At 36.4% G+C, this 144,179-nt stretch overlaps 8 protein-coding genes across 8 annotated transcripts; 2 read left to right on the top strand and 6 right to left on the bottom strand.

Annotated features, from left to right (window-relative positions):
* Positions 1 to 65,761: 65,761 nt before the first annotated feature.
* Positions 65,762 to 84,401, bottom strand: LOC131848789 (uncharacterized). The gene is made up of 9 exons (XM_059198726.1): positions 84,272 to 84,401; positions 80,096 to 80,141; positions 72,021 to 72,223; positions 70,657 to 70,841; positions 70,110 to 70,288; positions 68,695 to 69,353; positions 66,918 to 68,436; positions 66,576 to 66,687; positions 65,762 to 65,879 (listed from the first exon to the last, which is right to left on the bottom strand). The coding sequence occupies exons 1-9, from the start codon at positions 84,326 to 84,328 to the stop codon at positions 65,762 to 65,764; spliced, it is 3,078 nt and encodes a 1,025-aa protein (XP_059054709.1). The 5' UTR covers positions 84,329 to 84,401.
* A 14,809-nt stretch (positions 84,402 to 99,210) lies between these two features.
* Positions 99,211 to 102,732, bottom strand: LOC131848810 (membrane-bound alkaline phosphatase-like). The gene is made up of 6 exons (XM_059198744.1): positions 102,624 to 102,732; positions 101,789 to 102,069; positions 101,053 to 101,242; positions 100,641 to 100,816; positions 99,911 to 100,559; positions 99,211 to 99,401 (listed from the first exon to the last, which is right to left on the bottom strand). The coding sequence occupies exons 1-6, from the start codon at positions 102,691 to 102,693 to the stop codon at positions 99,211 to 99,213; spliced, it is 1,557 nt and encodes a 518-aa protein (XP_059054727.1). The 5' UTR covers positions 102,694 to 102,732.
* A 1,029-nt stretch (positions 102,733 to 103,761) lies between these two features.
* Positions 103,762 to 106,277, bottom strand: LOC131848788 (membrane-bound alkaline phosphatase-like). Its single transcript, XM_059198725.1, has 5 exons — positions 106,044 to 106,277; positions 105,401 to 105,593; positions 105,140 to 105,312; positions 104,312 to 104,963; positions 103,762 to 104,033 (listed from the first exon to the last, which is right to left on the bottom strand). The coding sequence occupies exons 1-5, from the start codon at positions 106,173 to 106,175 to the stop codon at positions 103,762 to 103,764; spliced, it is 1,422 nt and encodes a 473-aa protein (XP_059054708.1). The 5' UTR covers positions 106,176 to 106,277.
* A 2,668-nt stretch (positions 106,278 to 108,945) lies between these two features.
* On the bottom strand, positions 108,946 to 120,399 carry LOC131848787 (membrane-bound alkaline phosphatase-like). Its single transcript, XM_059198724.1, has 5 exons — positions 120,052 to 120,399; positions 119,038 to 119,230; positions 118,520 to 118,692; positions 117,689 to 118,340; positions 108,946 to 109,157 (listed from the first exon to the last, which is right to left on the bottom strand). Exons 1-5 carry the CDS (start codon positions 120,397 to 120,399, stop codon positions 108,946 to 108,948), a joined length of 1,578 nt encoding a protein of 525 aa, XP_059054707.1.
* Positions 120,400 to 126,057: 5,658 nt separating this feature from the next.
* LOC131848786 (membrane-bound alkaline phosphatase-like) lies at positions 126,058 to 128,884 on the bottom strand. The gene is made up of 5 exons (XM_059198723.1): positions 128,606 to 128,884; positions 128,186 to 128,378; positions 127,921 to 128,093; positions 126,779 to 127,430; positions 126,058 to 126,320 (listed from the first exon to the last, which is right to left on the bottom strand). Exons 1-5 carry the CDS (start codon positions 128,735 to 128,737, stop codon positions 126,058 to 126,060), a joined length of 1,413 nt encoding a protein of 470 aa, XP_059054706.1. The 5' UTR covers positions 128,738 to 128,884.
* Positions 128,885 to 129,737: 853 nt separating this feature from the next.
* Positions 129,738 to 130,382, top strand: LOC131848785 (uncharacterized). Its single transcript, XM_059198722.1, has one exon. It carries the CDS (start codon positions 129,738 to 129,740, stop codon positions 130,380 to 130,382), a length of 645 nt encoding a protein of 214 aa, XP_059054705.1.
* An 874-nt stretch (positions 130,383 to 131,256) lies between these two features.
* On the top strand, positions 131,257 to 133,725 carry LOC131848784 (uncharacterized protein K02A2.6-like). The gene has a single exon (XM_059198721.1). The coding sequence runs from the start codon at positions 131,257 to 131,259 to the stop codon at positions 133,723 to 133,725; it is 2,469 nt and encodes an 822-aa protein (XP_059054704.1).
* Positions 133,726 to 134,348: 623 nt separating this feature from the next.
* On the bottom strand, positions 134,349 to 135,749 carry LOC131848783 (uncharacterized). The gene has a single exon (XM_059198719.1). It carries the CDS (start codon positions 135,747 to 135,749, stop codon positions 134,349 to 134,351), a length of 1,401 nt encoding a protein of 466 aa, XP_059054702.1.
* Between the last annotated feature and the right edge of the window lie 8,430 nt (positions 135,750 to 144,179).

Below are 144,179 nucleotides of genomic sequence, written 5' to 3'. Positions count from 1 at the left end.
AGTTTATGAATCATTTGACGAATTAGAATGGAGATTTCAAACAATACGGGATTGTGGATTACTCTAGTTTAGGCATCACGTGTTGTTACATGTGTAGATCCTATACATATATATATATATAGAGATACAGCGCAATTAGATATATTAAAATGTAACATATTTATTACTGACTGTCCTACTACATAGAATTTAACTTTTTCTAAATGAAAAGATTATTTTTATAAATAAAATAATCCGCGTGGAGGTCAACCTGACATGGTACATTGCTAGTAATAGGTCATCAGTCCACATTACTTACAATCCCTTTTCTCCCCTATGGTAAGTATTGTAAACATGTATAATATGGGGGATATAATAAGGGGGTTGTTAGTAATGTGGACTCATGACCTATTACTAGCAATGTATCATGTCAGCCGCGGTTCCCCTGGAAACCATCGTGATAAATTCCTGGTGAGTTTGTAACGATGGGCTAACTGACCTGACCTCATGCTCATCTTATCATCTTCCACTGGTGTCCCGCCAGAGTAAACCATTATATATTATTACTAGATGTACCCGCGACTTCGTCCGCGTGGAATTTAACTTTATTTTTCTAAAATAATAATAGCCTAAAGAACTAACAATTATTTAGTTCGTTTTAATTTATTCGTTCTATTAGGTACTGATAGGTTCAAACTAATACATTTACATCCTGCATCATCCCTTATTTTGTCCCCACGGGGGTTGAATTTATCAAAATCCTATTTAAGCGAACGTCTTCATCATAGTAGCTCCAATCTTTAATTTCAGTTCAATCAGTCGAAAATCTATGAGGATTTCTACAAACTTTCATCCCCTATTTTATCCCTTTAAGGGTGGAATTTATCAAAATCCTTCAATTTTATCAAATCAAAATTCATAGGGGATACCTACGTCATAGTAACTTTGTGCGTGCAAAATCTCAGCCCGGTCGGTTTAAAATTGACAAAGTTTCATACAAACTTTCATCTCTTATTTAATCCCCATGGGGGTAGAATTAATCAAAATCCTTCCTTAGCGGATGCCTACGTCATAACATCTACCTGTATGCCAAATTTCAGCCCGATCCGTCCAGTGGTTTGGGCTGTGCGTTGATAGATCACTACGTCAGTCACCTTTGAGTTATATATATTTAGATACTTACCATATATACCACTTGTGAATAGAACATATAAAATAGCAGTGTAATAGTACAAGTAACAAGCCGCATGAGTTTAAACATTATATAATTAGTGGTGGAGGCGACACGGCTGCTAGTTCAGCAATTTCACAGACCCAACGTTAGTGTCGATGTTTGAAATTAGTTCTGCGGAGAAACAATCTCATACTAATGAATAGTCCAAGAAAATTTTGATTTAATCCATATTGAGACCGGTTTTGGTATAGTATATAAAATAGAAAAACATGAAACAATATTCAGAAAGAAATTTTGATTTTAGTTGACGGGAAAGTGTATAAAAAACGCTTTTTTTCAAAATAACTCGATAACGGTAAGAAATATGACAAAATGTTTCTAATAAAAGTTATAGAGAAAAAAATTCTGCGCAATAAAGGTGCTCTTCAGTTTTTCGGTATCTGGTGTTGTTTAGCCACAAAAATCAAAATCGAATTTGGATCGTTGTCAACTGAAAAAAACTAGTAAAAAGTAAGTAAAAGCATGTAAAAAATGTTATTTCAAAATTACAAACAGACACTCCAATTTAATTTATTATATATTTATTTTCTTTACTATGTATAGGTACATATATAGTAATGAAATTAAGCCTAAAATATTTTATCGTTATTACTTTAATGCATGAATGAATCCATTCATTATTTTTAGTTTTTTTTTATTTTTTTTTATTTATTTATTTATTTTATTTAAAGATAACAATGACTTACAAAGTTATGACTGTGTACTAAAAAGCATGTTTGTGCGCACACAGGGCCGTATATAATACAATAATTACTTATCTGCTAGTTTTATTATACAAATCTTATTACAACTTACTTTACTACTTTTTAAACCAGCCAACAAATGCTTTTATGATTAGTAAATAAACAAGCAATACAATATATTTGAACAATTATTAGTAATTGAGTGGGCATGTGGTGAGTTCAGTTGAGGTAAAATAATTGAGGGTAGGTATCAGTACCGGTCGTGTACGTCTGGATTTACTCACTTCGTATATAGGATGTTTCAAATACTTATGTATATCACAATTCATAAAAAGATGTATAGTGTATATTATTAGTTATTCATATTATAATTTAATAAGTAGGTGTATAATATTGTTTTAATTTCCATTTTATGTTTTTTATATTTAATTCTGTTTTAAGATTAGTTGGCATACTATTTATTAGTTTAGCTGTTATCAGGGACCACGAACACGTCTTTTTACGTATTAATTTTGTGTTGCTCGAAATATCAGTTTAGTTGGCGTTTTACGTTATGTTTTCAAAATAATTTACATTGTCACACATATACGAACATATACACATACACGAACATGTCGTCTACAAATAAAAGTTCCAAATTCAAAATTCTGCCCGAACTCCAACGTTCCTCACACTAATGAATAAATGAAAGTAGAAACAGTAAAACAAAGTATCGACGAGTACAAAGTTTCTGTAGTGTTACGAGTAGTAGCAGGAATATAACATTTTCAACGTTATTTCACGTCACATCCAGTGTTGCCAGGTCCCGATTTGCGCGAGACCTCCCGATTTTCAGGGGTCTGGGGACGCGTCCCGATTTTTACCTGATCGGAATGCTAAATCTTTGATTAAGACTCTAGTCCTCGAAGTCGAAGTCAGATTACTTGTTATTTAAGATTAAATACATATTTAATTTTGTGACGACCTCGGTGGTCTAGTGGTCTACGTCCGATGGTCGCGGGTTCGATTCCTCGCACGGCATAAACATTTGTATTCATGAGTATGATTGTTTGTATTGGTCTGGGTGTTTTATCATAATATCTATGTATTTACAAAAAAAAAAACACTATGTATTTGTATCAGTTATCTAGTACCCATAATACAGGCTTTAGCTAGCTTAACTTGGGTCTAGATGGCGCTGTGTGAATTGTCCTGAGATTATTATTATTATTATTAATTTTGGTAATTAATATAATACTATACACATAGTTTAAAACGCAATAAATGAAACCCAGACTTAAAAACCCCTTGTTTTTTATTTACGGTACCGATCTGCAACCCTAAGTTCCGATTTTTTTGACCTCATATACCGATACGTGGCAACACTAGTCACATCTCTGGTAGCGTGTACTCCCAGTTCGTGGTGTGCATCACAATTACAGGGACGGTGTCTATTATCTTTAGTCGCTCTTTCCTGTTATATGTACAGGTACATATATTACGTCTGATCCTATTATATCCACTTGATTAACCACTTTTGTATATATATTTGGTATACGCTTCAATTGAGTAGATTTTAGTGGAGTAGTAGACACGTGCATATGACGTGTTATATTTGGTCAGTCAGTTTGAATTCACACAGAATCATAACCCGACTGGCATATTCTCTCTCTTCTTTACTCCATTCTTTTTTCTTTTTAGGGAGTTAACCTCGTAACTCTCTACTATCTTAAAGAAAAATTTGTTTTTCTCGGTGAATCCCAAAAGCATGGCTCACGCAGTGCAACAAACCTATGTCTTAAAACTCCTTCTCATACTTCCTCCTTCTTCACTAACTCATTCTCTGTGCACGCCGTGCGTGTGGAACTTACTACCATCCTCCATACGGAGTGCGCAATCACTAACCATTTTCAAGAACGCTGTGAAATCGCACTATCTCTCTCAGTAAATAATAATAATAATAATATCTCAGAACAATTCACACAGCGCCATCTAGTCTTAAATTAAGCACTGCTTGGGTTATAGGTACTAGACAACTTTCATAAATACATGGATACATTTTTTTTTTTAATACATACATAATTTACATAGAAAACATCCAAACCGATATGAACAATCATACTCATGAATACAAATGTTTGTACCGTGCGAGGAATCGAACCCACGACCATCGGTTAGTAAAGCGGTATGCTAAACCACTAGACCATCGAGGCTGTTTATAATAAATAAATATTCTTTCTGGTGTCCTTTCTTATTACTAAATTATCTCTTTCATAATTGCATAGTTGCTGTGTATACTCGCCATCTTGCGCCATCCACCACCTTCTATCTTTTCTCCTCTACCCAAAGGTTGTCTGGAAGAGATCTCATAAGTGATAAGACCGCCTTTTGTACCCATATTCTAAACATTGTTTTCTTTTGTATATTATTATTAAAGAATAATAAATAAATAATCCTAAATATGTAATGATGAACAACCTTTAAACCAAACAGTGTTATATTATCTCTAAAGAGTACTAGTTAGATGTTCACTACTCAACATTTTTTTTTCGGACTACTCTAATGCTGTTGGTCGTAGCTGGCCTTTACAGCTTCACCGGACGTTAGGGAGCGAGTGCAGACACTCCAAACCCGCGGAAGGACTTATGGAGCGGCTGAGGGACAGCTCCTGCCTGAAGGATATGACTTTAGTCTGAGGGCACCACTAGGGGTTCGAACCTCGACTCAGTCCGTCGTAATTTGTATGTATTCTCCCCGTCAAGACCTAAGTAGTCGCTGTTGCCCCACCACCAATGTGACATGGAGCGCCAAAGACTAGCCACGGGCACAGAACATTCTAGAAAAGTAGTCTGGAAAATATTGCGCTGCTATCTTCACGGCATAACTTAGTGGCGCCCTCTATTAACTTTCTTACGATAGTAGCAACAACCCATATTTTATTCCATTATGAAGGTAGTATTTATAGCAAATCATGACGAGATCAACAGGCAAGAATGTTGCTCGTTCTTCTTATGATGAGACTGCTTTCAGAATGAGCGGTGGAATAAAAAAAATATATCGGCTATTCAGAAGTGCTTTTATTAAGTTTATTTGAATAAATATTTTCTCAATTTCTATATATGATAAATGAAATTCTTTTTAGAATTAAATTGAGTAAACATTTCTAAACTTAGAGTGTTGTGAAAGTTTTGAATATTTTGCTTAGATGTATTTAAAAAATAACATATATTATATATGTTGACGACCTCGGTGGTCTAGCGGTCTAGCACACCGCTTTACGTCCGATGGTCGCGGGTTCGATTCCTCGCACGGCACAAACATTTGTATTCATGAATATGATTGTTTGTATTGGTCTGGGTATTTCCTATGTATATGTATGTATTTACGAAAAAATATTATCTATGTATTCGTATCAGTTATCTAGTACCCATACAAGCTTTAGCTAACTTAACTTGGGACTAGATGGCACTGTGTGAATTGTCCTGAGATTATTATTATTATATTATAATAAATTCCTGCGTATTTAAGAGCCATTAGTTCACTACGCAATTATTTGTATTATTATTGTATGAATCGTTTGGTTTTATGGTATAATTTACGTTTTAATCTACAAGAAATTATTTTTATAGAAACATCGACAATTATCTAGAAGCGTTTAAAGACTCTACAACAAAAGATGTTCCGAAAACAAAATTATCCAAAAACTGGGCAAGTCTGTCAGCGGCCGTTTGTGATCATTCAGTCAATAACTGAAAGCACTCCAATCAGTCGAGGGACGGCAAATTTCTGGCGGCACTTAAATAAAACTCGACAATAAGGAATCTCGACACAACTTTTACCATGTCACCGGCGGTAGGAGGTCGCTCGACACAAATAAGCAGTGATTCTCCTCGCTTTGCAAGATCGTCGCGGGTGATCAGGGTTGTCAAACATTGCTACTTAGTTTGTTAGAATTATCAAATCAACTATGATTTAATTTCTAATCTTGCATTCTTGTCTGGCTGCACGTAAAAATTTACGTAGGTATTTCAAAGTCTTGTCGAAATTGAAATAATCTTTATTGAAATAAACTCATTGCATTTTGAATAGTAATTTTTTTAATCTACCACTCATTCGGAATGTAGATTCATCACAAGAACAATGAACAGGAAACTTGTGTGTTGCTCTTTTGAATAGATGTTTTAATAATTACACAATAACAAGTAAGAGGCATGCGATAATCAACATAGAAACCGCTACGCACTCGTTCTGAGTGCAATCAGATAATATTGTCATTGTTGTTCAAATTTCACTTTCAGCATATATTAGACGCCTGGACGTATGCCTCTTGCATAATTTTCTACTTTGTTCGATTTGCAGATCGGCCCTGCCGTGTTCCTGGTATCATAATGCCATCATATGCCAAAGTATGAGTATAAATCCTTCCGGCTGGCCTTGAGCTGCTCCATAAGTCCTTCCGCGGCTTTGGAGTACCATCTGTACTTGTCCCTATCATTTGGTGAACCTTTAAACGCCAGCTGCGGATAATAGCATTAGAATACTTGTGTATGTATATATTTATACCAGCTGTTCCCGCAACTTCATCTGCGTGGAATTTTATTTTATTTTTTAAAAATAAAAGAAATTTTCTAAAACAATAGTAGCTAAATTTACTCATTATTACATCAGCTAACTGTCAAAAAAGTTCCGTCAAAATCGGTCTAGCCATTACAGTGATTAGCCGGCACAAACAGACAGACAGACAGACAAAAACTGTAAAAAATGTTATTTTGGTGTACGTACCGTACTTCCATTCGTATACATGTAGTAAAAAACAGTTATTTCAATATTACAAACAGATACTCCAATTTTATTTATATGTATAGATATGTAACTGTAATTAGTGTAATCATTGTATTAAAATGTACGTCATATCTATTAATGTATGTACGTATTTATGTGTATTTTTTTTTATTATAATTCTATGTTAATTCTATTAGCCGCATTCATGTAAGTATCTCTGCACATCCCTGAGGTTGACTGCGAGAGAATGCTTATAGCATTAAGTCCATCATTTGTACCAATTTAAGTGGTCAAAAAAGCAAATAAAATAAAATAAAAAATCTAAAACGACGTAAAATCTTGTACAGTTGTCAACCCTGAGTGCTAAGTCAAAATTAGTTCGGACAGCCTCGCCTGCCGTTGCTTGCTCCGCTCTATCTTACCTGGCAACACTAATTATTACTGAACAGGTCTAAACCTGACTTTGTCACACGCCTTACCGTCGCCAGCATAAAGGAAAATCTAGTTGGAGTGTCTCGAACGTGCATCAATTATCCTACTCGTAGCTAATTATAACTGATACTGATTAAGAATTTTTTGCTTAATCCTGCTAAAAAGTTGCTGCCTCGTGCTGCTTATGATGAGACAGCTTCCCAATGAGCGGTAGATTTAAAGTACGATAACTGTGTGGGACTGTGTATAGGGCGCTGGGGTCGATGCAGCCAACGATGGTGGTAATTAAAGATGCAATATGTAAAAGGATAGTATATTATAAAAATATATGTCGTAACAAACTATATGAAAGCAAGAGCAATAAATAGGAATCGTAAAAAGGGAATAAATAACAAAACCATAGCAACCGATATAAATATAAATATTTAAAAATAAGGAATAGTCGTACCAGCCAGCGGCCCAAATGTAAGGAGTCCTGTACAATAACAATATATGATTATTCAAAAGTGCTTGAATTAAGTTTATTATACAATAATTGCAGTTAATAATATATTAAAAACCATCACTTTTCGTTTCTTTTACTATTTTACTACATTCATCATTCATTATGTTACAAAAATAGATAGATCTAATCTTATATATAAAATTCTCGTGTCACAGTTTTCGTTCCCATACTCCTCCGAAACGGCTTGACCGATTCTCATGTAATTTTGTGAGCGTATTGAGTAGGTCTGAGAATCGGTCAACATCTATTTTTCATCCCCCTAAATGTTAGGGGTAGTCCACCCCTAATTTTTTTTTTTAATTTAGACAAAATTTTTAGTTTCTATTTTTTTACTAAACGATTACTTGAATGACGAGCGTGCATGGCAATAGTTTTCATGTTCGGGATTTTCATTTAATGTTAGACATAGACACCTATATAAATACCTATACATTGTAAATAAACTGGATTTAAAAAAAAAGTAATTCAATTGAGTTTCTTGCCAGTTCTTCTCAATTGGATCTATATACCGAACTGGACGGTAGGGAAAAAAATTATAATGTAAAACTTGACGTTCATAAGCGGCTAAAATGTCCTACATGAATTAATGTTTTTTGAATTTGAATTTGAATTTGAATTTATGATACAACATACAAAAATACATACAATCCTAAATTTTCACCCTTCTATCATCAACCCCTATTTTTTTATAGCGTTATTAATTTATATGGCAAAACAACATTTGCCGGGACAACTAGTCTTATATATAAAATTCTCGTGTCACTATGTTAGTTATTTCCTCCGAAACGGTTTGACCGATTTTTATGAAATTTTATATGCATATTCAGTAGGCCTGAGAATCGGCTACTATTGCCATTAGCGCAGGAGGGTGCACCATTCCATTATTATCCATATAAAAAATAAAAAAAAAACCTGACAGAATGTTGTGCTGTCTTAACTATGAATATTGAACACACATTAGTATAATTAGAGAAAAAAAATAGCGTAATTTCTTAATTTTTTCTTTCCTTCTCCTTACAATAACGAACACATTACAAAAATAGGTACAGCCGTTCACGCGTGACCAAGAGAAATAGGGATTTATTTTTATATATAGGTTATTTAAAAACAATTATCAACTTCTTTCATATTTAAATCTGTACATACAAATAAAATTGGAGTGTCTGTTTGTAATATTGAAATAACTGTGTTTTACTACATGCATATATAAATAAGGTACATACACCAAAATAACATTTTTTACCATTTTTGTCTGTCTGTTTGTTCCGGCTAATCTCTGTAATGGCTGGACCGATTTTGACGGAACTTTTTTTGGCAGATAGCTGATGTAATAAGGAGTAACTGAGGCTACATTTATTAAAATATTTTATTTTAGAAAAATCAAGTTAAATTCCACGCGTACGATGTCGCGGGTACAGCTATTTAAGAATTAAATACTATACTATAGTAATACCATCAATACATTGACTGCACTAAAGTACTGGCTCTTTTAAATAAGTTACTCTACATATATTAAGTATGCGGATGTACATATATAATAGCTGTTGAGTTGAACTACAAGGGGCAGGTAACGAGTTACGTGGGTTCCGGGGCTCGGGTCGCGGGTTGCGCGCTCCGCTGGTGAAAGTAGCTCGGGTTATAGCGGTGTGCGCGCACCGAAAATTTTTAACAACCGCCTTTGTACTGCGCTCGGGTTCATTAGTAGCGCGGGCTCGGTTATAGAACCCATACTAATCTGGAGTGTACTCTATTACTTTATATTTTACTAGCTACTCGCCCCGGCTTTGCACGGCTGTACATGCATTATAATTCAAATTCAAATTCAAAATATCTTTATTCATGTATGTATATTACAGACTCTTATGATATGTCAAATCTACCGTCAGTTCGGAATGATTTCGAGATGAGAAGAACTGACAAGAAACTCAGCTCGTATTTTTTTTAATGTTGTACATATTTATATATATAAACCTTCCTCTTGAATCACTCTATCTATTAAAAAAACCGCTTCAAAATCCGTTGCGTAGTTTTAAATATTTAAACATACATAGGGACAGACAGCGACAGCGACTTTGTCTTATACTATGTAATGATAATAATGATTACTACTGCACATCTTATATATAAAATTCTCGTGTCACAGTTTTCGTTCCCATACTCCTCCGAAACGGCTTGACCGATTCTCATGAAATTTTGTGAGCGGATGAAGTAGGTCTGAGAATCGGCCAACATCTAGAAGGATAAGGCAATTAACAGACGTGGCGACGGCAAAACTTGTATATTTTAGTTATTTCCATAGCATTATGTCATATGGCATACTGCTATGGGGTAAAGCTGCCGATATAAATACTATATTTATTTTACAAAAGAGAGCCATACGTTCTATTTATGGTATGGGTTCTAGAGAGTCATTACGTCAATGCTTTAAACAATCAAATATCCTCACCGTTGCCTCACAGTACATTTATGAAAATATTATGTATACAAGGAAAAACTTAGATAGTTTCAAGAAACTTAAAGACTGTACAAGTAGAAACTTACGCAATAAAAATAAGCTAATTTTACCTAAATGCCGTCTACACAAAGTTAGTAATTCATTTTATGGTAATTGCGTAAGATTCTATAATAAACTGCCAGAGTCTACGCTAAATCTTACAGAGAGGCAATTCAAATCTTATATTAAACAAATGTTATGTAAAAAAGCCTATTATAAGATAGATGAATTTATAGATGATAGCAATATATAGCAAGAATAAGTTTATTTGCGGACAACGTTATAATTTTAATTTTCATACTGCTTTCTTGATATATGATAGCGTAGCGGCTTTTGTATTGATTGCCGCATGCATCCTTATGTAAAGTGCGAATACTGTAACTACCATATAGTAATTTTTGTAGCTGTGACGTGGTCGTGTGGAATGAGTAGTCATGCTCACTAAAATGTCCAGACATGTGGCGGCGTGGTGGGCCGGGTCAATGGGCTCCCTAAAATATGGTCGAGCGCAGTGATGGCTGGCTCATCCGTCATACTCGTGAACGAGTGCTACTTGTAGGGACTGGTCTGCTCTTATCACTACGACTGATTTAATCTTATTGCATGACTATATTTGACCCAAAAAATTAGTGCTTGTTGGTAGTTTGTATTCACACGTTTCGACTTGTAAATGTAAACTTACAAGGATTATTTAAAAGAGCAACACACAAGTTTCTTGCTCGTTCTTCTTGTGATGAGACAGCTTTCCGAACGAGTGGTAGATAAAAAACAAATTGTTATGACTATTCAAAAGTGCTTAAATTAAGTTTATTTGAATAAATGATTTTCTATTCTATTCTATTCTATTCTATTCTATTTTTCATCCCCCTAAATGGGGGTAGTCCAACCCAATTTTTATTTTTTATTTTAAGTCAAAACTATAAATATCTATTCTATTAAAACTAAATATCTATTCTATTCTATTCTATTCTTAACTTCATTAGATATCCTTTCAATAATAGCCTCGTACATTTTATCGAGTCTGGTAATGCCGTACATTCACCTCAGCATCATCATTTCGGTAACTTGGATGGTATGCACGTTCTTCTGGGTCACTGCCAGAGATTTTTTCATTTTATTATTATAAAATGATTTACATAAAATGGAGAACAACATTTAAAATTAAACATTAAAATTATAATCTCATGGATGTAAAGAACATATTGAAATTACTGAAATGCTCGATTTAATATTAACAGAAAGAATATTGAAACTGCAATCTGATATATTATAATGAATGATTCATGTTAATATTAATATAATATAATTATTAATGTTAAATGTCAATTAGATTGATCAAAACGATTGAGACCGCATATTGTACTTTGATTTATACACTTTACTAGCTGTTCCCGCGACTTCGTGTGGAATTTAACTTTATTTTTCAAAAATATAAGTAGCCTAATTACATCAGCTACCTGCAAAAATAGTCCCATCAAAATCGGTCCAGCCATTTCAGAGATTAGCCGGAAAAAACAAAAATTATAAAAAATGTTATTTTGTACGGTTATTTTAATATTACAAACAGACACTCCAATTTTATTTATATTTGAATAATTAGAAAAATAAAGTTAAATTCCACGCGGACGAAGTCGCGGAACAGCTAGTTAATAAAATGTCTAGTTCTAAATGAGAGTATTTATATTATACCTCATTCATTCATTCATAATTTAAGAGCCTTTTATATTTTGTCTGTCTGTCTGTCGGTCTGTTTATTCCGGCTAATCTCTGAAATGGCTGTACCGATTTTGACGGGACTTTTTTTAGCAGGTAGCTGATGTGTAATAAGGAATAACTTAGGCTACTTTTATTTTGGAAAAATAAAATAAAATTCTACGCGGACAAATTCGCGGGTACAGCTAGTTAATAATATAATGTGTAACACATCCTGTACATTATTTAAAAAAACCAAGATGTTCTCTTAATATATACGTCCTGTATTATTATAACTTTATAAACTTTGCTCTTGGATTACTCTATCCATTGCTAAACACTATAATAAAATCCGTTATGTAGTTTAAAAGATTTAAGCGAACAGACAGCAAAAGCGACTTTATATACTATGCAAAGATAAAATACTATCTATATAAAGGTAATAATTTATTTTATTTATTTAACTTTAATGCACAAAACCAATGTGTACATATGGCGGACATAACACCTAGCGGCGTTATCTACCAGGCAACCATGAGTGGTGCAGAGAAAGATTGTGGACAGTGCACTAACATAAATGAGAAACGTAAAACAAAGATATACAAGTATAAAGCAAAATATTTAAAGATAAATTTCCATAAAAAAATATATATACATACATATAAATAATACTGGGTGAAGTCGAGATGCGTCTCTAGTACGTCTACATAAACTCTCATCAGTCGACGCCAACGACATACTCGATGGTCTAGCGTTTTAGTACACCGCTTTACTTCCGATGGTCGCGGGTTCGATTCCTCACACGGTACAAACATTTATATTCATGAGTATGATTATTGTATCGATCTGCATGTTTTTCATATATTGTAGCCTTCGCAAGTTCTAAATATGTTACTTGTCGGTTCCTATTTTATTATTAGTAGTAACTAGCCATCGAAAGTAATAATTGGTATATGAGAACTGGCCAAGTTAGACCTTACACTACAGTATATTATCCTAAGTTATAAGAAGAAATGATATTTTATATTGTTATAAATACATTTCAGGACATACCATTGAACTTGGCACCTATTTAGATCTCATTTCTTTTGTCGTAGAAGTCAACAATCAAGGTATATATCATAATATTGAACTCGACTATCATTCCACATTTATGTTTTTGATGAGATTATTTATACATCAGTAAATGGTACACAATTTCAAATTGTCTATTAATTGATCTGCTTGTATCTAAATAGACCACTGTCAACAGGCTGTCTCAATCATCTGCTTGCAGTTAATTATGTTCAATTGACCTGCATAATCATTGAGCTGTGACGTCACAGGAAACAATATTCTCGACATAGTGTCAGCATGCTCATATATAGATATCATGCAATGAGCCAACATACTAACATACAATGTTTACAGATCAGCGAACAATCACCCGCACTGAAATAGTATTCATTTTTTTATTTACTTTCAATTCGATTCCGCACGAGTTCCGACTTGTAAAGATCTTTATTTACTGTTCTTAAAATAACATGCAGTTCATGTTACTTAAAAAATGGATGATTTATATTAAAATTGTTAATTTAAAAAGAATACGAGCTGAGTTTCTTGTCAGTTCTTCTCATCTCGAAATCATTCCGAACTGACGGTAGATTTGACATATCATAATAGTCTGTAATAGACCTACATGAATGAAGATATTGTGAATTTGAATTTGAAAAAATCTAAAAATTCAAATATTTTTATTTAGGTTACACTATTTTTACAAATTTTTGTGCCAGGAGGCTCAGCTCTTCCATAACTTATATCATAATCTATACATATATATAAAATTGGAGTATCTGTTTGATATATTGAAATAACGTTTTTGCTACATGCATATGAATATAAATATGGTACATACACCACAATAGCATTTTTACAATTTTTATCTGTCTGTCTGTTCGTTTGTTCCGGCTAATTTCTGAAATGGTTGGACCGATTTTGAAGGGACTTTTTTTAGCAGGTAGCCGATGTAATAAGGAGTAACTTAGGCTACCTTTATTTTAGAAAAATAAAGTTAAATTCCACGCGAACAAAGTCGCGTATACTGTCAGTATATATATATATACATATATTTAATAGTATATTAGTTCTGGTAAATAATTTTTATCTAATTTCCCATACAGTTTGTCAGCCCTGCACTATAGTTTGATTGAAAACCACAACCGTACCGCCGAAAAAACTTAATTTACACAATTTTTTGAGAACATTAATTAAATAGAATAGAATAGAATTTATTAACTCGTTTTATACAGTAATAACATAAGTACAAAGAATAATTTACACATTAAAAAACAGAGTCAATGTGGACCACAACTCAGCATAACGGAAACATAGTTTCCAGCGCTGATTTTCAGTTGGGTCCACAGTACGGACGCACATATATTACAATTAAAAATACGTACACATAAACTTTATAATTAACAAAATTAAGTGACTAAGTTTTTGTGTGGCGCCATGTACAATAGTTATTTACATAGGTACTACAAATCAAACATTTATTAATTAGTATTATTTTAAATCTTAATTTGAATTGAAATACATACATACAGTTACATAAAAAGTAACTAAAGTGCTAATAATAGCACTTTTTATGTAACTGCAAATAAGAGTAGAGCCGAGACCTCTAAAGTATCCGGCCAAGCTCCTCCTAGAAGCACAGAAGCCTGCTGTGTCTTCACAGATTTCAGGATTTGTGTTCGTTGTGTGTCCACTGCAAGCAGTCCAGGATTACGTGAGCAGCCGTTTCTTCGGCTTCAAAGTAGCCCCGACAAAAGGGACTGTCTCTACCACCGATTGTGTACAACTGTTTGCTTAAGGGACAGTGGCCTATTATTGTCTTTATCATTATTTTATAGCACTTATTATTAAAGAATAGCTACATTATGTTGATTCAGTTAAACATTAGGTCGTTTGCGAGATGCGAGTGTAGGCCCCGCTTCATTCAACGAGGACATTACGTGCCGCCTAGGCGCCTCTCGAGCCACCGTCGCCTCTCCTTTGATATGCAAATCCTGGCGCGCGCTGTTTTTCTTATAAGTTGAAGTATCCTGTTTATTCGTTCCTGTATTGCTGCAAAAGAAACTCAGATAACAATGTTACTGGCGGAGTGTAGCTCGCTAATTTCGTGATTGATCTGTTTATTGTATGATCAATGGTTCACTTTTGAATGACTTTTTTATTGAATACAAACAACAGCAAATAAATATAATGATTTACTTATTAATAATAGAATAGAATAGAAAATCCTTTATTTAAATAAACTTACATTGGAGCACTTTTGAATAGTCATTACATTTTTTTTAATCTACCGCTCGTTCGGAAAGCTGTCTCATCACTCGAACGAGCAAGAAACTTGCGTGTTGCACTTTTAAATAATTTTATTGTTACTTTACATTTTAAGTTTAAGTGTGTGAATACAAACTACCAATTAGCACTAATTCAATTATATACTCAAATAATAAATAAATAAATATACAACCAACTGGTTAAACAACTAAATAAGAGGAAATCAGTCGTAGTGATTAGAGTAGACCAGTCCCTACAAGCAGCACCCGTTCACGAGTATGACCAGCCATCACTGCGCTCGACTATATTTTAAATTTTAATTATATTTTAAATTGTTAATCAACGCGCATGATCGAACTCTGAACATTGATATAAACTGCAATGAACATGTAATTAATGATTCAAAAATATTATATTCGTTTCGGATGGAAAGCCAGACAAATATAACGAGTTTTACGGGATTCGTATTTGCTATTTTGTTAAGTACATATCGTAAAAGCATAAAAAAGGTTATTTGTGCTTGCCCCCATAAATTACGAGTGCCTCTGGAACCCCTAGACTTTACCCGATAAATCTCTCAGGTATTTGTTTCTTTTTTATAAATAGCAATATATTTGATGGTGAAATATTATATATCGAATAAAAATTAACAGCGCGCCCGCCCGTTTGACCTGCAAGCAATAAATTTACGAACGTAATATGTTGACGCTATTGCCAGTGAACACTTAGGACTTCCATATCTCCACATCAAATTATATATTTTCTGTTTGTCTATTAAAGATACATAAATTAAAAAATTACGTTGTTAAAGTTTCTGAATCTTCAAACAAATATTAAAGTAAATTGTTAAACGTTTATTTTAAATTAAAAAAAATAATAATTTGGATAAAAGTTTAACTTACTGTACATAAGAGAAATGTATACTGTATGGCAATCAAAGTGTACAACAATCTTCCAAGAGAGATTAAAGAACTGGGGCCTCATACGTTATTCAAACGCAAACTAAAGAATTGGCTGTTACTTGGTAATTTTTACAGTGTCCAAGAATATTTGAGTAACACAAACACCTTCACGTACCTATGCATGCCTGTATGGTAAATATTGCTGATCAATCAATTACATGTAACGTCATATTAATTATAATATTGTACCTATATTTTGCAAATAAATTATTTCATTTCATTTCATTTGTGTGTGTGTAAAAGAGAGAGAGATGGAGATATTAATATGAGATTCGTTTTTTTCGACACTATTTTGAAACTCAAGAGGTTTTAGCCTATAATATAGTCAAAATGATCTTTTTTTATCATGATCCTTTGTAGAAATAGAAATAGAAATAATAATAACGCCCATCTCCTACCAATAAGTATTACCACAGATAATATAATGTGTTGCCGATGGCAACCTTTTTGATAGTTTTTATGTTTTTTATATATATTTGGATTTTATATTTTAACGTTCTGTTTTTATATACCGTTTGTTTTCTTATGCCATATTGTCTTTATATTTTTGCTAGCGAGCTGATTACACCTATTTTACCTCACCTAGGAACGTGTCTCATTTTTAACCAGCCCTAATACAGTCCTTCCGTAACATAATGTATTACTATTCTAGAGAGATTGTTGGCGAATTGCCTGGCACTGTACCTTAGTAGGTTCGCACGGAATGAACTGCAACTATAGCGATGAAACGACCCTCGGATGGGTGGTATACACTACTCGTAAGTTGCAACTACGAGCCTTGTGTAAGTTGCCAAGTATCTACGCATTTACATCTATACATAATAAAGTAGATACGTGTCCTCGATACGTCCGCATCAGGCATTTGGTGCTCAATTGTTAAATATACAGCAGTGAGTGGGATTGAAATACTGACACCAGAGAGTTTATTAATCTATACATATATATAAAATTGGAGTGTCTGTTTGTTATATTGAAATAATCGCTTTTACTGCATGCATATGAACATAAATAAGGGACATACACCAAAAAACCACTTTTTAAAATTTTTGTGTGTCTGTCTGTCATTTTGTTTGTTCCGGCTAATCTCTGAAATGGCTGGACCGATTTTGACGGGACTTTTATTGGTAAGTCATCATCATCATCGCAGCCCGGAAGACGTCCACTGCTGGACATAGGACTCCCCCAAAGATCTCCACGACGATCGGTCCTGCGCTGCTCGCATCCAATGCCTTCCAGCGATCTTGACCAGATCGTCGGTCCACCTTGCTGGAGGCCTTCCCACGCTGCGTCTTCCGGTCGTTGGTAAGTAGTGATGTAATAAGGAGTAACTTACGATACTTTTATTATAGAAAAATAAAGTTAAATTCTACGCGGACGTAGTGGCTGGTACAGCTAATTACATTATATTTTAATACCCTAATTAATATATTTTTTTATGGAAAATCCAAAAATAAAATAAAATGTTTCTAGTTGGCACTTTGTTAAATATTTTTGAATTTTACAATTGAATTATAATTATAATAATTTTGTTTTAATTTATTTGCACATTAGACATTTTTCTTTGGTTCCTAAACTATAATATAAACATGCATTCATGGCACCAGAGAGACCAGTTACTTCCTGTTTATTAGTTTTTTTCAAATAATATTTTGGCTTGAACTTAACAGACCATCTTAATTATTTACGACTTAATTGTATCATTTTTATTACTGAACGAATCTTTACATATATTATATACACTCGAGAGCAATGAATGCGGGTCACCTAAAGAAACCTATAAATCACGGAAACTGAGAATGCTAGCTTAATGAAATAAATTGTGTTTAATAGACAATATAATACTCATTAAATGAATATAATAAAATTTATATGTAACTAAATTTTATTTATCAAAAATTACATAAAGAAAAAACTGCTGATCTCACTTTAAAACAAAAATAGGAAACAGTACATTATTGTACATCAACATGATTTTCTTGAGTTTTAATCATTTATGTGTATATTTTAACTAGCTTTTGCCCGCGGCTTCGCTCGCATTAATTTCAAATCAAAATCCTTTCTTAGGGGATGCCTACGTCATAACAGCTTTATGCATGCAAAGTCCGATCGGTTTAAAATTGACAAAGTTTCATACAAACTTTCATCCCCTATTTTATCCCCTTGGAGGTACAATTAATCAAAGTTCTTTCTTAGCGGACGCCTACGTCATAGCATCTACCTGCATGCCAAATTTCAGCCCGATCCGTCCAGTGGTTTGAGCTGTGCGTTGATAGATCACTACGTCAGTCACCTTTGAGTTATATATCATATATTTAGATTGTAAATGATTAATAAATACTTTAATACTTACTTTGTCTTGATTTAATCAGTTTATTTTATAAATCTTGCTAGCAAAGATTAGTGTTAAAAACTTGTACAGTTTCATAAATTGTTTTTAAAATAATCTCTCCAACAATATTTTCTGTTACATGAGCACGTTGCGGATTAGTAGATAGAAATGTGGCTCACATTATGAAAAGTCCACTCATTCGTATACCGTTTGCAACAGATTTCGTTGAAACGGCGGTGAGCGTCCGCAATACAAAACCCTAATTTGAGCGGCTCCCTCGACATGCGATTTCCTCAGTGTAGCCGAGTTTTAAATGATTTTACACGAAATATATTCTCGAGCGACGAGGATAATATATCTTTCTCGTACACCGTTTATTATTATAGCGATATTATAAGGAGCCAGGTGAAATTACGAGGAAATGAACTAATATTTATTTAGCTGATTCATGGGAAAGTTTCGAAAAGATGAAACAGCAACGAAATTGTTGATTAAAAGGGCATGTTTCAGTTGTCCGGATATGTGGAAGGAATGTACGATGAAAGCATAAGTACACATGTATTATACAATAGTTTGCTGGTTGTATTTATTTATTTATTCATAAACAATTTTCATTAATTATAAAGTTACCTGTGCTCACTGTTTCACTCGCATGATTATATCCTAGAATAGAATAGAATAGAATAGAATAGAATAGAATAGAAAATAATTTATTTGCACAAAACCAATGTGTACATATGGCGGACATAACACCTTGCGGCGTTATCTACCAGGCAACCATGAGTGGTGCAGAGAAAGATTGTTGGCGGTGCACTAATATAAATGAGAAATGTAAAACAAAGATATACAAGTATAAAGCAAAATATTTAAAGATAAATTTCCATAAAAAAATATATATACATACATAAATATATATATAAATATAATACTGGGTGAAGTCGAGATGCGTCTCTAGTCTACATAAACATTTCATCAGTCGACGCCAACTACAGACTCGATGGTCTAGCGTTTTAGTACACCGCTTTACTTCCGATGGTCACGGGTTCGATTCCTCACATGGTACAAACATTTATATTCATGAGTATGATTATTGTATCGATCTGCATGTTTTTCATATACGAAATATACTGTATCCTTCGCAAGTTCTAAACATGTTACTTGTCGGTTCCTATTTTATTATTAGTAGTGACTAGCCATCGAAAGTAATAATTAGTATATGAGAACTGGCCAAGTCAGACCTTAGGCTACAGATATTATCCTAAGTTATTAGAAGAAATGATATTTTATATTGTTATAAATACATTTCAGGACAGGCCATTGAATTTGGTACCCACTTAGATCTCACCTCTTTTGTCGTAGAAGTCAACAATCAAGGTATATATCATAATATTGAACTCGACTATCATTTCACATTTATGTTTTTGATGAGATTATTTATACATCAGTAAATGGTACACAATTTCAAATTGTCTATTAATTGATCTGCTCGTATCTAAATAGATCACTGTCAACAGGCTGTCTCAATCATCTGCTTGCAGTTAATTATGTTCAATTGACCTGCATAATCATTGAGCTGGGACGTCACAGGAAACAATATTCTCGACATAGTGTCAGCATGCTCATATATAGATATCATGCAATGAGCCAACATACTAACATACAATGTTTACAGATCAGCGAACAATCACCCGCACTGAAATAGTATTCATTTCTTTATTTACTTTCAGTTCGATTCCGCACGAGTTCCGACTTGTAAAGATCTTTATTTACTGTTCTTAAAATAACATGCAGTTTTGCAAAATTGATGATTTATATTAAAATTGTTAATTTGAAAAGAATACGAGCAGAGTTTCTTATCAGGTCTTCTCATCTTGAAATCATTCCGAACTGACGGTAGATTTGACATATCATAATAGTCTGTAATAGACCTACATGAATGAAGATACTGTGAATTTGAATTTGAAAAAATCTAAAAATTCTAATATTTTTAGTTAGGTTACACAATTTACGTATAGTTGCTGCAGACTCCTTTTATGAAAGAGCTTGTGCCAGGAGGCTCCGCTCTTCCATAACTTACATAATAATCTATACATATATATAAAATTGGAGTATCTGTTTGTAATATTGAAATAACGTTTTTGCTACATGCATATGAATATAAATATGGTACATACACCATAATAGCATTTTTACAATTTTTATCTGTCTGTCTGTTCGTTTGTTCCGGCTAATTTCTGAAATGGTTGGACCGATTTTGAAGGGACTTTTTTTAGCAGGTAGCCGATGTAATAAGGAGTAACTTAGGCTACCTTTATTTTAGAAAAATAAAGTTAAATTCCACGCGAACAAAGTCGCGTATACTGTCAGTATATATATATATACATATATTTAATAGTATATTAGTTCTGGTAAATAATTTTTATCTAATTTCCCATACAGTTTGTCAGCCCTGCACTATAGTTTGATTGAAAACCACAACCGTACCGCCGAAAAACTTAATTTACACAATTTTTTGAGAACATTAAGTAAATAGAATAGAATTTATTAACTCGTTTTATACAGTAAAAACATAAGTACAAAGAATAATTTACACATTAAAAAACAGAGTCAATGTGGACCACAACTCAGCATAACGGAAACATAGTTTCCAGCGCAGATTTTCAGTTGGGCCCACAGTACGGACGCACATATATTACAATTGAAAATACGTACACATAAACTTTATAAATAACAAAATTAAGTGACTAAGTTTTTGTGTGGCGCCATGTAGTTATTTACATAAGTACTACAAATCAAACATTTCTTAATTAGTATTATTTTAGATCTTAATTTGAATTGAAATACATACACATAGTTACATAAAAAGTAACTAAAGTGCTAATAATAGCACTTTTTATGTAACTGCAAATAAGAGTAGAGCCGAGACCTCTAAAGTATCCGGCCAAGCTCCTCCTAGAAGCACAGAAGCCTGCTGGTGTCTTCACAGATTTCACCTCGACCTCGAGGATTTGTGTTCGTTGTGTGTCCACTGCAAGCAGTCCAGGATTACGTGAGCAGCCGTTTCTTCGGCTTCAAAGTAGCCCCGACAAAAGGGATTGTCTCTACCACCGATTGTGTACAACTGCTTGCTTAAGGGACAGTGGCCTATTATTGTCTTCATCATTATTTTATAGCACTTATTATTAAAGAATAGCTACATTATGTTGATTCAGTTAAACATTAGGTCGTTTGCGAGATGCGAGTGTAGGCCCGGCTTCATTCAACGAGGACATTACGTGCCGCCTAGGCGCCTCTCGAGCCACCGTCGCCTCTCCTTTGATATGCAAATCCTGGCGCGCGCTGTTTTTCTTATAAGTTGAAGTATCCTGTTTATTCGTTCCTGTATTGCTGCAAAAGAAACTCAGATAACAATGTTACTGGCGGAGTGTAGCTCGCTAATTTCGTGATTGATCTGTTTATTGTATGATCAATGGTTCACTTTTGAATGACTTTTTTATTGAATACAAACATATCAAAAACAGCAAATAAAACATAATGATTTACTTATTAATAATAGAATAGAATAGAAAATCCTTTATTTAAATAAACTTACATTGGAGCACTTTTGAATGGTCATTACATTTTTTTTAATCTACCGCTCATTCGGAAAGCTGTCTCATCACTCGAACGAGCAAGAAACTTGCGTGTTGCACTTTTAAATAATTTTATTGTTACTTTACATTTTAAGTTGAAGTGTGTGAATACAAACTACCAATTAGCACTAATTCAATTATATACTCAAATAAAAAATAAATAAATATACAACAAACTGGTTAAACAACTAAATAAGAGGAAATCAGTCGTAGTGATTAGAGCAGACCAGTCCCTACAAGCAGCACCCGTTCACGAGTATGACCGTCATACTAGCTCATCAGCCAGCCATCACTGCGCTCGACTATATTTTAAATTTTAATTATATTTTAAATTGTTAATCAACGCGCATGATCGAACTCTGAACATTGATATAAACTGCAATGAACATGTAATTAATGCTTCAAAATTATTATATTCGTTTCGGATGGAAAGCCAGACAAATATAACGAGTTTTACGGGATTCGTATTTGCTATTTTGTTAAGTACATATCGTAAAAGCATAAAAAAGGTTATTTGTGCTTGCCCCCATAAATTACGAGTGCCTATGGAACCCCTAGACTTTACCCGATAAATCTCTCAGGTATTTGTTTCTTTTTTATAAATAGCAATATATTTGATGGTGAAATATTATATATCGAATAAAAATTAACAGCGCGCCCACCCGTTTGACCTGCAAGCAATAAATTTACGAACGTAATATGTTGACGCTATTGCTAGTGAACACTTACGACTTCCATATCTCCACATCAGATTATATATTTTCAGTTTGTCTATTAAAGATCTATACATATAAATAAAATTGGAGTGTCTGTTTGTTATATTGAAATAATCGTTTTTTACTACATGCATATGAACATAAATACAGTAAATACACCAAAAAACCACTTTTTTAAATTTTTGTGTGTCTGTCGTTCTGTTTGTTCCGGCTAATCTCTGAAATGGCTGGACCGATTTTGATGAGACTTTTATTGGTAAGTAGTAATGTAATAAGGAGTACTTACGATACTTTTATTTTAGAAAAATAAAGTTAAATTGTACGCGGACGTAGCGCTGGTACAGCTAATTATTTTATATTTTAATACCCTAATTAATATATTTTTTTATGGAAAATCCAAAAATAAAATAAAATGTTTCTAGTTGGCACTTTGTTAAATATTTTTGAATTTTACAATTGAATTATAATTATAATAATTTTGTTTCCATTTATTTGCACATTAGACATTTTTATTTGGTTCCTAAACTATAATATAAATATGTATTCATGGCACCAGAGAGACCAGTTACTTCCTGTTTATTAGGTTTTGTCTTAGAAAATGTGCGAATATATAACAAATAATATTTTGGCTTGAACTTAACAGACCATCTTAATTATTTACGACTTGATTGTATCATTTTTATTACTGAAGGAATCTTTACATATATACACTCGAGAGCAATGAATGCGGGTCACCTAAAGAAACCTATAAATCACGGAAACTGAGAATGCTAGCTTAATGAAATAAATTGTGTTTAATAGACCATATAATACTCATTAAATGAATATAATAAAATTTATAAGTAACTAAATTTTATTTATTACAAATTACATGAAGAAAAAAACTGCTGATCTCACTTTAAAACAAAAATAGGAAACAGTACATTATTGTACATCAACATGATTTTCTTGAGTTTTAATCATTTATGTGTATATTTTAACTAGCTTTTGCCCGCGGCTTCGCTCGCATTAATTTCAAATCAAAATCCTTTCTTAGGGGATGCCTACGTCATAACAGCTTTATGCATGCAAAGTCCGATCGGTTTAAAATTGACAAAGTTTCATACAAACTTTCATCCCCTATTTTATCCCCTTGGAGGTACAATTAATCAAAGTCCTTTCTTAGCGGATGCCTACGTCATAGCATCTACCTGCATGCCAAATTTCAGCCCGATCCGTCCAGTGGTTTGGGCTGTGCGTTGATAGATCACTACGTCAGTCACCTTTGAGTTATATATATTTAGATTGTAAATGATTAGTAAATACTTTAATACTTACTTTGTCTTGATTTAATCAGTTTATTTTATAAGTCTTGCTAGCAAAGATTAGTGTTAAAAACTTGTACAGTTTCATAAATTGTTTTCAAAATAATCTCTCCAACAATATTTTCTGTTACATGTGCACGTTGCGGATTAGTGGATAGAAATGTGGCTCACATTATGAAAAGTCCACTCATTCGCATACCGTTTGCAACAGATTTAGTTGAAACGGCGGCGAGCGTCTGCAATACAAAACCCTAATTTGAGCGGCTCCCTCGACATGCGATTTCCTCAGTGTAGCCGAGTTTTAAATGATTTTACACGAAATATATTCTCGAGCGACGAGGATAATATATTTTTCTCGTACACCGTTTATTATTATAGCGATATTATAAGGAGCCAGGTGAAATTACGAGGAAATGAACTAATATTTATTTAGCTGATTCATGGGAAAGTTTCGAAAAGATGGAACAGCAACGAAATTGTTGATTAAAAGGGCATGTTTCAGTTGTCCGGACATGTGGAAGGAATGTACGATGAAAGGATAAGTACACATGTATTATACAATAGTTTGCTGGTTGTATTTATTTATTTATTCATAAACAATTTTCATTAATTATAAAGTTACCTGTGCTCACGGTTTCACTCGCATGATTATACCCTATGTTATTTAGAATAGAATAGAATAGAAAATAATTTATTCAAATAAACTTAATATAAGCACTTTTGAATAGTCATAACAATGTTTTTTTTTAATCTACCGCTCATTCGGAAAGCTGTCTCATCACAAGAAGAACGAGCAAGAAACTTGTGTGTTGCTCTTTTAATTAATCCTTGTAAGTTCACATTATACAATTCGCAATAGAAATAGAAATAATCTTTATTCAAATAATTAATTTTCTAATATATTAAATTAAATTTTCTGGGAAAACGTGTTACTTTATTTAATGAGTGTTCGAATACTAGGGAGATACTGATCTATGATGATTAGTTTTGATCTAGGAATTATCTTAGCAGCCCGATCAAATCAAGACTATTTGAAAGCGAATCTATAAAATATAGTCAGTTTAATAGTTAATTCAAGTACATATATATTAACGTTTTTTATCTTTATGTATATTGTATTAGTATCTGTATTTTGGACATTATATTTTTATGTTTAGTTTTAATTATTTATGACATTTTTATTAAATTACTAGCTATCCCGAAAAACGTTTTTTTGTCTTAAAATAAAAAAAAAATTTTGGTTTTGACTACCCCTAAAATTTAGGGGGATGAAAAATAGATGTTGGCCGATTTTCAGATCTACTCAATACGCTCACAAAATTTCATGAGAATCGGTCAAGCCGTTTCGGAGGAGTATGGGAACGAAAACTGTGACACGAGAATTTTATATATAAGATTATTTGCACATTTTGACCCACTCAACTTCTTGTGCCACGCTGTATTGGGTTGACTGGAAGAGATCTCTTTTAGAGATAAGTCCTCCTTTGTTAACATTAGTTGTAATTAATATACTTACAAATGTATTTAAGTGCAATAAAGAATATTTATAGTTTTCTAATAGGCTAGACTTTTGAGAGATACAAAAGGTTTAGTTGTACTATGTTACCAAAGTGTTTATAGATAACTTATTAATTATAAAATTAATGTATACACATAGATCAGAAAAATAATTGAAATCTGTTAATACTACTTTATCTCTTTGTAGCTTGCTGCCCCCTTCAGAGTCCATAGTGCTCTTATCATAATACTAGCTGTTCCTGCGATTCCTCCGCGTGGAATTAAACTTTATTTTCTAAAATAAAAGTAGCCTAAGTTACTCCTTATTACATTAGCTACCTGCCAAAAAAAGTCCCATCAAAATCGGTCCAGCCATTTCAGAGATTAGCCGAAACAAACAGACCGACAGACAAAAATTACAAAAAGTGTTATTTTAGTGTATGTATCGTATTTATATTCATATGCATGTAGTAAAAAACGGTTAATTCAATATTACAAACAGACACTCCAATTTTATTTACATGTATAGATTATGCCAACCATTAATGTAACACTATGAACTATGAAGAAATAAATACTAAAGACATTTGAAGTTAGCAAAATAACCACCAATTTCGCGGTTGAATCTAGAAATTTCTAGTCGGCGAGCACCTGCACGTGGCACATCGGAAGCTTACCTAGCTCGTTACCCCAACTAAAACCTGGCTGTCAATATAGAGGTTAAAGTAGATACGTGTCCTCGATACGTCCGCATCAGGCATTTGGTGCTCAATTGTTAAATATACAGCAGTGAGTGGGATTGAAATACTGACACCAGAGAGTTTATTAATCTATACATATATATAAAATTGGAGTGTCTGTTTATTATAATGAAATAATCGCTTTTTACTGCATACAAGTGAATATGAATACGATACATACACCAAATTAATATTCTTTACAAGTTTTTCTGTCTTTTTGTTCCGGCTAATCTCTGAAATGGCTGGATCTATTTGGACGGGACTTTTTTGGCAAGTAGCTGATGTAATAAGGAGTAACTTAGACTACTTTTATTTTAGAAAAATAAGGTTAAATTCACTGTAACAGCTAAGTAGTAGATAGATAATACGGAAACTTTTACATCGTATATATATACAAAATAACGTAAACAGATTTCATTTATTTATTTAATTAATAATTATTACAAATGTTATTATGTTCAGATCGTGATGTACTAATGTTAGTTACAATCTATGCGAGGAATGCCCGCGTTCCAGTTCGTGGAGCAGACGCGAGATTCCATCAAAATACACAGCAATCATTACCTATACACTCGTATTTATATATACTCTAATATACAATAGAGTAGTAGAGGAACTGCAGCATATTTGGAATACTAGTTCGATTTTTGAGAATAAATTGTAAGAGCAACGGGATGGGTAAGGAAAAATACATTTAATTATTGTCAAAGTATTATACATTAATATGTAGAACAATCAAATATAACAAAAGCCAGAATCTTTATGAAAACTTAAATAAAATCCTTGTAAGTTCACATTTTACAAGTCGAAACGTGTGAATACAAACTATCTACAAGCACTAATTTATTAGGGTCAATATAAATACACAATAAGATTAAATCAGTCGTAGTGATAAGTCTGGACATTTTAGTGAGCATGACTACTCATTCCACTCGACCAAGTCATAGCTACTTAAAATTACTATATGGTAGTTAGAGTATTCGCATTTCACATTTGTTGTGTAATGTTTTGTCTAACTACCGCTAAAAAGATTCCATTTATCGTATCTCCTCAGTTTCAAGACACTCTCCTTGATGTGAAGCCAAATCTCGAGGTCCTTGGCGTTGATATATCCAGTGACGTTCAGTTTTGCGGTCATTTGGAAGACAAGGCTAAAATAGCCTCAAAAAAGTTTGGTGTGCTGAGTAGAGTGGGACGGTATTTCACGGCGGCCCATCGCTTGCAAGGGCAATTATACAAGGCGCAGATCCGGCCGCACATGGAATACTGTTCTCACCTCTGGGCGGGAGCACCACAATACCAGCTACTTCCATTTGACCGCATTCAGAACCGAGCAGCCAGAATCATTGGTAATCAACGTCTATGTGACAGACTCGACCTATTGGCTTTGCGGCGTGATATTGCATCTCTGTGCATATTCTACCGCATATATCACGGGGAGTGTTCTGAGGAATTGTTCGGATTAATACCAGCTGCTGAGTTTCACCACCGTACTACCCGCCAGAAACTGAAATACCATCCTGATCATCTGTATAAATGGCGGTTTTCTAGAAACTTTTTGCCTCGCACAACCACATTGTGGAATCACCTTCCAGCAATAGTATTTCCGAACCGATACGATATTGAAACCTTCAAGAAAAGCGCTTATTCCTTTTTAAAAAGCCGACAACGCACTTGCAATTCCCCTGGTGTTGCGGGTGTTCATGGGCGGCGGTAGTCACTTACCATCAGGTGAGCCGCATGCTCGTTTGTCCCCTGTGTTATAAAAAAAAACTACCCCATCTAGTATTACAGTCTATAAGGTATGTTATTATTTAAAAAATAATAAATAGTAATAAAACACAATACTGGCTGATATACGTTATGGTTTGCTACGAATCTATTCTTCCATAACACTTTTATAGAACGTGAAATCCGTATAGTGGTATTTCGTAGGCGCGCGCCCGCCAGTATTTGTCATCGACAGACCGTCGGATAAAACTGAAATTTTATATTCCAACTGCGTCCCGGACGCCTCGCGACAATCACTGAGGAGCTCCTTTATTTCTGCCGTCATTACGGGCACAAAGGAAACTGTTACAAAACAATATTTTATAAGTCCAACAAACAGAGCGGTACGCTCGCGAGCGCCGAATAAACCAAAAGAATTTCTAAGTAATTGCCTAATTATCTGCGGGCGGTTCTGTATTATTTTTATCTTGTAATATAATTATAATTTCTTTGTGAACGTACAAACTCGAGCGGCGAAGTTGAAATATGTTTGAGAGTACACATGAGTACATTTTCCTTATATTTCTTTAACAAAATGGAACACGAAGATAATATTTCATAAATACTCGACAGGGTGTGTATATTTTGTTTCTTCTACTATACTCGATTGATACGTTTCTAAAACAACATTTAACATTCCCATGTTAAGAATGTATTGACGGCTTCGGTGCTGCGGTTTAGCGCGCCGCTTTTCTTCGGATGATCACCGGTTCGATTTCTCGTTCGGTACAATCATTTGTATATTTGTTTTTATTGGTCTAGGTGTTTTCTATATTTACCTTCCTACTACAGAATATCCTTATAAACAACATTTACAGCCTTTTTGTCATTTTTTTTTATATAACTAGAATAACAAAATTCAAATTCAAAATATCTTTATTCCTGTAGGTCTATTACAGACTCTTATAATATGTCAAATCTACTGTTAGTTCGGAATGATTTCAAGATGAGAAGAACTGACAAGAAACTCAGCTCGTATACTTTTCAAATAAATGTTGTAATGGTACACATGTTATATTTATAATATACAAATCAAAATATATATAACTCAAAGGTGACTGACGTAGTGATCTATCAACGCACAGTCCAACCCACTGGACGGATCGGGGTTAAATTTGGCATGCAGGTAGATGATATGTCATAGACATCCGCTAAGAAAGGTTTTTGTTTAATTCTATCCCCAAAGGGATAAAATAGGGGATCAAAGTTTGTATGAAACTTTGTCAATTTTAAACCGATCGGGCTGAGACTTTGCATGCATAAAGCTACTATGACGTAGGTATCCCCTAAGAAAGGATTTTGATAAATTCCACCCCTAAGGGGATAAATTGACGCGAACGAAGCCGCGGGCAAAAGCTAGTCATTATATATATGTGATGTTTATAATAATACACAGTCATTAAAATTCAATTTTGGGAGAATAGAGTGACTAGCTGTAGAACCATCACATGGGAAATGGCAACCGTCTATTACAGAGATGATGATCACCAACGACATCACATCATCATATCACTCCCATCATGGGAGTTTCTTCTTGTGGGACGTGGGAGAGTGTGTCATCTTTCATGTATTGCTTAGTAAATACTAAAACGTCCTACCTTCGTACACTGCAATTTCACTACCAAAGCTCACCATTAAATGAAACAAAGCTTTAAAGCGAGCTAGTTACCGGTTGAAATAACTGAGTCAGATGGATCATTTTGACAGCTTCGGTGGTTAGTGGTTTGGCAATTCACTTTACTATCCGACGATTGCGGGTTCGATACCTCGCACGATACAAACATTTGTATTCATGAGTATATAATTGTTTGTATCATATTTATTTGAAACAAAATGAATCTATGTATTTATATCAGTTGTCTAGTACCCATAACACAAGCTCTGCTTAGCTTGGGACTAGATGGCGCTGTGTGAATTGTCCTGAGATATTATTATATTATGTATTGTATACAACGTCTACTGCTACTAATCTTGTTATTAAACTATAAATAATGAAAGTAACGTATACAAAACTGAACTACTTAGTGGATAAAGCGGCCAGTACATTATCAACTGAACACAAGCGATTCAGTGTGAAGCCACAAAATGAAGCCGGCGCGACGCCATCTGCGGCAAACGAGGCAATACGAATTCACAACGTTATCATTGGGAAAGCTCTTTCATTACCTACACAGCCTTACAGGGCTTTGGAAGACCCTACGTTCTTTAATTAAGAATGCATTAGTTAATATAATTAATGACACTTTTGAGAAACATTATGGCTTTCACCCCTTCATTTATCATAGAACTGGGAAGTAATTGATAAAAAAAATACTACCCGAGGGGAGGTTGTAGAGTCAGACACAGATACAGATACATGACACTATGTTGTAACTGGCTAATAAGAATGCATTTCATATTCTAAACTGGCTTTTGCCCGTGGCTTCGCTCGCATTAAGAAGTATTATTATTAGGCAGTTTTTGCGGCTTTACAATACTTTCATACAAACTTTCATTACCTAGTTTATCCCCTTAGGGGTGGAATTTATCAAAATACTTTCTGAGGGGATGCCTACGTCATAGTAGCTTTATGTATGCAAAGTCTCAGCCCGATCGGTTTAAAATTGACAAAGTTTCATACAAACTTTCATCCCCTATTTAATCCCTTTGGGGGTAGAATTAATCAAAATCCTTAGCGGATGCCTACGTCATAACATCTACTTGCATGCCAAATTTCAGCCTGATCCGTCCAGTGGTTAGGACTGTGCGTTGATAGATCACTATGTCAGTCACCTTTGAGTTATATATATTTAGATTTGTATTTAAATTTATAGTTCTTTTATTGAACATTCTTGGTTTGATACATCACTTCATTGTTTCTATTGTCAATAGTCTATCCGAATATACATTTTCTCCGTATACCAAATCATTTTCCTATTACCTATACACAAATATAATAAAACTACATACAAGTAGCTCAGTTTTATAAATACGAGTATATATATATATATGTTAGGGAAATTACTATAGTGTATAGTGTCTGTCTCGTACCTGTATGTTCATGAGGGTTTCTTGTGCTTCTTAATACAGGCCATCGTCTCGTTGATGTTTTCGCTTACTTTCAGTTCACATAGTGGGTTTTACACTAAGTTTTTCATAAATTTTAATATAAAAAACATGCGTGCGCGTTTTGGCGGCGGTACGGTCTATTCTGTCATAGTTAAGGGTGAAAAAGAGCGGTACATAAACTAATTCAAATTATAAAATCGTTTATTCAGGACATTTTAGCCGCTTATGAACGTCAAATTTTTACATTATCACTAGCTGTCCCGGCAAACGTTGTTTTGCATTAAAATAAAAAAAAAAATTAGCGGTGGACTACCACCATAGGCACCACCCCACAACCAGGCCCCTGGAGGCGCGCGTGTGTACCCACGCGCCTCCACGAGAAGGTAGGGTGCAAGCCATAGCACCCTAACCAGAGAGAGGGGGCCTGTCCTACAACATCTACAGGACAGGCCGAGCCGCCGAAGTCTGGGTTGAGTGCCAAGTGCGAACCCCGGACTTCGGCCCGCGGCACCTCGAGGTATACCGTGTGGTTTTTTAGTGGGTACGAGTCCCACACACCACCTAGCCATCCCTCCGGCGGGGTGACGGTCTTGTTGAAGATTTTTCCACACGATAAAAAAAAAAAAAGGGGTGGACTACCCCTAACATTTAGGGGGATGAAAAATAGATGTTGGCCGATTCTCAGACCTACTCAATACGCTCACAAAATGTCATGAGAATCTGTCAAGCCGTTTCGGAGGAGTATGGGAACGAAAACTGTGACACGAGAATTTTATATATAAGATTTCAATTTTGTCCCTACCGTCCAGTTCAGTATATATCCAATTGAGAAGAACGGGCAAGAAACTCAATTGAATAACTTATTTTTTTTAAAAGCCAGTGTATTTACATTGTATATTTATATAGTTGTCTATGTCTAACATTAAGTGAAAATCCTGTGCATGAACAACTATTGCCATGCACGCTCGTCATTCAAGTAATCATTGATAATGAAACGGATTTAATATTCTGTGGTTACAACGGGTACAGGGAACAATATTTTTTTATTTAATAAAATCTTTTCAGTCCAGCCATTTCAGAGATTAGCCGGAACAAACAGACCGACAGACAGACAAACAAAAATTGTAGAAAATGTTATTTTGGTGTATGTACCGTATTTATATGCATATGCATGTAGTAAAAAACGGTTATTTCAATATTACAAACCAACACTCCAATTTTATTTATATGTATATATTGCTGGTTTAAAGATTTTTTATATTTTCTATTATGATCGAATTTCGACCACCGTACGACAACTAAATAATACATGGATATACTCGTATGATGTAGATATTTACACGTTGACTTGAAATCACAACAAAGCTACAGACTTCCGGAGCGGTCACCCCGCCGCGCCGCCGATCCCTCGGTATGGATATAAAATATGATAATGGTTTAAGAAACCCTTTTCATGACGCCTCATGGTATGCGGGGGCGGCGAGTGATCCAAACATTTCTAATCTAAATATTCATGTAAAGTATCACGAAATATCTGGCAGAAGTATCACTAACAGTGGCTAATAAAAAAGAGGAAAGATTCTGTTTCTGATGAGAAAAAGAAAGTTTGTAATTTTTTTTAGAACAGGTCATTTCGATGATCTTGATTGTTCGCGGTGGTAGCGGTTTAGAACACCGTTTTACTTCAGGGTTCGATTTCTAGCACGGTATAAATATTTGTATTTGTGTGTAAGATTGTTTGTATTGGTCTGGGTTTTTTTAATATTTTGTATGTTAAATTTATCTATATACTAGCTGTCCCGGCAAACGTTATTTTGCCATATAAATTAATAACGCTATAAAAATAGGGGTTGGTTATAGAAGGGTGAAAAATTTAGAGTTGTATGTATTTTTTAATGACACATAATAAAAAAATATAAATAATAAATTTTGCTCTAAAAAAAAATAATGTTAGGGGTGGACAACCCTTATCACTTAGGGGTATGAAAAAAGATATTAGCCGATTTTCAGACCAACTGAATATGCATATAAAATTTCATAAAAATCGATCAAGCCGTTTGGGAGGGGTATGGTAACTAATATTTTGATACGAGAATTTTATATATAAGATTTATACCAGTTGTCTATCAGTCATAACACAAGCTTTCCTTAGCTTGTGCTATCAATATAGCTCTGTGTGAATTGTCCTGACACATTAATATTATAAACCAATAATTTAAAAATATGTCCAAGAAAATTAACTCGTGCTTTTCATCATCATTAATACATTGTATAAAACAAATAAAAGTCGCTGTCGCTGTCTGTCCCTATGTATGTTTAAATCTTTAAAACTACGCAACCGATTTTGAAGCGGTTTTTTAATAGATAGAGTGATTCAAGAGGAAGGTTTATATGTATAATACATGTACACGCGGACGAAGTCGGGCCAAGTAGCTAGTTTCAGAATAAAGTACTGTCATATATGATTTTGTTTCTACCGCATCGAGTTAGCTTGTAAGATTTAACCATTGGTTAATATTTCTAAACCGGCCTTTTTTGTTAGTCTATTAATCTAAATATATATAACTCAAAGGTGACTGACATAGTGATCTATCAACGCACAGTGCAAACCACTGAACGGATCGGGCTGAAATTTGGCATACAAGTAGATGTTATGACGTAGGCAACCGCTAAGAAAGGATTTTGATTAATTCTACCCCCAAAGGGATAAAATAGGGGATTAAAAGTTTATATGAAACTTTGTCAATTTTAAACCGATCGGGGTGAGACTTTGCATGCATAAAGCTACTATGACGTAGGCATCACCTAAGAAAGGATTTTGATAAATTCCACCTCTAAGGGGATAAAATAACGCGAGCGAAGCCGCGGTCAAAAGCTAGCTTATAATAAGATTTATTTCTATACAAAACTGAACTGAACTGAGTACCGAAACTTAAAAAAAATTCACATTAACAACAATCCTCTACAATGTATCATAATAAACGTCGTTTCGCGTCCAATATATCAAATTCTATTGAAAATAATCTCATTTAATACCTTTTACATGTCTATAAAACTGCCAAATGGACAGTGGGGTGTACATACATCAGGCAGTAATTGGTGCCTCTCGTGCCACGTGGGTTTATTCAAATGCGATGGTCTACGGCCCGAGTTCGTTTGAATTTAACGCATTTTCTATACTACGTGGCAACGTTTACGAATGGAACGGCGTGTCATGAATTTCAATGACTATTACATGGAAATCAAGATGGGTGTGCGGAGCGCTCAGATTTCGAGGAAACTGTTTCATGATCTAATAAAATATTACGTCCACTGTAGCCCTTCAAATGTTCATTGAATTACTAAAGTTATATATCTATATCTTCTATCTATACTTATAATAAATCTGTAGAGAGGTTAATTCTGTACATGAAATGTATTTCCAAAATAACTATCAGCGGGTGATTAGTGATGACAAAAATGTAATCAGTCAAATTTTTGTCTGACTGTCTGAAAAGCGGTTTGAATCTACGTACCTGTCTTACAAATAAGCTTTACTCGAACAATATGTCAATGTAACATTGAGAAAATAAATATAAAAAAGTTTTTTTTTTAGAGTTTGTGTTATGGGTACCAAACAACTAATATAAATATATAGACAATTTTTTTAACATATACATAGAAAATACCCAGACCGACACAAACAATCATACTCATGAATACAAAATGTTTGTGCCGTGCGAGGAATCGAACCCGCGACCATCGTAACTAAGGCAGTGTACTACACTACTACACCACCGTGGTGATAAACAAATAATGTCATAACACGCTATCTATAACGATGACAAACGACATGCTATTCCTTATTACAATCCGACACAATTTTCTGCGAGGGGTACGGGTTCAATCACTGTCGTGGGCGGCGACTGAGACGTTCCTTTTTACACAATCACATAGCGTGATAGTTATTTGACAGGTCCGGCCGCGGCGCGGCGCGGGGGCGCGTGAAATGGAACCCTACTTGTGTAAAATTCGACATTTCGTAAAATTGAACGCACTTCCAATCTGCCCCTTCATTTCCTCTGGGTTTAAAGGAAATGTTTTTATTAGGACTAACAAACAGTGATACAATATATCATGTATATACAATATGTGATAAGGTGATATATTTTTATATTTATCACCAACGATGTTAATCACAATTTACTGAAGGGAATTTATGATTTTATATAGATATTATCTTATATATAAAATTCTCGTGTCAAAGTTTTCGTTCCCATACTCCTCCGAAACGGCTTGACCGATTCTCATGAAATTCTCTGAGAATCAGCCAACATCTATTTTTCATCCCCTTAAATGTTAGGGGTAGTCCATCTCCAATTTTTTTTTTTTATTTTAAGGCAAAACAACGTTTGCCGGGAGAGCTAGTATAATTTATATAAACATGCAACGACGCACGATGCACGATGCACGACGACCTCGGTGGTCTAGCGGTCTAGCACACCGCTTTACGACCGATGGTCGCGGGTTCGATTCCTCGCACGACACAAACATTTGTATTCCTAAGTATGGTTGTTTGTATCGGTCTGGGTGTTTTCTATATATAATAGTATGTATTTACAAAAAATATATCTATGTATTTGTATCAGCTATCTAGTACCCATAACACAAGCTTTAGCTAGCTTAACTTGGGTCTAGATGGCGCTGTGTGAATTGTCCTGAGATTATTATTATTATTATGCAAATTTGTTTAGAGACGTAGTACTGAATTTTATACAAAGATACAATATATAGACAATGCAACTTACATATTGATACTAGCCGTTCCCGCGACTTCGCTCGCATGGAATTTAACTTTATTTTTCTAAAATAAAAGATTTTTTCTGTAATAAAAGCAGCCTAAATTACTCCTTATTACATCAGTTACGTCCCGTCAAAATCGGTCCAGCTGTTTCAGCGATCAGCCGGAACAAACAGACAGACAGACAAAAATTTTAAAAAATGTTATTTTGGTGTATGTACCGTATTTATATTCATATGCTTGTAGTAAAAAACGGTTATTTCAATATTACAAACAGACACTCCAATTTTATTTATATGTATAGATGTATAGATAAATAATGCGTAAAATGAAATAATAAAAAGCATATGTAGGTAAGAATTAAATTTATTTAATAAATGTTATAGGTTATTTAAAAAATAACTTTATAATTATGTAGATTAAGATATAAAGTGAGAGTGGACCGCGTGGGTGCCTATCTCATCTACTTGTGCCGCCAGCGTATTTTGATTTACAAATTTGTTTCTGTATCTTTTTTGGGATTGCAATCCAATAAAGAGTTATATTAAGGCATAACAAAAGTAGGTGGGGAAACGATTGCCAGAAATAATCTATAGCCGACAAATCAATAGAAATAATCGATAGCAAGTTGGAACTCTAAAAAAGGATAAAAAAATTATAAAAATGTATTATACATATACATGTACATATACATGCGTTTATAATATTACTTACATACGTAAGTAATATTATAAACGCAAAAGTTTGTGAGTAGAGACAGAAATGTATGGATGTTTGTTACTCTGTCACGCAGAAACTACTGAACGGATTTTCATGATAATAATAGCTTATACATCAGAATACGCATATACTCGACAGTCTCGGTGGTCTAGTGGTTTAGCACACCGCTTTACTATCCGATGGTCGCGGGTTCGATTCTCGCATGGTATAAACATTTGTATTCATGAGTACGATTGTTTGTAACGGTCTGGGTGTTTTCTATGTATTTATTTACAAAAAAAAGTGCATCTATGTATTTATATCAGTTGTCTAGTACCCATAACACAAGCTCTGCTTAGCTTAGAACTAGACGGCACTGTGTGAATTGTCCTGAGATAATATTATATTATTACTTCAAATAAACTCGTAGCACACTGCTTTACTTTCGAGGGACGCAAGTTAATTTCCTCGCACGGTCCATACAGTTGTATTCATGAGTATGATTGTTTGTATTGGTCTGGGTATTTTCTATGTAAAATATGTATGTATTAAAAAATAGAATAGAATAGAAATCATTTATTCAAATAAACCTACATTGAAGCACTTTTGAATAGTCATTACATTTTTTTTAATCTACCGCTCGTTCGGAAAGCTGTCTCATCACAAGAAGAACGAGCAAGAAACTTGCGTGTTGCTCTTTTAAATAATTTTATTTTTGTTTACATTTTTAAGTTTAAGTGTCTGAATACAAACCACCAATTAGCACTAATTCAATTAAATACTGAAATAGAAAAAATATTGAATATATAACCAACTGGTTAAACAATTAATAAGAGGAAATCAGTCATAGTGATCAGAGCAGACCAGTCCCTACAAGCAGCACCCGTTCACGAGTATGACGGATGAGCCAGCCATCACTGCGCTCGACCATATTTTAGGGAGCCCAATGACCCGGCCCACCACGCCGCCACAAGACTGGACATTTTAATGAGCATGACTACTCAAAACGCTAGACCACGTCAAAGCTACTTACAATTGCCGTCTGATAGTTATTGTATTCACATTTTACATAAAAATACATGCGGCAATCAATATAAAAACCACTACGCTTTCATATTTCTAAAATCAATCAATTAAATCAAGAAAGCAATGATAATATATTTAACTATTTCCATCGGAAGTCTAGTGCCACTAACACAAACTTTGTTTACCTCGGGACTAGATGGCATTATGTGAGCTGTGCAGGGATATCGTCATTACTATTGGATGTATGTATAATCTGAGCTGGGGATCTTACAGGATACGTTCTTGAACAATAAGTAACTGAGTGAACTGTACACCGGGTACACGGGAACCGTTCCAAGTAGCCACTTAGTTACGGGACCTTTTCCCTTGTGCCTGTAATTTCAAGCGAAACTAAATTACTCTAGCCACAATATCAGACTTTGCACGGGAGCAACTATTGTAGTGATCGCTTATTGAAGTCATACGAACAAATACATTTCTCGCAAAAATTAAGGGAACACAAATAAATCCAATTTATGAGTTATTTTCAACAAGCTCTATTTCAGTGAAAAATGGTCGAACAGAAAATAAAAAATAAAGATCTTGAAGCTTGAAATATCTAGTTTTCAGATTATTTAGGTAAAATTTTTTAGGGCTCCAGTTCTCATGCAATCCTGAGATGAGCACGGATTTTTTTTTTATAAATTTATTACATTTTGTTTTTTACTCTATGGCCATGGAAACATATTTTTATGTCATCCCCTTGGGGGTAGAATTAATCAAAATCCTTTCTTAGCGGAAGTACGTACTTACGTCATAACATCTATCTAACATATTATGACTATGAACATTATTTGTTTATTTATTCATTTGTTATTTTATTGTTATTATATTTAAGTTATTAAATGAAATAATTTAATTTGTTTTTTAATCTAAACCAAATTGCATAATTTTGTAACAAACTAAATAATATATACCCTACTCCTTCCTATCCTTGATTACGCTGACATCTGCTATCTAGACCTCACCGAAGACCAATTAAACAAACTTGAGCGTCTTCAAAATTTCTGCATCAGGTTTATATTTGGACTTCGCAAATATGACCACGTTTCACATTATCGTTCACAGCTCAAGTGGCTCCCTGTTCGCCTTCGCCGTGACTGGCATATACTCTCTCTTCTTTACTCCATTCTTTTTAATCCTGTTACTCCTAACTATCTTAAAGAAAGATTTTCATTTCTCGGAGAGGCACAAAACCATGGCTTGCGTAGTGCATCAAATCTCCTCCTTAAAACTCCTTCACATAGTTCCTCATTCTACAGTAAATCCTTCTCAGTCCATGCTGTTCGCCTTTGGAATTCTATACCTTACTCCATTCGTAGCGCACAATCACTACCCATTTTTAAGAGCTCGGTTAAATCCCATTACCTCTCCACTTAAATCTCCCTGTATTCCTTCTTGCTATGTGTCTTGTTTCTTTGCATATGACATTGTTGTTTTGTACTTGTATTTCTGTGTATTTATATATTTATATATGTATGTATATATTGCTTGTAATTTTTATATATTTTTATTTATATATCTATGTATGTATATATTTTATATATAGTATATATAATGTGTGTTATTTTCTAATATTTATTGGTATTATTATCCTATCCCTATTATTATCTTTATATATATATTCTTCCATTCTATTCATGCGCCACCTACCACTTTTGTTATATTTTCTCTACCTAAAGGTTGTCTGTAAGAGATTGCTTCTAGCGATAAGACCGCCTTTTGTACTTCCATATCTCTTTTCTGTATAATTCTTATGAATTAATTCGATTGGTGCAATAAAGAGTTTATAAATAAATAAATAAATAATATGAGGAGCTGAAATTTTACTAATATTAATGAATGTTTGTGAGTATGGATGGATGTTTGTTACTCTTCCGCGCAAAAACTACTGAACGGATTTTGATGAAACTTTACAGTAACATAGCTTATACATCAAAATAACACATAGACTTTAATTTAAAAAGATGTTATGTAAATTGGGCGATATCATTACATAGTATAAAACAAAGTCGCTGTCGCTGTCTGTCCCTATGGATGCTTAAATCTTTAAAACTACGCAACGGATTTTGAAGCGATTATTTTTAATATATAGAGTGATTCTAGAGAAAGGATTATTTTTTTATGGATGATAATGAAATGGTGCACCCGCCTGCGCTAACGGTTTACGCTGACGGGGCAGCAGTGGAGGATGACAAGATGAGTATAAGGTCAGTTCAGTTATCATCGTGGTAAATTCACTAGGAATTAATCCCGATGGTTTCCAGGAGGAACCGCGTGGAGGTCCACCTAACATGGTACATTGCTACCAATGGGGATTACTAGTTCGCATTACTAACGATCCCATTCCCCCAGAGGAAGGATTATATGTATAATACATGTACACCCGTGCGAAACCGGGGCAAGTAATAGAAATAGTAAATGTATTATTTTTAGCATCAGAATTATGCAAAATATTAATATAAATGACTACACAACAGTAGGTAACTATTTTCACCATCGTTTAGCGGACTGCCCGCAGCTGTTCTGTAACGAAGGCTCATTTTTACTAGAGGGGTGGTGCGGGGGTGCGGGGGTGCGGGGGCGCGGGGGCGCGGGGGCGCGGGGCGCGGCTCTCACATTTAACGTTATGTCACAGTTGCTCCAAATTGAAAATAAACATGTCCCTCCTTCTGACTGTTTGGCGGGATTAAATAAATTCAGGCAACTTGTGACGAGCTGGTCTCCGAGACAGTACAACTCAATATCCTGTCCCTCAACTCACACAACTCAAACTGAACTTGTAAACTATATCCCATCAAAAACATAAATGTGAAATGATAGCCGAGTTTAATATTATGATATATGGCTTGATTGTTGACTTCTACGACAAAAGAGATGAGATCTAAATGGGTGCCAAGTTCAATGGTCTGTCCTGAAATGTATTTATAACAATATAAAATATCATTTCTTCTTATAACTTAGGATAATATACTGTAGTGTAAGGTCTAACTTGGCCAGTTCTCATATACCAATTATTACTTTCGATTGCTAGTTACTATTAATATTAAAATAGGAACCGACAAGTAACATGTTTAGAACTTGCGAAGGCTATAGTATATTTCGTATATGAAAACTAGCCAAGTTAGACCTTAGGCTACAGTATATTATCCTAAGTTATAAGAAGAAATGATATTTTATATTGTTATAAATACATTTCAGGACAGACCATTGAACTTGGCACCCATTTAGATCTCATCTCTTTTGTCGTAGAAGTCAACAATCAAGCCATATATCATAATATTAAACTCGGCTATCATTTCACATTTATGTTTTTGATGGGATATCATTACTTTTTGTACATAAATTATAAGAGGTATTTATAACTAAATTAATACCAAATTATTTTTGATAAATTACTGTATTTTCGTATATTTACGGGGTATAATTGTCTTTTTTTTGTGTTATTTTCTATATTTTCTTGTAACTTTTAAATGTTCAAGTGCAATGCCAATTCAGTATCAGGAATTTTTGGACAAATCGGGGCGGTATATCGTCCACAGATGGTTGTACTCTACAATAGAGCTCTCGTGACTTGGATCAAAATTGTTAAGACGTACTCCATCTAAGATTTTAACTCTGAAGAGTCCAACGTAAACCTGCCCTTTATTAAATATAGAGGAGGCTATGTTGAGAAGAGGACTGCCAAAACTAAGGCCTTGTGATTTGTGGATAGTAATAGCATATGTTGAGCAAATACGGAATTGTTCTCTATCAACATATACATTATTTAATATCTGAAACTTCGTATTGACACGTTATAGTTCGTAAAGACGATTATGTAACAAATTGACTGTTATCTATTGAATTCTCAAGAAAACAATTTGTTACCAATAAGTTCTCATTCTCGAGTTAACTGTACATTCCTACTTATAACTATACTAAAATTGTTATTAATTTTTGGTTTAAACTATTGTCTATACCATACGTATTTACTAAAATAATGTAATAATAATATAATCACAAATATATAAGTATAATTTAAGAAAGCTATAAATTTCGTAGCATAAATCGCAACCTTATAGGTTAGATATCCAGAAACAAAACATTGAGTTTTATCGCACCGCTCCCACACGGCCCCGCCGCGGCGCCCTATACCGAAATGCCTATTATTTAATAATTATTTATAAAAATAATGATTTTACACTATCGATGTGCGCTAAATATTGAAACAATAATTAATACCAAATCTCAGTTAATAACATAATAAATACGAAATTCGACTATACTCCTAGTTATAAGTACGAGTATATTTTAGACAGAATCTAAATTATAGCAACTAGTGTTTACCGCTCAATGCAATATTTGAAGTTTGCTAGTTATCGACACTGATGTGAAGGGGTCAACGTAAATTGGTAATGATCGACGTTTTCATACAATATTACTTTCCGTCCAGTACAAGATGAGATTTTTCGCCAGGGATCAATGTCAATTGGTGGCTATCGACGTTTTCATAGAATTTTAGTATTCGTCCAGTATAAGTTGAAATAGAATCAATTAAAGTGAAAAATTGTAGTAAAATGATAACAATTTACCAGTTTCAGATTTTTTCCTTTATATTCACCTAATTACCTATCTGCATACCAAATTTGAACTTCCTAGGTCATCTGGAAGTGGGTTATAATTTTGATCTATAGTTGATCAGTGATAAAAATGACGATTTTTGGACATTAATATCTAAATAACCGTTTGAGATATGTTTATGAAATTTGGAACACATATTTATCTCGCAAGTCTCAATATATGAACCAAATTTGACAGGTTTGTGTGAAAGAGTTTTTGAGTTATGAGGGGGTCAAAAGTGGCTCCAAATGGTTCGTGTAAATATACACACGGTGCTGCAAGCCAGTTTACTTGAAACTCGGCTTGACACGCTGCCGCGTGTCTAGATACTCGTAGGATAACTCGTGAAGGTTACTATCAAAAACAAATATAATATAATAATATAAAAGTTAGTATCTTAATCATCATCATCATTATATAGTATAAAACAAAGTCGCTGACGCTGTCTGTCCCTATGTATGCTTAAATCTTTGAAACTACGCAACGGATTTTGAAGTGATTTTTATGGGACTTTATTTGGTAGGTAGCCAATGTAATAAGGAATAACTTAGGCTACTTAATAAAGTATATTCCACGCGGACGAAGTCGCGGGTACAGCTAGTAATAAATATAATAAAGTATATAATATAGTTTTTATTTAAAATCACTAACATAGATCATAGTTTTAAACATTGTCTAGAGAGTGCACTGGATTTTTCAACTTACAGAGGGGTCGTATATTCATAAACTTTGAAAAACACTGTACCAGACAGTGTTCTTCAAATATGCCCCCAGGACTCTGATGTATCATTATAAAGTTTTGTTCAATAATATTTCTACCTGAAATTGAAAGGCCAAGGCACGATTCAAGGAGCAACTTCGTTGAGTTTACGGACTTAACTCGTAATAGCAACCCCTAAATAATGTAATAAGTTGTTTAACTCTTGTTTTATAGAAAACTGACTGAAACACCCATTCTAACATTACGAATGCTAAAATTACTCTGTCTATCTATTTATTTAACATTTTCACTAAACAACGCTATATTTTTCATTAATTGTGGTATAGAGAGAGATAGGTCACTTTCAGTCGTAAAAATAAAGCTTTTGGAATCAAAACTTGTAGAGGGAATGAATAATTTTGAAAAATATGTAAGGTATATAAAACATATGGTAATCGTCCACAGTCACATGTAATAAGATATTTTTTTTTTAATATATAATAATTTTAATTTATCACTAGTATTTACATAACCTAATTGTACAACTAAGAACCTAAAATTAAAAAGCTTAAAAAAAATATATAATATGATGACTAAAATATATTATTAAAAGGGGTCCCTTTAGGCAACGTTCCGAAGATACTGGCAGCGTTCCCTCTTTGAATGCTAGACTAATTCATTGTCCGAGGTAGCTGCCAGCTCTTCGGTCTGCTGTAATGTCGACTAACCTTTTCGTTATTTCTTTGTAAAATCATATGGTAATTATAAATAGATGTCTATACATCTATTCATGTATAATTACCATATGTTTTATTGTTTTACAAATTGTATATTATAAACAAAGTATATTATAGAATACTTTATTTGTCTATGACGTGGTCTAGTGTTTTGAGTAGCCATGCTCACTAAAATGTCCAGACTTGTGGTGGCGTGGTGGGCCCGGTCATTGGGCTCCCTAAAATATGGTCGAGCGCAGTGGTGGCTGGCTCATCCGTCATACTCGTGAAACGACTGCTTGTAGGGACTGGTCTGCTCTTATCACTACGACTGATTTAATCTTGTTGTATATATTTATATTTGACCCTAATAAATTATTCGACTTGTAAATGTAAACTTACAAGGATTATTTAAAAGAGCAACACACAAGTTTCATGCTCGGTCTTCTTGTGATGAGACAGCTTTCCGAACGAGTGGTAGATAAAAAATTATGACTATTCAAAAGTGCTTAAATTAAGTTTATTTAAACACTTTTGAATAAATGATTTTCTATTCTATTCTATTCTATTAAAGAGCACATGTAGGCGGCATTAAATCAATTAATTGGACAATGTAATTTGTTAAATATTAGCTGATGTAATACTGAATAAATATCTTATTATTATTATTGTAGGTAGGTCAACATTAATTACTGTATTAAATACTTATTTAGAACTAGTACCACTGTAACTATACTAACGGTTCCCGCGGCTTCGTCCGCGTGGAATTTAACTTTATTTTTTTAAAATGAAGGTTGCCTAAGTTACCTACCAAATAAAGTCCCATCAAAATCGGTCCAGCCATTTCAGAGATTAGCCGGAACAAACAGACCGACAGACAAAAATTGTAAAAAATGTTATTTTGGTGTTTGTACCGTATTTATAATCATATGCATGTAGTATAGAACGGTTATTTCAATATTACAAACAGACACTCCAATTTTATTTATATGTATAGATAAAGTAGTTACCATCGTAACATATTGTTTCATTGACACAATATGGTGACAGCGGTGGGTTCGAACCCACGCCCTTTCGTACTGGTGTCTAAAACCAGTTAAGTTCCAAATAGTACTGTAGTTATGTGTTTTGTTTTTTTTTCTATTATTATACTTCTGTGTTATTTTCTTATAATTGTTAATTGTTAATTAAATTTTGTTTATACTCGTGATATCTGGATACGAATAAACATTTTATATATCTAAATATATATAACTCAAAGGTGACTGACATAGTGATCTATCAACGCACAGCCCAAACCACTGGACGGATCAGGCTGAAATTTGGCATGCAAGTAGATGTTATGACGTAGGCATCCGCTAAGAAAGGATTTTGATTAATTCTACCCCCAAAGGGATAAAATAGGGGATGAAAGTTTTTATGAAATTTTGTTAATTTTAAACCAATCGGGCTGAGACTGTGCATGCATAAAGCTACTATGACGTAGGCATCCCCTAAGAAAAGATTTCGATAAATTGCACCCCTAAGGGGATAAACTATCGCGAGCGAAGCCGCGGGCAAAAGCTAGTGCATCTATATAGTACTAATAAAGTTATAATTTTTGTTATTTTTTCTTCTCAGACGAAGTCACGGCGTCAACTGTTACAAAGTAAACGAGAGGAGTTCCGGTCCGATTGGCCGGGTCGGTGTGTTTGCTCATATCATTACACATGAAATCAAGTTCGGTATAGAATTTAGCGGAAGCGAGACATAACTCACGGCAAGTATATTGAAAACATCCGAAGAAACTTGGCCCACTCGTTGTTTATTCAAAGGAAAACGCGAGAGAGCAGTAAACTGTATTCGTAACATTTCAATACATACGCATTAGGCATGCTACTTGGTGAGATGGCAGGGTTGCCAAATATATCTACAGAAAAACTAGTTTTTTGGGCCTCGCCACGAGCTTTATATCCTTGTATAATTTTGTACGAGATATTGAGTATATCATTTAGAATAGAATAGAATAGAATTTTATTAACTCGTTTTTACAGTAATAACATAAGAAGTACAAGAATAATTTACACATTAAAAAACGGAGTCAATGTGGACCACAACTCATTTCGTAATTGAATGAGTCAATGATTCTCGTACAATTTTGTATGAAATTTAGACCCACTGAGAGAATAAATTTTTCAATATTATGGTTAAAATGTGACGAGTATGCTATTCGTTTATTATAAATAGCAAAAATAAATATTTATATATTACTAGCTATCCCGGCAAACGTTGTTTTGCCATTAAAATTAAAATTGCTATTAAAAATAGGGGTTGATGATAGAAGGGTGAAAATTTATGGCTGTATGTATTTTTCGATGATAAATCATAATAAAATAATAAAAATATTGTAGAAATATGAAAAAAAATGTTTTGGGGGAAACCACTCTTAACACCGAAGGGTATAAAAATGTATTGTAAACCTATTCTCAGATCTACCGAATATACATACAAAATTTCATATAATAGTCGGTCAATACGTTTCGAATTAGTATAAACACGAAATCTGTGACACGAGAACTTTATATATTAGACTAGCGACCCGCCCTGGCTTCGCACGGGTACAATACTGATACTAAATGTGCCTACCTACTACAGAATATCCTTATAAACAACATTTACAGCTTTTTTGTCACTAGACAGTACGAACATGTTTTGTGTAGCGCGGCCGGCCGCGCCGGGCCGGTACCACCGCACCGCTATGTCTCTGCATTTTAAATCTGTAATATCTTCGGAAATATTAATTTAAATTACATGCTTTAAATGGCCATATTCATGTATATTAAATGGACAATGTATTTAAGGTACTTAAATGAATAAAAATTAATGCTGTATTACTTAAAATTACTTCGTAAATAAGCCATTTTTTTCACGTAAAATGTAAAGGATACAAAATGGTTATTGTGTGTTATCCTTAAGATATCTCTTATATACCATCACGGACTTTTTTGTTGACTTTTTTAAATGTACAATACTGTAGTACATTATTTTGATTTATCTCGTATGGTTCAGCCAGAGTTAGCAATGTATGCGCAAAAATAATGTGTTTATTTACGACTCACTCTCTTCTCTAAATTTATCAGTGTTTCTCTACAATTTATGCATATATTATATATACATATGAACTTTCCTCTTGAATCATTCTATCTATTAAAGAAACTGACTGACTTCATGCTCATCTTATCATCCTTGCTGATGCTATCGTAAACCAAATAAACAGCCACCACCCTTTGATTTTTAGGTCAATACGAGACTGTACTGTCTATCTGTTTGTTCCGGCTAATCTCTAAAACCGATTTAGACGGGACTTTTATTGGCGGGTAGCTGATGTAATAAGGAGTAACATAGGCTATTTTCATTTTAGAAAAATAAAGTTAAGTTCCACGCGGACGTAGTCGCGGGTGCAGCTAGTAGGTAATAAGTATGAAGGTAGTATGAAGCAGCCCTGGAGCGCGGCTGTAAGTGTTGGGATGGCGTGTTGTTGTTGGGCGTCCGCGTCGTCGCCGGGGGGTCCGACGAGGCGGAACAGACAGCGGTGGCCCGGCACAATGGAATTTACCGCGGATTCGAACCGCGAAACGTATTGCTATCAACTTTGAACATAAAAACAATAGACTTATTTTACTATTGTTATAGTTTTTAATAGGGTTTACTTCCGTTGATTTGGGACGAGGGTCGCACCCGCTGAGGTTTCTTTGGAGCACTTATTGTAGGAATCTCATTTTTTTTAATATATTTGGTCCTTACATATAAACTGCGGTTTAGCACACCGCTTTACTTCTGATAGCCGCGGGTTCGATTCCTGGCACGGTACAAACATTTGTATTCATGAGTATGATTGTTTGTATCGGTCTGGGTGTTTTCTATGTATAATATGTATGTATTTACAAATAAAGCATTTGTATTTGTATCAGTTGTCTAATACCCATAACACAAGCTTTAGCTAGCTTAACTTGGGTCTAGATGGCGCTGTGTGAATTGTCCTGAGATTATTATTATCATTATTATTAATTAGGTAAGCTCAAGATACCAAACTCGACCAGAGGTAGGGGCCACGCGCTACTTGGTGGAATAATATTAAGAAGCAGATGGACCAGTACAACCTTATTATACAGACAACCCAGGACAGAGTCCTCTGGCGCAGATGTACAGGGAGACCCGACCCCAGATAAACTTGGAACCAGGAACATGGGCTGGACAAAAAAGATTATTAATCAGGTGCGCTACAAGAGTTTAAACCTCTATTATGACTGTGATGATTTAAGATCGTTGTATCTTTAGTTAATTTAAATGCTGTACAATAAAGTGCTACAAACAAACTGTTTATAATCCTTTGGTGAGTCTTGACAGTGTAACTAACTATTGAATACAGCCTCACTGTCTGGTGGTGAGTTCTGTTGTCTTTATTTCTGAGTGTAATAGACCTAGATATTTTCTATGCATCAGTTATAAAATAATAAGTACATAAGTACTTGTTTAGTTAAGTATCACTTAGTCCAGTCAAAACTAGATGACGATGTGTGATCCTCTGGGATTATTTATTTTTTCTAAAATAATCAGCTACCTGACAATAAAAGGCCCAATCAAAATCGGTCTAGCCATTGCAGAGATTAGCCGGAACCAACAGACAGACAGTCAAAATTGGTAAAAAATGTTATTTTGTTGTATGTACCGTATTTATATTCGCATGCATGTAGTAAAAAAATACTTTTTACTACATGCATGCGATGGTTATTTCAATGTTACAAACAGACACTCCAATTTTATTTATATAGATATATAGATGTATAGATAATAGCGTCACTGTTAGGATTTTTATATATCACTAGCTGTCCCGGCAAACGTTATTTTACATAAAATAAAATAAAAATTTAGTGGTGGACTACCCCTAACATTTAGAGGGATCAAAAATAGATGTTGACCGATTCTCAGACCTACTCAATACGCTCACAAAATTTCATGAGAATCGGTCAAGCCGTTTCGGAGGAGTATGGAAACGAAAACTGTGACACGAGAATTTTATATATAAGATAACTGCGGCGCGGCGCCGGCCAAGAAAAATAAGTACCCCAGTCAGGAGAATCAAGTTCATGTAGGAAGTTGACAGGTAATTTCACAGTTGCAGATTCTAGAAAATATTGCCATATATTTAAAAATAATATTCATATAATTCAAGTATATTTTTCTTTGCTATTTTAAATATATAATATTCTCAGTAATCTCTATGTGTACTCCACTGTGACATGACGGGGCAACTAATCAGAAATTTGACTTCATTGGGCTCCCTAATATGGTTAAGCGCAGTGATGGCCGGCTCATCCGTCATACTCGTGAACGGGTGCTGCTTGAAGGGACTGGTCTGCTCTAATCACTATGACTGATTCCCTCTTATTAATTGTTTAACCAGTTGGTTGTATATTCAATATTTTTTCTATTTGAGTATTTAATAGAATTAGTGCTAATTGGTGGTTTGTATTCACACACTTAAACTTAAAAATGTAAAGTAAGAATAAAATTATTTAAAAGAGCAACACACAAGTTTCTTGTGATGAGACTGCGTGTGAAAAAAATGTAATGATTATTCAAAAGTGCTTCAATGTAAGTTTATTTGATAAATGATTTTCTTTTCTATTCTAACTCTATTCTATTTCTAATTATAAAAGTTTTGGAAGATAGCCGAATATCATCTCATTGTTCTTTATGGGAGTTCTAATGAATATATGTCGTGAAAATTATAATTGCAGTATATTACAAATTAAATAATATTACTTTTTTCGCAATAATAGAATAGAATAGAAATTAATTTATTCAAATAAACTTACATTGAAGCACTTTTGAATAATCATCACATTTTTTTAATCTACCGCTCATTCGGAATATGTATAATACGTGTACACTCGGGCGAAGCCGGGGCGAGTAGCTAGTATATATAAAATGAGTTTCATGCAAAAATTCCTTTGTAAAGACATCCTTAGCACATTTTAAAAGAGTAATACAGAGCGTATGCAGATGTTGTATTCAAATTGAAGTATGTACCTGCTGTACACTGTGTATAGCGCAATAATCCCGGCCACTAGCGGCTGGTGGCGTCAAACAGCGCCGCGGCGGCTCTGTCTAGCGACATATTGCTTCCGTCCGAGGGCCGCCTAAACGCATATTAAAAAATGTAATCCCCACTCACTGTGCTACGTATAAATTTGGAGTTTTAATGAGTTTCGTGTCGAGACAAACGACATTAACTCGCCGCTTACAAGTTTACTTAGTTTTTAACTGCACGTTACGTTACGTTACAACAGCGCATGTTTGTTTCTGAATTGCAACAGTATGATTTAGTATTTTTATTTTTATTTATTAACACTTTATTGCAGGAAGACAAACAATTAAACAAATAATAAGTAATAAGGTACAAAAGGCAGTCTTATCGCTTAAGCAATCTCTTCAAGATAACCCTTGGGTAGAGGAGAGAAGGCAGAAAGTGGTAGATGGCGCAGGAATGAACTAGAGAAATAAAAGAGGCATAGCAATACTAAATAATAATAGTTTACATATATATACTAGCTGTCCCGGCAAACGTTGTTTTGCCATAAAATAAAAAAAAATATAGGGTTGGACTACCCCTAACAATTTTATATATAAGATATACATATATATATAATACAATTTATATACTAATACGTACATATATACACATACATATTATATAGAGTAAGTAAGTAATTTAATTTATTTTTAATTGTAATTCAATTTATTATTTTATTATTAAATTTGATTACTTATTCAATTCCGACTTAATAAATTTGTACTTAATTTTGGTAAATTTTTATTATTGTTTTATTTTTATATTAATATATAATGACATCCATAAAATTGTTATATGGGGCCTGACCACAATAGATTTACTTAAATAAATTAATGTAAGTCAAACAGAAATAAAAGATTAACATAACAAGAGCACGGACTTTGTGTCTGTGGAAAGAAAAAAAAAACTCTGAATTGCATTGTAACTCACATTTATGTGTCCAACAAATTAGCTTTGTTTAATATTTTGTACTATGATATCAGTTGCCTGACGACCTCGGTGGTCTAGCGGTCTAGCATACCGCTTTCCGTCCGATGGTCGCGGGTTCGATTCCTCGCACGGCACAAATTTGTATTCATGAATATGATTGTTTGTATCGGTCTGGATGTTTTCTATGTGTAATATATAGGTATTTACCAAAACAAAAAATATGTATATGTATCAGTTGTCTAGTACCCATAAAACAAGCCTTAGCTAGCTTAACTTGGGTCTAGATGGGCTGTGTGAATTGTCCTGAGATTATTATTATTATGTTTAAAATATAAAACGTATACATTTATATATATATATATATGTTTTAATACGTTTTGTTTTCACTCGGCCCGAAGAAAAAACTTTTGTGTAAAAATGTACACAAAAATACTATATGTATATATTTACTATATGTATGTATGTACTATTTGTATAAAAATACTATATGTATTATTCTCCTTGGGCCGAGTGAAAACAAATAAAATATTATATGTATATAGTCAATAACGGTAGCTCTCGTCTAACAATATGTCAATGTTCAGTAGGTACACCTGTCCTGTTATCTTAATCCTATTTAATTTCTGTTACAAGATAAAGTAAACGTCAGGTTGCTTTTAATAGCTAATAAAATCTCAAATAATATAAAAAATATTAATATAAAAAAATAATTGGCAGCCATCTTATATATAAAATTCTCGTGTCACAATGTTAGTTACCATTACCATATTTCTCCCAAACGGTTGGATCGATTTTTATACAATTTTATATGCATATTCAGTAGATCTGAGAATCGGCTACTATTTATTTTTCATACCCCTAAGTGATAAGGGTTGTCGTCTATCATTGTTTTTAATTGTATGGACAATTATTTTTATCCTAATATATTTATTATGTGACATTAAAAAATACATGCAACTCCCTTCTACTAGCAACCCCTATTTTTAATAGCGATTTTAATTTATATGCCAAAACATCGTTTGCGGGGTCAGCTAGTTATTCATATAAATATACATTTACACATTTGACATAGGTACATTTTAACACATACACACATACACATACATATGTACATACACATAGATACACACGTAGAACAATTACAAAAAAATAATGCAAAATATAATTTTTGCATAGAGACTTCAAGAATAAATATTTTTTTCAATTTATGATCAAATCTCATCTCTTCAATCAATCAATCATCATCTTCAAATATGTATTACTAAATACATGTATAATTACTGCTATTTTTATATAACACTAGCTGCTTCCGCGACTTCGTCTGCGTGGAATTTAACTTTATTTTTCTAAAATAAAAGTAGCCTAAGTTACTCCTTATTACATCAGCTACCTGCCAAAAAAAGTCCCGTCAAAATTGGTCCAGCCATTTCAGAGATTAGCCGGAACAAACAGACAGACATATACTTTATAGTGTATACTTTCTGATATAATAACGAAACTGAACATTAATGCGTTGAGTTCAAAGTTCTAATTAAACTATCGTTATCTTTTGCGTAAACAATCGGTTCTTGGTATCGAAACCGATGTACGATTACAATCTGTCCTTTGTCATTAAATTTTGATATTATTTTACTTTCTAAACAAAGAGATACTCTACTCTGTTTATACTCTGACACCAACATTTTAGAGCCGACTTAATATTAAAAAAAAATATCAGTCACGTAAACGAAATGAGTTTGCAATAAAGTAACCTATCCATACCTCTGCAGTCCTGAAATAGCATGACGAAATTCACTATACAACACTACACTTTTGTTCTTTCCATCATTGAATAAACATATTCAAGTCTCATTACAACATCAAAACTCCTGTAGTGCTAAAAATGATGGATTTAATTAAATCAGTTGACCGATCATCTTACATATTATGTTGAATACTTTTAAACCTATCGTTGCCCCGTGTTCGAGCCGATACTGTTTCATACTAGTACAACTAGATGGCGCTGTATATTTTCATATTCATTTCAAATTTCTAAAACGCGCTATTAATATGTTTTTGTTACACCTTATTTATAGAGATATGTAGTTTTGTCTATTTCCGATCGATCCCCCGTCCAATTCAAACGGGGATCAATATTACGACGGCCTGAGCCGAGGTTCGAACCCCTAGTGGTACCCCTAGTGGTGCCCTCAGACTAAAGTCGTATCCGTCAGGCAGGAGTTGGCCTTCAGCCGCTCCATAAATCCTTCCGAAGGTTTGGAGTGCCATCTGCACTCGCCCCCTAACGTCCGGTGAAGCTGTAAAGGCCAAACAGCATTAGAGTAGTCCGAAAAAAAAATTCTAATAAGGCACTTAAATCAATATATATAGTTGAAACTTTATAACTGTATTTCATTCAATAAGTACAAACGCTTCTGATCTCCCGAACCTCGATTTTATATTCTCCCCTTTAATTAAAACGGGGATCGAAATTACGACATCTCCACGGAGGTTCGATCCCTTAGTTGCACTCATACAGAAATTGTATCCATCAGGCAGGAGTTGACTTTTAACCGCTCCATAAGTTTATTACACGCCTTTGGAGTGCAATCTGCTCTTTGATAGAGATTTCCAGTGGATATACAGCAGTGGATATACAATTTATTATTAATTGTATTTCTTCTGTGTGCACAACAAAGAGTTTATTATTATATAGCCGGTGTTTGAATGTGGCCAACAGCACTTGAATAGTTCTGACATGCAACAGAAATGGTACAATTATATACAATTTTCGTTATTCTTAAAATAACGAAAATTGATATCTGAATAGAATAGAAAATCAAAATTTTCTTTAAATCTGCAACTTATTCGGAAAGCTGTAGATTTAAAAAAATAAGCAAGTTACTTGTGTGTTGCTCTTTCAAACAATCCTTGTAAGTTCACATTTTAGAAGTCAAAACGTGTGAATACAAACTATCAACCAGCACTAATTTATTTAGGCTTAAATATAAAAACACAACAAGATATTGAGATATAGTCGTATAAGAGCAGACTCGTTCATGAGTATGTCGGATGACTTAGGTAATATTGACTAGTGCGTACATTAATAATAATATTTATTTCAGTTATAGGTTTTGTTACATAATGAAGTTTGTTACATAAGAGTCATTCATTTTGAACATACAAGTGTATTTGTTTACAACAATATACAAAATTACTTATAATATGAGTATGTCAATTTATTATTAATGAAATATTTATAAATTATACATGTCAATGTTTTCAATTAAGTAAGTACTCCTGAACACTGTTAGCCATCTATGTAGTTCTTTCTTGAATTTATTTCGACATAAATTTACAATTTCACTTAGCAATTTATTATATCTAAATATATATAACACAAAGGTGACTGACGTAGTGATCTATCATCGCACAGCCCAAACCACTGGACGGATCGGGCTGAAATTTGGCATGCAGGTAGATGTTATGACGTAGGTATCCGCTAAGAAAGTATTTTGATTAATTCTATCCCCAAGGGGACAGAATAGGGGATGAAAGTTTGTATGAAACTTTCTCAATTTTAAACCGATCGAGCTAAGACTTTACATGCATAAAGCTACTATGAGGTAGGCATCCCCTAAGAAAGGATTTTGATAAATTCCACCCCTAAGGGGATAAATTAACGCGAGCGAAGCCACGGGCAAAAGCTAGTTTATTATATTTTAATCGCCATGGCATAACAGTTTGAGCTGCATAATGACGTCTTTATGGATGGCAACATCAATTTGTCTAAATGTCTTGTACCAACAGGTGCCCAACAGGGTCCATTAACCTACTTTAAAATATACTTATCTATCTACTATAAAATTATGGAATGCAAAGCAATAATAAATAAATAAATAAAAGTATTTACTGGGAATATCTTCTATCGTTAAACTTAAAGTATTTAACATGTACTTATGAACTTAGATTGCTCATGTAGGCGATGTATGAGAGCGGTTGCCGGCTAATAAAGAACGCTCAGTGTTAAGAATACATTAAGGCTCGTTAGTTAGAGCACCTCACTAGGGACAGGGATGCTGCAGAGGCTGGGGAGGGGGCCGGGGAGGGCGGGGAGGCTATTGAGGGCTGATCGGAGAAATGCGAGACGCTCACTTGCATCACAAACGAGCGGAGCACCCGGCTATCTCCTCGGTAGGAATTTATCCTCGCACTAAACGAAGCAATGCGATACGCTTCGTTTTTTAGGGTACAGGTACGAAGGGTCGATAGCTCGATTTAAGATTTTAAGTTTTAAACCGCTAGCGGTTACTAAATACATTTTTCTTTATTTGTGATAGTAGGAGATTTGCTTAAATATTTAAATTGTTTGTTATTGAAGTAGCTATTTCCTAAATTATTATCTATCAATGTCAAATATCTTGATAAGGCTCGAGTACCTACTTATCGCAATGTATCGAAGCGTGCCTTGCGTAATATCGCATTTTAAGTACTACAAGATATGTGGCTGAGTACACGGTCAACTGTATGTTTTTTTAATTAACTGAAATGGCAAACGAGTATATGGTACAATTCCATAAGGAGAACAGATGAACAAGATGATGGTAAGAGTCTTTAAGGAGAACAGATAATTAAGCTGCATTTTTTATATTGTTACGTGATATTTTCAAAACCAATTTTCAAAAATTAACTCTTTATAAGTCACTTAATTTTATTTCTGAAACGCAGTCATTCTTCATAAATTATAATAAATTAAAATTGATACTCTGGAATTTGTCCAAATCCTTTTTTAGTGGATGCCTACGTCATAGTAGCTTTATGCATGCAAAGTCTCAGCCCGATCGGTTTCAAATTGACAAAGTTTCATATAAACTTTCATCCCCTATTTTATCCCTTTGGGGGTAGAATTAATCAAAATTCTTTCTTAGCGGATGCCTACGTCATAACATCTACCTGCATGCCAAATTTCAGCCCGATCCGTCCAGTGGTTTCGGCTGTGCGTTGATAGATCACTATGTCAGTCACCTTTGAGTTATATATATTTAGATGTACGTAGGTGAAATGGAAAAATAATTATTTTATAGAACTTGTATCCAACAACACAGACATTGTTTCATAATTTAACATATTTTCTTTTTATATTTATGAAGGTACGATATAATTATTGCAATTAATAATGACGTGTATTCTCGTCTCTATTATGGTCGTCACAATTTTAAGTTTTCTGTTTGAAATTATATTCAAAGCAAATAGTGCGTATAAAATACATTTACATTATATGCGTGTGTAAAATGGAAAATTATTTATTTTATTGTACTTGTCTCCAAGTACACAGACATTGCATCAATCTTCGCGTTATCTTATAAGCCCTATCAATTATCTGGACAATGTAAAAACGTAAGTCACAACAGGATAATGTGCCTTACGTATTTATATTACGAATTAATATTATGTAACGACATGCCTTTATCACCTGTGTTTACCTAACTCGGACACATTACAGTAATGGACGACAAATGAAATGGATCGTTACGACCAACAAAACGGACAAGTCAATAATCGTGAAATGTCTGACGGAGAGAAAAGAAATGCAAGTACGTAATTGAATACTTAATGACACTGACAATGTGTACAGTTGAACGACATATGCACAGAGTAATGATCAAGTGTTTGCGAGGAGATGGATAAAGCTAATCTATAAACTTTGTGATTGAATCGAATATTAATTAGTGTAGGCGTGTACAACTGTACATGGTGGTTTAGTAAAAGCTGCTACTTGAATAACAAGTCAAGGAATATATCAATTTATATATTAGACTATTATGTTCTCAATTATAAACAATTGAATAAGAGCTGAGTTTCTTGTCAGTTCTTCGTAACTCGAAAGTGACGGTAAATTATGTCAAATTGACCGTCAGTTCGGAGTGCTTTCGAGTCAGATCATAAGAGTCTGTAATAGATTCGCATAATAAAATATTTTGATTTGATTTAAAAAAGTGTTGCAATGTATTTGTTTTGTTTTTATAGAATCTCATCATAACAACTGTTCATAGATGATTTTCAAAAGTGGATTTTACATTATACTATGTTTTAAGCAAAAAATTTGTGATTTTATGTTTGATATCTTTTATTTAGAAAATAATTAGTTCATGTGGTCATTTCAGAACTGAATTTAGTTACAGTTACATAACTGTAATATGAGAGTAAAAAGGAGTATTTTTAATATTAATAATTATATATTTTTTTCAATTTATACAATTAATGTGTTTAGTTAAAAACAGCGTTATCTTTGCAATTCTATTTATGTTAATCTAAAATGTGATCAGTAATTACTGATCGTTGATTATGATATGATTAGTGAAAGTAGAGTTTAATTAATTAAGAAGAGTACATTAAAAACAAGTCCTGATTCAGTGATGACCTTTGAACGTCTCCGGGAGATTAACTCTTATCATCTAACACGGACTTTGTCGATTAAAACTAACAAATACTCAACGGTTTCCACTCAGCTCACTCGCAGCGTGGGAAGGCCTCCGGTAAGGTGGACCGACGATCTGGTCAAGATCGCTGGAAGGCATTGGATGCGAGCAGCACAGGACCTATCGTCGTGGAGATCTTTGAGGGAGGCCTTTGTTGGGAACTTTGGAACCTTGGACGTCTTCCGGGTTGAGATTATGATGATGATGATTACAGTACATAAGTAAAAACCAAATGGAACCCTAAAACAGTAAACTAAATATTGCAAAATTTTACATGTCGATAAGTACACGGCATTGGAAACACAAAGATTAAATAAATATTATCATATGGAGACGTGCGTCATAGTAGCAGGTAGGCCGCGTCGTACTAGTAGTTGCTACGAGTCTACGAGTCTATGACCACGTGGATTTTATTGTAAATAACTAATGCACACAATACAATAGGTACATAATATGGCGAACTTAACACTATGTGCCTTTTTCTGTCAGTCAACTAATTCATTTTATAATATTAAGGAGTTTTAATTCATATATAACAAGCGAATTCACTTGATTTTTAGAGAAAAAATAGCCTACGTCCCATCTCTATAGAAATCTATTTTCAATTTCAATGTCAAATTGAATTAAGATCCATTCAGACGTTTAGACAACCACACAAACAGACAGACAGACGAATCTCAATTATAATATTGTCGACGAAACTCATTTGTAATATTATCATGTATTATAAATGTTTGATGTAGTACTGATGTACTGATGATATATTCCGAGCGGTTGTTACAGGAGCTGCAGGCGACGGAGTGGCGGCGGACGGGGCGTCGCGTCGCGTCGGGCGCAGCATCCGTTAACTACATTTTAATCATGTAACACATTAGGGATACTAAATATGCGTCCAGGGCTATCAAACGTTACAACGTCTCCTAAGACACGAAGTTATAACAACGTACTTACTATTTACATGTAAAATTTGATCATTAATCTATACTTCATCATAATTATTATTACATAGTATAAAACAAAGTCGCTGTCGCTGTCTGTCCCTATGTATGCTTAAATATTTAAAACTACGCAACGGATTTTTAAGCTGCTTTTATAATAGATAGAGTGATTCAAGAAGAAGGTTTATGTATATAATACATGTACACCTGTCCGAAGCCGGGGCGAGAAGCCAGTAATATTATAAAACTGAAGAGTTTGTTTGTTTGAACGCGCTAATCTCAGGAACTTGTTGGGTGGGTGGTTTAAATTGAAAAATTATTTGTATGTTGGATAGTCCATTTATCGAGGAAAGTTTTAAGCTATATAACATTACGCTACGACCAATAGGAGCAGAGCTACAATGAAAAATATTGCAAAAAGGGAAATGAAACGCAGACGAAGTTGCGCGAGTCAGCTAGTTAAATAATATTTATCGCCTGTTAATAAAACTGAATATGTGGGATTAAAATGAGCTCATAATTAGAGTGGCGATTAAATAGAGTTAAAATTAACGCCTATTAAATTAAAATAACTAAGGGTGCTAAAGGAAGGTCGTAATCTGCTTCGTGGCATCCTTTCAGTGGAATTGTTGGCGAACTAAAGTCTTCTATAATTCTTACTAACTTTAAACTGCGTCATACATTGCTTTTCGTCCGTCCGTCTCTTCACTTCATTTATATATTTTCCCCTGGATGAGTCCGCGGTTTCACTCGCATGAAATTTGTAGCCAATGTGTTATTCTGATGTCTAAGCTATATTACTGTAGATATTAGGATCGTTTTGTAACTTTTGTGTGAAAGAGTTATGTTCAAAATCTACCCAGTACCATCGTAAGCACAGATTATTATATTAGAGTCCGTTAGTTTTCTGTTCCCGCGGCTTTGCGCCCCTCCCTTACCTAGTAACAAACGGACTGTACAGCGGCCTTGACGCGCGCGCGCATTGTGTTGTGAATTAAAATAAATTAGAACTGTGAAACCTACTGTGAAACTGGAAAGCTAGCGAAGATATCTTCGAGACCCTGAAGCCCAAGAAATCCGCAGAACCATAAAGGTAAATGACTGACGCTTCCCTAACATTTTAGTAGCAGAGTAGTTTCCCAAACATTTTGGTAGCAGAGCGTAGTTTCCCAAACAGTTACAATCATCCAATCATACTTACAAACGGAACTACGCAACGGATTTTAAAGCGGTTTTTTAAATAGATAGAGTGATTCAAGAGGAAGGTATGTATAATATATGTACACCCGTGCCCGGACGGGGTGGGTAGCTTGTTTGATATAAAACCAGTTTGGATAGCTCAGTGTCCCGCCAGCCCTACTCGTCATAGTAGGTAGCGCAGCGCGGCGCGGCGTCGCCTCCGGCTAACAACCCGTGATAAAGCCGTAAACAGTTTAACGAGCACTTAATCCCTGATTATCATCGGCTCCATTTAAATGTACTGCGAGAGGCGATCGTGGTTTATCGGCCGGCGCCGCGGCCGACTTTATATCGGCTAATCGACTGCCGCTGCACGATCACCTGTTCAAACATTCCTTGTTTGCTCATGTGATTATGAACTATTTAATTTATAACTAGCTAGTCGACCCGGCTTCACACAGATGTACATGTATTATACACTATTAAACAACTCTATCTATTAAAAAAACCGCGTCATAATCCGTTTTAAAGATTACATAGGGACAGACAGTGACAGCGACTTTGTTTTATACTATGTATTAATGACTAGCTGTACCCGCGACTTCGTCCGTGTGGAACTTATGTAACTTTATTAAAATAAAAGTAGCCTAGCACTCCTTATTATATCAGCTACCTGCCAATAAAAGTCCCGTCAAAATCGGTCCAGCCATTTCAGAGGAAAAAAAAAAAATTTTGGTACATATACCAAAGTATTTTTTTTTATTTATATTCATGTACATGTAGTAAAAAACGGTTATTTCAATATTACAAACAGACACTCCAATTTTTGTTATATGTATAGATTTAAATATTAACTAGTCAGAGAACGAGTTCTGAACTGACCATGTTACTAATATTATAAACGCGAAAGTTCAGTATGGATAGCTAGATGGATGGAATGGATGGATGTTTGTTACTCTTTCACGCAAAACTTACTGAACGGATTTTAATGAAACTTTTTCGTTTATACATTAAAATAACATATAGGATATAAATTTCATGCAGGTGAAACCGGGGGCACAGCTAGTTGTATATACATGCAACCAACCTGACTAACATTTTGAAATACACTTTGCAATTATTTGTTTATAACCGAGATATTATGTCGCATCTTAACATTTTGTGCCGCCTAATATATATATACTAGCTGTCCCGGCAAACGTTGTTTTGCCTTAAAATAAAAAAATAAAATTTAGGGGTGGACTACCCCTAACATTTAGGGGGATGAAAAATAGATATTGGCTGATTCTCAGACCTACTCAATACGCTCACAAAATTTCATGAGAATCGGTCAAGCCGTTTCGGAGGAGTATGGGAACGAAAACTGTGACACGAGAATTTTATATATAAGATTTATAAATCAAAGGTGAATGACTGACATAGTGATCTATCAACGCACAGCTCAAACCACTGGACGGATCGCGCTGAAATTTGGCATGCAGGTAGATGTTATGACGTAGGCATCCGCTAAAAAAGGATTTTGATTAATTCTACTCCCAAGGGGATAAAATAGGGGATGAAAGTTTGTATGAAACTTTGTCAATTTTAAACCGATCCGGCTGAGACTTTGCATGCATAAAACTATTATGACGTAGGCCTAAGATAGGATTTTGATAAATTCCACCCCTAAGGGGATAAATTAACGCGAGCGAAGCCGCGGGTAAAAGCTAGTGTCAGTATAAAATGCATGACTTGTACAGTTTAAGAGATATTGAACCGTTATCAATATCTCAAGTGTTCTCAAGAGGTGACACTTCCAGCATCAAATTTGATTTATAGCGCATTTAAGACTGAACATGTCAATTATTAATCTACTACATGTACATGTATTATATATATAAACCTTCCTCTTGAATCACTCTATTAAAAAATTGGCATCAAAATCGTTTTAAAGATTTAAGCGTACATAGGGACGGACAGAAAGCGAGGGCGGCTTTATTTTATACTATACTAGCTACTCACCCCGGCTTCGCACGGGTGTACATGTATTATACATATAAACCTTCCTCTTGAATCACTCTATCTATTAAAAAACCGCATCAAAATCCGTTGCGTAGTTTTAAAGATTTAAGCATACATAGGGACGGACAGACAGCGACAGCAACTTTGTTTTATACTATGTAATGAGCACAATTCGTATAAAATGATGAAACAACAAGCAGCGTAATGATTGTCCACGTTTAATCTCCGCGCGACGTAAACGAATCCGCTGTAAGCAGGAAGAGGAAGTCGAGATATTTTTCATGAATCGCTACTTGTAATCGTCTGTCTCTCAAAAATAATCCTTTACGAGGTCCGTCTACAAGGAATTACTTTGGCGCAATAATTATTTAAATTACTGTCAGTTCTCATCTCGAAATCGTTCCGAACTGACGGTAGATTTGATATATCATAAGAGTCTGTAAAAGACCTACATGAATAAAGGTATTATGAATTTAAATTTGAATTTGAATTTTCACTTAACAGTTAAAACTAGTCAGGTGAAAGTAATCAATTTCATAATTGTGATGATGGTTTTATTATCTTCTTCCTTAGCCAGCCTTCTCGATTTTTTTATTTTCAGGTATTTCCCAAGAGTACGGTGGTTTTGTTGCGGCCCCGTCCACAACCAACCAGACCTACTACACTACCACTAATAGCAACAAAAAGAATAACCTGCGACAATTAAAGAAAGGTAATAAATTAAAAATTTAATCTCGATGTAATAAAATAAACAAAAAATATAAAAGAGAAGAAAATACATTTTTGAGAAGAAATTACATACAAAACATAAAAAAAAATACATCAACAACAAGACATGTTAAGCAGACTCGCTAGATTTTGTCTTGGTCAATCATTGCACGGAAGAAATCGTAGACAGAAGGTAGTTACTAACAAATGCCCTTCTAAAAGTTATGATTAAGTGCTAGAACGTATTGAACTTTGGTCGGAAAGGAAAACTTGAAATGGCAAGTAGAAAATTTTTAGCATTTTTAATTTGTAATACAGTATGTATAGTATATGAGCATTGTCTTGAGATTTGTTGTTCAATATGTATTTAGCGGAAACCCTACGGTACTTAGTCGTAAGAGGCCGATGCCCTCTCGTTCAGTGGGCCGGCCCACGTTCCCGCGACCACTAAATAATGCAGATTATTACGGCGCCACGAAGTAAATCCTCCGCCGCTAATTAAGATGTTTTCCTCAAGCTCGTCCGCCGCCTCATCATTTTAAAAAGCCTATTTTTCATTGTCATTTGAGGGGACGATAAAATTCGAGGAGGGAATTTTTTTCTCGGGTACGTCATTACCGACTACTGCCGCCTGCCTACATCGGTCACTTTGTAGTTCCTGGCGCTTACTTCGCCGGCCGCGCATCTTCGTCTTTATCGTATTACATAATTAAGTTCCTTTTTTTGTAATTCATTATCGAATCTAATATAAGGAAAACAATCTGACGGTCCATCTGTACTGCAGCAGCACCACGGACACTATGCGTTACAATTCGTGAAAACTTATTTGACCTCGTTACCTTGTAGTTATACTACTGGTAATCATCGTGTCAATTCCTGGTGAATTCGCCACGATGAGCTTACTGAGTTGACTTCATCCTCTTCTAATCATCCTCCACTGGTGCTCCACCAGCGTATACCGTTAGCGTAGCTGATGCACCATTAAATGGAATGCGTAATCCAGTAAAGAGACAGGGGATCTTTTCAGTACTGACAATTTTGTACACAGTATCCATGATGAGATAGATTTTGAAATCAGAATAAAATACCATATGTGCTGATTCATGTTTGTTTTATTCAGAAATTCAAGTTTAACATTAGTTTATATAAATTCATTCGCTAGCGTTACATCTAAACAACCTGCTTACAAATCCAGTCTTCGGGCCTGTCGAATCCGCTGCGGGCTCGCGTCCCGCGCCTCACGCGCCGCGTCACAACCACTGAGCACGTGCGGTGTACTGTTACACTCCGCTCGATAATAGATGGCGCTAGTGGTGCGCGCGTGAGGCGCGGGAGCACGGCCCGCAGACGCACCATACCCCCCTTCCTAAATTCCTAGCACGTACATTTATAATTCTATTTATATTACACATCACCATTAGTTGCACTGCTTATTGCTATGTAGTGAGATTCATAATGCAACTACGCATCTATCACCAGTCACGCACGCAGACAAAAGATAAACTTCGAATATCAAAATATTAATATCACCGTAACAAAGTGGAGACAGAGTCGTTGTACACGATACATTCCATTCATTCATTCATTCATTTTATATGTATAATATAATATTAATAAAAATTTACATCCTTCACATTTTTATATGTACACGTTACGAGTAATGGAATTATATTTATCTGACCTTAAAATAGTACTTAAATTATCACTTTTATGTTAAATATTATTTTTATTGCAGTAATAAGGATAATTATACAATATAAAATATAAATGATATAATCAACGAACGATAAGATTCCTATAGAATAAAATATATTTTTAAGCAAGAGTTACGTTACTCGTTACTACATTTTAAGGTAACATCATAAATTAACTTTGCATCCCGAGCAAATAAATATTGTATTCTCTAAAGTTTTATCAAGAAATAATTATAAGTACCTGCTCCAAATTTAACTATAACTTTACAAATCATAATACTATACACACATATACTATACAAATTTAGATAAATTATTTGTAAATAAATATTATGTTGAAATTTATATTACGTACAGTACTATCCAACGAGGTTTGAACCTGCACCTCCAATCTCTCCAGGCCGATGTATTCACTATTACACCACGGAAGGAGAGAAAACTTCAAAATTATAATTACTTTGACTATAATTATTCAAATTATAAACAATATATCTGAGATGCAGATTCACACGCCGTTCTGTCGAGCTGTATTTTTAATTAATTGTAAATATTTATTTATGATTTTCAGACAATTATTTGCTTTAATACTTTTATGACATGGGTCTACTGTAATTTGCAATCCAATGTTAAGGCAAAAGTTTATTTTTTTGATAGATACCAGGTTTTACCATGCCCGATCGAATGCATGTTGTTTGGAATAGCGTATAATTGTGTTTCATTATAATATATTTACTAATATGTGCTACTCCATATAATTTAGACTAGACTGATAGTTTGAGATCGACAAAGCGTATAAGGTAATCTATACATGTAAATAAAATTGGAGTGTCTGTTTGTAATATTGAAATAACCGTTTTTTACACCAAAATAACATTTTTTACAATTTTTGTCTTTCTGTCTGTTTTTTCCGGCTAATATTTGAAATGGCTGGACCCATTTTGACTGGACCATTTTTGACAGGTAGCTGAGAAAATAAGAAGTATTTTAGGCTACTTTTATTTTAGAAAAATAAAGTTAAATTCCACGCGGACGTAGTCACGGGAACAGTTAGTATAAAATAGAATAGAATAGAAAATCATTTGTTCAAATAAACTTAACTTAAGCTCTTTTGAATAGTTATCATTCTTTTTATCTACCGCTCATTCGGAAAGCTGTCTCCTCACTAGAAGAATGAACATAATTCTAGTAATTTATATTCTAATAATTCTAGTAATTTTACATTTCCAATTCAAACGAATACAAACCACCGACTAGCATTTGTTTGGATTCCGACATTCGGCTTTGCAATTTCACAGTAAACCCCTTGATTTATTTTATATATATTTGATTATACGAAATGCTTTTTTTGAAATCGACTAAACCATCAGAAGACTAGAAGTAAATGCATCATTTGGCTGAATCTTAGGCTAGCAGCAATACAGATTGTTATCTTTTTATTTCACCTGTCATATAATTCGTTTAGTTCCTATATTCATCTAATAAGAGGTACACAATTCGATTCCGTTCAATACTATTGAGTTCACTCGTCGCTGGCACGTCCGCTCAAAATACGGACAGTATCGTACAAATACCTCGTAAATGTCTACAATTAGTTAGAAAATAGTAAAAATTCATATACATTTTATACAAACTTCGACGTTTTAAAATAAATAAATCAACGACGGTCGAGTGAGAAGTGTTTAAAAAATATACAGACAATATGTCGGATACACGGCGCGGGGTCTCGCGCCGCTCGCGACGTCGGGTGTACTCGTGGACGGATCACAGCTAATAGGGAGAAACGATGGCTGACGTCGACCGTCTCGTTCTCTCGCCGAAAACGGCGGGAAACGAGACGTTTACATTTTAGGGCCATGTAGAGCGATTAAGACAAAAATCTCGAGAACGACACGACTCGAGTCTGACTAGATATCAATAATCTCATTATATAAAAGTTTTCTTTCCATAGTAGGACCAGCCTGCTACACGATCTCTGTTTTTATGAAGAAAAACTGACTGACACTGGTCATCCGTATTCGCGTAGAAGGATGACGGTTGGAGTCTGGAGTCTTGGGGCTAGTGTTTGGTCCGGCATAGACTAGGTGTGGGGCGCGGCGGGGGGCGCGGGCGGGGCGGGGGGCGCGCGGCGCGCGTGCAGGCTGTGGTACTCCTTGCCGGAGCGCGGCCGCAGCGTGCTGGTCGTCTGCCGCACCACCCTGCACCAAACCACACGTCATACTCGTGAACACCACAGCTGCTACGTCAACACTCCGCGGGGGAGTCGCGATAGACAATGTACCATGTCAAGTTGACATGTAATATTGCACGCGACAACCTGGAAACCATCGTGATAAATTCCGAGTGAATTTGTCAAGATGAGCTAACTGACCTGACCTCATGCAGTGTAGACCAGACCACGGCAGTGTAAACCGTTAGTACAGGCGAGTGCACCATTTCATTATCGTCCATTAAAAATATATATGTATATAACAACAGAGGACTGATTATACATTCTGAGTTCTCTTAGACTACTCCAGAGTTCGCATAGTCATAATCTCCGGAATGGCAACGCATAGGTTGTATTGAAGAATTTGGGCTATTCCCTTGTACTTTAGACCTGCAGCTCTGCGATCTACCGAGATCTATTGTGATCGCCCTTTTTCAAAATTCCCTATCTAAATGTGTTATGGACAAAAATTGGGGGATATTAGAAGCGATATTTTCGATGTAATCTTGGAGATAGTCTGTGTAATTTTTAAAGGAGATATTTCTTTTATGTATGACGTAATTTCCATTTTGTCGTTCGTGTATGCAACGGTCAGCGCTCAAATGGATCGCTGGCTTGATTGCTATGTTAGATGATTGAAATAATTAAACAGGTCTTGTAAGATAATAAAAATAACCATTCTCACCGCATTGTGATGGGCGTATCGGTGGATGAGTGTGAGGAGCAGATGGAGAGCGTCTCGATATAGTCCGACATGTCGGAGGTGCCGCTCGATGTACTGTGAGTGTCCACCACGCCTACGAAAAAGTATTCATCGTTAAAGTGGTACATAATATTGTCGTCCATAAAATGACGTGTAAGATAATATAACGAAAAAAATATATTCACATACTGTAAAAGTTTTAGTTATATATTTCATTTTTAATTACCTATATTAATGCAAGATATTTCAAAATGAAAATAATTAATTTTACTTTAATTTTTATTTGTCATATAGTACAAGTGACAGTGGATACATGTAACATACCTCTCAGTTGCTTTACAGGTAACACGGGCACTTCCGCTTCCGCGGAAGAAGATTTAGCCGGTATCCGGAGCGACTGCACGCCGTCCGGGCGCGGCGGGTCGGTGGACTTGGAGCGGCGCGGCGGCGAGGCGAGCCGCGCGCCGGCCGCGCGCCGCGCGCTGCGGTAGTGGCGCCGCGTGGCCGCCGTCGTCAGCGGCAGCTCGAAGTCCGCCAGTTCGGCTCCCGGACGCAGCGAGCAACTCGACACGCCGGAGTCGTTCGAACTCGACGAATCCCGATTACCCCCCGCCTTTCCGGGGACCGACGACGAGCGTTTAGCGAGCGCCGCTCCTCGTCCGCGACCTTTCGACGCCTCCGAGCTGTCCGCGTCCGAATGTTTGTTGTCGGCCGCGCAATCGCACGACGTCGAAGCCCGATCGGTCTCGAGCGCAATATTTCGTAGCGTTTCTATCGAAGACGTAGATCCGTGACTCCCGACGCTCCCCTCGAACTCTTTCACGTCTTCGAGGAATCGCGAAGAATCTGCGGAGCTCGAGCGTTTTCTGTATTCTATTTTATCGACGCGTTCCACAGATATCCGCACCACCGTTCCGTTGGGACCCTCGGAACTCGTCGGTCGATCCTCTTCCGATCCCCAAAGCGTCGGGTTGCTGGCAGATTTTTCTTCCAGTAATCTGTTGATGGGACTTTTTGAAGGATGTTTCAACGTGTGGAAAGCGAAGCCTCCGATCGGTGACATCGGAGTGTACCCGGCAGGCAAACGTTTATTTTGTTCAGATTTTTTACCGTCTATCGTATTGGGCTCCATCATTAGGTAATCGTCACTTACACTAGCGTTATTAGCTTCGCGATTATCGTTATTATCGCGTTTTATTTGAAGATGACCGCACTTTGTGCAAACATTTTTGCCTCTTACCATTTGGTTATTGATCGGCTTTAAATTTGTAGTAATGGCATTTAATTCAGATTGCGTGACGCCAGCTTTTCTTAAAAGATCTTTGGCATTTTCATAATGTTCTAAAGATAAAGCGAAACTTAAATTCTCATAATTGGCTAGTGGACCATCGTCGATTTCTATTCTCCGTAAATCAGTATTTTTAATATGATATTCTGATGTAATTTCGTCATGAGAGATACTAGGCCTTAATTTTCTTTTTGTTTTGCGTGAAAGATCAATTGTTGCGTAGAGTGCACTGCGATCGGCAAGATGTGGTCTTAAATTTTCTTTATTTGGAGCTAAGTCATCTGTTGATGTTGTATTTTTTCTACAGTAAGGAAGCTTGATCCAATTGTTAGCCCAATCAGATACCCTTTGACAAGCACAGTTAGAAGCGGGTTGCAACGTTTCATCTGTATCTATAATAGTAGGCTCTTTAGGCCTCTTTCCAAATTTTAGTAAACAGCCACAAGGTTTTTTTAGTATTAATGTGTTCGTAGTAGAGTTTTTTGTTATTTTGAAAAGGTCACTATTTAAACACTCTTTTAGTCTCTTTGGAGTGTCGTAGTATTCTCCTTCAACCTAATGGGCATACATATATCCATAAATTATGTGTTTCAAGACAAAATAAAAAAAACTAGACAAAATATATTATAACAAATCTAATATCAGTGGTATTCATGTTTAAAACTAACTTTAACTGAACAAATTAATACGAATTTTTAATTTATGTGTACGGAAATTGCTTAATAGAATAGACAAATTATTGAATTAAATTAAAAATATCAGATTATATCCTAAATATTTTAAGAGCCAAAATTATTTATATGGAATTCTTACCTCTGCTGATGGAACTTTTGGCACATCATAATTTTCATAGGGTCCTACTTTAGAAGTTTTATTTTCTTCCACACAAACAACATGTGAGCAACTACAAGTTTGTACGGGTAGAGGCTTTGGCGGTTTCTTATTGAGATTGAGATCTAATCTAGTAGGTTTCGGAGGTCTATGGGGGGGTACATCACAATGACATAATTCCTCAGTCTTATTACTTATATTAGAGTGTTCATCACAACTTCGTAGGTTTTCAGCAGTAACAGAATCCACAAGCGGAGTTTCGTTTACTGCTTCCATAGTCCACGAGGGGGTAAAATGTTTAGCGCCGGGCGTGAGCGCCGCAGTAGATGACCTTGACAAGGCACCTAGTTTCGAGATGCAACTCATGCAGCGCTCCAACGTGACATTCCCGGCCATATTCCATTGGGTTGTATCAGTACCCTCCACCGCCTCGTTCACAGATGCAGTATCACCCAATCCCATATCCTGGAAATGTGTTCTTTCTGCGGATGGCCAATATGGAGATATTGCTCCCGCCTCTTCTCCTACACACGGGTCCTCATAAAGGCGGTCAAATGACTGTATAGAATGATCTACAGTTTGCAACTCTGAGAGTCTTGTATCAGGCCGATAAGTTTTATGTGATTTAGGACTTTCTGCACCTAAAAAGAATACAATTTATAATATATACATACAATTAATTAACCAGGAACTATTGTATTTGGCAAAAGCATAACCTTAACTGAAGAATGACTTAACCAATTTTAGTTACCCTTTTTATATTGTTTTATAAAACTCTGTAGAATTTTCTTACTGAACGAAACTTTAAGAAAACATCTCAGATAGGGTGGATACTATTTGGTCGGTATAATTTGAATCCAACGTGGCAGGGAGCGAACCTACCGACCGCGACATCTCCGGAATATTTTTTTGGAACGATGTCTGGGTTTCCTCCATTCAGTAAGTGAGAAAGAAATATAATTTGACACATTTGACAAAATATTAATTGGTGTTGGCCAGATTTGAATTCACGAACTATTATTCTGAGTAGTAGCCACGATGCTCTCAAACTTAATAAGTACCAGTGTGACAATACTCTCCGCCACTAACAGGTGCCGGGTCCAGCTATTCACCTCCCCCTCCGATCGATCCCCCGTCCAATTCAAACGGGGATCGAAATTACGACGGTCTGAGTTGTCAAAGTACCTACCCCTAGCGGTGCCCTCAGACTAAAGTCGTATCCGTCAGGCGGAAGTTAGACCTCAGCCGCTCCATAAGTCCTTCCGTTCATTTAGAGTGCCATCTGCACTCGCCCCCTATCATCCGGTGAAGCTGTAAAGGTCAGCTGCGGCCAACAGAATTAGAGTAGTCCGAAAAGCTATATACTTATTAATAGATCTTCTTATTGATCAATATACCTTCACTTTTTTTCGTAATTAAAGGTCTTCTTTTAGGCGACAAGCGTCCCTGTGATGCCAGGTTGAAGTCCTGAGCCAACTGTCGCGCCTGATCTGTGATCAGTACATGCAACCCTTCACCTTTCCCGCAGTGGGAGCCTCCCTCAAAGCAAAAGCGACCCTCCACCACGCCATATCGCCTATATAAAAAGTATTTTATATATCATAGCAGAAAGATAGGAATAAATAAACACAAATAATTTAATGACCTCGATGGTCTAACGGTTTAGTGAAGCTCTTTACTTCCATGGTAATGGGTTTGATATCACTTCTTTTTTTTTTAAATTGAATAATATTTCTAGAACAAAATTAGCCTGTTGCTCCTTATAACTGAGTGCGACTCCCATCAGATTTTATCAAGATTACAGATATTATCAAGAACAGATAAACACAAACATTTTTTAAATAATTTTTGATGTAACATATATATTTTCACATGCGTTTAGTAAAAAGCTGTTAATCTGAAATTACACACAGACACTGTAATCTTATTTATTTGTATGGATACCTGAGATGCGCCAGCTCCCAGATGCCAAGTAACCGCGGCGGTACTCCAGCAGTGAGCGCGAACCGCCGCTCGTGCAGGTGGAGTCGCGCCGGACCGGCCGGCAGCCGCTTCCCGCCACCGCTGCCACCACCTCCCACCAGCACCAGGTAGTGGCGAGGTTCACCCAGGTGACCGCTTACTTTTACCTGCATCGTCACTCAATTTAAAGTCACCGAACAACAATATTACAAAATTACTTACCATTAGGTAGACTGTAGAAAGTCGTCTGCATGTGTACCTCGCTGCAGCCTCATTACGCAATGGATGAGAGGAGGATGAGAGGTATAACACTTAACTTATTAACTTAGTTCTATGGTATGGCAACGCATGGGTATCATGGGTGTCGTATGAAACTGAACGAATCACCAAAGGTAGAAAGACGTCTGTGCATGTACTGAAGACTTCAGCTTGATTAGGCAGTGAAATTACAGGATGAGAGGTAACTAAGATATCATTTAGTTCTATGGCATAGGAATCACGGATATCATATGATAACGTCATCTCTGTAGTGCTGTGTTACCATTCACCATCAGGTGGGCGGTCAGCTTGTTTGCATATTCCAAGTAAATAAAAAATATTTTTCTTATTAATTGTAGCAGCGGGTAAGGGAATTGTTAGTAATTGCGGAATTAGTGATCCCATTGGTAACAATGTAGCACATTAGGATAACGTGATCTACCCCGGTAACCACCGTGGACAATTTCTAGTAAATTTGTCACGTCGTGCTAACTGACCTGACCTCATCATCATGTTAACATCCTCCACCGGTTCCCGGCCAGGGTATACTGTTAGCGCTACCACCAGACCGTTGAAATAAATGAGTGAAAGTCGCAATCATCAATAACAATGTTTATAACATAAGATAAATATTTATTGACATTGTACAGTGGTTGTTTTTTAAATAAATTTATGTTATGAAATCAATGATTGCTCCATTTCGATGCAATCTGAATTTCAAATACAATTTATATTTGGCATCAAAAATAATATTAGAGTAAACAATTTGATAGTCCTTTTCAGTTAATATTTATGAAAGTTGTAAAAACCACTTACATAGTAGCCAGTTATAAGGGTTCTCTTAAATTGTCCAGCACCCAGTGATTGTATAGTACAGTAACAGATATTTTTATTCCACTTATGTAGGTACGTTTACTAGATGAAGATTGAAGAAGATGGTCAAGAACAATATGTTGACGACGACTAAAAAAAATTTCAACGGTCTTTAGGCCACGGCAACGGGTTACCATGGGCCGTATGCTTGTTTGCCACTATAGTAGTATAAAAAAAATTTGAATAAATTCCACAGCTACATTAAGAAGCCTCACCTGCCACTGTATGAGTCGTTCTCTGGTCTCGAACGCGAGTATGGCGACCAGGTCGCGGCACACGAGCGCCAGCGTGTTGGAGTGCTTGTCGAGGGTGAAGCCGCTCTCGCAGCCGAGGTACTGCTGCAGGGAGAGCGACGCCTTGGTCGCGGCGCCTCCCCACCGCGCCTTCGAGTCCCGGTACAGTTGCAGGTGCACGCAATCTATATCAAAGTTACACGTCGGTCATTTGTAGGTTTCGGTCTACGGGACTATCTACTGGGACATTCGGAATACACGGCACCTTGCGCTATTGAGATTTAAATTGCCATTGGAAGTAGGTAGTAGTAGTAGCGAGAGATATAAGATTACACTTGTACTTAGGATTCCTAGGATGTTGAAAGAATCAGCCAAAGAAACATCACACGAAATACAAGAGAAAAAGACTCTGAATAATACTATAGTATAATGCCGTATAGCCACCGCGGTAGACTAGTTTCCCCATCTTATGAGGAAACCCGTGTACGCTTCAAAATTTACTCTGATGATGTATTTGCATTAATTGATCTTGGTCTATGAACCAGATAATTGATATTACTTATGTCATTCTGATATTTTATAACGAACGTAACACATTCTGTCCAAAATAAATGTAGTACACTCAAAACACACCACATCTAAACAATAAAAAGCAAAAGTGGAGAGCTAGTCGGTCGCTATACAAAAAGAGTAGGTAGCAATAAAACTTTGTTGAATTCCTGAACATATTGCACTTTAAAGTGGAGGGGGCCGGTGGCGGGGGTGCTTCGGAGCTGGTAACGTTTAACCTATCGATCGTGAGTAATAAAAGCGAGGGCTTCAAGTCGGTGATCGCGTTACATTCTTCGTATTTTATGGAGTCGAAAATAAGCATTGCGGAATCGTTTGTAGCGTCGCGTCGGCGAGGACGCGGCCCCACTCCGCGCCCGCTCGTGATGGATCTTTTGGCGCGGCACCGCGATAGATTCGTCTCGAGCCCGCGATACGTACGCGTACATTCCGATACATTACACATCTCAGATTGCCTCGCAATGATTGAGTCATGCCGTGCAAACAAATACTTACACTTCTCCATATCCCGTATCCTTTGACATATATCCTCGAGCGCAGATTCTTTTTGCTATTTATTTTGTACTTATGGAGAAACTTGTCCTCGCTTTAGTGACTGATGGACTAGTCTATAATGCATGAATCAATTTATATTGAACATTTCAGATGTTGCATACAAAATTCATTTTGTGATGTTTACATCTATACATATGTATATATATATAATTGGATTGTCTGTTTGTAACATTGAAATAACCGCGTTTTACTACATGCATGCATAATATAAATACGCTACATACACCAAAATAACATTTTTTACAATTTTTGTCTGTCTGTCTGTCGGACTGTTTGTTCCAGCTAATCTCCGAAATGGCTGGACCGATTTTGACGAGACTTTTTTGGCAGGTAGCTGATATTATAAGGAGTAACTTAAGCTACTTTTATTTTAGAAAAATTCTATTAAATTAGAAAAATAAAGTTAAATTTCAAGCGGACGAAGTCGCGGGAACGGCTAGTAATATATAGAAAGAAAGAAAGAAAGAAAGAAAGAAAGAAAGAAAAATATTTTATTCAGTGCAATGTAATGTTTAAAAGGTATGGCAGTGAAAGTGGAGTATTGAGATGTCATCTTAGCCCTCAAATGAATGATGAAAATAATATTCATCAGCTAGTTTACCTTCCGAAATATATTTAACAAAATGATTTATTTATTCATTGGTATATTTATTTGATCGTTTGTACGTTTGTATGTTTATTTATTTCTGCATTCCATTCCATAATGTGACAGTAGGTAGTTGTTAAGTTTACAATCAGCAGATCAATTATGGACCTTATTGGGCACAGCAAGCGGAAGAGAAGAGAGAAGGACGAGTTCGTTGTTTTATAATCTTATATATAAAATTCTCGTGTCATAATGTTAGTTACCATACTCATCCCAAACGGCTTGATCGATTTTTATGAAATTTTATATGCATATTCAGTAGGTCTGAGAATCAGCTACTATCTATTTTTCATACCCTTAAGTGATAAGGGTTGTCCACCCCTAACATTATTTTTTCATTTTTGGGCAATTTTTTTTATTTATATTTCTTTATCATCATCATTGCCTTGCCTTTATCCCATTATTTGTGGTCGGCGCAGTATGTCATTCTCTTCCACTGCTCTCTATCGGTCGTCATATCTGAACATACTCTTCTTTTATTCATATCATCTGTCACACAATCCATCCATCTTATCTTAGGGCGTCACCTCCCTTTACATCCATCCACATTCATATTTATCATCATTAAAAATACATACAACCCTAAATTTTCACCCTTCTATCACCAACCTCTATATTTTATAGCGTTATTAATTTATATCGCAAAACAACATTTACCGGGATAGCTAGTTATATGTAAAAATGTATAAAAGCTACAATGGTGCGCTTCAGACGAAAAAAGCTCTAACGCAACGATTTTACTTTACTAACGTTTGCGTTAAAGCTTTTTTCATGTGCGAACGTTAATCATTATATAGACTGTGGTATGTGCCGTTATCGTAATGTGAAAATAGGGACCTTTATATAAAATATGGGATTCCAAAGATCATTTCAACAGAAAATGAACATTCCCAGCTCTCTCCGCGGCAACACCTTCTATTTGCAGTATCTGCCCATCGGTCCGTGAGTGATATAATGTGACTTACAAGAAATATTGTATTTTCTTTCTGTTGAACTGAAGCGAACGTTTTATTGTATCACCTCGAATTCCTGGCGATTGGTGGAACCATTTTTTTGCTATCACGGAATGTCGTTATAGTTGTGTAATACATTGTTACCAGGACCCCGCTTGAATTCAATACAAACAGAATGTAGTGTAAATATATGTTTTTTGCGACTTTGTCCGTGTAATAGTCTAAAAAATAAGTTTCAAACTTATAGCTTTAAAAATGGCAATACTTTCATAAAACCTTTCATCTCCCCTTTCAACCCCATACAACCCTTTTTTGGCATTCATTTCGCATCTCCAGTTTAATTTTTGAGTACTTCCTGTAATGTAGGTAACATTACAGGAAGTACTCAAAAATTAAATATTATTATTAAAATCCACTCTAAAGTTTTAATTTTAAAATTCAACTCCAACAATTTGAAATATTTGAGTTAGTTATTGTCTTAGATGCGTGACATGATTGTTTAATTATGATAACTTTATATAAACTACTCATCAGATATGCAAACGAAAAATTTTTTAAAATTTTTTTTAAGAAACATTAAGAAATATTCTTTTAATATTTTTTTTGTTCGTTTGTAATGGATAAACTTGTAATGTAAATCTGATTAATATCGATATCTTCCCATACTAAAATCATCCAAATATCTTCGGAATATTTTAGATGGTTTTTATAAGGATATGGATGTATTTTATTTTCATACATTTAATTTATATACATTACGTTAATTCAGTTCCGCACCACAATATACTAAGTCATAGTCGGCGAGTGTTTTGTAAACTTTCCATTACAGTTTTGTATATTTCTACAATTTACAGTCAGGAAGTGGTTTATGTGATTTGGAGTGTGGCTCGTAAAGGCGCCGTTTGATTGTCGCACATGTGCTCGCAGTCTACAATGCATACGAGTATAGTTGGTGCGACACGCGGCGCCGCTCGGACGACACTGTCCCGCGGCCGGAACTAACACCCGGTAGACCACACGCCGCGCCACCAGTTCACCACCTACCACCACCGCATCTGTCATTAACTGGAAGCGTCGTCGAGTTTAACGTCTGCTGCAGATGTCATGTTGTATATACTCGGAGATTTGCTTCTATTACGTACTCGTCTTAACTAGTAGTGATTTTTATACGGTTATAGAAAACTTTTCGATAGTATAAGAAATATATCAGACTCTCCCTGCTGTTTATGTTTAACCCAATATAGCCCTGTTATAAATCATTAATTTGCCTGCCACCTGCCCAAATGTTACGTTTATTATAAGCTCAAAAAGCAAGCTAAGAGTGAAAAGTTTTATTCAGTCAGCATCGTTGCTGGTACTATGTAATGATAGCAACCGCTTGTACTGCACTTTACAGCTAACGATTGACGATATATGCAGAATTAAAAAAAATACTCAACGGAGTATTTTATAAGTTCAGCATATATTATTAAAATTATTAAAATTAACGAAATGTAAAAGGACAGTTACCAAAAAAATTTCGCATGCCGCGCCGCGCGCGTCACTAGTAAATGCGCTCCAGTCCGTTATTGGCGTAAACATAATTTTAAATGCAAATTATCAGAGTGCATCAAACTTTATGCTGTGAACGGTACAATTAATATGTTTAAATAATAGGTGGTGAGCGGTCATTAGGAGCGTGGTGGCGTGGTCGCGTGGTGGTCGGTGGTCGGTGGTCCCGGGAAAGCAGCGGTGCGTGGTTGCGGTCCGTATAATTTCCGTTTCAATTAGCGATTGCACTCGCTTGGTAATTAATGATGGCAGCCACCACACAAGTCACTGTCTCATTGACCGTCCGACGTCCGACGTCCGACGTCCCACACTAAACACGCTGTCCAACAAACGTCTTAGTTACATCCACATTTGCATGCCACCAACGCTTACCTTGTTATCCCACAAATATGTTATCTATATGTTTTATTTTGTTGTTACTACATCTAGATAAAAATTGTTAATATTGCCCAAAAGTAACTAATAAGATTTACTATTTAAAAACTTACGAAACAAAATTTAATAGAGTTACTATTTAAAAAAAATGTATTTTACATGGCATCAAAATATTTAACAGTTTACCCGCAGATTTGATATAATTGACAGGACATAATTTTAAAAATAAATTGACCAAATGGCTTTTAGCACACTGTGTTTACTCTCTGGATGATTATTTCAATTATAAATAAATATAAAGTAATAATAATTGTAATGATGTTAAAAATAATATTTTTTATTGTAAATATCTAATATGTATCTAAGTGTTGTAATGTATTAATGTATGTAATTGTTAGGTTTATTAATAAAAATTGTAATCATAATATCTCTGTATAATCCACACAGCGCCATCTAGTCCCAAGTTAAGCTACAGCTTGTGTTATTGATAGGTAACTGATACAAATACATAGATATATATTCTTTTTCGTAAATACATTCATATTATACATATAAAACACCCAGACCGATACAAACAACCATATTCATGAATACAAATGTTTGTGCCGTGCAAGGAATCGAACCCGCGGCTAGTAAGGCGGCGTGCTAAACCACTAGAGCAGCGAGGCCGTTAAATAATAATAATATATTGTTAATAGGTGTAATAATTAAATACAAGTCGTACCATGCAACAGTTGGTAGCGTGGTGAATAAACAGCGTGGCGTATGTGGTCGCATTGACTGAACTGCAAAGTGTTACCAGTTACCACCCACACCGGTCAATGGCACTAATATATTACATAGTATAAAACAGTCGTTGTCGCTGTCTGTCTGTCCCTAGGTGTGCTTCAAACTTTAAAACTACGCAACGGATTTTGAAGCGGTTTAATAGATAGAGTGATCTGAAAGGAAGGTTTATATATGTACATATGTACACCCGTGCGAAGCCGGGGCGAGTAGGCAGTCTAATATATAAAATGCTAAACTAGAATTTTATATATTATTATTAGGTTGATATTCCTCCGAAACGACTTAACCGATTTTGATGAAATTTTATATGCATATTCAGTAGGTCTGAGAATAGGTTTATAACTAATTTTTTGACCCATAAGTGTTAAAGGTGACTCATCCCAAAAAATTTTGTTAAATATTTTCGTCACAACATATTTTTTTTTATTATGTGGCATTAAAAAATACATACACCCCGAAATTTTGACCCTTCTATCACCAACCCCTACTTTTTCATAGCGATATTAATTTATATGTCCAAACAACGTCTGCAGCGTTACTTAGTACTTTTTTTATTTTCATTATAATTCTGGTTTTAGTGGTCTTGTACCAGATATATTGATATTATACCAGAATTATAATGAATATAATGAAAATATAACTGACACTGCACTTACTACTATATAATTTATGTACCCCTTTTATTGATATAAGTTGCTTGCGTATATATAAATATATATATATGTATACGTATGTCACCAGGAATTGATTTATTCAAAACAAGAGTCCAATATCGAGGGTACCTGTGCAGTACTGTAACGAGAGTTCTGTCCCCATGGGAGCAGACGTGCCCCGCGTACCGATCACCCTTTCCCCGTTTCGCCCCACGCACCCTCGCACCCTCGAAAGCCGCGTGCCGCCACTTATCACTAGACAACGATATCGTATATATAATAATGATAATATCTCAGAACAATTCACACAGCGCCATCTAGTCCCAAACTAAATTCATTTTTTAAAAACATACATAATATGTATATAGAAAACATCCAGAAAAAATCACATTCAATTCAATTCGAAATATCGAAATATTTTGAATTGAATTGAATGTGATTTTTTCTGATGACATATCACAAGAGTCTGTAATAGACCTACAATCTACTGAATAAAGATATTTTGAATTTTTGAATTTTCACTTCTTCATCTAATTTTCTAAAATGAAATTGGAGCCTTACTATATAAAGCTGTTAATTTGGAATTAAAGATATTTCAATATTATTTATTTGTATACGTACATAAAACTGAAGTTATAGAAAACTGTATGTAATTTGAAATTACCAGTTATTCACTACATGCATTTTTTTATGTAAGTATCATATATATTTTCATATACACTTTACTTACATAAACATTCGCTCTCTCTCTCTCTCTCTTTGTAATATTGGTCAAGAGCTACAGTTTATTAGATGTTGACATTATCTATAGTATCAGTGTCATCTCTCGTCATACTCGTGCACTATCTGCGGACGCGTGTTGTTGATATGCGTGCACAGATCACTATCTATGACAATAACGATACCGTCCGTGAACAGGAAGAATCAATCACGATTGTATCGATGATCACACTCGCAGCTTTATTATCAATGTGTCTGTCACAGCATCCACGTCAGACACGTCACACTACGTCACATGTCTGTGACATGTTGACAATACAGTACACACACTCATTGCGTCAATAATAATATTCTCAGGATATATTTGATATATCTCACATAGCGCCATCTAGTCCAAAGCTAAGCAGAGCTTGTATAGCACTGGACAACTGATATAAATACTTTTTGTTTGTAAATACATAAACATCACCGGGGCCGATACAAACAATCATACTTATAAATATAAATCTGTACGTGAGAGAAATCGATCCCGCGACCAACGGAAGTAAGGCCTTGCGGTAAACGAGTAGACCATCGAGGCCTTCAATTGATGATGCCAAGATTACCAGCGTTGCAGCTGTGTAACACACTATGTTACTCGTTGGTCGCGGGTTTAATTTGCTTAAAAAAGCAACCCATTACAAAGTCACTGCTTTATTTGGCGCCACTATCACAGAAGGCGCTTTGTGACGTGTACCTGTGTATTTATGATGATCAGTTAGTGGGATGTTTACTTAAACATCCTTTTCAAAATAGAACTGAATTGTGAAATTATTCTGTATAATAAATAATATAATTTAATTGTATAATTTATAATATTTAGTTTGAATACGTTTTGGTAAATATTCTTTGTGTTCATTATCATTGTATTAACTCAATTAGCATACGCCAATCTCTAATTTATTTAGGTACCACGAAATTTAAATTGCGCTGATTACAATTATCATAGTAATATATGATCTAATATGTAACCTATAGAATCGTTATTCCAATAAACTATATAAACAGGCGCACATATGTTATCTGACAGATAACAAAAGATATCACAAAGTGTTGTATTAGCGATAGCAATCAAACAAGTACGAAATATAGCGCTGTTTTAATTAGCTCTGGATATCTGAAATTAATAACCGATACTGATAATTACTGATAGGTGCCGGTAGACAACCCTGATAATGATTAGTTAGTGAGTGAGTACCAACTCACCTGCCACCGGCGACAGCTTGCGCATCACGCACCACCGCGACTTCCACTGTTGACAAAAACACAAACATATCAGTACATGCAAGTATTGTACTATATAATGTACTGACAGAATACACACCAATAAATGTACAACCACTAAATGAAAAATAAATATATTTTTTTTTAATTTGTTATATTTATATTCCCGCATTTTTAATTTGTAAACTTTATTTCTATTTATAGAATGTATCTCATGTATGATATGTGTTTGTAATTGTTGAATAAAGCATTTATATATCTAACTATCAAAAAGAGTGAGTCAGCTGTCACCTACACTGGAGGTGGTGATAGTTCACATTAAGGCCCTTCGTACTCAAGGCTAAATCTTTGATACTCTGCGATTTTAGTCTCCAGACAGACATGAGTCGCGTCGTGTACGAATCTCAATGGATTTATATGGCGCTAGTCGCCTGGAGACTAAGATCATAGAGTATCAAAGATTTGAGCCTTGTGTACGAAGAGTCTACCAGTCCAGATAAGTTGCCTCATCGTCTGCTTCGTCCATATCCCATTCATTAGAACCGGTTTAATATGTTTTTCTCTCCCATTCATCCCTCTTCGCAGTCATCCCTTATTCACTCCCTTTTTTACTATACCATCTTTCACACAGTCCATCCATCTCTTTTTCAGTCTTTCTCTGCTCATAAAGCCATCCACATTTATATGTAATATTATAATATGTATGGCCTATGGATTTCAAAATTTTATTATACAGGAATGAATTTAATACATTTAATGATTTTATGAAACTAGTGGATATATTGAAATAAATATTATCAAATTAGCATTTTTCAGTGTCTTTATTATAAATTACTAGTTACTCGCCCCGGCTTCGCACGGGTGTGTGTATTATATATATATAAACCCTCCTCTTGAATCACTCTATCTATTAAAAAAACCGCTTCATAATCCGTTGCGTAGTTATAAAGATTTAAGCATACATAGTGGCGGACAGACAGCGACAGCGACTTTGTTTTATACTAGGTAATGATATTATGTAAAACAATTCAATCTAATAATTCAAAACAATGTAAATTGTTACGAATAAATAAAATTAAATGAAACGACGACAAAATATGCAACATTATTAGAACTGAAGTTGATGTAATTTTAGTAGTATAATACGTGAAACAAAGGTCATCATAAACTATGAAAAGATTATTATTATCACCCAAATGAACACTATTTGTTATCTTTTGTCGAACAGTTGACTATTTTGATTAATACTAGTTATCTCAATATGAACCGCAGTGTTACTTTTTGACAAAAGATGGCGCTGACGAATTACAAAGTAATAAATTTCGGTGGTATCAGATACATTAAGCGTATACACTAAATTCCGAGGATAGCCAGTTTTCAATTAAGGTTAACCTTAATTTAACCTAACTTAATTGTTAATTAACATTAAATAATTAAAGCAACTAGCATATTATATATTAACTATATATTTCAGTTTTGTGCGAAATATTATGACACCATTTTTAATAACTCATTAATCTAACAATACTATCTAACGATAGCAGATGTAACTGACTCATACAGTCAGACAGACGTGGTGTAATTTTATTTAATTGATTTATATTATTTTGTTTAATTCCTCTGCCATTAGCATGTGTGTAACACAAATATTTAATTAATGAACCTGACCACCGCTACTGGAGGCGTTACGACCTCTATTGGTTAACAATTACTACACCCATATCGCGACACCTGTTTCACCTCTGAACGAGGCATCATTAGGCAATGAATAGAGTTCAGATATAGCTTGGAAGCCTAGTGTTGACTGTTCGGCGACCAAACTGGGACACGCTTCGATAATTCCGCACTGAACATTTGTGGTTACACACAAGCTAATGATAGCGGAATTAAACAAAGTTATACAAATCCATTAAATAATTAAATGGACTTTCGCAAAATAATACCTGGTTGGAAGAAATCTGTAGTGTTATGTAATAATAAATATCTTGCAAGAATAGAATCTGTGATCACTACAATAATGGATTGTGTTTCATTCAGTAATTTGATCCGGTTTCACTACAATACAGTATCGACTCGTCCTACCGCTTGGTTTAATTGTTCTGTCCCAGGATTGATCTAACAACCAGTCCGCTCACAGATCGGATCCGTCCCACAGAATTCAGTGTAGGTATTCATTCTATTTGACTTTATAACAAGCCTATGCTTTCATCGACTACGAACCCTCGTTTTGACCCTTCAGGTGTTCTGAATTTTTTATATCATATATTATACCCACATTAATATTCAAACATTTCATGTTATATTCAGGCAAAATTATATCATAGGGAAATTTAGAAATGGTAAATATAAATTTCTTATCAGTTTGTTATTGAAAATAGATTTAAATATCCAGCTTTAAAGACTATATTTTATAGATGTAATAATATTATTATATTTGAATATTAAATTAGGCAGCACATGTTTTAAACATGTAACTACATGTTTATTACTCTTATGTACGTAGGTAGGAGTATGTGTTACATACTCGATCTCTATGTTTGTTTTAATGTGTATTTATAGAAATAATAATCTACATTCATTAATTACGTAGGAGGTAAGTATAATAGGAATTTAAATCTTCATATATATATATATATATGATAAAACTACATTACTAAATTACAAATTTAAAATAAACTCTAAAGCCCTTGATTCTGTACTTATGTAACATGTATATACATATAATATGCATGAATATCCTTACTTATGACTATCTTTATGTAGATATATGCGAAAGTAACTCTGTCTTTTGGTAAGCTGATAATCCAGACCCTAAGTAAGGACATAGGTGACTTTTTAATATGAAAAACGGTTGTAAGGGGGATGAAAGGTTGTATGGAAATATCGTCATTTTTAAATCGAGAAACTTGAAACTTATTTTAAGGTTGCTGATTGAGTTGTATGGAATTCTGTATGAATATCGTCATTTTAGAAGCTAGAACGATGAAACTTTTTTATTTGGCTTTTATTGGGTTATATATGATAAATATGTTTTCATTATTTGGTCAAGGTAGCGGACGCGGACGAAGTAGCGGGTATAACTAGTATGAAATATTTTAACACAGACTTCCCTTATAAGACTGTTGATGTATCCAATATAGTTTATCTTCGTAAAAGTGTATTTATAATAAAATATCTGATGAAATATCGTTACTTTGGTAAGGTAAATGTGGTGCGTGCCTTAGTTGGAATGCTCGAGAATGTTTCATAGTATCTGAATATACTATATTAACTTGTGACATTGAACAACTAGTTCCCGTTTTATTTACATGTACGTACTACTAACTATTACACTGAAATTAATATTTCAGACCAGTTGAGTATAAATGTGAACGGAGGTGCGCTTTTTATGACGATTTTGATACGTAAAGCAGGATTTATAATTTCATAATGTATTCTCTCATTATATTAGAACAGGTCACTTATATTTGAGTCGTGTATGCTGGAAGCTGTGTGGTGTAATGAATGCACAGCATTACCTATTAGTTGTTAATATGTAACGCTCCACTCGCTCTACATTGGGACCTATTAGATATGCAACCCTAAAAGTGTAGCTACTTATTAAAGTACGCTCTAATATTGTACATTTACAATATTGTATTGTTCATTCATATATCGGTATATATGTATTGCTAGATTTAGTACCTATTTAGATAATATTATAATAGATAATATTGTATAGTAACTATTGCTGGATAAATATGAAAAGATACAGATTGTAATACGATAAGCTTTATATAAAAATTAATTTGTTTTTCAGTCATTAATTATTTAATATACCGTCGCTATCTTATTTCGGAGTTAAGAAACTTGTTTCTTTACATAACTAGCTGTATGTTCAATATATACCTATGAACTCTTATGAATTTTATTTGGTGATTGTATACGCACAAATTCGTAAAACTGTAAAGTTACATAAAATTGATTAAAAGAGCAATTGCCGAATTTCTTGGTACCGTTTGTTGAATCTGCCTACCGAGTGGAGTAACAAAAAGTGCTTATCTTAAGTTTAGTTTTACTCGTAATAAAGATTTATTATGTTTCTTCTTGGTTAGTCCATTTTCCAATATAAACATTACAAATAATAATAATTGGTAAGCACATTAATTGGTTACGTACCTTTTTCCCATCCCTGAACTTAACGGTACCCTCTATGATGGTGTTGTCGTCCGCCATGTCGGCGCCGGCGCCGGGCCCCGCAGGCCCCGCTCACTGCATCGCTCGCCGCCACCGCACCCGCGCTCACTCACTCACTCACTCACTAACTCACTGCCACCGCGACATCACATCACTACTAAACGTTAACACTGTCACATCACTAGCGCGCTCACACCGCACACCGGATTGTCTGAAACAAAGTTATTACAGGTTAATTATAAGCAAATTCTAATACCTGATCTAGTAATATATAAGTCTCTAAGTTTGAGTTATTAAATTACCATATGTAAATTTCTGTATGTTGATTCTGTTACTGTTATAATCCCCTATGATTATAACATCTATAATCAACATATGAGTGAAACCGAAATCTTATTATTATGAATATAACAAACGCGAAAGTTTGTGAGTATGGATGGATGTTTGTTATTCTTTCACGCTAAAAGTACTGAACGGATTTTGATGATCTATACAGTAATATAGCTTATACATCAGAATAATATATAGACTATAAATTTCACGCGAGTGAAACCGCGGGCACAGCTAGTATATAATATAATAAATATAGTCTTATAATTCTCTACTAAAATGATGGATGCGCATAACTAAGAATTTCAATTTATTGCTTATGTGACAGAGTATGCGAGTCGCGTACATTCAGCAGGAATTAGTACATGCCCTAAGTTAGATGTCAGTTCCGTTCATTGCGAAGATTAAATTCGTCCTCTCTTTTATAAATATATAACCAAATTATATAATTTGAATTAAATAATAGGAGTCAACTATAAGCGTTAAGAAACTAGAGTCCATAATATGTATGTAAATGAATTGCATGAATATAGCTGTTTGTTTGCATTATGTGTGTAATAAAAGTACACGTACAGGTAGATACCAGTTAAAAATACATTCATGTAATTCAATTAATACTATAAGTAATGGTAATAGATATTGAAAAACGTTTATTTCACCAATAAAATGTATTATAGATTTAGTGTGGTCGTATAGTTATCAGATAGGGTTTTTATGAATATTGTTGTAATCGTATTAGTTCACATACAATTCTTGTCCCTTACGGGTCCCTACTACTACTAGGCAGCGAACTTTGAATAAGGGCGAGCACGATACAAGTACACAGGTCGCAGTGTTACAGATCTTAGCACCTGACAACGGCCTAAACCCATCAATAATCTATACATATAAATAAAATAGGAGTGTCTGTTTGTAATATTGAAATAATCGTTTTTTACTACATGCATATAAATATATAATATAAACAGTACATCTCTGAAATGACTGAACTGATTTTGACGAGAATTTTATTGGCAGGTAGCTGATGTAATATGCAGTAACTTAGGCTTGTTTTATTTTAGAAAAATAAAGTTAAATTCCGCGGAGTCGCGGATACAGCTAGTAATAAATAGTAATTAGTTCATAGTGAAAATAATGAGATAGTTCCAAGAACAGTGTCAGCGTGCGCGTGGGTCGCTGTTCGTACGCCTACATACACTACTCCTAGTTCTACTTAGAGTGAAATTACTAATTACTTAATGTTACCACCATAAGTGAACTATGATCGAAAGAGATCAGATCTACAAGCAAAAGGAGGAAGTATTTTAAGTATCGAGATGTTCCTCTTCCACTGCCCCCGGCTGCCGTCACTCTTCTGTTATGCATCATCTTTGGCACAGGCCATACATATATACTGAGGCCTTTGAGTTATTCAAATTCTTAACTTGTACATATAATCATAATCTCGAGTCACGAATCCATTTCATTAAAAGATTATCGTATTAAATGTAGGCACGTTACCAAATACTGTTTTTGCATCGCCCGATCTTATCTTTGTTTTGATTGCGATAGATATTATAATAACATGATGTACAGACGTCGATACGCGATAACTGATAATCCTCTCTGTTCCCAACATTTCCTTCAATAACTCGAAACTCACAAATTCTACAGGCTTGTATTTACCATAGATAAGCTTCTGTAATATCCCTCTACAAGAGCCCATAATAATATCAATGAATTTATAATTTCATTTTCCACTTTGTGAAATATAAATTTTAAGTTAATTTTGATAAATAATAAGCTTAGTAGCCATACAATAATCTTATCTGTAATATATAAATCTACTTTATTATATACACCTACATTCCTTGATATATTATTTTCGTCATCAATTTAAATATTTTTGCTAATAATAATAATAATAAATAAGGTATAATAAATGTCTAATATTGACTTGAATGTGTACTGATTTGTTTTAATTTATAATAGTTAATTACATAATTAACTATTATAAATTAAATATATAACAGTTAATTATGTAATTATCCAATCACATTATTCGGGCGCTCTCCTGCAAGATGGACCGACGATATCACGAAGGTGGCCGGGAGGATGCGTGGGTGGAAGATGATAAGATGAGCATGAGGTCAGTTCAGTTATCATTGTGACAAATTCACCCAGAATTTGTCACAATGGTTTCCAAGGGGAACCGCGTGGAGGTCAACCTGACATGGTACATTGCTAGCAATACCCTGCCCCCCACTGTTGTAGTATTGGGACATACTTTCCAAGAACCATCGCTGTATCCACACCGATTGTGCAACTACAAGTAGGTATATTGTACGGACCTAGGGGGTTTGAGTCCGTAACATACTTGGTATTGGGTTAGCTTACACATTATTAACCTAACACTGTCTTTGTAATCAAGTATTTTTCTATAATACACTTTTTTCCATATGATCTACCTAAATATTTCCGGACGTTACTACGTAAATATGATTAATATTTCTTTGCATCGCCCGATATTATCTTTGTTTTGATTGTGATTGATATTATAATAACATGATGTAATACAGACGTCGATACGCGATAACTGATAATCCTCTCTGTTCCCAACATTTCCTTCAGTAACTCGAAACTCACAGACTCTACAAACTTGTATTTACCATAGATAAGCTTAAATTAAATCCCTCTACAGGGTCCCATAATTATTGCAAATAATTTATAGTTTAATTTTCTTCTACAGCAATTATAAAGTAAGCCTCTATAATTCTATATCTCGGTATGCATAAATATATCTTATCTCAATCAATAATAATCTATACTTAAACGTCCTTTGAAGTATTAATTCAAGTGATATCTGTATTTGTTTACATCAAGAATAAAAAATCGCCGGTTGAAATGTATTTTGTTTTGTATGATGTGATCAAATATAGAATCATAAATCTGCCTGAAAAATTTTTAATGTCATATAAAACACTTCCTTTGTAAAAAAGCTTACTATAAAATTAAATTAAAAATTAAAAACTTAAAATCCATGACAATATTATCTGATTGCACTAATAATGAGTGCGTAGCGTATTCTATGTTGATTATCATGCCCTTTACTTGTTATACTGTAATTATTTATATAAAAAAAACATCTATTCAAAAGAGCAACACACAAGTTTTTTGCCTATTTTTATTGTGATGAATCTGCGTTCCGAATGAGTGGTATAATCAATATTCAAAAGCGCTTGTAATGACTTTATTCAAATAAATAATATTTCTATTTCTATTTCTTCACTGAATATTACTTGCTAAAGTTAGCAGAAATGAATAAAATAGTATAAATCCTTTGTGTAATTTGTAAATTGTTGATATAATATAGGAGCATGCAGAGGAATTATACTTAATTAAGATTACAGCGCAGTCAATATAAACGTGCAATAAAATTAATTAAATATGAGGCACGTACAGTATTAACACTAATCTCGTGTTGTCGTTTATATTATTATGACATATATTATCTATCCAAAATATATATTACAAAAACTAACAACGTCAAGCAATGCAAAACGAATGTATTGGGAAGGAAGTGACTGCAGTCAGACAGCGATAGTTGAGGTTCCTTAAGGCTGAGGTGTCGGCACCGCGGACGTAACTCCTGGTATTTTAGGACTCTATAGGCAAAACCATTCACCATCAGGTGGAGATAATGTTAGATTGTAATCATCGTAGTATAAAAGTATAAACAAGCTTTATAATAGTGTAGATGTGCGCTTAATGTATGAATTCGCAAAGTATGGACAGAGACAGATCTCAACTTAGATAGAAGGTAGAGACCCACTCGAAAAACAAGACGTGTAACAGTTGAGCTGCGCTGGTGTCCAGCTCTACTATGACTCTTCTCACTATGTAATTTGAACTGTATAGATCTAGCATTAGGTACAGTTTGCAATGATCACTCGAGTCGTGCAACTAATCGGTTTACTTGAGGATTTAGGTAATTCAGTGTCGCACTGATGCTCTGAGACCACCACAACTATTACCTGATGTTGACAGAGATATTGACAGAAAATTAATTTAGTGGAACACGCTGCGGAGGGAATGTTGTAGTTCTATTAATAAAAGTGAACGCTATCAGAACTACAACATTACATCAATAGTATACATTCAATATTGAATAGTCTTAATAATATTAAAACGCGAAAATTTGTGAATATGGATGTTTATTACTTTTTCACGCAACAACTACTGACCGATTTTCATGAAACTTTAAAATAATATAGCTTATGCATCAGAATAACACATATTTTTACACATATATTTTAAATTAAAATTTAACGCGGGTGAATCCCGGGCACAGCTAGTAATCTATATGGTGTAGAATAAAAATATGTCAGTACTTTGTTACTACCAATTAGTGAAATTCAAACTCGAAATAAGCTTAATAAAAATAATAACATGCGCATACATGTATACAATAATTTCACTGCTTTATTGAACACATCTTTCAAAATTTAAAACCGAATTAAAAAAAACTTAGAGGTTGCTTAAAATCTGTTCAGGACGCCAGAATTGTAATGTAATGTGTCTACGTAATGATATCCAATTCAGATATTTCTTCTATTCTATAGAAATTTACTCAATAACCTGATTTATGAATTCCAAATTATGAGAACTATTTCCCTAAAATATCGAAAAGTGTAAATTCTTATATAGAAGAATCTAACTAAGAACTTTAAATAAATCAGGCAGTCACTACGCTTTCAATAAATTTTCTTTCCATCACAAGCTCTTAAAAGTTTATTTCCCAAAAATTGTGAAACTCGCTACCTCAGTTTTATATCGTAAGCCTGTATGTACATGAATTTTCAAGTTTCGAGTTTAAAATCTACGTATTTTCGTGCAAACTCTTAAGCTTCTTCCGTTTTGAGTATTAATTTTAAAAATATTCTTTATCCTCGTCTCCTGTGTACATAGAACCTGCTAGGCATCTAAATTTTACTTTCTTTTCTTTAATAATGGTGACTTTAGTATTATCGCGTTATATTTGAAACGCTATCTGGGCTACACTGCTAACTGCGTTCTCAATTACCTTAAGAATACTAACAATGAACACGGCGCGCGCCCACCGGCGCATATATTTGTATTTGTTAGGACATTACTAAAACTAATTTCATTGTTTTATATTTATCTAAATATATATAACTCAAAGCTGACTGACATAGTGATCTATCAACGCACAGCCGAAAACCACTGACGGATCGGGATGAAATTTGGTAAGCAGATAGATGTTATGACGTAGGCATCCGCTAAGAAAGGATTTTTATTAATTCTACCACCAAAGCGATAAAATAGGGGATGAAACTTTGTCAATTTTAAACCGATCGGGAGACTTTGCATGCATAAAGCTACTATGACGTAGGCATCCGCTAAGAAAGGATTTTTATTAATTCTATCCCTAAGGGGATAAATTAACGCGAGCGAAACCGCGGGCAAAAGCTAGTTCATCATATACTTCATCGACTATGGATCAGATAGACATTTAAAATTCTAAATGTCGATTCTAAAGTTAATTTTACCAATCAAGTATTCATTATTTACATAGTTTATAGCTTACATCTATATAAAAATAAAAGTAATATAATAATAATATAATAACTAATATATATTATTAAAAGGAGTCCCTTTAGGCAAGGTCCCGAACATTCTAAATGTATGTCGCGGGCAACGTGGCGTACGTTGCCCGATCCAAATCTGACGAGTTTAGAGAAAGATAAAAGGTAAGTTGTTTTAACAAGCAACAAACTAAACGAACGCAATGGTGTTCGGTTGTAATGAAATTTGGTTTGTTAAAATATATTAATCATATCCTAGATTAACATGTATTTACGTGGATTAGCTGATATATACTCACATAATAACATCTAAGGAGTACAGCTAATAACATCCTACTGCCGGATATAGTTAAACCCATATCAATATAGTTAAACGGACTTTAACACGAATAATTTTATAGTAAATTAAGGTTCAATACCTTACCAATAGTGCATTCATTGTCAAGAGAGGTAAATACCAGTTTATCTATTTTAGTAATGTGTACTAAATAAAAAAAGTTTAAAAATAAGGATATAGTCAAGTTATACAATTTGTTATTTGAATTTTATTTAGTATGTAGCGTTTGACATTATTTTTTTGCACCAGTCATTACCCACTGAGTACCAGCTATGCCACTATTTTTGGTTGACTGCAAGAGATCTCTTCTAGTGATAAGTCCACTTGCTCACATTGTCTCTAAATTATAATGTCTTTGTATTATGTGTGCAATAGTGTTGTCGGTAGACATTGCTCTACGCTAACCGCCCGCCCTATGTGTATACCGGATGTTAACATTCAGTAACTATATAGTTAGGTAATCGTTATATTTCTTTCACGTCACACATTGCTCGCAAGTTTTTTTAAGACGTAGTGATACCTACTTAATGTATAGACAAATGTTTACTCATACAAATTGTGTTAATTGCGTAAGGTTTTACAACAAAATACCAGAGTCTGTTCTAACTCTGCTTGATAAAAGATTTAAATGGATATTCAATATATTAAAAGTTCGGTAACGATAATAATGTTTTTCTAGAAAAACTTAAAATTATCTGATTACACTAAAAATTAGTATGTAGCTGTTTCTATGTTGATTATCGCATGCCTCTTACTTGTTATTGTGTAATTATTTATATATAAAAAAATATCTATTCAGAAGAGCAACACACAAGTTTCTTGCTCATTTTTCTTGTTATGAATCTGCGTTCCGAATGAGTGGTAGAATCAAAAATATGACAATTCAAAAGTGCTTGTAATGAGTTTATTTGAATGAAGACTATTTATATTTCTAAACACAGTGTTATTTTACTTAACTCAGTCCAGTGTTCGATTCCCGATTTATAATTAATTGTGAGTCAATAATAATATGTACATTGATTATTTATCACGTGTACGTGCCCTCGAACATTCTCATTTCTAAGCACAAAATAATTGTAGTTCCGTAGCTAACATATCAGTCTGCTCTCCACCACGTCATTATAATATACATACATCTCTGTGGTCTTCATACAGAAGTACATCCGAATTTACTATTATTATTATTACTTGATTTTTCTTTAGGGATTACTTCTTTACAATTTTTTTTAATAATTTTGTATGTCAGCGCTATGGTAAAACACGATCTTATACTTTACTCATCTCTTGTACTGTGTTATTGAGCAAAATAATAATTATTATTATTGCAGGTAGTGGATGAGTTGTAGCTGAGACTGATGAGGCTTTGGTTAGTAGGTATCCTTAGTGCTGCTGGTTGTGATGGAGATATTCAGTGGATTATATACAGTAGCAAATATAATTTATTCTCGATCTGATTCAGTTGCACGTTACATATCAACTGATACTTAGCAACATGATTACTTATTTTAAATGTGATGGATTACACTTTTTCTTCTAAAATCGATGTACCTAATTGGTCATATGTGGGCCACTTTTATTACTGTGGTATACCTGTTCGTTTACACACTCACTCGTCGTTACTTTGCATATATACAAAGGAACTTTTTCTAACTGACTGATTGGGAAATTTAGACGATCTGTTCACAGACGACTTAAGTGATTGATAGGCTTAAAATATACGGACGAGAAACATAACATTTTATTACAGTTTGCACCTTATAATATTTTATTTTTAACATATAAAATTTTTTTGCAATTTCTGCGAGGCCCTGTTACCAGTAGACGAAACCGCGACAAAAAGTAGACAATAATTAAAAGTACACAATAATCTAATACATTTAATAATAGTACAGCGTTACCTACTCAATAATATATTCCCAATCCGCTGACAGATATCACTGTAACACCGTAAAGTACACGCGCACTCCACTCGACCGGTGCAGGCTCACCGAGTGCAGCCGCTTGTTACATTCACATCAAAACTTTGTCGCGATGACTCCTCATTCGTGGTGTTAAGTTCCGAAGTCAGCAGACGGCGAGGCGGATGCCGTCGCGACAAACTCGCGAGTCACTCTACGGACAAAGTTTCCGCGAACTCGCCGCCGGCTCGGGACCACGGGCGACGCGGGCGCGGTCCAGGGCGGGCGCTCGGGACTGCCGGAGTGCAGCCCTCCGAAGGGGCGCGGCGGCGCGGGGGTGCGGGGCGGCGCTGCCAGCGGGGCGGGGGCGGGGGACCGCCGGCTCGAGCTCACCCGGATCCGACAGTCTTCGGGGAAATTTTGACGAATGACATTTTCGTAATGTTACACTTTGAGAGGAGCGCAGCGGCGGGGGGTTATGCACTCCGCTAATTGCGCTTTTAATGAATACTGATGCGTCGCGGACGAGCGGGGTGAGGGTGATCGACGGGCGGGGCGCGGGGCGAGGGGCGCGCCGTAATGAGCGAACAGCAATTTGTGTAATTGCCAAAGTTTTCGTTCAGTTCAGTTCGACGGCAGTTTTATGCGATTCGATTCAGTTTGACACGACGCGACGCGGCCGCCTGCAGGACTCCGCGGTTGAAAGTTCACTTTTCTCAAACACATTGCTGATTCCGGACTTTTGTAGTTTCAATTCAAAATATATATTACTTCTTTTTTAATTTCTTCTCTATATAACTTACAGAGGACTAGGAATATTTTTAATGTATGGCAAACAAGCTGACGGCTCAATATCATTTCATTTCACCGCCTTACCTCCACCCTACAACCGAAACAGTATACATTGATCTACTTGACGGCTGCAACATGCAGGACGCAGGCAGACCATATTCCACTAGTCTATCGCGGCATATATTGTCATAGGTTTACCGAATGACAATAAAGTCGATGATTGTCGATGATCCCAATATCTCATCATCAGACGGTATGAAACCACTTAGCTTCACACGAGACTTGGCATCGGTTTGTGTGTTCTATCGAATATACAACGCACTGTGTTCTGAATAATTGTTCGATATGATGCCCACGGCTACCTTTCACTATCGCACCGCTCTTTTAATAATTCATCCCCACACGCTGGAACTTAAGTGATGTCAGACAGTGCGGCTTTAGAAGAACTTCCTCCCGCGTACACTTAGATTGAAGAATTAACGACCTGCCGAGGTTTTCTCGAGAGACTACAACATGCGATTTTTTAAGAAGGATATATTAAGGTTTCTTAAGGGTCGGCCACACGCACGTGACACCCCTGGTGTTTCAGGCGTTCATATGTTACGGTAACCATTTACCATCAGATGCTTATGCCGGCCGTAAGCTTCTTTGCCACTTACGTGGTATAAAACAAAACCTATGAGAATTCAAGGCGACAGAGATAATCTTGCTGTGTAAATTAACACACATTATATATATATATTGTATTACACGTAGGTGGCAAACAAGCATACGGCCCATCAGATGGCAAACAGCTACCGCAGCCTATGGATGCCTGAGACATCAGGGATGTCACGTGCGTGTTGCCGACCCTTAAGAAACTTTAATATACCCTTCTTAAAAACCCCGTGCTGTAATCTCTTGAGAAAACCTTGGCAGGTAGTTCATGCCTTAATCTATACTAGTACGTAGTTGGTTACGCTATGTTTACCGAGGTGTACCAAGCTAAAAAGTTGTCTGCGAAGATACCTCAATGTAGCCTGTTTTAGTCGGCAAATAGCTTGCTTTATAAGCTATGAAATTTTAGGCTGTGAGTACATAACAATAATAAACTATTTCATAACTCGGGTCGCCTGTGACGAACTTACACATGTTTTGTCTTTTCCCGTTCTCCTGTTTTTGTTATACATTTTTTATATTTTACATTGTTTTATGTGAGCTGAGTATATGGATATATCTTTTATATCGCTATTTATGTTTTGATGCTGCGCTACAATCTCGTAAACCGGAGCTGTACTTAACGGAAAATATATTTCTATTATAATAATGTTAGATTTATTATTATTATTATAATAATACAGTTTTTTATATATGCACATTTTTTTAGTCCAAATGGCACTCTCTGTATTACAATGGTAGAGCGCTTTGTAGTATATAGAGTAGGTACTGAATGTAACTCATATAAAGGCTATAGTATAAATATTTTGGTTACTAAAATTTATACCGATTGACAGGAAAAAATTATTCAACCGCATGAAATTTATAGCCTTATATGTTATTCTAATGTATAAAGTATTTACTGTACAGTTCCATTAAAATCCGTTCAGTAGTTTTTGCTTGAAAGAGTAACAAGCGTGTATGCATACTCACAAAGTTTCGCGTTTATAATATTAATTAATAAGATAAACAACGTCGTAGGTTATATAATAATAAACGTATATTTAAACCTTAATCTCACTACTATAAGTATCATGTGAGGCGATGTGAATGAATTTGTGTTCGTAGTACGTAAAATTAAAATGCGAAAATGTATTGAGTGCACACTCGCGAACAATTGAATGCATCGCCTCAGATTTGGCAGTTCATTCGTTGCAAAGCCCCAATGCAATAAAATGGAGCGCCACAGCCAGGGGAATATCCACCGTGAGAGTAGCGCAGTAAGATCGACAGTCGCTGTACGTTCACCGGCATGTAATAGTGTTGGGGTGGTCTGAAGGGAGTCGTCGGTACATTTGCGTTTAGATTTATCGCGGGCTGCAGCACGCGTGCAGTTCACGCACTCTCCGCCTATAATTGATATATCACTGTAGCGATAGCATTATCCGCGGCGCTCCTTGCATCTGACTCACATTTAAGACTACAACATCCCCCCCCCTCGTCCCGTACCACCCGCGCCGGCGTCTCGCCCCTCGGAGTCACCCTCAAATCACTTACTGACATATCCTCCCCGTTTTCATAATAAAATGATAATGTACATTGTATACGTAATTTGTAACATTGCAACATTGTCGTTTATCATTCCGTTGTTGTAATCAAATCTAAATATACATACAAGTTACCCGCGGCCCGGACTCGCCGCCGCTGTCATATAATGAGACATACATACCTACACACTGTATCGACTTATTTAGCACTAGCTGTGCCCGCTACTTCGACCGCATGAAATGACCTTGATCAAATAAAGAATATTTAATAATATAATCCAACAAGTACAAAAATAAAATTTCTTTTGTATGTGTACCAAATTCAATTTATATCTTTTCCATATTTTACATAGTTTTGTCGTGAAGGCGACAGACATACAGACAGAGAGAGTTATTTTTAAATGCTATATATAACATTTACATTAACTAAACAAATCATCATCATAAACAAATGCTCGTATCGTACTGTAGTAGAGGTGCGTGGCCGTGCATTTCACTGATAGCAGGGCCGCCTCTGATGTTAATCTGAAGATTAATTGAAGAGTGGCGTTGAATTATTAAAAGAGTTGTGGTTGTTTATAATTGAATTGTTCAACTTTAATTTACCATTCAAAGTGCGTCTGCTATGAATGGAATATTCAAATTGCAGTATTCCTTTGTAATAAACAAGCTGCACCCAGGACTTCGTTTATTCAACTTGATGTAATAATTCGTCAAATTTCGTTCGAATGAAATCCTCTTGCTGTACCTTGGAGAGTCAGCTACAGACAGAATATCGGAATACGCTTCTGTGGAGATCTTCACTAGTTGAACGTTATATATTATAACAATACATATACGAACGAATCAATATCTAAATCAAAAACCAAGATCAACAGCACTACTGTCGGTCTAGGTTGACCGCTGACCGGCCTACTTCTAAAGTTCTAAATCTATTTTGCATTCAATATGCGCCTAAAATGGTGTTACGACATAACCAGTGAACCCTCCAAAGTATATACTTCAATAGCCATAGGTGTAGATAAAGGACTCTTTGTTGAATCGAAATTAAAATATTTACTTGGACACGGGCTACGGTTACAGTTTAACATCCGATGAGCCGTATGCTTGTTTGCCACTATTGGTTTAAATAAAAGTTAAGGTAAGGTACAAATATTATACGTGTTTAAATTCAACTTATAAGATTAGACTCGATATTAAATCAAGACAAAATCTAATAATGATTTTCATGTATAAACAAACAAGCAAACAATTTTTTTAATTAATGTAGCATGTTCTTGCATCCAGACAGCTCGTTCGTTCGTTGCTGACGTACGGGCCATATAGTTTTATATTTCATATTTATATTCTATTTTCTTTTAAGAATTTTGTTATATATTTTTGTATTGAGAACATCTTAGTGTCTAATATATATTGTGACATACAACAACAAGTATGATTCAAATTTTTTATTTAAATTATAAAGGAAACTATTCGCCAAAGTCAGATAAGGTATGTACACACAAAAAAAATCGATCCATCCATCATTGTGTGTGTGGACCTATCTAGTCGTGACCGCATGGGCTGCGCGTGTGACGAGTTGGTTAGAAAACAAATGTTTAGTATAACAATCTAATCGATACTTCAAAGAGCACAGATAACGTCAGCTGGCGTGGTGCGGTGTGGGGCGGTGTGGTGTTGACGCGTGTGTGCTGTGTGTACATGGCTGAGTGATGTCAGTACGTGGGCTCGGCGTGGCGGCCGCTCACGACCGGCCAATTGCTCGCGTGCTGCGCGTGCACTTATCTACTCTAACATCTACAATACCTTAAATTATACGATACATGCTCAACAATTACATAGAATATTTTACGAGCGTTTTATTACGTTTTATTTTCTCGAACTAGTCAAATTCTGTAGCTTGAAATTCTTCCACTGTAAACACGCGGTATGGTGCGGCTGAAGGACAATAGTCGCAGGATAGGCAAACGGGTAGTATGACACTCCTGCTCACTGCGGGCCTCTTCAGTTTTACTGGGGCAAGACTGCCGTTTTTGAGAATATACTAAGCAGATACATTTTTGGTAAATACATACATAATATAGGTACATAGAAAAAACCCAGACTGACACAAACAATCATAATAATGAATACAAATGTTTGTACCGTGCGAGGAATCGAACCCGCGACCAAGCGGTGTGTTAAACCACAGACCACCGAGGTCGTCAATATAATTGTGTAACAAAAGTTTATGAAGATGTTTTGTCGGACAGAAGCATGTCCATTTATTTAAAAAACTGTGTGTAATGATAAAATTAATCAGCCACTTGTACTCGACGGAGGCTAGATGCTGGAGATAGACGCCGCGCCCGGCGATGTTCATTAATCGGCGTCACCGCCACAATAGCTGTCGATGAGTGTCGTTACAGTAATCCACCCCCGCACCATACTACCACCCGCCCTACCAACGTGAACTTTAACAGAATAATTTTTCGTATCAAAAGTATCTATAGCAATATCAAATGTATTATAGAATTTAAGTTGTAGTATGATTTGTATGGTATATGTAATTAGTATAGCAAGCAAGACTGATAGTAATCTGACAGTAAGTGGTGACGGTCCCCTGTACGCATGTTTTGTCCTTGTGTGTATTGACTAATATGTTTGTTGTCTGCTCGTCACGGCATACTCGCTGTGTGTCACGCTTCACTTTTATTCCTTTGATTAGGTCCCGAGGAATTTTCCTTTTTATTTAACGTAAAATGTCCTGTACACATGAACAGAACTATGCATTGCCATTCACGAGGAAAATGGCATTTATTCTGTAACTGCACAGCCTTTATCCGATCAACCTTTTTTTTAACTACTCTGATGCTGTTGGCCGCAGTTTCATCGGACGATAGGAGGCAGTTGGCACTCCAAACCAAAGAAAGGACGCATGGAGTGGCTGAAGGCCAACTCCCGCCTGACGGCTACAACTTTAGTCTAAGGCCACTGCTAGGGGTTCGAACCTCGGCTCAGGCCGTCGTAATTTCGATCCTCGCTTGAATTGGACGGGGGATCGGTTGGAGGGGCGACCGGGGCACCAGGGAGCACCCGGGCGCGCGCAGGCGCACGGTTGACTACGCGGTATGTTGAGGTCGTCATCTTCGCCGGCGAGGACGGTGTCGTGTGTGTGTGTCTAGACGGAAAGGGTGGTGGATGGATTAACTGCCGTTATGGGGTCATCGGAATAAACAAGAACGTGCCTCGGGCGACGTAGTCGTGCATGTTGGATATGTATTCAGCATCACAGCTTATAAAGCAAAATTCTTGGCGGATGAAGTAGATGAGAATGAAGTATGTACATATACACACGCATACACCTTTTTACCGAGTTTACCTCTATATAATAATGACCCGACAGTCGACTACGAGATATTTATATTTACTCATTTATTTGTACTTTGCATTATATAATATTACAGTAGGTAGTTATTGGGTATACTTTCAGCATCTGCTGAAATGTCAATTATGAACCTATTGGGCACAGAGAGCAGAAGAGAAGTAGGAAAAGTTTATTGTGTGTTTGATAATTAGAAAATTATGTTAAATTATTATAATGCATGTTATTATTTCTTTTAATATTATTTATCTGTATATAGTTAATGAATAAAATTGTACAATATTTAATTAAGTAGGTATGTCATTTATACATTTAGAAATAGTAGAAATACATGTTATAATTAATAATCTATTAAATTTTAAAATTAATTAAATTGTAGAAGTAGAAAAAGACTGTATTATTTTAAATTATGAAACAAAAAAAAAACATAAATCAATGATGACAGGCGTGCGGGCCGGGCCCGATGCAGGCCGCGTACGCCATCATGTGCGGGATGCGGCTCTGCTCGTAGGTGCCCGTGAACAGGTCGTGGTAGGGGCCCGCCGCGAACACCGCCACGTCCTCCCCGCCGTGCGTCTCCTCCTCCAGCGGGACCTCCGCGTGAGACTTCCAGTCCAGGTCACCTGGCAGTAAATAATGGCAATAAAATTACTACACTCAAGTGACAGATTGATAAGAAGCTTCAATTTAAACGACATCTTACAAGTATTGTCCTGTAAACGTCCTGTCTGCGGGCGTGTAGTTTGCTCTTGTTGTAGAGCATGGTGTTATAGTGCCCATATAAAAATAGGTTATTCCGTATTTATAACATTTATCTCTATACCTACAGTTAAATGAAGGAAAATAGAGTAATTATAATTTTGTGTTCGGTAGATTTCTAGATTATTGTACGGTATGTCTTTTGCTATAAAATTTAATATTTCATGAGATTCCTCCAGAGGCATCTCATGAAATATAACGGGCAATTAATTTCTATTAGTCTGTATCCATTATATTTAGCTGTTAGTGTGGGGTGCCACATTTACATTGTATACAGTTGTCTTGGTACAGTGTACGTACTAAATTATGTATATTAAAATATTTTCAAAGATGTGAATAAAAGTTGAGAACAATATAGTGTCGATGTACTGACCGAAGTCCTCCTCGGCGGTGACGTCCGGGCGGCGTCCGTGCAGGTGGGGCCTGGCGCCGGGCCCGTTGGCGTACGAGAGCGTCATGTAGGGGAGGCCGTCGTCGCCGCGGTCGTCGGCCGCGCCCAGCACGCCGGCGCCGCGCCGCGAGTACCCGCCGTACGACATCACGTGCGCGTGGTCCGCCGTCACCACCACCAGGCTCTCGTCGCCCAGCAGCTCCGCCGCGCGCCGCACCGCCGCCGCCAGCTCGATGCTCTCGTCGAGCGCGAGCTGCACCAGGTTGTCGTGGTGCGCGTGGTCGATGCGCCCGCCCTCCACGAACAGGAAGAACCCTCTGTCGTTGCGACTCAAGGAACGAATCGCCACTTCCGTCATATCGGCCAGCGACGGCTCCGTGTCAGGGTCCGCCTTCAGGTTGTATTGCATGTGATTCCCCTCGAAGAGACCCAGTAGATATTCCGGAGGCGACGTCGACAGCCGCATGAGCTCCCGCCGGTTCCACACGTATTCGTGACTGACGTTGCGAGCCGTCTTGTCCTCTAACCATTCGTCGATTAAATTTCTGCCGTCCAATCTCTTGCCTTCGGTTCCTTCTTCGTCGACCACGGTAACGGGCAAAAACTCCCGTCTTCCACCTCCCAAAATCACCTAAAATTTTAATAACATTAATTTACAATTATAAATATTGTTTCTAATAATGATTCACGTAATATTAAAAGTAATAAAAACCTTTAAATGTGTTCCGGGATAGCTGTGCACCAGTTGTTGAGCGATGTCAGCGGGCATGTTCGGTGTCATTGGACAGTCTTCGAGGACGTCTGCGTTACTCTCCCAGTCTCTCTCGGCGGAGTGTGCGTACACGCCGGCCGGGGACGCGTGCGTTACACGGGTCGTGGTCACTATACCTAACACATTCCTATGTATTACATACTGACAATACAAATAAACAAAAAAAAGGATAATTAGACTGCGACGGTGGGTACACACAACCTTTATGTATAAAAGGAAACTACGACTGCCTCCCGCGCTACTCGTACCTGTACCACGGCAGCAAGTTTTAAATATTATTCCTCGTAACAGGTTACTGTCTTCATTAGTAAGGAACGTTAACTTTTAATTTTAGTATAGAACATGTATTTACCGGCGTCTCTTCCGTCTGCGAGTGCCCATTCAGCAATGGAGTGTACGTAGTGTTGGGGGCTGACCAGCGTACAATTGGTGCGTAGTACGTCGGCGGTCACCCCCAGGGTGCCTCTGTTGGCTTTCACGCCGCACAGGTACGCTGTGGCCGTGCACGCGGAGTCCGCCGTCTGCGCGTCCACGCAGTATGTCTGCAGTTTAACAATAAAATCTACCAAGTACTATAGCTATACCAGAGACTTCGTCCGCGTGGTATTTAGCTTTATTTTTCTAATATAAAAGTAGCCTAAGTTACTCATTAAATCAGCTACCTGCCAATAAAAGTCCCGTCAAAATCGGTCCAGCCATTTCAGAGATCAGCCCGAACAGACAGACAGATAGACAAAAATTGTAAAAAATGTTATTTAGGGGTATGTACTGTATTCATATTCATATACATTTAGTAAAAAACGGTTATTTCAATATTAGAGGCAGACACTCCAATTTTATTTATATGTATAGAGTGTATGTAATATCTAAAGTAACTGTGGATACTGCACATTTTACCAGAGGTACACTGTAAAAAGTCGTCACCTATTTCAGCTGGTTCGGTTGTGAAACTCAAATATATAATTATTTATTAACACAGGACCTTTTGGCCTCTTGTGCGCGTCATATTTTTATCACTATCACTACTGTCCGGTTCATTTGTGAATAAAATCAACTGAACATTTACTACTGTGCCGTGTTGCACATACTTTTGAAAGTCCTGTTGTGGGGAACGTTTCGAAGAACAGCTGGCTCTCCTCGCCGGTGCGTCCCTCCCGCTGGCCCTGCAAGGTCCTGGCGGCGGCCAGCGTCGGCAGCGACATGCCGTCACCCAAGAACAACACCACATTGCGCGCCTTGTTCCGGTTCAGCGTATTACTCAGACGAGATTCGATGCCCAGCCGCGCCTCGTTCAACCAAAACGCTGGATCTGCTTCTTCTTGGATCTTTACAGTAGGATATTGTTGGCGCTTGTGATAGACATCCCTTTCTGTCAAAATTAATATAAATCGTAATAGTAATAATAATAGTAATAAATATATCGTATTTGGGTTGTCTGTCACAACTTGATACATGTATTATTTTTTATACAATTTGTTTTATGCGCTATTTTACTTCGCTTAAAAGACCTTTGCTGAAATTCAGCGCTGTAGTTCCGTCAGTAGTTCTTTTGAGCAGATATTTTATAGCATCTTTTGGTGTATTTTTATGTCAGTGTGGATACGTCACGAATGGGTAGATTGAATGTTATTCCCGCAATGTGTGCTGACGTATCTGAATTATCCCCGAAATACTGCAGTGTTGCATTTGGGGTTACCGAGGTGATCAACAGCAAGGTATATTTAGTTGGGTCCTGCTTCCAGACTAGCTGTATATAAAGCTAATCGCTATATTTTGTTATATCTAAATCTAATTTTCTAAAAGAAACCTGATTGGTGAATGATATCAAGTATAAAATAAATAATTGAAGACATCAATTTAAATATAATATTAAATTCTATAAATTTTTTGTAAATATATTTTACTGGGGTGCGGTAAACTCACCAAAAGACGGATGCAGCAAAACAACAAAGAGCGTCAACAGTAACAAGTGGCCGCGACCCATGGCGCCCATACCGCGGCAGTACACTTAAAACTTTTTAGTAAAACTGTGTAATATATGCACAAGTGCTAATACGATACTGAGTATCGTGAAATGCCAGCATCTCATCTACTGAGATAAATATAGTTGTAACAAGTGGACAATGATAAATTATGATAAAACATGACACTTATTGGCAACGGATATGACTAACATATTACTTGGTACATAGCACGGAGACGTTCGATATTAGATCGAGATCATTAGTGTTCACATATTGAAAACGCACTACATAGGTACACAACAGTAGACTCATAAACTTTTTTAGAAATTTAAACATCTACCTGTGTTATTATTATTTAATTTTATCCTAACCTAATAATGTCCATTACTAAATTAAACGAATCCCGATCTGTATAACGTGAACTACGACGCGATTACACACCAAGTGGGTGAATGAAGATTATCACAACCGGATATTCCTGCTCGCACTCGACTGAACATTCAATTCAAACTATCAGCCTATATCGTACTCATTGATGTGCGAACAAACTTCACAAACCCAAATATTAGACGTTTTGATAAGAACGAACCAAAACTTGAGGAAGTGGATCCTGCGCGTGCCAGTAGCTGACTATATCATGTAACACATTAGGCTGAGCAATAGAAAAGTGTAGTTTTCTCATGGCAATTTTGCTGGGTCATTAACTGGCGCCGCGCTCCCGGGGACGTTTATTGGCCGACTGCTTCGCGCACCTAATGGAGCTTTGATGAAAAATGAACGCGCCGCCGCCCGACCCCGCCCGCCCCCGCCCGCCGCCGCCCGCCATCAAATGTCTCATGTTCTCCAATATCTAGCCGCCACAAACATACACAAACACATTATTAATAAAAAATAATGTCTACTTTTATATTGAATTTATTTAGCAATTAATATCACAATATTTCATTAGATAAGTCACTATAAATTAAACAATGCACTATAACTATATGTACATTTTTGTCGTTAAAATAATATTTTTTTACACTGATATACAAATATTTATATTTTTTTAATTTGTACAAAGAATATTACATGTATTAATACGCAGTAAGAATAATTTATTTGAGCATGCGTGAATAATTGAGAAGGTACACGAGAGTGAGAACGACAATGGTGGCGAGGTGGGCGTGCGAGCGGGCGGCGGCGCTGCAGTAGTGCAGGCCGGGCCCGATGCAGGCCGCGTAGCCCATGAGGTGCGGGATGCGGCTCTGCTCGTAGAGCCCCGTGAACAGCGCGTGGTGCGGCCCGCGCGCGAACACCGCCACGTCGTCCCCGCCGTGCGTCTCGTCCTCCAGCGGCACCTCCGCGTGAGACCTCCACCAGATGCTCCCTACAAAGTATATGCATTACATATCAACGGAAAATTAAAAAATATATATGCAACGCTACCGGGAACTGAGTAATTATATTCCCTATTATTTCTTATAGTAAAGATGCCGGGTATTGACATTAAAAACTTCGTCCTAAAATCTAACCATTTATTGGAAACCACCACAACTTATTGAAATATTACCTGTTAAAATTTTCCTATTTATTCACTGTAATCGAAAATACTGAAGTCCAATGCCAATTATTTCTAGATAAATATAGAAATATGAATACACTCACCGATATCACTGTCGTTCGTAACGTCCACACGAACTCCGTCGACTTGAGCGCGCGCGCCGGGTCCGTTAGTGTATGAAATGGTCATGTACGGTACACCGTCATCACCCAATTCATTAGAACGTCCAATGATACTGCTTCCACGGGGTGAATATCCATTGAAAGCCATCACATGCGCGTGGTCCGCAGTCACCACCACGAGGGAGTCCTCCTCGGACAGGAGCTCGGTGGCGCGCTGCACCGCCGCGTGCAGATGGAGGGTCTCGTCGAGCGCCAGGTGGACGTAGTTGTCGTGATGGGCGTGGTCGATGCGCCCACTCTCCACGAACAAAAAGAAACCATTTTCGTTGCGACTCAGGGATCTTATTGCGATTTCAGTGAGCTCGGTGAGCGTCGGTTCCATTGTAGTGTTCGCTTCTAAGTGGTATTGCATGTGAGAGCCTTCAAAAAGTCCCAAGAGATATTCCGGTAGTGATTCAGATATGTTCATCAGTTGTTCCCTATTCCATACGTAGTTGTAGCTAACGTTTTGTGCCGCCCTGAGTTGTTGCCATTCCTCGATGATGTCTCGTCCGTCTGTTCGTCTACCCCTAGTGTTTTCCTCGTCGCGTGTTGTATTCGGCCGAAATTCACGCCTTCCACCGCCTAAGATAACCTATACGAGTAAAAAGAATATTTAAGTTTGAATTCATGTATTAGATACTCTAGTGGTCTATAAAACTTCATCATTACTGACTGAAACCTTTATACACTTTAAGAGTAATTATGGTTTCTTTAACAACTTCTTTGTCTATTAACTATTATAACAACTTTACATCTTGAATGTGATACCTTGAATTGATTTGCAGGATACATGTGTACGAGCTGGTGTGCAATATCGCGACAAATTGTAGGATCCTGCCCGTCCTCCACTACTCTGTCGTCATTTTCCCATCTTCTGTTAGCTACCTTAGCGTAGGTGCCGGCGGGTGACGCGTGCGTGATACGCGTCGTTGTCACAATACCTGCATCCCACAGTTGTACATAAATATTGGTATAGACAGAATAGTGTTCGCTGTTATAGAACAGAATAGTAGATGTATGGATACGTACCGACGTCGCGGTCGTCCCGCAGCGCCCACTCGGCGATGGAGGCGAGGTGCGTGCTCTCGTCGAGGGACGCGGCGCAGTCCCGGCGCGGGACCGCCGCCGTCACGCCGATGGTGCCGTGGTTGTTCTTCACGCCGCACAAGTACGCGGTGGCCGTGCACGCGGAGTCCGGTATTTGTTCATTCACACAATACGTCTGTAATATTGTAAATATTCGACGGGAAACGTCAAGCATTACAGAGTTTACTTGGCGCACAGTGAGGGAAAGTTTTAGTCGTCGTTTGTAAGTATGCCAAGAACGAAACGGAGCACATTGGGATGAAGTGATTTTTAAAAAAGAATTCCCCTTTTCTGTAGATTACGACGCAATCTTTTTTTTCAAACAGTACATATAATTATTTTTATAACATAGCTCAAAGGATGTCCCATCCTGTGTAATAAAATTTTAAAAAATCTTAAGTATATTGTTATATATGAAAAATATTGATCATGTCTATTCAATTATTGTGTCCAGTAGTTCATTCCTAAAATTTAAAACTTTTGTATTAGACGACTAGACTATTAAGAATAATAAAAATGAGAAATCTATCGGGCACTTTTCGTGTCGGTAAATATATATGAACACTAGGTGCAACTATCAGTTTACCTTGGCTAATCCCACAGTGGGGAAATCTTCGAAGGACAACTGTGACTCCTCGCCGGTGCGGCCCTGGTTCTGTCCGAGCAGCGTGCGCGCGGCGGCCAGCGTGGGCACGGACATGCCGTCGCCCAGGAACATGACCACGTTGCGCGCCTTGGCCTGGCTCGTGTCGTGTCGCAGGCGCGCCTTGAGGCCGGCCTGCGCCTCGTCCACCCAGAACTGGGCGGTGCGCTCGGCGGGGTCGATGGCCGCCGCGGCGCGCGCCGACAGCGGCGGCAGCTCCGGGTGGCGGCCTCGGGCCAGCGCCGCGCCCGCGCACCACCACCACAGCGCCACCGCGTTCACCGACCACCACGTCTGCCGGGACATATGCATGCTGCTCAGAAACGGGTGAACTGCCCGGGGTCTATTAAAGTATGTCTTTTATCCGCCCGGTATATCTAATCAGAATTAGTAATCACAGCTTTTAAATTAGATAAATTGGCAACAATAGCGGCATGAATTAACAAAAACATAGTTTAAAATTTGTAATCCACTTCATAAAATGTACACGTTCTCATTATCACATTTCACGTTACGATCATGCCATGTAATATTTTTAAAATAAATGTTGCCTGTAATATCTATATAATGGTATTATAATTATTACCCGACTACAGCGAAAAGAAGGATTATGATTTTGACTTACATATATTTATTTATTTATTTTATTTCCACACTTACATCTATTTTAACAGGCCTTAGCCTAATACAAAAGTGCAACAAACATATTTTTTTTAAATTAATTGTAACATATAATAAATAGAGCGATCTTGGTGAACTAATTCAAAGAACAAGAAAATAGATCTACTTGGTCCGTTATGTACTTATGTATGTATAGTATAACAATGTATGTTCATATGATGCTCAAAAGTTAACAAATATTTAAGAACACAGTAATATCACTATGTCTCTCTATAAATTTTCTGTCTACTGTCCTTCCTTACTACTATATTGTCACTTTCTTAATGGCATATTGCTTATAAGTTACTGTGTATAAATATTTCTTTAAATTGATATAGTATAATTGTATATTTATATTATGTATAATGTGTCTATGTTTGATATTTAAATTTTTGTATTGTTTTTAATTTGAATTGTTCATGTTCGGTCTATTACTATTATTAATTATGTTTCTCTCTTTGCAGCCATGCGCCATCCACCATCCTCTGTATTTTCTTCTCTACCCAAAGCTTTATTTATTTATTTAAGGTAATCATTTACAATTTATACACAATATATAGTTTTACGTAGTTAGTAAATACTAGATACCTCAAGAATTTATCTTTAATGTTAAACGTATATTAAGTTGGTTAGTTAAAAACGATACAGTTAAACAGGTCAGAGGCAAAGATAAAGAACAGGATAGGGTGAATATAATCATAATGTTATCTGGAAGTGATCGCTTAAGCTATAGGACCGCCTTTCCTATATTCTATATATCCATATATGTATTACTATGTTATCTGTGGTCCATACTCTACATATTCTGTATTTTCTAATGTGCAATAAAGAGTAAGAAATTAATAAATACATAACTATCTACTTTTAACTCACTTGTCACAATTATTTAAATGATTCGGAAACATTTTGTTTGGCCGCCCATTATTGTATCAGATAAGAAAATTTTCTTGTGTCATACTTTTTAGAATGTTTTTCAGTGGCCTGGTATTGTATGTATTAACTTAGTTTGTATACATATATGTATTATATATAACAGTAGTACGCTCGTTAACTATAGGAACCGCAGACGGCAAAAGTAGCTTCTTATACTGATTTTTCTTTTTACCGGCTTTTAGATAGATAGATAGATATATCGTTTATTTGTTTGTTACTCATTACACACAATTACATGTTCATAAATATAGACAATATATAAGTACATAGTATGACGTAAGGTTTACAAGTTTACTGTACCTGCTGCCTAAGTATTATGTACCGGAGCCGTAGCTGATCCGATGATGGATGTTTGTGTCTAGGAATATGAGTCGAATGGGCAGTAGTCAGGTAGTGGATATGAAGCATGTAATTCATCACATCGCGTCATCTCGTCACTGATTGCTGTTATCACTATTGTAATGTAAGCGTAGATTACGTATTTACATGCTTACACGAACCTATGTTACACATAAAATGCAATAACAAAACATTATTTATTGAAAATTCGTATGCAAATCTTTGTTTTACCAGCAGTTGTTATACCTGTGATGTTGAATGTTTGTAGTACGAATATATTTTTATTTAAATAGTGTTCGTGTCTCTTGCAACATTATTGTAATCTTTGAGCTTGGGACCGTGTGTGCGGCTCGTGATTACGAGTCAATATTATAATCGTTACTGATATGATGCCTGTACGTCTGTCGTTCTTCAGAATCGGCGAAATTATCGCGAGGCGTACACACAAAGGAAACAACCGAAATAGAAATACTGTCCTTTGTCGAGTTTGTGGTAAAATGATAGGCTTTGTTTATGTAATATATACGTAACGTACCAATTTTAACGACGTGACATTGAAATGTGTCGTTTTCAAGTCAAGAAAGCATCTCTTTACTTGCGCACACACGGGTAAGTTTCAATATTCTACATATAGTTAAGTAAATTAAATTCATATTTGATATACTAGCAAAGTTCATATCTCACACACATATGTTTAGGCGATACTTATAAAAGAATACAAAATCTGCGATCAAAAATAGTTTTATTATAGGAATCAGTGTACATAATATTATAGATATTTTAAATTTAATAATAATTTAACAAAATATGACTACATTTTTGGTACTTTTCGTAACGTTAAATGTATGACATTTAACATGAAATACGACATGGACAGCATGTAGAATTGTCTAACATAAACAAATGAGGACTACTAGGGAGTGTTAACAGGGGCGGGTGCGTCGCAGTAGCGCAGGCCGGGCCCGATGCAGGCCGCGTACGCCATCAGGTGCGGGACGCGGCTCTGCTCGTACACGCCGGAGAAGAGCGCGTGGTGCGGCCCGCGGGCGAACACCGCCACGTCGTCGGCGGAGTGCGTCTCGCTGCTGCGCGGCACCTCCGCGTGACTCCGCCACCGCAACTCACCTGGCGGACGGGACGATGGACACACCACGAACATTCATAACATTCAATTACATAACAGAGCCGCCGCGCCGTCTAAATGTATACGAGGAATTGTTACAAAATATATATATATATATATATATATATATATATATAAACACCTCTTTGGGCACTTTGTTGATCACGCCACAACCTAAACACTTGCCGATTCCACCTTTTGCACTGAATAACTTGACTCCTATCGCGTATATTTCAGGCGGGGTGGCAACGTCGCATTCTATTTTGCGATGTGGCCATATATATTCGTCGATAGTACGATATACTCGACACATTTTTTACTAATAATTCGTGCATGACTGGCTCCGAACGGCTAAATTTTTGGTATACACAAAGACTTTTTGGCTCTGAATATATTTCAAAAATCAATTAATTATGTTGATCACTTTATATACTCGTCCTTACTGCGATACTTATTTTCATCCGAATATATATAGATACCGTAACGGTCTATCAATTATGAATTTATTAATTTACTAATGTAGATATTTTATATTCGCAATGCTCCATACATAGTAACTCCACCATTGCAGGGGGGAGCACCGTACACCGCACCTCGCGCACACAAACAAATTAGATATTTTTTGAATACACAAAGACTTTTTGGCTCCGTATATATATTTCAAAAATCAATTAATTGTGTTGATCACTTTATATACTGGTCCTTACTGCGATACTTATTTTAATCCGAATATATATAGATACCGTAACGGTCTATCAATTATGAATTTACTAATCTAGATATTTTATATTCGCAATGCTCCATACATGCAAGCTCCAGCAACGGTGGAGGCAGGGGGGAGCACCGTACACCGCACCCCGCGCACACAAACAAATTAGAATAAATTATATTCATAAGATTATTTATGTATTTCGACTGCCTCGGTGGTCACACCGCTTTACATCCGATGGTCGCGGGTTCGATTTCTCGCACGGTGCAAACATATGTACTCATCGGTCATCGATTGATTTCATCGGTCTGGGTGTTTTATATGTATATTATATATGTATTTACAAGATAAAAATATCTATTTATATCAGTTCAGTATCAGTCTGTGTTAATTGTCCAGCGCTATTTATTATATTTTTATAAACGGTTATCTTTTTCCATCGCACCGCTCGCTATCGACAGTGAATTCATAGAAATGTCACTCTAAAAACAAAAATAGTTTTGTATTTCAAATACTAAATGCAAAATAGGTATTTTCAAAATACTTTTTCAAAATAAAGTACCTTTTGAATTTTTGTCCAAACCTCAGATATTTTATTTATTTTACATAGGTATATCAATCATTACATAGTGTAGTATAAAACAAAGTCGATGTCGCATCTAACAGTACATAAATAAAGAAAGAAGACTTTTTGGCTCTGATACCGTAACGGTCTATCAATTATGAATTTATTATACCTAATCTAGATATTTTATATTCGCAATGCTACATACATTGTAATATCCGCCTCCATTCATTGTAACGGTGGAGGGACTAAATAGTTGAATAAAACTGAATAAGCAGTTGCTCCACTCTATAGGTATGCGTCGTCGTCGTATGCTGTTCATTTTTTCACTCGTTTTGGCGCCAAGAGAGGGTCACATAGTCGTGGTCAAGTTAAGAACTTATAATTTAATTTTGATGACAATAGATACAAGTAAAAAGTAGGTATTATATTAATGTACGTAAGTACTGTACTTAAAAATATTTATTCTTTATTGTACATTTGAAAAACTTAACACTTAAGGACTTGTACATATACACGTACATACTGCCATTTTCTCTTAAAGACATCCAGAGAAGCACTATTTATCAAATACGCGGGGTGCACCGACCTTTGACCTTATAACAGCTGATTCGCGCGTAACGAATTACATTGCTACTTACATTACTATTTTATAGTGGATATTTCACTATAAAATATTATTATTTCTTTAGATTATGACATAATAGCATAGTTTACATGATTTTAAGGGAAACATACGATAAAAAAAATTCCCGTAAAATGTAAAAGATAAAAAATGGTTATTGTTGGTTATCCTTGAGAGATAGACATATACCATCACGGACTTTTTTGTTGACCTTATTTTGATACATCTCAAAGCACTAGACAATACGCATTTTCATTAAACAGTATTGTATTTTTTTTATTTATTTAACTTTAATGCACAAAAAAATTTGTACATGTGGCGGACTTAATATCTTGCCGCGTTATTTACCAGGCAACCATGAGTGGTGCAGCGAAAGATTATTGGCGGTGCACTAATATAAATAAGAAATGTCAAAAAAAGATATATAAATACAAAGCAAAATATACATTTCTATAAAAAAATAACAATATACATACATAAATATATAACCCATAAATGTATAAATAAATACATAATGACCCGATAATCAAATTATAAGTACAGTCTCAAATTGAAAGTAAGAAAAACAGAAAATATAGAGAGAACTATAGGGATATAACAGAAAGATGTTAAAAAAGGAGAAGGACAGTAAAAAAGTTACAAATTTAAATAATATTCCCGCAATTTCTGTTTAAATGAATTTATTACATTATTATATATATTAGGCATACGACTAGCCTTATGACTGTTACTTTTTTATAATCTATACATCTATACATGTAAATAAAATTGGAGTGTCTGTTTGTAATATTGAAATAACCGTTTTTACTACTTGCATATAAATATAAATCCGGTACATACACCAAAATAACATATTTTACAAGTTTTGTCTGTCTGTCTGTCTGTTTGTTCCGGCTAATCTCTGAAATAGCTGGACCGATTTTGACGGGACTTTTTTTGGCAAGTAGCTGATGTAATAAGGAGTAACTTACGCTACTGTTATTTTAGAAAAATAAAATAAAATTTCACGCGGACGAAGTCGCTGGGGCCAGCTAGTCTATAGATATACCGAGATTTAATATTTAAGTTGCTATTATGTTGTTGACAAAATTTTACTGTAATGTTACTATTACGTTATCCTACACAATTTGTATTATTTTGGATAAATAAATAAATAAATAAATAATAATCTATACATCTATACATATAAATAAAATTGGAGTGTCTGTTTGTAATATTGAAATAACCGTTTTTTACTACATGCATATGAATATATATAAGGTACATATACCAAAATAACAATTTTTATAATTTTAGTCTGTCTGTCTGTCGGTCTGTTTGTTCCGGCTAATCTCTGAAATGGCTGGACCGATTTTGACGGTACTTCTTTTTAGCAGGTAGCTGATTTATAAGGAGTAACTTAGGTTACTTTTATTTTAGAAAAATAAAGTTTAATTCCACGCGGACGAAGTCGCGGGAACAGCTTGTTTTTAATAAAAACATCTTTTTTGTGGTACTTGAGAATGTTGAAGCCTGTTGTTTGTAATATTGAAATAACCGTTTTTTACTACTTGCATATGAATATAAATACGGTACATAATACACCAAAATAACATATTTTACAATTTTTGTCCGTCTGTCTGTTTGTTCCGGCTAATCTCTGAAATGGCTGGACCGATTTTGACGGGACTTTTTTTGGCAGGTAGCTGATGTAATAAGGCTACTACCTAGTAACTTAGGCTACTTTTATTTTAGAAAAATAAAGTTAAAAACCATGTGGACGAAGTCGCGGGAACAGCTACTGTATAATATATTAGAGATACCTACGTGTTTTTTTATTGATGACTAGCTGTACACGGGATTTCGTCCGTGTGGAATTTAACTTTATTTTTCTAAAATATAAGAAGTTAAATTCCACGCGGTACAGCTAGTTGTCGGTAGTCTAGCGATTTAGCTAGCACACTGCTTTGATTCCTGCTTGGTGGTCGAGGGTTCGATTCCTCGCACGCTGCAAACATTTGTATTCGTGAGTAGGATTGTTTGTAACGGTCTGGGTGTTTTCTATGTATAGATAATATATATGTATTTACGAAAAAAATCTTTGTATTTATATCAGTTGTCTAGTACCCATAACATAATCTTCAGCTAGCTTAACTTGGGTCTAGATGAAGCTGTGTGAATTGTCCTGAGATTACTATTATTATTAATTGGTACACAGGTAAACTACTAACTAGGCCATATTGGTGTTGTTTGTTATGGTGAAAAAACTAGTATATATATAAGTTACACGTACAATTTCAAAGACTTATTTCTTCAAAACTACTGGCTATTCTGAAATAAAACTTTAGGGTTTGTATATGTAATGTTTGCATATAAAATATGATTAAAGGTTACCAGTGTATTTACACTTTTACTGAACAAACAGAGTTGTTTAATAGTGAAAATATTGTGTGGAAGACATCAATTACTTTCAGTACATGTATAGCTTTTCTCTTTTTCTAATTATTATTATTATTAAGTTTAAAGTGGTTGAATTTTACGTAAGGGGTATTTATACATTATTTCTAATTTACCATTTATTTTAAGTTTTTTAAACTCTATTCATCGAGACCTATCTAATGAGTCCAAACACGATATTTCTGCTGTAAGTTTTCGAAGAGTATGTTCATCATCTGATAATACTGGTGCCAGCATGAAGTCAAGGTTAACAGATAACTAATTACTTTTATTTCGTCAAAATCTTTAGATTACGTATAATAAATTCATAATATCGCTACCTATTCAAATCAAAACAAGTATTAGGTACTTCATGTACTAGTATATAAATTCATCAACACACAAGTAAATGATTTTTAAATGTATTCAGAGCCAAAAAATCTTTGTGCATTTAAAAAAAATTGCCGATACGGATTCACTATTGCAGGAAATTGTTGAAAAAATATATATCGCGTATAGGTATCTACTACTATCGACGAATACATTTGGCAACAACGCGCAACATATGCGATGTTGCCGTTCCGGCCGAGACCATGCCGGAACGGCAACATCGCATATTAGAATACAAAGATAGTGATAGAAAGAGAGAGACAGTGGAATCAGCAATATCTACGGATCGTGGCTGGATCAACTAAGTGTGCAAGTTTATATAAATGTATATATATATATATATACATTTGTCTTTAATTCAAAGGAAATATAAATAATGAACGCATCACATTTAAAACAGTATAAATAGTTAATAATTTAATAATAAGTTAATAGTTTAATAAGTACGTACGTAATATTATCACATGGTAACAGCACGTATTATGGCAAAAATAAACATCGGCTGATTTGAAAAGATTTATTATAGTAATAATAGTAATCTCAGGACAATTCACACAGCTTCATCTAGACCCAAGTTAAGCTAGCTGAAGATTATGTTATGGGTACTAGACAACTGATATAAATACAAAGATTTTTTTTCGTAAATACATATATATTATCTATACATAGAAAACACCCAGACCGTTACAAACAATCATACTCATGAATACAAATGTTTGCAGCGTGCGAGGAATCGAACCCTCGACCACCAAGCAGGAATCAAAGCAGTGTGCTAGCTAAATCGCTAGACTACCGACAACTAGCTGTACCGCGTGGAATTTAACTTCTTATATTTTAGAAAAATAAAGTTAAATTCCACACGGACGAAATCCCGTGTACAGCTAGTCATCAATAAAAAAACACGTAGGTATCTCTAATATATTATAGAGTAGCTGTTCCCGCGACTTCGTCCACGTGGTTTTTAACTTTATTTTTCTAAAATAAAAGTAGCCTAAGTTACTAGTTAGTAGCCTTATTACATCAGCTACCTGCCAAAAAAAGTCCCGTCAAAATCGGTCCAGCCATTTCAGAGATTAGCCGGAACAAACAGACAGACGGACAAAAATTGTAAAATATGTTATTTTGGTGTATGTACCGTATTTATATTCATATGCAAGTAGTAAAAAACGGTTATTTCAATATTACAAACAACAGGCTTCAACATTCTCAAGTACCACAAAAAGATGTTTTTATTAAAAACAAGCTGTTCCCGCGACTTCGTCCGCGTGGAATTAAACTTTATTTTTCTAAAATAAAAGTAACCTAAGTTACTCCTTATAAATCAGCTACCTGCCAAAAAGAAGTACCGTCAAAATCGGTCCAGCCATTTCAGAGATTAGCCGGAACAAACAGACCGACAGACAGACAGACTAAAATTATAAAAATTGTTATTTTGGTATATGTACCTTATATATATTCATATGCATGTAGTAAAAAACGGTTATTTCAATATTACAAACAGACACTCCAATTTTATTTGTATGTATAGATGTATAGATTATTATTTATTTATTTATTTATTCATCCAAAATAATACAAATTGTGTAGGATAACGTAATAGTAACATTACAGTAAAATTTTGTCAACAACATAATAGCAACTTAAATATTAAATCTCGGTATATCTATAGACTAGCTGGCCCCAGCGACTTCGTCCGCGTGAAATTTTATTTTATTTTTCTAAAATAACAGTAGCGTAAGTTACTCCTTATTACATCAGCTACTTGCCAAAAAAAGTCCCGTCAAAATCGGTCCAGCTATTTCAGAGATTAGCCGGAACAAACAGACAGACAGACAGACAAAACTTGTAAAATATGTTATTTTGGTGTATGTACCGGATTTATATTCATATGCAAGTAGTAAAAACGGTTATTTCAATATTACAAACAGACACTCCAATTTTATTTACATGTATAGATGTATAGATTAAAAAAAAAGTAACAGTCATAAGGCTAGTCGTATGCCTAATATATATAATAATGTAATAAATTCATTTAAACAGAAATTGCGGCAACATTATTTAAATTTGTAACTTTTTTACTGTCCTTCTCCATTTTTCACATCTTTCTGTTATATCCCTATAGTTCTCTCTATATTTTCTGTTTTTCTTACTTTCAATTTGAGACTGTACTTATAATTTGATTATCAGATCATTATGTATTTATTAGATATTAACTATTATATTATGCATAAAAAATATTTGTAATAATAAAGAAAATACATTTAAAATGTTTTACTTGTTGTGTTAGTTATTTATAAGATCTTACTATAATTGTTAGCTGCTTTACAATTTAGAAAGTACAATAGGTAATGTAAATTAAAATTAATTGAATACTTAACAACGTTTTGTTCGATTAAATTCATTTAATTATTAAAATAGTTAATTTAAAATTAGAATAAAGACAAAAAAAAAAAAACAAAAAAAAATCGGTGGCGGGAATCGAACCTTGAGCGTCCGTTTGGTAAGTTGATTTAAAATTCAAAGGCTTATTTCTTCGAAATTACTGGTCATTTTGAAATAATACTTAGGGTTCGCATACCCTTATCGGATACTACTACTACACGGAGTTTCGTCAAAATAAAATATCTAGGTTAGGTATAATAAATTCATAATTAATAGACCGTTACGGTATCTGTATATATTCGGATCAAAACAAGTACTATGAAATAAGAACGAGTATATAAATTGATTAACACAAGTAATTGATTTTTGAAATATATTCAGAGCCAAAAAGTCTTGTTTCTTTATTTATGTACTTGTTAGATGCGACAGCGACTTTGTTTTATACTATACTATGTAATGATTGATATACCTAAAATAAATAAAATATCTGAGGTTTGGACAAAAACTCAAAGGGTAATTTATTTTGAAAAAGTATTTTGAAAATACCTATTTTGCTTTTAGTGTTATAGTACTTTAACTGTTATGTTTTAAGTAACAATGTTTAATTATAATTAATACTACTGCACCAACACTCCGATCGTGCAAAAAAATTTGCTGTTTCATTATTTTTTAGTTCAATTAGTGGTCTACCTAAGTCCTGGGCTAAGCAGGGGGAGAGTCATGACGCCCCCATGACTCCCATGACCTCCATGACGCTCCCCCCTGGATCCGCCGTTGCGTCTTCTCTTTATTCGCTCAGTAACTTTGTTACAAAAGAAAAGATTCCCGTCCAAAAAATAATAAGTATTGAGGTTTGATCTGGAGTCACGTTACTCCAGACTGATTTCTATAAATATTTAGATTGGATAGACTATTATTCTTGAAATACTAGCTAGACATTATTAAGTTACTGTAGCCATAATGTAGTAGCCCAAACGTGCCAATGAGGAAGCCCTTGGCAAATGCTGCACCCTGATTGGCCCGTTTGAATTGGATCAAGAACTGCTCGTATGCCAAAAAGGTGGATTTGTATAAAATCGTGTATAAATCGCTTAATTATTATTATTACTCGTCGTGACAGTTGTGGCTCAAAACGGATCAACATTTATATATGGTCAGCTGGCATTAGATCAACAAAAGGCCTCCGGATCAACAAGTGAAAATGGATCAACAAAAAACTACCTATACGGCACGTCTGAGCCACAAAGTGCCCAAGGGGATATTTATATATATATATATATATATATATATACCATGTACACGAAGATACAAAAACTAAATATTCAAGAATATGTGAATATACAACTGTGCTATGCAGAAATCATACCCGATGTAAATAGTATTTGTGTTATTTAGATTCCTCAGACTTGGCTTTATGTTAATCATGTAATAAATACAGTTAACTTACCAAAGTTACTGTCCCCTGTGACATCATAACGATCTCCATCGACGTAGGCCCGTGCCCCGGGGCCGTTTGTGTATGAGATGGTCATGTATGGTACACCATCGTCACCCCGTGAATTGGAGCGGCCGAGAATACTGCTCCCACGAGGTGTGTAGCCGTTAATGGCCATGACGTGAGAGTGGTCAGAGGTCACCACCACGAGAGAGTCCTCCTCGGGCAGCAGCTCGGTGGCGCGCTGCACCGCCGCGTGCAGGTGGATGGTCTCGTCGAGCGCCAGGTGCGCGTAGTTGCTGTGGTGGCCGTGGTCGATGCGCCCGCTCTCCACGAACAAAAAGAAACCATTCTCGTTACGACTAAGAGATCGTATTGCGATTTCAGTGAGCTCGGTGAGCGTCGGCTCCGTAGTCGTATCTGCCTCTAAGTGGTATTCCATGTGGGAGCCTTCGAACAGCCCCAAAAGATATTCCGGAAGTGATTCTGAAATATTCAATAGTTGTTCTCTGTTCCATACGTAGTTGTAGCTAACATTTTGTGATGCCCTAACTTCTTGCCATTCGTCGATGAGATTTCGCCCGTCCGTTCTTCTGCCTCTGGTATTTTCTTCGTCACGAGTAGTATTTGGCAGAAATTCACGTCTTCCACCTCCCAAAATTACCTGTTCAAATGACAACACTGCAATAGTTATATTATAAAGCGTCGATACAAATTATTATAATTACATTTAACGTTCTTTATAATTACAGGGTTGTTGCCAATTCATTTACATTTTCATATAAATATATACATATATAAACTTTCTTTTAATTAGAAATAATGGACTGAACTATTATATACCTTAAATTGATTTCCAGGATACATGTGTACGAGCTGGTGTGCAATGTCGCGACACACTAACGGATCCTGTCCATTTTCCACGACGCTATTGTCATTCTCCCAATTTCTATCGGCCACCTTGGCGTACGCGCCGGCCGGGGACGCGTGCGTGATACGAGCCGTCGACACTATGCCTGCATATGCAAACGTTACACGGTCAATTGTTGTGGCTCACGTACACAGGTTCATTAAAGAGGAACTACATTATTATAGCTAGTATTTTAGGGGGGAAAGCGGATTGCTAGTAATGTTAACTGACGATCTTATTGCTAGCAATCTACCATGTCAGGTTGACCTTCACGTGATTCGCCTTGGAAATCATTGTGGTAAATTCTTGGTGAATTTATCACGGTGAGCTAACTGACCTGGCCGCATCCTCACCTTATCATCCTCCACTGGTGCCCCGCCAGCGTAAACGGTTAGCACAGGGGGGTGTACCATTCCATTATCATCATTCATCACAATGCAAATCCACGTACCGACGTCGCGGCCGTCCTGCAGCGCCCACTCTGCGATGGAGGCGACCTGGTTGGCCTCCTCGAGCGACGCGGCGCAGTCCCGCCGCCGGACCGCCGCTGAAACTCCGATGGTGCCGTAGTTGTTCTTCACGCCGCACAAGTACGCGGTGGCCGTGCACGCGGAGTCCGCTATTTGATGGTCCACACAATACGTCTGCAACGTTGTTCGTGATTGTAATAAATATTTATTTATGTCGCAGCTTGCTGCTTCGACCCCAGGGTTATTTTTGTATGTAATTACGGCAGCCACATTTACCTAACATTATCTATGTTATTCGATCTTATTCAATTGAAGAACAAAACTCATTCACTGTTTGTTTAATAAATAGTTTTATTGATTACAGATTTTTTAATAATCCAATTATTTGGATCCAACTGGTATTATTTTCTAAAATACTGTAATTAATAATAGTTTAGAAATTGCAGTTTTTTTTTAATACATTGCCAATGTTTGTTAACCTATTTAGTCATTTAAATAACAGATATTATCACGCAGTTATAGAAATTATACAATTTATATAATTGTATCTTAATTTATATTTTAATTATGTACTATGCTAATCATGTAGTTTTACTCAGTATTTCATAATATCATTTAACAGAACAGTTTTAAAATCATACTAGCTCTAATAAACATTAGATAGACAAAATAATGCCTCACATTATTAATCTTTAATTTTTTTTATTTAAAATAATCACGTTGAATTGTAGACAATTTTATTTTACTAAATAAACCTGAATATTACATAATAATAACCCTTAAACTTGAATACCTTTAAAAGTGCGGAAGTAATTTTATAATTGTGATTATATTCACCACAATATCGTGTTGATGCATTGCTTAATGATAGATGCATTATAGTCATTAAAGTGCATTGTATTATACTATAGGTAGGATTGTACCCGTATTGTACAATACACTGAACTTACAAAATCCTCACTCTTTCTAATATTAATAGCGTAGTTGTAATGTACCTTTGATAGGCCAACAGATGGGAACTCCTCGAAGGACAAGTGCGATTCCTCGCCCGTATGTCCGGCTCTCTGTCCGAGCAGCGTGCGCGCGGCGGCCAGCGTGGGCACGGACATGCCGTCGCCCAGGAACATGACCACGTTGCGCGCCTTGGCCTCGATGTTCTTTTGTCGTAGACGGGACTTGAGTCCAGCCTGAGCCTCCTCCACCCAGTACTTGGCAGAGAGCTCTTCCGCATTTCTGGCGGTCATTTGGAGCGGTGACAGAGGTGGTAGGTCCGGATGCTGCGTGCCGGCGGCCAGCGCCACCACCGTCACCATTCCGAGCAATCCCAACGGTGAGAACAGCATCGTGACAACACGCGATTGCACAGTAACTACTGTCTTACAGTTACCGTCAGTCTTTTATTCTCTGCACTATCTCCTCCATCTAATCATAATTAAAGTAATCACAGTGTTTCAACTAGATAATAAACAGATACCGTCTAACACCATGACTTATTAATTATACTTATTACAGTATATGCAACACAACACATCAGCGCAAAAACAGGAAAAAAGCCGCTTGGACTGCGTGGTGCTAATATTCATCGCGGTTACCAGTGGCAGCACCTGAAGGGTCAATGTTCAGTACCGTTTTTGATGACACGAAGATACATGCTGACTGATGGAGGAGAATCCAATAGTGACGTGCATGCATCAGACGAATTATGAAATCATATACCCAAGGCTGTGTATAAGGATTGATCTAATACAAGTCTCGTTCGTATACACATGTGGATGGCCCCATATAAACATTGATAGAGAGGTTCATAGAAAAATTAATAACAATAGCAAAGTCAACATTGAAATTAGTCTTACAATAAGAGCAATCCTATGTGCACACGTATTAAAAAAACATCGCCAAATTGTTTAGTGCTAACCTGTTCTATTCTAAATTGCAGTCGTGTGTGACGAACTTGTGGACGACGAGCTCCATCCATACGTTCCCGCAGCAGAATGTCTCTTATTAATACCTCTATATTTCTGTTAAATTTGTTCATATGTATATATACATCGATGTACTTGCTCAATATTTAGAAACTATTTTTTTTTAAATAAAGTATAAAATAAATATTACTGGCGTTGTTTTTTTCAATTTAATGAAACAGTAAAAACGGCAGTTTTTAAGTCAGGAGAAAAAAAAACTAACTACTTATGGGCTCTATCTTACTAGAACTGAGTAGTAATTGAAAAAAATATGCTCAATAGTATACTGCAACACTTTAAAGTAAATAGAGCTCTATTTGCCAGCTCTGAATGATTCATTGACTATGAAACATCACAGTCGATCATTTGGTTTACCAGCGCGGCGCACAGTGGGAACTCGCCTAAGAAAGCCATCTCATAAATACTTTTTCTAAAACTCCGTGGATATGCTTGTATAATACCTCAAATTGTAGCCAAAGAGTTACTCTATCATTATAAATATGATTCAAATCTCTGACTATTCATACTTCATAGAATGGAGCCTCTAAAGTCAAGGAATGAAAAAAATACAAAAATAATTTTGTAACTTAAATTTGTTTGGTATAAATTTATAGTATCAAAACAATATCAAGTCATATAGTGTGATACCATTTTAGAATGCTTAGAATGTGTACTTTACTATAAAATGAAAATATATTTATTTTAGTTGAATATTATTTAACTAAAAATCCATATATCGTTATATGTACTATTTTCTTTTCTCAGACTTTCACTTGGAGATTTGACAGTTGCCGAAGCTTGCCGAAGTTCTAAATTTGGTTTTATTTATTAGGAAATATAATGTAATTTGATGGCATAACATTTTTTTTTGCAGTTTCACTGCGTAAAATATTTAAATCGAGTATAATATCATGGTGAGGTTTGTTTTTTCTAAGTACGTATATTAAGATTTTCTTCTTTATTTGAGATTTTCTGTCTGAATACTTAAAAAAATACTTTTTGGACAATTATTACTATATATTTTATCTTTTGCCTTAATTTTATCAACTATTTCACACAGTATATAGTTCCCATTCCCATACAGACCTATTCTATACCGCATAATGTTAAATATTTTTTATCAAGTAATTTTGCACACGTATATGATCATTATTAAGTATAAAATAGTGTATGTATTTGCATATGAAATATTACAGTTCTTCATAAACTTTTCGTCAACGCTATTCGAAATGTGGTCGAAAGAAAGAGTTTTTAAATAAAATAGCAATTTATAGGATGGTATTTTCACTGTAAATCTAGAAAAAAGTACATGCGAACCTGAACCTCCTACTTCGACAGAAAAAAGAGGAAGACCTTCTAAAAGGTACGAAGTTCGGACAAAGAAACGAAAAAACAAGGCTTGCTTGATACTTGTGGACTTCATACTGAACTCATATGTACAGGGTTTAAGGGTTTCATCATTGATATTTTACGAGCATTGCCACCAGAAAACTAGAATGAATTGAGCAATCTTAATGAATAATCTTATTAATGAACCGGCATATATAACAGCATATTCAAAACATTAAGCTTTTAGCATTTTTATAAAATTGGATCTGAACAAGGCACAGTACGAAAATATGAGGAGTTGTTTGATAGCAAAGAATTACTTATTGTTTCCATCATACAGGTTGATTCGTGAAGCTAAAGAATCGTGCTATCCGCCAAAATTATGTACAGAAATTACTAACGTTAAAGCAGAAATCAAATGTATGTACCATTTGCAGTGCAAAACCCACAGAGATGAACAATTTAGAAAAACTACAAAATAAACCTGTCGATGAAACTTCCTATCAATATGGCCTTTCAACTTTGCATTCGTGGAACTTATTTTACATTTATCTTACAATTAAAATACAAATCAATAAAAATGGTCTGCCACAACAACAGAAAATAAAAATTTAAAAAAGCAAAAGAAGGCTTATGTACAAAGAAGGTTCAGAGAAGAACTTGGATTAAATATAGATAAACCGAAGCAAGTTAGTGGCAACACTAATGACGGCAATACAGCCACAAGATTTTTCCAATATTATCGTTGTGCATCAGAAATTACTAGTATATATGAGGAATTAATAAAACTGTTTTATGTTATGAAATGAAATGTGAACGTGTGACACGTCATTTTCTGTCTTGCCTCTCGGGCAACTTTCAGTAGATGAAGAGTCACGGAACAAAGACTATAAACAGTTCAGGCTTCATCATGCAAGACAATGTTCGAGGGTAGCCTCTAACAAAGATGTTCTACACGCATTTTTATATACCTCTGACCCATACATAACAAGTTTAAGAAAACCTTCCAATTAAAAATATTTAGTTCTTTTTGATGAAGAAAAGGAGGTCTTGAGTGACTTGTAAGCTATCTTTATAAGAATTTTGGTTTTTTACTCTGATACTTTTACTTATTTCTGTATAAACTTCTTAGGACATAAATGTAAGTCTACAAATTCTATATTTCTTGTATTCCTAAATTATTTATAACTATTAGAAATATTTTTTTACTCACAAAGCATACATTATTTAAAAGTATATATATTTAAGATTATCAGGAAAAAAAATCATGTACATATCTTTATTAATACAGAAGTTATAGATTTATGAGATGAAAATGAGTCAAAGTTCCCACGGCGCGGCGGCGGGTAATTCAGTAGTAGCTCTAATGAACCATATATGATTCTTGGGAGAAAATACTACCAGTGTATTCGGTGACCTCTCCAAAGCATTTGATTACGTTGATCATGAAGCACAATGTTTGTGGGAGCCAAACTAGAACGTTATAATAATAATTATTATTGTTATTTATTTGCTTACTACATGGTACACATAATATACATACATAACTAGTTAAAGTGCGTGACATGCAGCACTCCCAAGGTGTATACAAACATTGAAATTAAATAATTTAATATAATATTATGTCGTTACATTTATAAATGTCATTGATATTAATTAATTAATATCAGCTTATTAATAACAATTTATATAATGCTCAATGAAAGATTATTATTTGCAAATAAAATAATCTTTCATTGAGCATTTGACAGCCTCGGTGTTCTAGTGGTTTAGCACACCGCTTTACTATCCGATGGTCGTGGGTTCGATTCCTCGCACGGCACAAACATTTGTATTCATGAGTATGATTGTTTGTATCGGTCTGGGTGTTTTCTATGTATATTATATATTTATTTACAAAAAAATGTGTCCATGTATTTATATCAGTTGTTTAGTACCCATAACACAAGCTCTGCTTAGCTTGGGACTAGATGGCGCTGTGTGAATTGTCCTGAGATATTATTATTATTATCAGCCATTTCATTAATTTGTCTTCGAACCATTTCAAACAGAGATTTGTAACTTTAGTAAGTAATTTATGCAGTATGTGTAACTGTTACTGTGCTACAAAAATGTTCTCATTTTTGGTAACACAAGTTTTCCAGGATATAGAAGTCCCTTCTATATAAACAAATATAAATGCATTATAACAGAAAGGCAGCAATCAAATATGTACATTTTAAGGACTGTGAGTAGTTTTGATTGGCGAAACAGTCGGACGCTTACCACTAATTGCTCGGCCACGCTACATACTTCTGCGATACAAATGCTCTGTTAATATCTACCGGGTAACTCCATATCAATATGCCGTATTTAAAGTTTGAAGCTACATGTCTTTGGTCTAATAATTTTTGATAATCTCCAGCGATCATAAACAAACCTATCTAGTTTGTTGCTTATTTCTTCACATGCTGTTTTCATGAATATTGACTACCAGCTGTAAGATCGAGAAAACGAATTTCATTTACTAATAACCTGTAGATTACTTGTTAATTTTTGTAATTGATTGCTGATATTTCGGTTAAAAAATCTTATATACTTCGTTTATTCAACATTAATGTTTAAATTATTTATATTTAACCAAATTATAATATTAGCAATAGAAACATATTGATGTCAATATTGAAATCGATCTCTAAAGTCCCTTATATTACTATTGAGTAATAGTCTACAAACAAAGTACATCGGTGTTCTGTTATACTTTATAGGTCAATGATGTATAGGATAAATAATAATGGACCCAATATCGTCCCCTGTGGAACTCTCCTACTATTAATAGATATTTCAGATTTATAAGACATTTCTTCAAAATCATCCGTGATGAAAGTTTGTATTGAAAATCTGCTTTGTGTTTTTTTTTTTTTTTGGTTGGATTATACAATATTTTTTCTTTATTTGATCAAGCTTGCTATAACACGCGGACGAAATCGTGGGCACATCTACTAGTATGATATAAACAGAAATGCAAAGCATATGTGTGCATCATGCTGCATGAGCATCGTCATTGTCGTGTCATGACGTGTGATGTAATGAATATCATTCTGTTCTATTAGTGTCTTGTTTTATGCTCTCCAAAGTAGGGCAGTGCAATGAGCAGGATATTGTCGACTACAGACCAATAGTTCGGGTCTCCACTGTAACTCATCAGTGTCACAGACAGGATATACACGTATTTATATTATTACTAACGTACATATATTATTATTTTATATGTGTGTAAGGTAGGTATTTATAATATAGGTCATTGTTAGCCTGAAATAAATAAACAAATAAAAGACTAATAAATGTAAAATTGTATATTTACAGATTATTTACAAAAAATAAATTGTTATTTATTTACCTATATAATACAAGAAGTTTGTGAACCTAATAATAATTACGATGCACCTTATTATATAATATACTCGCATGTAGTCGTCAGTTTATGACTGTTATTTAAGACTGTTCCTTGAGCTATATGCTCACAGCCTAGTAAGGATACTATACAGGCGTATAGAAAATTCTAACTGCAGCTAAAGCAGATGAAACCATCGATGAGATCATATTACAACTACTATCTGTTTAACAGTTTACTCGAATATTACAAACCAATGAAATACCTTTTAAAAAAAACTTTTTTTTTTAAGCAGTAAACGATATAGTAATTAGTCATATATTATATTTTTGAAGACGTCATCGCCGTCGAAATAGTGTATTCAGTAAGTATAAAGAGAATATTAAAAATATTGAGCTTCGCATAGTAGAGGTAGCGTTGCAGTAGTGCAGGCCGGGCCCGATGCAGGCCGCGTAGCCCATGAGGTGCGGGATGCGGCTCTGCTCGTAGAGCCCCGTGAACAGCGCGTGGTGCGGCCCGCGCGCGAACACCGCCACGTCGTCCCCGCCGTGCGTCTCGTCCTCCAGCGGCACCTCCGCGTGGGTCATCCACGCGTTGCTCCCTACGGTACGACACGAAATATTCACTGTACATCCGGTACCAATAAAATACATCTTTAAATATATATACCCAACAGTAATTTTTATAGTGATAGTTTTGTTTTTTAATTACTAATTCTAGTTTCGAATAATATACTAAGCGTGCATGAAAATAGTTAACTATGTGGTACAAACGTAATACATCCTTAAGTGTCCGCGTACCCAGCCTCCGAGATACATGAATACCTACAATAGTTTGGACACATTGATAACACGAATCAAATTCCAAAGTAAATAATTAATGTAAATTTATATGTATGTAATAAGTATATATATATGTATGTAGGACCACTGAAATTAAGACGATATTATAAATTGACTGACAACGTAACTACAGAATTCTACGAATTACAGAATTAACAACATAATAAATAAAATTAACTGAAATTATTAACACGATAAAGTAATACCGAATAATTACCGAAATCATCATCAGCAGTGACGTCCACTCGGGATCCGTTGACATGGCCGCGGGCGCCGGGTCCGTTGGTATATGAAATGGTCATGTAGGGTATGCCATCGTCCCCCACTTCGTTAGAGCGTCCAAGAATACTACTACCGCGTGGTGTATATCCATTGATAGCCATAACGTGCGAATGGTCAGCGGTCACCACTATCAAAGAGTCTTCCTCCGATAGCAGTTCGGTGGCGCGCTGCACGGCCAAGTGCAAGTGAATCGTCTCGTCGAGCGCCTTATGCACCAAATTGTCATGATGTCCGTGATCGATGCGTCCACTTTCCACAAATAAGAAAAAGCCGTTTTCATTACGACTGAGAGATCGGATAGCAATTTCCGTGAGCTCAGTGAGGGTGGGCTCCGTCTCATTGTTTGCGTCTAAATGATATTTCATGTGGTTGCCTTCGAAGAGCCCCAAAAGGTATTCTGGTGGTGATTGCGATACATTCATCAATTGTTCCCTATTCCACACATATTTGTAGGTAACGTTCTGCGAGGCTTTATTAGCTTCCCATTCTTCGATTAGATTGAGGCCGTCTGTTCTATCGCCTTGAGTGCCTTCTTCATCGTACATTGTATGTGGCAAGAATTTTTTTCTTCCACCTCCTAAAATAACCTGTAATATATATAATAATAATTAAAGAATTTAAACAAAGATTTTTTCATTTTTTTTTTATTTACACCAGAATTGTAGAATTTTCTACGATTCAATATCCGGACCTAGTTTCAACAGGATGTCGCAACTGCCCGTCGTCGGTAAACCTTTCCATAACAAAGTGATATCTCGAAGAGGAGACATCCCCTGGCCATCACGAAGTCTGAATCCAATGGACTTTTACTTATGGGGATACCTTAAGGCTAAGGTCTACGAAATAAACCCGCGGCCAATTGAGGAACTTAAAGAATATATCCGAGGTCACATCGTTTACAATATTTATAAATAGAATATACATATATAGATAAATTCACTATCTGGGCCAAAGAAGATCTTTAAAGTCAGTTAAGTTTCAAGCCAAGAGTAGACTCGCAGTAAGTTGTAAACTATCAACCGAACCTACACTTATTATTATTAAATAGAATGTTGTGTTAAATATACATTTATTTACCTTAAACCGATTAGCAGGATATGAATGCACGAGTTGGTGCGCAATGTCCCGACACAATGTCGGGTCCCGGTCTTCGTCTAGCACATCATAGTCACTTTCCCAATTTCGGTTGGCTATTTTAGCAAATGCACCGGCGGGAGACGCGTGCGTGATACGCGTCGTGGTCACGATACCTGCATCCCACACAGATTCACATAAATAGCATTACAGACAGGATAGTGTACATTATTATGGAATAAAACAGTAGAGATGTAAGAGGACGTACCGACGTCGCGGTCGTCCTGCAGCGCCCACTCTGCGATGGAGGCGACCTGGTTGGCCTTCACCAGCGACGCGGCGCAGTCCCGGCGCGGGACCGCCGCCGTCACGCCGATGGTGCCGTAGTTGTTCTTCACGCCGCACAAGTACGCGGTGGCCGTGCACGCGGAGTCCGCTATTTGATGGTTCACACAATACGTCTGCGATACAATGACATTCATCTTCGTTAGATTATTTCGTCTCGGTTTCCGCAATTATAAATTATTGTTACAAGACGTTACGTTACGTGTTACGTTGTTACGTGGGTTTGTAACCCAAGTTAGGTAAATACTAAAAAATAAATAGTATTTCTGTAAAACAATTTACAAAGCCTCACAGATTTTTACATTAGTTTTCACTGAAGTAGAAATAAACTGTATCAGTTTACCTTGGCTAATCCCACAGTGGGGAAGTCTTCGAAAGACAACTGTGACTCCTCGCCGGTGCGGCCCTGGTTCTGTCCGAGCAGCGTGCGCGCGGCGGCCAGCGTGGGCACGGACATGCCGTCGCCCAGGAACATGACCACGTTGCGCGCCTTGCCCTGGCTCGTGTCGTGTCGCAGGCGCGCCTTGAGGCCGGCCTGCGCCTCGTCCACCCAGAACTGGGCGGTGCGCTCGGCGGGGTCGATGGCCGCCGCGGCGCGCGCCGACAGCGGCGGCAGCTCCGGGTGGCGGCCTCGGGCCAGCGCCGCGCCCGCGCACCACCACCACAGCGCCACCGCGTTCACCGACCACCACGTCTGCCGGGACATATGCATGCTGACTGGCGCGTACTGAATACTACTGTGCGCCGCGTCGGTACTATAATGGTTTTATTCCCGCGACTATTATCTAATCGCAAGTAATTATTAATAATATGAATAATTATTATGATAAGTAATTTAGGATTAAATGACGTGTGATAACAATCGTGGGATTACGACATTCCAAGTACAACGTGAAACGAACTGATATAATAATTAAAACAAATGAATGCAATCATACAAAGTCTAAATAATAAAATCCCCGTAGCTATGATACTATTATATATGAGTAAAATGTAATATTAATAATAGTTAGCCGGTTTTGCTATAGAAATTTATCAGGCTTTAACACATTTCATTTTCTATCACACAAAATCTTGCTATATCTAAATTATATAATTATGGAACGAGAGGTAAAATACAGGAGTGGTTGACAAGTTATCAACCAAACAAGCAACAAAGTAAAGTAACCAACAAATCAGAATATAAAACATGTAATGAGTATTTTAGGACCCCTTTATTTTCTATCTCCTATTTCTCCTGAAGCAATGAATTAGGAAATTGTTGTATAACAATAATTGTGTGTGTCTTTTATTGTCACCCTCAATATAACTTTTTATCAAAAAAGTCAAATATGTAGGGTACTCAAATATAATCATTCCATGTAAGCCTCAATACAAGTATACACATTAAAAACATGTTTCTAAAATATAAATGTGTTTTAATCCATAATATTGGCGACGAGTGATAAATTTATAGTGATAATAAATGTACAAACATGCAAGCAATTAAATTCCACGAGTACCGACCCGGGAATGAAGATTTTAGCCACTACATAGATAGGCTAAATTATTGTTTTGTGGCAAATGGAATTTGCGACGATAATGTGAAACTTGCTAATTTCTATACAATTTGTGGCTCTGAGGTGTTTGAAACGGTGCTAGCTTTGATAATACCAAGAAAATCACATGAAGTCAGTTTTAACTATGTGGTTGATTTATTGACAAAACATTATACACCTAAATCTAATGAAATCACCATGTCCTACAAATTTTACAACCGCAACCAAAGGGAAGGCGAAAATGCGCTCGATTACTTAACAGAATTGAGGAAAATAGCTGCACATTGTAACTTTAGTAATTTGGAACGAAATCTTCGTGATCGTTTAGTATGTGGCATGCAAGATGAGAAATTGAAATTTGAGTTACTGAAACGAGACAACTTAACATACAAGGAAGTGGTGGATTGTCTAACAGCAGCAGAAACAGCACATCGTGACGTCACAATGATGCGTGCAGTACATCCAGTTCAACATTTGAACCAATGGATATTGGTGCCATACGTGACAAAAATACCACCAATAATAGATACAGATTCTGTTATCGATGTGGTGATAAACATAGTGGTACATGTCGACATGTGAACTCTAAATGCAAATTTTGTCAAAAAATTGGGCATTTAGAGAAAATTTGTACACAGAAACGTAAAAATCAGAATATCCGTTACACAACTGAGGAAGATTCGAATATTCAGAATAATGATTCGCTCAACGGTATATATTGTGTGAATAATATAAATAATCTACAGAGAATACCGCCTATACAGGTTGATGTTTTATTGAATGGTTGCGAGACAAAAATGGAAATAGATTCGGGGGCATCATATTCAATAATAAATGTAAATACATTTGAAGAATTGCCTAAATACTTAAGGAATAAGTTACAACCAATGATTCTACGGTTATCAACATGGACAAATACATCACTGCACTTACTAGGACAATTAGATGTTGATGTGACATATAATTATAAGCAATGTCCATTAACAGTTATTGTTGCTAAAGGAAAAGGCCCTAATTTGTTGGGTCGGAACTGGTTTCAACCTCTAAATATTTCTATAAATAATATAAATTTAATAGAGCCCTATTAAATTTATATTATTTATAGAAATATTTATAGACTATATGCCCTCATGGCATACAGTGTGAAGACTTACTAAATAAATATAAAAATATTTTTTCACATGGCTTAGGTACCTACAAAGGAGAGCCTGTAGCAATACATTTAGTCCCAGGAGCTGTCCCTAAATTTATAAAGGCGAGACCAGTACCATATGCTCTGAAAGATCGCGTAGAACAAGAGATAGACAATTTGGTCAAAGACGGTGTGTTGAAACCCATACCGTATTCAGAATGGGCAACTCCCGTAGTACCCATTGTATAAAAAGATGGCAGCATTAGATTGTGTGGTGATTACCGAAGCACAGTGAATCAAGCTACAGAATCGGATACATACCCAATGCCGACTGCTAATGAAATTTTTGCGCTCCTGGCAGGAGGACGATTGTTTACAACTTTGGACCTGGATCGAGCGTACACACAGGTGCCAGTTGATGAACAGACATCAAAACTAATGACATTAAATACAACCAAAGGTCTGTTTTCAGTACATAGACTAGCATTTGGTGTTAAAGCCAGCCCAGGTATTTTCCAGCGAGCAATGACAGCATTACTTGCAGATGTCCCAGGAGTTGCTGTTCTGCTTGATGACATTATTATTACTGGTCATACACTAGATGAAATGAAAACACGACTGAATATTGTTCTGCAACGTTTAACAAACAAGGGACTAAAGCTTAAGCAAAACAAGTGTAAGTTTGGAAAGACGCAAGTTGAATTCTTGGGATTTCTAATAGATGCCGAGGGTATACACCCTGCAAAAAGTAAAATTAATGCAATAATAAACACGCCACCTCCAAGGAATGTTCAGCAACTTCAAGCATTCCTTGGATTATATAATTTTTATGAACGCTTTGTACCTCACAAAGCAACAGTTTTGGAGCCACTACATAGATTGTTGGACCAAAAGCAGGATTGGAAATGGAGTAAAGAGGAACAACAATCTTTTAATACCGCAAAAAGTTTACTTGCAAATGATGTCTGTCTTACACACTATGACACAAAGAAGAAACTGATTTTAACTTGTGATTCATCAGACTATGGGGTAGGAGCCGTTCTGGCACATATTATGGCTAATGGTGATGAGAAACCAATAGCTATGGGATCAAGAACACTACACCCACATGAAAGACGATATTCTCAATTAGATAAAGAGGCCACAGCAATTCTGTTTGGGATTAAAAAATTCAACAATTATTTGATGGGTCGTCGATTTACAATTATAACGGACCATAAACCGCTTCTGGGAATATTTGGGACTAAGAAGAAGATACCAGATATTCTTTCACCACGATTGACTCGTATATGTTTGACCTTAGCAGCACATGATTATGAAATTGAATATAAACGTGGTAAGGAAATTAGTAATGCTGATGGACTTAGCCGCTGGCCAATGCCAGTATTATCTCAAGATATTGATACTCCAGGGGAGGTTCTCTTAATAGCAGAAACACCACATGACTTGCCATTTGGTCCAAAAGACATTGAAAGAGCAACTTCTGGAGATCCAACTCTCCATAGAGTAAAATGGTTCATTTTAAAAGGGTGGCCAGCCCGAATTACAGATAAAGAGTTACATACATATTGGTTACATCGCTTGGAGTTGAGTATACAAGATGGCTGTATTTTATTGGGAAGTCGTGTGGTATTACCAAATAAACTTAGAGAGGACATGTTAAAACTATTACACCAAACTCATAATGGTATAGTACATACTAAAGCTCTGGCTAGGAGTTATGTATGGTGGCCACAAATGGACAGAGATATAGAGAAGATGATCAGCAACTGCCATTCCTGTTTAGAAAATAGAAATATGCCAACAAGATCATCACATGAATGGATTATGCCTGCTAGACCGTGGTCCCGTATTCATGTTGATTTTGCAGGACCTTTTCAAAATAAAATATTTTTGATAGTAGTAGACTCATATTCAAAATGGCCTGAGGTTCACATTGTAAATTCTATGGCATCTAGCATTGTTATCAAACATTTACGATATATTTTTGCGCAACACGGGCTTTGTGAAACATTGGTATCAGATAATGGTACATCTTTCGTGTCAAAGGATTTTGAGGACTTTTTAGTGGCTAACAAAATAAAACACATTAGGACAGCACCATATCATCCCGCCACCAACGGGCAGGCCGAGAGAATGGTTCAAACTTTAAAAAATAAACTAAAAAAGATGACAGATGTACCTTGGGAAGTAAAATTACCAAGAATTTTGCTGACATTGCGTAGTACGCCTTGCACATCAACTAAGAGAAGTCCAGCCGAATTATTGATGAATAGACAGCTGCGGACTTTATTAGACACTGTTCACCCAAATATCAATCATTACAGAAAGACAGAAAATCAGATTATAGATAATGCAAATAGGAAGAATCGTGAAACTCAAGTTGGAAAGAAAGTAATGTACAGGAACTATGCTGAAGGTGAAAAGTGGAAATCTGGAACAATAATAGGGAAGGAGGGTCCTTCTAGCTATAGAATAGAAACAGAAAATGGAGAGTGTATGCATAGACACATAGATCAATTGGTAACACTTAAGGACACAGAGACAGAAGAGTTAAGAACACAGGGGACAGAAAGTGAAATACAAGAACAGGTAGCAGAAGTGGAGCAGGAATTGACAAATGAAAACTTAGGTGAAGATCAGACATGGGAAACAGTGCAGGAGCAAGATATAATTGAGATACCCAGTTGTGACCAATGGGCGGACATGCTGGGAATACCATCAACATCAAATGTGGGAAAGATTAGAAACAAACCCAAAGGACATTCTAAACTCCCTTATGATAGATTGTAAATAGGATAACCATACATTGTTGATTTTTTTCAAGAGTTTGTTAATATTAGTGTTAAGCTTGAGGGAAAGGTATGTTGTATAACAATAATTGTGTGTGTCTTTTATTGTCACCCTCAATATAACTTTTTATCAAAAAAGTCAAATATGTAGGGTACTCAAATATAATCATTCCATTTAAGCCTCAATACAAGTATACACATTAAAAACATGTTTCTAAAATATAAATGTGTTTTAATCCATAATAGAAACTATTGTCTACAATTATTGTAAAAAGTGAACATACATCAACATTTCAGTATTACATAATAAAAACATTAGAAAGGGCTGTAAAATTGGCTTGAGGCTAATAATGTAACTAAATATAAATAAGACAGAATTAATAAAATATCTGAAGGAATTATTTCACTAAAACAACCTTCAAAACTCAAACGCACAATTTTTATTCTCAACAAACTTTTTATTCCACTAATTTTAACAACTCTCTAATACTACAGATTACAGACCACAGACTAATTACATTTTTAGATTGTAATATATTTGTGTTTTTTTTTTTTAATCAACTTCAACATTCTCCGCCGCCAAGGATATGTACGTATCGTACCATATCCTTGTACGTATCATTCTCAGTTGAAATCAGGAAGTCTACAAAGTTTAGACACCGAACGTTGCATAACACCTGTGGCTGTACGAACATCGTAAACTCTAGCTAGGCCATCGGAACTCGGATACTTCTTTTGTATTCGACCAAGGCGCCAACTGGCTGGAGACGCTCTTGAGTCTTTTATTAAGACCATATCTCCAATCTCGAAATCTTTTTGAACCCTCATCCATTTAGGACGTTGCTGTAATCGAGACAAATATTCAGTTTGCCATCTTGACCAAAAATCACGCACTATTTTCTGTGTCAATTGCCATCTCGTTAAATTGGATACATTTACCTTTTCATAGTTTCTGTCTGGTAAAGTTATAGTAGGCTCTCCAACAAGAAAATGTCCGGGCGTCAGATACTCGTAATCATCATTAAGTGCTGTTAGTGGACGCGAATTAAGACAAGCCTCTACTTGAGTCAAGACTGTGTATAACTCCTCAAAAGTAAGCGTAGTATCTCCTAGTATACGCTTAAGGTGATACTTCACAGATTTCACCCCGGCTTCCCATAAGCCTCCAAAGTTAGGAGCGCCAGGTGGTATATATTTCCAAACAGTGCCTCTATCATCCAACAAAATTCTCAATTCTTCAGGAAGTTCGTTTTTACCCTGTTTCCACATCTCAAATAGGGTTTTCTCTGCTGATATAAATGTAGTTCCGTGATCACTCCACAGCTCATAACATCGACCTCTTCGTGCGACGAATCTTTTAAATGACGAAATAAATGCTTCTGTTGTCATGTCACTGACTAACTCAAGTTGTATGGCTTTTGTTGCCATGCAAATAAATAGGCATATATATGATTTATATGCTTTAGCTCCTCGTCCTTTGCTCATTCGACATAGTATAGGACCAGCATAATCGACTCCACTTATTGAAAATGAGCGAGATGGATTCACTCTAACGTCAGGTAAGTTTCCCATTAATTGATTACTAGTAGTAGCATTGTATATAGCACATTTTTTGCACTGTCTATAAAATCTCTTTATTCTTTGACCGCCATTTATAATCCAATAATTATTTTGCAGGTATGAAGTCATTAATCGAGGACCTCCATGCAGCGTCTCTTTGTGTGTATCATCCAACAGAAGTGGTATAAGTGGATTATCTCTGGTAAGTATGACAGGATGTTTTCTTTCATATTTCAGCTCTGCATGCTTTAAACGGCCACCAACTCTCAGAACATTCTCATCAAGGTAAGGACATAATGGTAATAATCGACTACATCTTTTAATAATTTTCTTCTTTTTCAGGGTTTCTATTTCATCTGTAAAGTCTATTTGCTGAGCTATTTTAACACAAACGGTAAGTGCCTTATCTCTTTCTTCACAATCTATGCTTTTATATTTAATATTTTCTTTTTTTACATTTTTCATCCATCTTCTACAAAAGGCAACAACGTTCAATAGTTTCTTCAGTGACGAAAATCTATTCAATTAGGTAAGTTTAAATTCATCATCTTTAGTTTTTATAACTGTCGTATTACATTTAATCTGAACTCTTTTTTCCAACTCTGTTTCAGGAATTATATCTTTTGGTAACATAAAATTAGACATCTGCAGTAATTCTGGACCTTGCTACCATAAATGACTCTCTTTTAGTACACTGGGTAATAATCCTCGTGATGCTGGATCAGCGGGGTTCTCTTTTGGATTAATGTACAACCACTGAATATTCAAATTGTTTCTAATTTCTATAACTCTATTTTTAACAAATGGTGTCCATTTATTTGGGTCGCCTTTTATCCAGGCCAATGTTACTTTGGAGTCAGACCAAGCAAATGTTTTACTGGTATCAATGGAAAGTATTCTCATAACATGTTTAAGTAATTTACTTAACAATGCTGCTGCACATAGTTCCAAGCGCGGTAAAGATATTTGTTTTACAGGCGCAACTTTAGTTCTTGCCATAATCAACGTTGTTTGGCAGGGAAAATCCCTGCCAAACAACGTTGATTATGGCAAGAACTATTTATTAGATAGAGATTATTACTCAATACTCTAGTATAAACTACGGCTGCATATGCTGATTGCGAGGCGTCTGCAAATCCATGTAACTCCACTTCCACATCAATAGTACTTTCATTCCATCTAGGAATCTTGATTTCGGACAGTACAGGTAAATCATTTTTATATTTATTCCATTCTTCTTTCAGATCATTCGACAGTTCTTCATCCCAATCTACTTGTTTTAGCCAGAGCTTTTGCATAAATATCTTTGCTTTAATTATGGCAGGTGATAACCAACCCATAGGATCGAATAAAGAAGCTATCTGGCGCAATATATTTCTCTTAGTAAGTAAATTAGTATTTTCGCTTTTCATATAATTAGGTGCTATTTTTTTTTTTTTTTTTCTTTAAACTGTCCTCATTTGTCTCCCACATAATACCCAAAGTCTTCACAGTCTCTTTATGATTTATATCTAATACAATACTATTCACTCTTTTCTCAGGATCTATTGAATTCATAAATTCTTGACTATTTGAAGATATTTTTTGTAATTCAAATTTTCCCTTCAATAACATTTCTGCTAACTCTGTGCATTTATCGCATCGCTCACATTATCAAAACCAGTTAATACATCGTCCATATAAAAGTCTGAATTCACAATTTTCGAGGCAACAGGATACTGTGTATTTTCATCTTTAGCAAGCTGTCTCATGGTTTTTATTGCAAGGTAAGGTGCTGAAGCTATGCCAAAGGTAACTGACAGTAATTTATAGGTTTGTACTTCATTATTTTGATTAAATCTATATAATATTCTCTGATATTTTGTGTCTCTCTCTTGTATTTTTATCTGGCGATACATTTTAATAATATCCGCCACAAAAACTATTTTATGTGTTCTCCATCTTAGGATAATATCTCTTAACTCTTCTTGTACATTAGGTCCAATCAAAAGCCCATCGTTAAGTGATACTCCGTTTGTACCTCGACACGAAGCATCGAATATGACACGCACTTTCGATGTTGTTTTATCATCTCTGAAAACTGCGTGATGCGGTAAGTAGACTGTATCTTTCTCTCTCTCATCTTTTACTAATTCCATATGGTTTAATGTTATATACTCTTTTAACACATTATCATACTCTCGTTTTAAGTTTTCATTTCCAGCCAATCTTCTCTCTAAACCTCTTAATCTTTTCATTGCTATTTCTCTAGAATTTTCAGGTAAGATTGGATTGTCTCTCACAAATGGTAAGCTGACTACATATCATCCTTGTTCATCTCTCATGACTGTTTTCTCATATATTTCTTCTGCTCTAGCTTCTTGGGAGGTAAGTGTATTTTTATTCTCAGACTCTAGTGACTCACATTCCCAAAATCTCTGTAGCATATTATCTAACGTTACACTCAAATGCATACTAATAATTTGGCCCTTATTTGGTAATCTCTCAACAGATTCGCCGCCAGATATTATCCACCCTAAGTAAGTTTGTTGGGCGATTGGTTCTCCTTGCTTTCTCTTTAAAACTCCACTCATCAAAATATCTGTGTAGACATGAACACCCAATAAAAGGTCTACATTTCCAGGTGTATGGTAAGTTGGATCTGCTAACTCGATGCCACTGAAATGTGTCCAATGCTCATAATTTATTCTTGTAGCGGGCATGATATCTGTAACATGCTTAATTACATAAGCAGTACACTTTAATTTATAATTTTTTTTTTTTTTTTATTCATTCTAAAGGATAACTCAATCTCCGCCGCGTGCTTGAACGGGGTAGACATCTGTCCAACTGCTGACCTTCTACATCTTTACATTTCAATTGTAATCTCTCTACAACTGCCTCACTTATAAATGATTCTTCTGAGCAAGGGTCTATTAAAGCTCGAACAATCTGTGGCCCTCTGCTCGTTTCTAAATTCACCAAAGCAGTAGCAAGTAATGACACACGGCCTCTCTTCAGTCTCATTATTAATAGTCTCTAAATTTGGTTTAGTTATATGTATCAACGTGCTTTCTATTACAGATATCGATAAGCATAATTTAAATTTTTTTTTTTTTTTTTTCACAAGGTAACTAAGATTTGTAGTTGATGGGTGAGAGAGTGCTTCCCAAACTCAGATTGAACTACCATTATTGGAGACATTCTCATACTAGCCGATGGAAATTTTCCCCGAGGTAGATGGCCCCGATGACGTTGTTAAACTGTTGATAAGGCTGTCCACCTCCGCTAATGTTGTAATGATCTCTACCTTTGGAGTTCCTTATCGCTCTCTCACCTTCATAACTCAGAGAACCATCAAAAAAAAAAAAAAAAAAACCTTTGTCTTACCGCCATGGGAACAGATAAATTCCAATATTATCTTCCCCGATTATAGAGTGCAAGAAGAAAATCTTAAGATCTTAACAAATAACACACAAGACACTTAAATTGCTTGCTCGTACATAACAATCCTAAAGAAATAACAACAATACTAATATCACCACTCAACTTATTGCGCCTGCACGCTAGATGGCGACTAAGGCAAATGTAAAAGGCGATATGGTTTCGTTGTGGATGTTCCAGATAAACTATGGAGGCGCTAGCAAAACCTGCGGTTTAGGTTTAGGTTAGGTTAGGTTAGGTTAGGTTAGGTTGAGTCGCGTTCGAGCCGCCGTGGCGTGCGGACGTGCGCACGGTGGCTCCGGAGCGGTGCCGGGTCGCTCCGCGGCCGCCGCCGTCCGCTCCGCGGGCGCCCGGCGTCCGTCGGCGGGGCCCGGCGCCGCTCTGGCGGCTCCGGGAGTCGCGCTGCGAACACGTCGAGACTTGTTCTCCGTGTTTCGTACGCCATCGCGAGTGAGGTCACGGAAGTAGGTCAAATGATGTGTCATTTGGCGGTCGTGTCTGTGACCCTGTCAGATGGCACACCGTGTGACTGAAAAAGTGACTTTGTGCGAAGTGAGTGACAGTGACACTATAGCAACAGCGGGCAGGTGGCCCCTGTTGCTACCGGAGTGGACTTATTGTGCGAACGGCGGGTGTGGCTCGGCCCCCGCCCACGCGCAATACACGGACTGAGGTGAGTCGCCATAGCAATAGTGAGGCAGTGCCCTGTTGCTATGCGAGACGGACTGTCGCGGCGCGCCGGGTACCGCCTCCGTGGCGCCTCGGGGCCGCTGCGGGGCCGCTCGGTGCCCGCGGGGCCGCTGGTGCCGCTCGGCGGGTCGGTGTGTCGCGGCGGACTGTGTGTGGTGGCGCCGGCGGGCGTGGCTCGTCCCCCGCCGGTGCGGGACCGCGGGACCCGGCGGAGCCGCGTGGGCACCGCCGGCGCGTCCCGCGGGACCATTTGGAGGACCGCGCGGCGCACCCGGTGTCGCTTCGATGCGTCGCTCGGCGTCGCGCCGCGCGGTACAATTGTGTGGACTGGCTTGCGGCGGGTGTGGCCTGGCCCCCGCCGCCGCCGTCGGGACCGCGGAGACCCAGCGGAGCCGGGTGGGCGCCGCTGGTGTGTCCCGCGGGACTTGTTGTGGAGGGCCGCGCGGCGCGCGTGGCGCCGCGCGGTTCTATGGAGAGGACTGGCATGCGGCGGGTGTGGCCTGCTCCCGCCGCCGCCGACAGGACTGTGGCCCCTGGCGGAGCCGTGTGGGCTCCGCAAGTGTGTGGACACGGGACTGTTTGTGTGTGGAGTGCCGAACCCGGACTTGACTGTGTGGCGCTGGAGGAGGCGAGCACTTAGTGCCCTCCTTCCGGCGATGGGGACTTGCTCCCCTGGTGGCTCGCTCCTGCCTGGCGTCCGCAAGGACGATCGGCGGAGCGGTGTAGTGGCTCTTCGGAGCGCCGGGCTTTTAAGCCCGATGAGAGTAGCTGCCCCCCCATTGCGGGGGCCGGGCGCGGTGATGGTGAATCCACCGCGTTCGTAGTAGAGCCGTACTACCCCGGGGAACGCCTTGCGACCCGGGGTATGTATGTTTGTGGGGTGCCTTGCACCCCGCGTGAGTGATGCCGTGGACCGTTCCCTAAGACGGTCAGCGGCCCAGACCACTGACGGCTGAATTGGTCGCTGTTGGTGGTCTGTGTGAGAGTCCCCGACCCGTGTCGGGGCACCGGGCGGGGCGGTGTTGCTATTCCGCCGCCTTCGTGCGCCCGGCGTGGAGGGGGGCGGACGGTGCGTGCACCCGAAGTCCCAACCTAGACACTCGGGGCGGCGGATGTAGGGGCATCCAAAGCTCCAAGGAGGCGAGTGGTCAGAGGAGGGCGGGCGCGGAGTGGTCCCCGCGCCCGCATCCGAGCGGCTCCTTCAGTGGAGACCCGCGGCCGGCATGCGGACGAATGCTTCGGCGGACCCGCATGACGGCGCTTTCACGCGGTTTTAAAGGAGGAACACCGGGGGGTTTTGGTGGGTCGGATTCGTCCAGTCCCACAGTATTCGTCCGCTCCCCTTCATAAAGGCGGACGTTTCGGTACTGAAACCTTTCCCCTCGAAAAAAAAAAAAAAAAAAAAAAAGGTTAGGTTAGGTTAGGTTAGGTTAGGTTAGGTTAGGTTAGGTTAGGTTAGGTTAGGTTAGGTTAGGTTAGGTTAGGTTAGGTTAGGTTAGGTTAGGTTAGGTTAGGTTAGGTTAGGTTAGGTTGGGGCGTGTGTCGGGCAACCTCCTAGTATGTTCCTGCCATTGGGAGGCTTCCCCATCCTCGTGGATACGTCCGCGGGGAACGGTGGCCGAGCAATGGTTTGGTTCTGGTACGCCCCGGGCGGGATAGTAGTCGTTCCTTCGGGATACGGCTACTATGTCGGCCAGTAGTCCGGCGAGTAGGGGATGGGCGCTGCCTATGGCGCTCGTCCAATAAAAGCGGTGGTGTACAGCTTCGGCGTCAAATGAATTCTTGGGTAGGGAGCGGGCGTCGTTTTCGGCGTTCGCTCATAGCTTAGGGTAGAGTAGGGGGTGGGTGTAGTATTCGGCACCCACCCAAAATGTGTAAATAGTGTAAATAGTTAGGTTTAATTAGGTTTAGTTTAGGTTAGTTTTGTAAATATGTAAATAGGTTTCTTCTTCCTTTTTGGTTTTCTTCTTTTATATTTTGTTGGTTTTGTTTTGTTTTGTCATTTTGACTATTCTTTACCCTATCCTAATATTCTTTCTATCCCTTTAGTTTGTTTCTTTTTCTTTTCTTGTTTCTTCTTCTGCGGGACCTCACCCGGGTAAAAAAGGAAACAGAAGACCATGGCAGAAAGTCAAAAACAAAATATACCCCAGGAAGGTACCAGCTCAGCTGGAGAATCCTTCCCCACCGCACCGGATTCGCCGGGGGTGGGCCGTCCCGTGTATTCTGGGGGGGACAACTTATGCCGTGAGTGGGGAGAAGTGGAGAGTGTGGACGATGAGAGAGAAAGGCGAGAGATGGTCGAGAGGATCCTCGTAGAGATGGAAGGAGAAGTGATGGAGGGGTTGGAGTCAGACCTGACGGGTTCGAGTCTCTCCCTGAATTCAGGGATTGAGACCGACCTGGCAGAGACACATGAGACACCCAAACCACAGCGTAGGGTGTCACAAAGAAAAAGGAGAATCGTCGAGAAAACACAGCTCGATTCCGACGATGACACGCCGCAAATTATGGTTGTGGCGCCAAAACCAAAGGCGACGAAGAAGACGGCTCCCGCTAAGGTGAGCACTACCGGACGTGACAAGGAGAAGGAGGTGGCGCAACCTGTCGCCGGAACATCCAGGCCTCTGCCGCATGCTGGTGGTATATCCCACCCGAAGACACTGCAGCATGCGGATAAGCTCGGGGCCGAGATCGAGGAGGGGGTTAAGGCGATCCTTGAAGAGATTGCCAAATCCAAGAATTTGAAAGGCGGAGTGATAAAGAGTATCAAGGACGCTGCCAAGACCATCCGGGCGGCGACTGAAACTCTGGTCGATAGAACGGCTACAGTGGAGTGTGCGGAACTCCGTAGAGAGAACGCCCGCCTAGCACAGGACCTGGCGAACCAACGCCAGCTCCTGAATTCTATGCGTGACGAATGTGGGAAGATGCGCAAGGAGATGATAGCCCTTCAGCGCCAAGTTTATTCTTCCCCGGATGCGCAGGTGGGTCGTCTACAGACGGCTAATGAGAACTTGGAGCGCCAAGTACAGCAGTACTGCTCCGAGAACGTCCGGCTGAAGCAGCAGGTGATGGCAGGCAACTGCGAGCTGCGGAAGCTGAGACGAGAGGCGGAGAAGGCTGTGACTGAAAAGGCGCCGCAGTCGGAACCCGCACCTATGGAGACCCCGGAGGAGACACCGGCCCCTACACCAACTGCAGGGCCTACGCCGGCTGAGGATGCTGAGAGCCGGTTGATCAGGCGAATCGGGGAGCTCTTCAACCCCCGGTTTGCCAAGTTGGAAGAAGGCCTACTCCAGGCACAAAGAGGAAAGGCGCCGCCCAAACCGGGTGCGTCGAAGAGTACCCCGCGGCCGCCGGTTAACCGGGCAGCCGCTGCGGGTGCCAAGAAGGGCTCGTTAAGTCAGCCAGCACCCATCGCTAGGGCCGAAGACCAAGGAGGAGCGCCACCGCCACCGCCCAATGTCAACAAGGAGGGATGGGCGACAGTTGTGCGTCGCGGTAAGAAGACCCGAGCGACAAATGCGCAGTCGGCTCCTGCCACTCAGCAGACCACCGCTGAGTCGGCCGCCGCCTCTCAACAGAGTGCGGCGAAGAAGAAGGCCGCGGCAGAACGCCGCAGGAGAAAGAGGAGGCTCAAGCCCCCTAGCTCGTCGGCGATCGCTAAACACGCCCACATTAAATTAAGTGTAAATCACTTTGCATTACAATTAACACGATCATTTATGACCTAGTGTTACATTGTAATATTGTCTATACTAATATTATACGTAGTTGTCGGCCTCGGTGGTCTAGAGGTTAAGCACACCGCCATACTTCCGATGGTCGCGGGTTCGATTCCTCATATTTTTGTATCTTCTGGGTGTTTTCTATGTATAATATGTATGCATTTACGAAAAAATCTATGTCAGTTACCTAGTAACCATAACACAAGCTTTAGCTAGCTTTACTTGGGACTAGATGGCACTGTGTGAATTGTCTTGAGATTATTATTAGCATAAAACAAATTCAAATGGGTTTATGGACTCTTAACACCGATGAGAAATATCTCACTACATTCCACTGTTATTAATTCATATCGTAGCATCTTTATTGTTACTCTATTATAATCCAGATGCAATTTGCACCTGTAAACCATAGACGCTATAACGATCCATTAATAAACCCATAAAGCAACATGGTTTTGCTTGAAGGTATAAAAATATTAGTATGATGACAAATGTAAAATTTAAATTCAATATATATTTATAAATATCTTTATTGCACCAAACATCTTGTAGAATTATACCGACAAGTGCTTTTGTTACACAAAAGGTGGTCTTATCGCAAGCAATGCCAGACGACCTTTGGGTAGACAAAAGACTCCAAAAAGTGGTGGCGCATGAATAGCAGAATTAAAATATTATTCTGCCTTTATTATTGAATATTGTTGTACTGGATTGTTCCACCCCCCTACTTCCAGTCCCGTCCAATTCAAGCGGAAATCGAAATAACGACAGCCTGAGCCGAGGTTCGAACCCTATTAGTGCCTTCGGACTAAAGTCGTATCCATCAGGCAGGAGTTGGCCTTCATCCGCTCCATAAATCCTTACGTGGGTGTCATCTACACTTGCCCCCTATGGTTCGGCGAAATCTTAAATATTACTTCTAAAAAGTTAATCTCCATCAGATAGACCGTCTATTGCTATTCCAATTACTGCAAAATAAAATTTATTATTTATTACCTGACCCGCGCTAATACGTCTGCGTTTCATTTCCTCACCTTTTGCAATATTTTTC

This window comes from Achroia grisella, unplaced genomic scaffold, assembly GCF_030625045.1.
Source record: "Achroia grisella isolate CSIRO2021 unplaced genomic scaffold, CSIRO_AGI_Agris_v1 utg592, whole genome shotgun sequence".
Classification (NCBI taxonomy): domain Eukaryota; kingdom Metazoa; phylum Arthropoda; class Insecta; order Lepidoptera; family Pyralidae; genus Achroia; species Achroia grisella.
The sequence above is the reverse complement of the archived record's forward strand: the minus strand, read 5'-3'. Positions and strand labels throughout refer to the sequence as shown.

What these genes read in the sequence shown, in the direction of transcription:
- LOC131848788 (XM_059198725.1), bottom strand. Translation starts at nt 106,175, where the DNA reads ATGTTCCTGGGCGACGGCATGTCCGTGCCCACGCTGGCCGCCGCGCGC. An exon ending in ATCCTGCAAATCAATTCAAG is followed by an intron (nt 104,964 to 105,139) that starts GTATCACATTCA and finishes TTACTCGTATAG; the next exon opens with GTTATCTTAGGCGGTGGAAG. An exon ending in TACGAACGACAGTGATATCG is followed by an intron (nt 104,034 to 104,311) that starts GTGAGTGTATTC and finishes TATACTTTGTAG; the next exon opens with GGAGCATCTGGTGGAGGTCT.
- LOC131848785 (XM_059198722.1), top strand. Translation starts at nt 129,738, where the DNA reads ATGCAAGCAATTAAATTCCACGAGTACCGACCCGGGAATGAAGATTTT.
- LOC131848786 (XM_059198723.1), bottom strand. Translation starts at nt 128,737, where the DNA reads ATGTTCCTGGGCGACGGCATGTCCGTGCCCACGCTGGCCGCCGCGCGC. An exon ending in CCACTGTGGGATTAGCCAAG is followed by an intron (nt 128,379 to 128,605) that starts GTAAACTGATAC and finishes ATTGTATCGCAG; the next exon opens with ACGTATTGTGTGAACCATCA. An exon ending in GCAGGACGACCGCGACGTCG is followed by an intron (nt 128,094 to 128,185) that starts GTACGTCCTCTT and finishes TGTGGGATGCAG; the next exon opens with GTATCGTGACCACGACGCGT.
- LOC131848787 (XM_059198724.1), bottom strand. Translation starts at nt 120,399, where the DNA reads ATGCTGTTCTCACCGTTGGGATTGCTCGGAATGGTGACGGTGGTGGCG. An exon ending in GCAGGACGGCCGCGACGTCG is followed by an intron (nt 118,693 to 119,037) that starts GTACGTGGATTT and finishes TTGCATATGCAG; the next exon opens with GCATAGTGTCGACGGCTCGT. An exon ending in ATCCTGGAAATCAATTTAAG is followed by an intron (nt 118,341 to 118,519) that starts GTATATAATAGT and finishes TCATTTGAACAG; the next exon opens with GTAATTTTGGGAGGTGGAAG.
- LOC131848810 (XM_059198744.1), bottom strand. Translation starts at nt 102,693, where the DNA reads ATGGGCGCCATGGGTCGCGGCCACTTGTTACTGTTGACGCTCTTTGTT. An exon ending in TTTGCTGCATCCGTCTTTTG is followed by an intron (nt 102,070 to 102,623) that starts GTGAGTTTACCG and finishes TAATTTTGACAG; the next exon opens with AAAGGGATGTCTATCACAAG. An exon ending in CACCGCCGAGGAGGACTTCG is followed by an intron (nt 99,402 to 99,910) that starts GTCAGTACATCG and finishes ATTTACTGCCAG; the next exon opens with GTGACCTGGACTGGAAGTCT.
- LOC131848789 (XM_059198726.1), bottom strand. Translation starts at nt 84,328, where the DNA reads ATGGCGGACGACAACACCATCATAGAGGGTACCGTTAAGTTCAGGGAT. An exon ending in CAAGCTGTCGCCGGTGGCAG is followed by an intron (nt 72,224 to 80,095) that starts GTGAGTTGGTAC and finishes ACTTTGATATAG; the next exon opens with ATTGCGTGCACCTGCAACTG. An exon ending in AATTACGAAAAAAAGTGAAG is followed by an intron (nt 69,354 to 70,109) that starts GTATATTGATCA and finishes TATTCTTTTTAG; the next exon opens with GTGCAGAAAGTCCTAAATCA.
- LOC131848784 (XM_059198721.1), top strand. Translation starts at nt 131,257, where the DNA reads ATGCCGACTGCTAATGAAATTTTTGCGCTCCTGGCAGGAGGACGATTG.
- LOC131848783 (XM_059198719.1), bottom strand. Translation starts at nt 135,749, where the DNA reads ATGAAAAATGTAAAAAAAGAAAATATTAAATATAAAAGCATAGATTGT.